This window comes from Cuculus canorus, chromosome 2 (genome assembly GCF_017976375.1).
Source record: "Cuculus canorus isolate bCucCan1 chromosome 2, bCucCan1.pri, whole genome shotgun sequence".
NCBI lineage: Eukaryota > Metazoa > Chordata > Aves > Cuculiformes > Cuculidae > Cuculus > Cuculus canorus.
In genome coordinates, this window is record NC_071402.1 from 121912211 (window position 1) to 122056389 (window position 144179).

At 38.6% G+C, this 144179-nt stretch overlaps 4 protein-coding genes across 10 annotated transcripts; 2 read left to right on the forward strand and 2 right to left on the reverse strand.

Annotated features, from left to right (window-relative positions):
- Nucleotides 1-23449: 23449 nt before the first annotated feature.
- Nucleotides 23450-29026, forward strand: SGO1 (shugoshin 1). 2 transcript variants are annotated; one of them, XM_054059241.1, is made up of 9 exons: nt 23450-23571; nt 24500-24642; nt 24726-24922; nt 25256-25360; nt 25828-25892; nt 26053-26204; nt 26770-27606; nt 28114-28285; nt 28529-29026. In XM_054059241.1, exons 2-9 carry the CDS (start codon nt 24507-24509, stop codon nt 28680-28682), a joined length of 1818 nt encoding a protein of 605 aa, XP_053915216.1. In that variant the 5' UTR covers nt 23450-23571; nt 24500-24506; the 3' UTR covers nt 28683-29026. The 2 variants fall into 2 exon arrangements, with proteins under 2 accessions (XP_053915216.1, XP_053915217.1); XM_054059242.1 differs by having other exon boundaries at nt 26812-27606.
- Nucleotides 29027-30747: 1721 nt separating this feature from the next.
- KAT2B (lysine acetyltransferase 2B) lies at nt 30748-74529 on the reverse strand. 3 transcript variants are annotated; one of them, XM_054058663.1, is made up of 18 exons: nt 74308-74529; nt 66592-66718; nt 60918-61063; nt 60305-60394; nt 58401-58582; nt 56082-56273; nt 53438-53544; nt 51507-51632; nt 49836-49972; nt 48204-48412; nt 45361-45487; nt 41842-41952; nt 40078-40221; nt 37056-37170; nt 36282-36318; nt 35902-35965; nt 35720-35804; nt 30748-32715 (listed from the first exon to the last, which is right to left on the reverse strand). In XM_054058663.1, exons 1-18 carry the CDS (start codon nt 74512-74514, stop codon nt 32522-32524), a joined length of 2400 nt encoding a protein of 799 aa, XP_053914638.1. In that variant the 5' UTR covers nt 74515-74529; the 3' UTR covers nt 30748-32521. The 3 variants fall into 3 exon arrangements, with proteins under 3 accessions (XP_053914638.1, XP_053914639.1, XP_053914640.1); XM_054058664.1 differs by lacking the exon at nt 35720-35804 and having other exon boundaries at nt 32564-32715; XM_054058665.1 differs by lacking the exons at nt 30748-32715; nt 35720-35804; nt 35902-35965 and having other exon boundaries at nt 36282-36352.
- A 2215-nt stretch (nt 74530-76744) lies between these two features.
- On the forward strand, nt 76745-89713 carry PP2D1 (protein phosphatase 2C like domain containing 1). The gene is given in 4 exon segments (XM_009570350.2): nt 76745-77266; nt 77269-77290; nt 83421-84439; nt 87675-89713. Coding segments are annotated over 4 exon segments (2328 nt in total). The 5' UTR covers nt 76745-77223; the 3' UTR covers nt 88919-89713.
- On the reverse strand, nt 89327-107319 carry RAB5A (RAB5A, member RAS oncogene family). Of its 4 annotated transcripts, XR_008448530.1 has the most exons (7): nt 107032-107255; nt 100876-101130; nt 97105-97256; nt 96015-96137; nt 93527-93620; nt 93304-93380; nt 89327-90590 (listed from the first exon to the last, which is right to left on the reverse strand). XR_008448530.1 is itself a non-coding variant. In XM_054058793.1 (6 exons), exons 2-6 carry the CDS (start codon nt 101036-101038, stop codon nt 90475-90477), a joined length of 648 nt encoding a protein of 215 aa, XP_053914768.1. In that variant the 5' UTR covers nt 101039-101130; nt 107197-107319; the 3' UTR covers nt 89327-90474. The 4 variants fall into 4 exon arrangements, 3 of the variants coding, with proteins under 3 accessions (XP_053914768.1, XP_053914767.1, XP_053914769.1); XM_054058793.1 differs by lacking the exon at nt 93304-93380 and having other exon boundaries at nt 107197-107319; XM_054058792.1 differs by lacking the exon at nt 93304-93380 and having other exon boundaries at nt 107032-107247.
- Nucleotides 107320-144179: the final 36860 nt, after the last annotated feature.

Below are 144179 nucleotides of genomic sequence, written 5' to 3' on the forward strand. Positions count from 1 at the left end.
TGAAAAATGCCAAGTTTTCTTCAGAACAGAGAGTGTAATAGTTGAGCACTGTTTTGGACATCTAATCTGAATCATATTAACCACTTTAGCACTTCTATGGTCCAGAAAGAATTAAAATTAACAGCGTTTAATAAAAGCACAGTTTCTTTGGTAATTTCTATCTTGCCAATATAACCTGAACAACAGATAAGTGTCTAACTGGATTCAGGTGACACTTTACTGGTACAGAAGACAATTTCTTGCACTCTATCATTATTTTGTGATGGATACTTAACAACCTGGTTTATTTGAAGTATATTAATGAGGCACTAAAACTTTTTAAGGAATAAAGTAGGTGTTAAAATTTCTTTGATACATTGTATTCGCTTAAGGGCAATTCATTTAAAAATGCAGGTCTTCCTGATGGGCATATAAAAATAATTGTTATATAGAGATTTTTCTCATTATTCACTTTCAGAGTTCATTTACCTTTGATTCATTTATTAGTTCAAGCAGCCTTCGCTGTTCTCAGAAAAGGGAAAATCCACACTATTTCATATACCTTGGCACATTTATGGTGGATTGTGGCAGGTGCAATCACCCTGACAAGGACCCGATATAGACCGGGGTCTACCAAGAACCTGACAAAGATCATGGCCTGCCAGGGATCTGAGAAGTACCATGTTGACCAAATACACAAAGACCAGGGCTTTCTGGCTGTTGAAATCTGATTACTGTTTTTAGGTTTCAAAGAGAAATGGGAGGAAGATGTTCTTTCACTGCAGAGAACACTAAGATCAGCAATGGGCTGACTGAAACCCTCGTTCCCCCCCTCTCACACACACACACTGCCAAGAGGAGAAGGTAGAGAACTGCTGTCAGTCACACGGTCCTGAGAGATATGGGTGCCCAGACAATTAGATAGACCATAAATCAATAAAACATACTCACTGAGATACCAAATGGGGTGCTGCTGGAGAGCTGATCTGAGCCAGTTTCTCCTCAGAGCCCCAGGCTAACATTTGGGACTCTTCCCTTGAGACTGAAACACTGCCCAAGAAAATTTCCCTGGAATTGAATGCCCACACCCTCTTTTCAGTGAGCGATTATTCCTTCTGAATAAACCCTTGAGTGAGCCCTCACCCTTTTGGGTGGGCAATTCTATCTTCTAGGTACCCTTGAGTGAGAGATCTCCTTTTATGAATGAGTGACTGTGCACATTGTGGGTCATCCTTCTAAAGGTCTGTTTGCAAAACCTAGGAATTCTTAAGACAGTTGTGTAGTAATGTTCATGACTGACATTCAAACTTGTCGTTTATTTTTATTTGTCAGAATGCTAAATAATTTTGGTTGGAATGAATCTTCATTTTTGTTTACTGGTTGTCTGTTATGTGCATGCCCCCATGACATTTATTATGAAAGAAGAAGACAGAAGAACAATCCATAACTCAAAAAGAACAATATACTTTACCTATATTCCTCATTTCTCAGTCTCTTCCAATTTTTCTATCCTGTTAACAATGACACAGCTAAGGGCTGAATCTAAAAGGCCTCCGAAGAGAGAGCTTCCACCCCACTCAGGGGCAAGGTAAACTCTCATAACAGGCTCTAGCTATTCCAGTGATTGTCTGAGTTACAACTTGCTGCCTCACCTACACCTAAAGAAATACTACAAAAAATTAGGTAGCTTTTCTGGACTGAATTCTTAAAGGCCAGATGCTTAGACCCACAGATAGCATAATTTTTAGACCTAAGTAGCTCCACTTCAAGGCAGCTGCAGAGTTTTGTTTGCCCCACTCTCTTAAGAACTCTAGTCTAAAACCTACTTGCAACAATAGTTAGAAACCTTCTTTAAGTCTAAGCCTACTTTTCCATGTGGACAGATTTTAGTTATTTGCCCTTATATCAAGGTTAGCATTTACCATTCTTTTTCCTTTTTGGTTTGGGTTGTTTTTTAATTTCTCTGTGGTGCTTCTGGAATCAGAAGCTTTGTCTTCACCTCTCATATGTTTTACTAGACCAAAACTTTGGATTCTCTGAGATACAGAATTCATGATCTTGGCTGACTATAATCAATATACCTGCATCGAGTGGTAACACAGCTGAGGCAATTAGCCCAGCTGAGAAACATCACTCATTAGCCCAGGAATTCAGTTAATACATCCATGTTGCCTGAGACAGGCTCTGATCATTGGCAAGGTAGGCAGTTACTGAGAGCTGGAAAACAGACATGATCCTCTACCTACTTTGCTTGTGCCAAACAACTGGGAAATGAAGCTGAATATTTTTTTTCTGAAGGAAAGGTTGGAATGTGTGGACTGTTGGTCAGGGGAACAAGTTAAATTAGCATGGATGTTGACAAAATCATTTAGGTTGGAAAAGGGCTTTAAGATCATGGAGTCCAACTGTAAACCTAACATTGCCGAGTCCCCCACTAAACTATGTACTGAAATGCCACATCTACATATATTTTAAATGCATCCAGGGGTGGTGACTCAACCACTTCAACCACTTCCTTGGACAGTCTGTTCCAGTGCTTGACAACCCTTTCAGTGAAGTAATAGATCCTAATATCTAGCCTAAACCTCCACTGGTGCAACTTGGCCATTTCCTCTCATCCTATCAATTGTTACTTGCAAGTCTTTCCCTGCTCTAGTCGACATTTCTGTAGTGAAAACAACTTAGCCTTATGCTCAGCTTTCAAGTGACAAAATAAATACAGACTATGATGATGAGAAGCTTTGAGTTAGTACTGACACTGCCTTTGGGATCAGGATCGCCCTGCACACGGCTGTCATTGACCATTTTGTTCTTGCTGTTTCTGGGATCTGCCAACATGTCCCTAGTTTCTTTTTGTATGAAATACTTTCCATAGTGCATGCCAAAAATCTGATTCGTCTAACTGATCCAGCAGGAAAACCATCACATCTCTACAAAACTGTATAAAGGAAATAATAGGAGCAAACATTGAACTCGTAAGCCAAGATACTTCTTAAAATTATGAAGCACTGATGTATTAGGCTGTGCACTATTTCAAAGTAGAGTTGCTTGACTGAATTCTGTCCAGAAATGAAACTCCTAAGGTCTTACTTGCTTTAGTTTTACTGGTTGTAATATTCTGTTTGCAGCTTACTACATATTGGCACAAGAGGCAAAAGAGGACATGAGCAGCGGTCACTTTTTCATCTTTTTACTTTTGTTGGTAGAGATTGTCACAGGGGGGTTTCCCCCCAATTATTACTGTTGCTTGTCAAATAATGATCCCCATAACCATGGCATAAATCTTTTTTGTTAGGCTATGTTTTACCATTAGCATTTGGTCTTCCTATGCAATTACAGTTCATCAAGCATAAAAAGTATTTGTCAGTCTATTAATTTTCCACTGGAATCCTCCATTATTGCTCATTTGAGTGTGCAGCCTAAGCTTCTTCACGATCCAGCTAGTAGTGCCTGCTGTCATTAAAAAGGAATTCCAACTGCTGCTCAGCCCTCCCCTCCACCACTGGGTCCTAACTTTCTCATGCAAAATCTATCAAAAATATCTGCAACCATTCTCAGCCCAGTGCTGAACTGTTTTGGAAAGCATGAGTAAAATCAGTTCAGTCATTTGAGTTAAGCCAGCAGGAAAAATAAACTGCGCTTTCACCATATGTCCTGATTGAAAATTTCAAGCATGGAAATCTTAAAAATGGCTAATTATCCACACATCAGTCCAGGTTGTTTTATAAATTCTCACAGAGTAAGGAAAAATTATTCATGGCTAATGAAAAACAGTTCCATAATTGTAAACTTATGAGCATTTAAAGTCACACATTTGTTTAAATTTTCTCTGAAATAAGGGATGAGTTAGTGCTGCTCAAGTTTAGAGCTAATCAATTACCATTAATGATCCTTCGAGAAGTCTATTTTAGCATACAATTATGTGGATGTATCACATTTTTAAGTACTTTTCCTTAATATAAATACAATAAATAACACTGATACAACATTAATGAATCAAGATCCATGATTCTGAGTTATCCCCATAAATATGTTCTTCCTCCAGTATCAACTCCACCTTATACAACTCATTCAGTACTTGCACTCACTTCCCTGCACCGTGTGAATCTTGATGTACTATTTTTTCTGTCATTTAAACTGTTACCTTGCATACAATATACAGAAAGAATACAGTGGCCCAAACAATAAAATTATGTTATTGTCTCATATCAGGGATAGGGTAACCCCCAGTCTTGATGGGAAGGGAGGAAGAATGGTTGTATAGTCAACATGACCATATTACCTACAACTCAAGAGTACACCAAGCTTGTGAGTCGCTGATTATGGAGAAAAGGGGAGAAAGCTTTGAGCCTTTGGACTCCTCTACAGTAAATTGGCATTTGCTTATACAACTCAGGAGCCAAAAATTCCTTGGGACTCCATTGGATCAAATGAAAAATCCTGCTTTAAGAGCTTTCATAATTGAGAGCAATGGAAGGCGAGATATCATGTTAAGTGGATCATTAAATGTGTGACTGTTCTCTTGGGTTTGTTTTATTTGAAGGTTGGGGAGGTAAAGTCAGAAGTTATGGCAAGTGTAGGGTTAAAACAGTCAAATAAATATAAAAAAGAAAGCAGGGTAAAAACATTTTGATGAAACAAAAGAAAAGAGCTATGTTAGCTATGTTGTAGAGCATACAAGAAGATTAAAATACCTTCAATCCTTTATGGAAATACCACTACCTAAAATGCAAATTAGTGGAGAGTATTGAGCTAAAGATCATTTTTCTCTCTCAATTTTCTAACTGATCTCTCTGCTGGAAGTGTGATCCGTCTAGAATTAAAAGGAGAAAAAATTGCATAAAAATCAAATAATTACCTCAGAGTTTAGCCCCTAGTATTTTCACCTGACCTATTTTTCACATCATTACCAGCAAGCTACAGCTTTACGTTAGAAAGGTAAAGCATCTATATAGTAGTAGTAGTCAATAGTGTTCTCATTAAGAGTAGTTAATGTTCTTACAATGGTTTGAAACACTTTATTTGCCATAGCAGCAAGGTCAAAGACTTGCTGAAGTAAATTAATAGTAGCACTGTGTGTCCTAGTTGAAAACACCTGCAGGTACTCATGAGACCTGATGGTCAATGTCTCTAGCCTGTTCTACTGAAAGGCAATGGTCTTGCCAGAGAAACAATCTTGTTGCTTTTAAAGATGAAGACTTAAACGAAAACATAAAACCACCAGCCTACAATAATACCTTACTACAAGTAGTAACATTTAAATAACTAGTAAGTCACTGTAGAATCAGCATTACAGGATCAGTACCTACAATCATGCATTATCACCAATATTTATTACTTTATACTTCCTTTGTTTATTGGAGTTGCACGTGTTCAGTTGCACTAAATACTCAGTGTTTCACAGCTCCATGTTTACATTGCATGCAACGCTCAGTGACCGTTCCATACAGGTCTTGTTCACAGGTCTATTGAATCTGACCACATCACAGGCTCTCTCCCCTGAACAGTGTTCAAATTCTTCTGCGATAATTTATAAAGTAGTTCACCTTGATCATTATTAAAGTCTGCATTCTACAGAGCTAATACCTTGTTCATAGTCAATCATGAAATGTTTCTCAAAGAGAAAATGCTTGCTGCCTCGAGCTATGTTTCAGACAATTAAGTCAGGTCCCATATTAGGTTTTTATGGTATCATATTTTTGTTCATTTTCTGAAAGTTCTTAACCTTAAGATAAATAATTAACACAGAGATTTATATTTTTAACCATTTTGATGTTTTTGCATAATTTTGAAGTCATCATGTCAAGAGACTACTTCCTATGAAAACAAATACCAAAATCGAATTCCATCTTGCTAATACTGTTAACAGACGCCAATAATGGTGAATCCTCCGATCTCTAGCAGAGCAGACCTTACTGGACTGAAGCCTTTCAAATGTACCCCTACATTTGAAACTAGGGGTAGGACACTTGACATGTATCTTTCCTGCGTGACTTGGTTTAGCAGGGATTCTCTGACTTGCACACAATTTTGCAACAAATTGCAGCAGTTGTCTTTTTTAAATTTAAGTGTTTTTGTTATGTCCCTATTCTTCTCTCAGTAATTGCTTAGTGGCTTGTACACTCAGTCAGGGTGGAAAAGAGCAGGATACGATTTTCCTTTACCTCAAAGGATTAAAATTTACTTTGCCAGGAAACTTAACCACTTGGTTATAAATTAAGGGGAAAAGAGATGTTCTGCACTCTTTTTGGTGTGATTGGGCCACTTTGCAGCCAAGAGAATGATTCCTTGAGAGGCAATGTTTCAGCAAGGCTTTGTTACTAAGGGTAAAGCTTCTCACTGAGTTTGCCTCGTCAATTAGCCAGATTGCCAGTTCCCACACTGAGAATAAAGTCACTTTTACAAAATCCCCTTTACTTCCCCACAGTGACTTTTATAGGCTTGCAATGAGCAGGCTTCCAGACCGGGCAAAAGCTGGCCGTGCTCTGCTTACACTGATGTATCACACAACAGTATATGAATCTCAACACCAGAGTAAGAACATGCTCATTGTGTGGCCATGTGGCACCCATGCCTGATAAACTGGTGTATCTGATATCCTGGAATGTGACAGGACTATTTTATCTGAAATGCAATTAATGAATCTAAATCAGGATTTTAATTTGTAGACCCACAAACATTGGGTGAACACCTAGGTCCTCACAAAAAAAATCTTCTAAATTTCCTCATTGAGGTGTCTTTTCACAAGTGTAAAGATCAAAGTAGAAGACAAACACAGGGCTATGAAGATCTTCAGTTAAATATATGTTTCTATCCGTTATCCTTTCAGTTAATTCAATCCTTTACTCCAACTACAACTCATTGCCAAATTTATGAAGCAGTGCTGCCATCCTACAAATAAATGTGTATGTCCTGAGAACAGTATATACTGTGCACCCAGCCACCTTGTATTTAGTAAATAACTTGTGTTTAACATTAAACTTCATATGTGCTTCTGATGCAGTTGCCTAGTTGCAAATGCAATGTCAGGTATTTTTATCTTGTGCAAGACTATGCTTCCATGAGCAATTATAATCTAATTAAAGTCATTAATGTTTATGCCCTAGGGAAACATTCAGTTATTTGCAGGCATCTGATTTTTTCCTGTCTTCCGATCCTTGCTGTAATTTATGCTTTATTGAGCACTTCTAAACATCCACAAGTTATTTCACTTTTGTGCCAAAACAGTGCCACCATGTAGCCTATAGCACTTTTGTTCAGTGCTTCTTTTTAGACTCAAATTGAACAAAAATTAGCAATAAATCCATTACAGTTTCAGAACTGGAGCTATAGCTTTTGAAGCTAGATTTTACAAAGTTCTCCCTCATACCAAAGGATGTTCAGCTTTTCATACCTTAAATCACGCCTGATCAGAACTCTCTATGCCTTTCAAATGCAAGCAGGTATCTAGGAGTGTCTGAAAGAATACACTGCTGATTTAAAGATCTAGAGCACTACTATCACGCTCTATAAAAAAATTATTTTGGAGCTTGGAAGAGCACACAGAAAAGTATCAGTGAGGTAAAGATTTTAAGACAGTGTTGGAAAATTTCCTGTTATTCACCAATTATACAGCCAATCTTTTCATCACTAAATGAATAATATTTCCTAAAGTGCTAGGGTTTTCTTTTCAAAGTTCTGCTAGGACTTGATTCATAGATACTAAAGCCAGTATAAAGGACCCTACTGATTTAAGTAAGCTCTGGAGAAAATTTCTGTATCTCTCTAAGAGCAAGTACACTCAGGTGATGAGGCAAAAGAAGGAAGGATGTCGTCATTATCAAAGGATGTCTCCAACAACTTCTCAATTTACCAAGCGAGGACTTTTCATACTTGGAACTGAGAATGTTTGGGTGCAAGCTGAAAGAGCTGGTGAAAAAGTACATAATTTCATTTCAAGCAATCTAACTGGAGAAAGTGCAGAAAGTGATCTGTGTCTCTCACTGCTGTCAGCCCAAGGGAGGATCACTGCTGATGGCCTGTGACAAGCAGAACATTTTCCCAGCTGTGTCTGTACTAGTCTATCACGAAAAATGTTCCCCGTCACTGCAGAGAACAAGGTATTTTGATTACAGTGATGAAAGAAGTATTTTCTCACCCAATGTAATTCCAGATTTCAAACATTTTTCACTCCATGTTGGTGTGAATCCCAAAACTTCTTGAAGGTTTCCACAGACAGAAACCATGTTTTCCTCGGCACTCCCAGATGTGGTTCAACAAGTTGTACAGTCTGGTCTAAACAAGGGATGTAAGGCCAAGCCTTTTTCGAACATATCATGAGGACCAGGCTGTCTTGGGGTGGACTTCATTCTCTGCCATTGGAACTGTGACATATGTACAAGTGTGCCACCTATAAATACTTAAACTACTAGGACCTGGTCCCAGAAGAGTTTATGAACTTGATTGCTGTCAAACTACATCTACTTGTCCATCTTTATCTTTCTTCAGCATGAGGTCAAAATATCTGTCCCAAACTAAGCTAAACATACTTCAGTTTGACGACTAGTCATTTAATTGCAAAAGTAATTTCAGTAACATATTCCCAAGCAGTGGCAGTAATGCTTCTTTTGGAACAGGTTCTAAACAGTAATTAGCATGGCCAGCCTGAACTTGTCTGAAATCTGCTCAGAACAGATTTAATTAAGATGACTAGAAAGCTGGAATACAGTCTGACATGGCCTTTATTCTCCATAGACCTTTTATTTTGGGGGGGGGCTAAAGTGCTCTTTGGTAGGGGTCTGATGCCCATATAGTCCCATGATCAGGGCAGCACTTAATTGTGTCATTAATATGAAATTAGTGGGACTTAAGTACATATCGTTACAAACAAGTTGTCCTAAGCATAGATTGAGAAATCATTGTTCCCTGGGAATTATTCTTAATATGTGTAAAATTAAGAAATATAAGCAGACATTCTGTGGGGCTTTAGTATCAATAGGGTAAATACAACTTTATTTGAAATGTTTTTAAAGCTGACTTAAGAATATAGACAGAAATAGCTATCTTTCTACATGCTGTTTTATTCTCCATCCTATGAAAAAACAAAAGCCAAAATATTTTTTTCTCTATTTTTAAACTAAGAACATATCAAGCAAATTTGCACAGCTGAGTTGCTTGTATTACTTAGCAGAATTATTCATCAACATTTAAACATGCAAAACCCATCTATTTTGGGTTCCTTCAGCATACCTTGTTTAACATACATGTTAGGATACTGTAAGTTTAAACATTAGGCTGAGAAGGTTTAATTATCTGCTGCTTCCACCACATATCTCCAACCTATGCTTTACTGTCCAAGTTATTAACTGAAAATTTGGAATACAGCTACAGATGAAATTGGATTTATTTGATTCATGTGTGTATACAAGCCTGAGTTCTCTTGTGAACTATTCAAGTGTTGAGTTTAATTGAGCTACAGCTGGTGCTGACTGTGTTTTTGGAGAGCAGGGATTTACTGACTGATTGACTGTCTCTCTCTTCTAACCTGGATGAAGATGCTTTCAGTAAGAAGTGAAATTTCCCGATGATACAAAACCACAAGGAGAATAGTGAAAAAGAGAAGAGCAATAAACTGAATAGAAATAAGAGCACATAAAATCAAATAGTTGATATAAAAGGAAACTAGGTAGACCAGTTAGAAAATGCATTGAAGCAGAGATTTTGTTTGTAAATCTTCAATTCAGCTTGGGGTGCAGAGAACAAATAAAAGCTACTGTTCCAATGATAATGTAAATCTCCTTTGGAGGGAAAGAATAAATTATATTAGTGAACTTTTCAAACCCTTCAGTTAAGAGCGTCTCTCCCTTGTTGCCAGAGTTAGATACAGCTATTCAAATGCTATCACAGAGGGAAAGCAGAAAATTGTAAATAGAAAGAAACTGAAAAAATGTCTCCCCTGCTTGTGCAGGTCAAAAATCCTCTATGATCTAACGTAAGTACTGCTTATCCTAAGAAAAAGAGGTGAAACCTAATGCAAGCTGCCAAGGTGCCAACAAAAGTATAAAAAAAGCTATAAAACTCTCCAGTTAAAAACAAACACCTAAAAAATCCCCAAAACTTCCACAGCTTTCATTATCTGGAAAAACACTGCAAAGCTTAACTGTTTTCATAAGTTTGGCTGAACATAATTTCTGGACAATCATCCAGAAAGAGGCAAACACAAGGTCTCTTGCTGTTCTGGATATGCAAAACCCATGTTCCATGTTCACTCTGCCCCTAGTCCTTCTTCCTTTGTTCTTTTTCAGCAGTAATTTCATTGCTGCCTTTCCATAGACTATGATCTGTTCTTTATATGAAGGTGTAATATACTCCTCTTTTTCTGTTTGTTTTTTTTTTTTCTTCTTGCAGGGGACTAACACTGTAGTTCTAATTTTACATGAGATATAACTTTTATTACTGTCCATAGCTATAAATGAAGGTGTTCTAGAAATATGGTTTGTTTCATTAAGTATATTGTCATTCACTGGGAAAGAATGGGTTCCATGCAGAAATAACTGAGGAAATGTAATTACTTAGATAAACTCAGTAGTTCTGAATAATATTCCTATTATGATTTTGTATGTAAAATCTAGGAAATTGTAACACCAGAATTTCCTATTCTTTCTCACTTTTTCATAGTAGGATAAGAACAGTTACAAGAAGCCTCTGTGCCAGGTTTGTCAGTATGTAAAGGACTTGAAAATCTCAACTGCCATCTGACTCAGTGGGTGATGGAAGGAGATGCACTTCTAAATATACATGAGAGAGCGGTGTGTGGGATGTGATACCATTATGTCGCTGGGAATTTTGTCTTCTAACTTGGTTTTAAGAGCACAGATCCCTCAACCTGGCTACTCTCAAGCTCCACTACCCCACTGTTGTGACTTCTCTCCTATTCTATAACCCTGGTTGCCAGATATATTTGTCAACAGCTGTCTGATTGGGACAACATGCTTCTGGCACACAGGGTCAAAAAACAGTAAATGGTATCTGACAAGTCTAAAGAATGTATTGGAAGTGTAAGACTTCATTTACATGCCAGTCAGAACAACTCCTCAGGAGTATTTATCCTTAACCATTGTTCTTCAAGGAATTCAACATGGGCAAACACTAAATAATGAGATAAAAACCACAAAAATGTCAGAAAATACACACACTCCCCATAGTTACCTCTGACTACTGAATATCGTGATGCCAAAGAGAGCCCTAAATTCTCTGAGTTCTTTGTTACGCTATGTGCAGCAAATACAACACAGGGTAAGAATGAGTAGGTGCTTCTAGCGTTGTCACTTCTTTAAATAGTGTCCAATGCATATAGATAGAAAAGAAACAAATTGTGAGGAAAAGTTGCTTAAAGTTCTCTATACTCATCAGAGTATAGAGAAGGTGTTTATAGTTTGGTGTCCTCTTATTTATTTTCCTCTAAGAAATAAAATAGGTGCTTTTCTGGATTTTATGAAGAGTATTTAACAGAGCGATACAAAACCAGCCTAAATTTAAATTATTAACGGTAAAATAACAAAATACAGTGTTTAAACTGTCAATAAGCATAGCATTAACAACCTGAATTTCTATAAATTATACCAACACTGACAGCTATTTCTTCACCCTTAAAGATTTGCATGTGCATTACCAAATATACCTACAATGTATTTATATTTTATTTCAGCAAAAAGAGAGAGCTTTTTCTTCAGCCAGCAACCCCTTTTCTTCTCCTGTGCTAGAGTAATTAAAAGAAAAGCTATAAAACTTCTAATTCCTCCAAGGATTTATTGAAATCCTACAATTTTTTTTATCTTCTTCCAACATACTATTTATAAATCCTGCCTTTGAGACCTTTTATGCAAGCTATTTGTAAAGCACTTTCAATTTGCAGAGTAGTCTGGCTCCACCAAGTGACGATTGTGGTGATTGCTAGTCTACACCTGGACCTAAGATAGCCCAAACGGGTCCTAAATATTAAACTAATTTGGTAACATTGGGATTTTGTTGGAGAGCTTTGAACTTCAGACTTCAGCAGTCTATACATCTTAAGTAGATTATTTTGTTGTAGTGTAGATGGTAAGTGAAAATATGGAAGCGTTGTAATAAACTTATTTGCCCCACTTCTCCTAGATGATGCTGAAATCTTCTCTTACTAATGGTATGGTTACTTTTATAACTCTAACAATAATACCTATGAGAATAACTCTAGTAGGGTTAGGAGGGAGGCAGGAGAGCAAATTATTTCCCTCAAATTCATGCCACAGATTCCAGGTGCTGTGCAAGGTAGGTAACTTGAGAAAATCTACCAGAATATGAGGAATGTGTGTGAATGAACCTACTATGTAAGATTATGTACTAGAAGATTATGCTTCAGAAGGCCCAAAACAAAGTGGATGAAAATCACAGGCCTAAGGAAGGATATTTTAATACGTTTTCTGCAATGCTATTTTTGAACGACCGCATATTGTAAAAGGAGAGTTTTCTAAAGCACTCCAGAGTGAAGAGGGTGAAGGCCAGGGAGATGCCACGCAAAGCCAGACAGTGAAACCGAGATTACTTTCCATGCTGCCTGCATCAGCTTTGTGAGCCAGCTCAAAGATCCTGGGCTTAGTTTCTGCAAGCTCACAGGGGCATGAAAAAGTAGATCTGCTGAAACTCAACACTACTATGAGTCAGTTGATATGTTTTAAATACTCATTTTAGTCAGCTGTAAATTTTACCATAAACAGTAGGATTTCCTTTATCATCATTACTATTTGCAGATTTGTTATTTTTGGTGAGGAAGACTAAGGAAAGACTGAGCAAGCTGTATTTTTTTTAGCTCAGAGTTCTAATTCAATTAATTATTAGCAGAGACACCAGTAAAACTGGAACGCATCATAAACCTATGCACACAGATACGCATGTGTGCACACACACATATAGAACATACAATCAGAAATTAAGTTAATGTCATTGGCACTATAGTCCTCCCTCTCATTATGCCTAGCTATAGAGAATTACATGGGCTAGACAATAACACAGATAGTACTTGTTTTACTTGTGTGTTCTCAATTACATGTTCTGTTCCTTTGAGAAGACCGGAGGAGGAGGAAGCCTGCTCAAGACAATGGGAGATAACTCAGCATGCCCAAGCAAGAAAAAGTCAGAGGGACCACAAGAAGGAACATACAGGAGATTCACAACACAGAACAACCTGGCTCCAGAAAGCCTGGAAAGAACTTCCCAAACAGGACTACACAGAGATTGTGGGCGCTCAGCAGCTGAAATTCAGGATCTATGTGCAAAGTAATGGTGGGCAAGAAAAGACTTGCATAAATCTTCTTTCTGTTCTGCCACCTTAAATTGCCTTAAGTTTTCTTTATATGAAAAGTAGAAATGCAACTTTTAATTTAAATTAAGTGTGGCTTCTTTTTAGTTTAGATATTTTTCAGTCTTTTAGGGATCTCATTATAAGATGAGAGTCCGAGGAATTTCAACATCAAAGCTGTATGCCACCCTGCATCTTGTCACAGGAGTGAACAGGCGACTCTGCAGACCAATGGAAGCTGCTAGTGTCCTCAATCTTGGTGTTGTTCTGAGAGAGGGTAGGGCATTCTGAATAAAATGACAGGGAAGAAATTTGGATCTAATCTAATGCCTTTCAAAGAACATATTGAGATGCTGCTTAGAGTCAGATTTTTTATTTGATTCTTTGTCATCTTGTGTTAACCTGCCACTGCACATGAAATTAAATAAATAAGTAAATACATATTTAAATAAATAAATACATACGTACATGCATACATACATACATAAAAAAGGATGACTCTTACTTTCCTTGCTCAAGATCAGGAAAAGGGGGAAATCTTGAATTTCTCCAAGATTTAGGCCAGGATTCTGTCCTTAGCATTCTGGGACTCCATTCTTTTGGAGTTATAGGTACTATATGACTTATGGACTTAAGTATCAATTGGTGGGAACAGCAATCCTCAGAATCTTGAACAGCTCGTATTAGTGTTATTGTCTCTAGCAAACACTAGCAATACCAATTCCACTGGTAAGGAACATAAGAAGGCACACATTTTAGGGTTAAAATCATATTGATTCCAAACTGTAAACTGACTGTTCAGTAAACAGCAGCCTAATCAGAAAGGAAGGGAATAGGTGGGTAGAATACAATACAATTAAAAAAAAAGAAAGTGTACATCCTGGTAAAATCTGTGCTGAAGGCTGTGCTGAAGGAAAGAAATACTCAGTCGAAACATTCGCGCAGTAAGGTGGTAATTCTGCATTCAAATTGTAACTGTGGTGCGAGATTTCAGGACAAAAAAAAAGTCAAAGTGACTTTTCATGAAGCAACAGAGAAGCTACAATAAGCCACTACCAAGGCAGACACATAAGAACGTAATTTTTAGCAAAAGGATTATGGCAAATGCAGAATTGCTCACTACTTCCTCACCAGTGAGCTCTTTCTGGTTGATTACAGAAGACCACAGACTAAGATCTGTGAGTCTTTACCATCCAAAAATGCACAGCCTGATAAATTAAATAAAAATAACACAACTAAAATGGATTGGCAGCTAGGTAAAATGTAGTTGCTTAGCCTACAGGCAATCAGATAAAACACGGGGCACACATCATGCTTCCATTTTATGTGTAGCAATACCCTTTCTCCCATTTCTAGGATTTCTGTGTTTCTACATCTATTTTACTAAAAAGAAGGCCCAAGTTAGCTATCATTTCTTAGCTGGCCTGAGTTAACCAAGAGTGTGTGTGTCTGTCTTTTTATTTCCTTTTCTGACTGGGGCAGCAGCCAGCTTACCTGATGAAGGTGATAAAGTATCTGTAGGAATGAAACTAGAAAAGCCAGAAATAATTACTTCTATCCAAACATTCATAACAGGAATCTAGACAGATTCTCCTGTGACAGTGTGCATCTACTCTTCCTTAAACAAAAATGGTAAGAGAGAAGTGTAGGAAGGTTACTGAATGCTGAGTGGACTCAATGTCTGCAATTTCATTTTCTTTACACCACAGGCACAGAATACTGTCATTTAAGCAACTCTGTTTACATTTGTCCTTATCACTTGGCAAAAAAATCCTTCAATCTAATTTGTCTCATGAAATTTCTATAAAATGCCTTTGCACTAAAGCATTTGAAAGTTTTCTATGAGGTCTTCTCCCAGCCTGTTTATATCAGAAATTGATGGCTTAACTACAATAAAAAAGTTCCTGGGAATGTACTGATGACATAATAGCTTAATTACTTTTTTCAGTGATATGCAAGCATTTCACAATTATTTTATCATAACAAATACTATATTCCATTTCTATTCATTGAAATATTCTTAAGATTGAGGAAAATTTGGTCACAGTATCACATATTTCAAAAGTTCTTTAATTTTAAAATACTTGAATCACACAAAATAAACTAAAATAAGCACAGAACATCCATTGCAACAGTCTTTTTCAACATACTACTTCTTTGCTTCTTTCTTAATATAATCTCTAGGTTTGACATACCTATTGTATCCGCATATAAATATAAAACACAAATATTGGTATCTTTTTATTCTGATTTTTCCAATAAAATTCAGGGACTATATTCTGAAAAGACAGAAAACCAGATGAAATCGTGGGAATAACACCAGACGCCATAATACAGTTGCAAAGTAAGATAACAGAATTGTAAAAGGTAGTCAGATACAGAGAAGAAGCAGCAGCAGAGAAAAATTTAAAGATATCAGAGCACAGAGAATTCTCTGTTTTGCTTTTCTGTCAGTCAAAAATCTTGTCATGCTTGAAGTTCACAGCAGCAGCAGTTCAGCTGCCTTTCCATATCTCTACCACTGCCACGCCACTTAGAGCTTTCATTGGCAGTAGATTTGCTTCAACTGTTCAAATAAACATCAGAATGTTAGTGGCAGGCTAAACTGTAGAAACAGAACAACCCCAACTATCATAAGCCATTCTAATGTCAAATCTTATAATGTCATTTTGGCCATGTAATTATTACTTTTGTTGATCCTCAGGAATGATAGTCTTTCAAGTCCTTCACTTACAAAGAAGCAGCACCCTTAGCATCTACTGAGGTACATTATCAACAGAGGCATTGAATGATGGTTGGGCTTTATTGCTTTACTATAGCTCTGAGCATACTTTTTTTTAAACTCTGTTTTCTGTCTGGTATTACCCATGGCACTTTCCAGTGTTTAAGCAGTAATATGATCCCGCTTATTTCAGTATGGGCAGCATACCTAGAGCAGAACCAAATGGACTACTACTGAGTAATGATGTTTGCTTCTTTTTATATCCTTGGTTATAAATTATACCAAATATTCTCCCTGTTGTTCTCTGTTGTGGACTGAAGTAATTGAAAAGTGCTTGTGCAGGACGTATTGTGAGAGAACAAAGTGTCAATCTATATCTGTATCTTCTACCTATGAACAATGATTAGCTCTTTGAAAGTCATTCACCCATGATCCAAACCTCTGAGAGCTGACTGCAGCAATACAACCCCAGCAGGAAGGAAAATTGCTTTTCCACACTTCATAAAAATCCTCCTTAACTGGATATTCTGACCTAGAAGAAGAGCTGGTTGTCTAGGCATTTTTTTCCCTGCTCAATGCCGCTCTGCTCCAGCCAACGTGCATGTAGGATGCTGCCATAAATTCTGTCTTACTTCCTCCGTTGAGTTTTACTTTAGGAGTCAGTAAGGATTGTACAGCACTTACTGCTATAAGGCCTCAAATAAATCTGTTTATTTAATGTGTACATACAGAGTAGTCATGTTCAGGAAGAAAAGTAAAAGAGAAGAGATTAGTTCTAATCCTAGGATTCCCCATATAAACCAACACCCTTTCCATTGACATCAGAGTACCTGTGGTGAGAAGGTATTTAATAGCTGGAAGGTGGTGGCACTCTGCTCCATCAGGATCCAGGGTTTCTGGACATGTCATTATATGGTTAATATTCACCACTCAGATTATTACAGGTATATTAGTATTCAAAAAAAATTAAGATATGCCATTGTATCCATTTCTTTCCATTATGTCAGATGGTATCATCATCACCATCATTATCAAGATGCACTACACAGGTGAGAGGGCACATTTTTGCCTTTGTCTATGCTGCTTTTCTAGTACTGGGTCTCTGAGCTATTTATTAATCAGGAAAAAATGGGTAATAATAAGTAGAAAGCCACATACTTATACAAACACTATAAGGAAAAAGAGTTTTGTCAGTAAATATCCCACTTGACAGTTAAACAAACTTTAAAGCTTTTCTTTTATGGGGAAAAAAAAAAAAAAGTTTGCATACTTTGTACTACCTGGAAAGCTGGAACCAGTGATAAGTCTCACTTCAGTAATGTAAGACAGATGTGGGTGTATGATTCAGGGGTAGAAAATGGGAGATGGAGGACACTGCCTCTGACTGCATGCTCCATGACTGCTCCGTATTGGACAAAGTTAGGGTTCTAGTCCACTGACAGATGGTATAATGAAATTAAGATCCATACTCAATAGAAATATTGAGAAAATGTTAAACATTGATACACACATTATTGACTCATTATTCCTGCTTTACTCATTATATCCATGCAGTTTAAAGATTTCCGATCAGTATTTACATTGCTGTAATAGTGCTGTGGGATTAAGACACGCTTCTGAGAGTTGGTATTTTCCCCAGAACTGAAAGGAAAGATTTTGTGGCAATTCATATGAATATATATCACCATACTTATAAGAAATCATATCTGTAATGGAAGACAGAACTATACCTGACCCATATAATAATCACTGCATGTATTTCACTCTCTGGAATCTCTCTCATGTATGGATCAAGATACTTATTAGCCTTTCACCTCCTTACTTTTATTAAACTGATTAACAATTGAAAACATATTAGAATATATACGTACATCAAAAAGACACTGATACAATTAAGGTAGGTATGGTGATTCATAGGTTATTAATTTTAGCTTAATGAAACACACGCTGCACCACGCTTCAATCAACTGACGCTTGTGTTCCTCTTATGTGGTTTTAATTGTATATAGGAAAAAGAATTTTTGAGAAAGAAAAATATAAGAATTGTGATTAGAAAGTGAGTTTTGTCATAGTTTAGCCCCACCAGCCAAATTAAGCAGCTAAGACTGTGCAGTTGAGCTTCTAAAATCCGCTCCTCCACCACCACACCCTGCAGGGAAGAAGAGAGAGAAATGAGAGGAAAAAGACTTACAGGTTGGAAACTAAAACTAAAAACACGCAATTAAGTTTTCAGATAAATGAAGTTACATACAACAACTCAATCACAAAACAGAGTCTAATTTATCTCAAACAACAACAGTTATAGATAAGTTAGAATAGAGAATATACTGCTACTGATACATTCCAAAGTAGAAGCAGCCTGAACCTTAGTAGCTTATGGGTCTAATTTGATAAACCTTTCTGAAATGTGAAAGAAACAGCGTATATGGACATACATAAAAAATGACACCTAGATGATGCACACAAACCTCACCAAAGGACAAATATCAGTTGTTTGGTTGTCAAAATCTTTTCAGCTCATTATTTCTACAGTATTTCCAACCAAACCTGGTCAAGTTAGTACAAGACCTTTTTGCTCAAGTAAGTGTGTGCCAGCTTCTCAAAAACTTTTTGCTGCTTTTCTGTTTTCAGGGAAGCAGTGGGTAGATCAACACCTTACAGTCTCCACATTTCTCACATACCAAATACCCTTAGACTCCTGATATGACAATTCCAAGCTGATGACACCCACACATCCTACTCAAAACTGAGTAGAACTGTTTGAAGACAGTTCACAAATGAGCCATCTGATGGTCAAGGAGAAAAACACTGAAAGGCAGCATGAGTGTGCAAGTCACAAGAAATAAGAATAAAGCTGACTCAGCAAGCCATAGGAGCATAAAGGATCTTCCCTGTCTCCAAAGGTAACAGAAAGCACAACAGTCTTGTGTGCCACTAACCGATTTCACTCTCCTGCTAAAGGAAGGAAACACTGGTCATGTGTAACAACCACTTCTAAGAATGTCATCTAACAGAGAACACTTTGCATTCTTAATTCATTTGATATTACACATAATGGTATATTGTATATACTTTCTTATGTCCTCACGGTATACACTCCATCACATTCATCGCAGTTTCCTCTTTTGTATCTTATTTGATAGAGGTGTCGTATTTACTACCCTAATCTAACCGAGCTACTCTGATGATTAAAAACAGATGGTATAAATATCATCACTGTGGTTGTCTGGTGAAGGGCTGGAAATGGGGCAGCTGAAAAGATGGGTAGGATATTTAAGTTGGTTAGTTGGAGGTTATTCAGTTGCCTGCAACAAAAGCTCGCCACTGGTAAACATACCACAGCTGCTCTTCTGACCCCTACTGGTAATCACCAAAAATGAGTGAAAAATTGATTGAGCAAGTCTAATCATCTGTCTTACAGAGCCCTACAATTTTATGCTGTTGTTGAAACCAACAGGAGTTTTAAAAACATTTTCCAGCAAGGGCTGAATTATTAATACATTTCATAAGCCTCCACTAAAAACATTAAAATTCCATTTACTTGAAGACTTTTATATTGGTAGCAATAAAAGTGACTAATAAACATTCCATAGGATATTTCATATCTGATTGCTTGCTTAGTTGGGGAAAACAACAACTTTCTAACTTTGAGCCCTTAGACCATTAACAGAACGCATCAGCATGTACCACCACAGCCAGACTTGAACTGTGAAGAGAACTATCTAGAACGCTCCCAGAATCACAGCTCCAATTCTTGTAATTTGCTCTAATTATATGAAGCAGCTCTTTCCTTTTAAAAGAAGTCAGTAAATCTGAGAGCAAATCTTTTAATATTTCAACTCCAGTCACAGTAGCAGCTATTTTGCCACACGAGTACACCCACTAGAAATAAACTAATAATCTAGAGCACCTCTGGCATCAATCACATCATCAATCTTCATAGCCGAAAACATGAAATTGCTTACAGTAGTCAGCCATGCTAGAAAAAATTCACTACAAGGAATCCAATACCATAAATAAATAAAATAATACAGAGAGTGTAACCTGCAAATAACCCAATAAAAATACAACTGTCTCAAGATGAGAATAATGCAGAAATGAGCGCACCTTGGTAACAGTGAAAATGTGATTATCAGGATACAGAAATTCAACATTAAGAACCAAAACATAACTTGCAGAAAGATGTCGAAGTTTTTCTGACTGAGATAAAACAAAATTGATGTGTAACATTAGAAACAACAGGAAAAAAAAAGGTAAAGAGAATTTTTTAATCTTGATACAGGTATAGTCAGGGGAAAAAACATAATTAAGTGTAGCACTTAGATAGCAATGAGGAAAGCATTCCTTTTCACTCAAAGCATGGTTCATATAATCACAATCAGTGTATTCATGTTAAGCAAATGAATGACTAAAGGCTAGAAGACCCTACCAGCATTGCTGGAAGCTACCAATTGCTTCTTGGCCAAATGCACCTACTAGGTTTAACATGAGAGAAAGTTTGTAGGAAAAGGTATAACTTTTGCTTAGACTAGTTGGTGCTTGGATCAAAAAAAAAAAAACAAAAAACAAAAAAAAACAAGCCAAACCAACAACCCCTCAGGCCTGTAGAAGTTGAGTTCAATGAGGTAATTTCATCTAATGTTTTAGAGAGAGCTGTTTGCAAGGGTCCAGATGAGGCTGCTTGCTGCTGTTGAGTGGAGGAGTGTGCACAATTACTGCCTGTAAAACAGTGAGAGGCCTGTAGGAAGCAGATGCCAGGTTAATTGTACAGCATGAAAAAATGTCATTTCTACTGGGTATAAGTTTTTTAATATCTAGTACTAATTTCTTTTTCTTTTTTTTTCTTTTTTTTCTATTTTTTCTGCAGGCCTGAGGGATTTTCTGTTTGGTTTTCTTTGGGTTGTCTGAGGGCTAGAAGGATGGGTTGGTGGTGTTCGGTAGACTCCGAACACAGGCAGAAAGAAAGAAATAGGTTCTAAAGAAAATATAAAATTATGTTGGTCCGGTTTTGTGTGACACTTCTAACAGAATAAGACGTTTGATATCTTTAATTTGCTCATAACTTTTCATGCTAAATCCTAAAGAAATGGTGATTCTTTTTGACACGTTCTCTTGTTTTGAAAAGGGATTGTCACATTGCATAAGGAACTGTGTTTGCAGGGCAACTGACTTGCTGTCAGGAAATGCAACCCCAACTTTATCACTATCTATTGATAAAGTAAGAATAAGTTGAACTTGTTTAGCCTAGAGAAGAGAAGGCTGCAGGAAGACCGTATGGCAGCCTTCCAGCACTTAAAGGAGGCCCACAGGAAAGCTGGGGAGGGACTCTTTATCAGGGAGCATAGTGATAGGATGAAGGGTAATGGTTTTAAGCTGAAAGATGGGAGATTTAGATCTGATATTAGGATGAAATTTTTTACTCTGACGGCGGTGAGGCACTGGAACAGGTTGCATATAGAAGTCTTGGATGCCCCATCACTGGAGGTGTTCCATGCCAGCTTGGGTGAGACTTTGAGGAACATGGCCTAGTGGAAGGTGTCCCTGCACATGGCAGGAAGGCTGGAATTGGATGATCTTTAATGTCCCTTCCAACTCAAATCATTCTATGACTCTATGATTCAATAAGTTAATTAATATTTATTTACACTACTGTAAAAACTACACAGATGAGGCCAGTTATTCTGATCTGCAGAAACAAAAAATACACAATCTTACAAGGACCAGGAAAAGATAAATGTGCATACCATAGACTACGGATTCTGTCATGACCTGTGAGAATTTTCAAGTTTGAAATCAGCTTGCCATACCACATCCAAGTTTGAGGAATAAAATTAAGTAGGCAGGAGTAGCTGTTAGAAATGAAAAACACGAAGTAGCTTCAAAATGCTAATTTTTCAGATACAAGAATACCATCTATTCTGCTGTTAACATTGTTTAGCTGTTTTTGGGTTTTTTTTTCCTTCTCCAGTCACAAAGCAGTGTTTAATCAAAGGTCAGCACTCCATGTTCAATATGCATAGATATTAGCATACAGTAATCAGTCACATTTTTTACAAAAGTTACATAATCACAGCAAACACTGGTAGCTTAGCAGGGAGGTAACAGCAGCCGCAAGCCTGGCAACCTCAGCGAAGCTCCCTTCATGGACAGGCATGAGCCAAACCTCTGTCCTGCCTTACAGGCTTGGCTACACGTAAACCTTGCAAAGCAGCAGTTGACATCATCTTATTCATAGGACATTTTTTAGAAGGTAGGTTTAACTGCAGCTTTTATACTGTTTTCATTTCAAGCTGCAATAGCAGGAGTTAGGAGCACTCCACAAGCAGCATGGTCCAGGAAGTGTGGGAAAGGCTCACCTTGCTACTGCTGCAACAAGCAAGTGCTGTAAGTAAAATATCTAAGACTAATGATTTTTGTTTGTTTAATAACCATAACCTGGGCTGCATCAAAAGAAGTGTGACCAGCAGGTCAGGGTAGGTGATCCTCTATATTCTGCTCTTGTGAGACCTCACCTGGATTACCGCACTCAGTTCTGGAGTCCTCAGGACAAAATGGACAGGAATCTATTGGGAGCAAGCCCATATGAGGGTCACAAGATGATCAGAGGGCTGGAGCACCTCCCATGCAAGGACGGGCTGAGAGAGTTGGGGTTGTTCAGCCTGGAGAAGGCTTTAGGGAGACCTTAGAGCAGCCTTCCAGTAATTAAAAGGGGCCTGCAAGAAAACTGGGGAGGGGCTCTTTATCAGCGAGTTCAGTGATAGAACAAGGGGTAACTTTAAAGCTGAAAGAGAGGGGAGATTTAGATTAAATATTAGGAAGAATTCTTTTACTGTGAAGGTGGGACAGATTGCACCAGTGGATGCCCCATCCTTGGAGGTGTTCAGGGCTAGGCTGGGGGAGGCTTTGAGCAAAGCGCTCTAGTGGGAGGAGTTCCTGCCCATCACAAGGGGGGTGGAACTGGATGATCTTTAAAGTCCCTTCCAACCCAAACCGTTCTATGATTTTATGACTAAATAGCTGTTGTTCTGCCTCTTGTCTTTCCATTATAACAGCTGGATTCCAGTACCTGAAAGGGGTGTACAAGACCGCAGAGGAAGTACTTTTACAAAGGCTTGTAATGAGGGGGAACAGCTTTAAACTGGAGAGGGGCAGATTTAGATTAGACATTTGGAAGAATTTGTTCAATATGCGGGTGGTGAGGCACTGACACAGGTTGCGCAGAGAGGCTGTAACTGCCCCACCCCCGGAGATGTCCACAGCCAGGCTGGACGGGGATTTGAGCAGCCCGGGCCAGTGGGAGGTACCCCTGCCCATGGAGGGGGTGGAACCGCGTCCCCGCACGGGGCTGCTGGGAGGGGGCGGGGCCTCCGGCGGCGCTCGGAGGGACGGGGCCAGGGGCGCGCGTCGGCCGCGCTCTGACGTCAAGCGTCGCTTCCCGCCAATGGGAGCGCGCGGCGGCTCTTTTCGAACGTCCCGGAGCGGAGCGGGGGTGCCGCGCCCCGGGCCCAGCGAGCGCCCGGCGGTTGGTACCCTGCCAGGCATCGCCTTCCTGGAGGAGGTATGGCGGGGTGGGGGGTGCCGGGAGGGCTCTGCTTCAGCCCCCGAGGACAGCGGAGCCCTCTCCTGAAGCCTCGGGGGACGAACGCGCCGCTACCCATCGCACCGCCCCCGTGAGGGTGTTGAAAGTTGAAAGCCTCGGGCTGTGTTCGTCTTGCGGTTCGGGTAGAACCATAGAATGGTTTGGGTTGGAAGGGACCTAAAAGATCATCCAGTTCCACGGGCAGGGACACCTCCCACTAGATCAGGCTGCCGAATGCCCTATCCAACCTGGCCATGAACGCCTCCAGGGATGGAGCATCCAGAGCCTTCCTGGGCAACCTGTGCCAGTGCCTCACCTCCCTCATTCTGAAGAATTTCTTCCTAATGTCTACCCTAAATCTTCCCCCTTCCAATTTAAAGCCATTACCTCTCATTTTGCCATCACAAGCCTTTGTAAATAGTCCCTCCCCACCTTTCCTGTAGCCCTTCAGGTACTGGAAGGTCACTGTAAGGTCTCCCTGGAGACTTCTCCAGGCTGAACAACCCCAACTCTCAGCTCGTCCTCATAGCAGAGGTGCTCCAGTGCTCAGATCATCTTCGTGGCCCCCCTCTGGACCTGTTCCAGCAGTTCCATATCCATCATATGTTGGGAATTCCAGAACGGGACACAGTACTCCAGGTGGGATCTCACAAGAGCAGAGTAGAGGGGCAGAGTCACCTAATATAATAATCGGCAGTAGTGGCAGTAGTGGCAGTAGCTACGCTGCAAGGATTGTTTTGAAAACAGCCTTCTCTGTCTTTGTTTTTGTGGGTCCCTTCTGTGTGTGTGTATACAACCTAAAAATACCGTAAGCTTTACTCTTCTTTCAGTGTTCCTTTTCATTTGGCATTGGGAACCATGGTGCCACAGCAGCTTAATGAATTGTTCACCCTTTATATTTTTAAAGGTAGAAGATGGCTGAACACTTGAAAAAGCCCTTCAATGAGAGTCTGCAGGATATTAAAGAGCGAATGAAAGAGAAAAGAAGTCAGAAATGGATAAAGTTCAGTAAAATGAGCCAGTTCTCTGCTGTGAAGTGCAAAATAATAAGTAAGATGCTTAAGTATCTTAATAGTTTTAATTTTTTTTTTTTTCCTTTACACCAAGTTGAAATACTTGCTGTTCTGTTGCAGCCAGCACCTCCAAGCAAACAAAAAGCATCCAAGCCAACAACAGAGCTCTAGCTCAGGCTTTGCAAGAATCAAAGCTCAAACTGAAGGATGCTGAGGATACCATCCTTAAGTTAAGGAAAGACTATCAAGATCTGAAGGTTCAGATGTTTGCTTTGCAAAGAAATCTTAGGTTCATGCAAGCACAAGGACTTGTTGAGGTATTGAATGACTTAGTGAAGCTGAACATCACAGTCTACAAAAATTCACTAATATCTTTATGATCTTAAGTGTTTCATAAAATAATGATATATAGATTTTTTTTTCATGTTTTCTCCTAATCTGGACACTAACCAAATATATTTTCCTGTCTAGTCTTTCTTCTTTAAAATCTATCTTGTGATTTTCATTCTTTTTACCACAGTTGAAGATACCTGACGTGAGTATCTTCAGGATTTAGTCATCTCATAATACTAGTGAGAAGTTATTATACTGGCAGTTGATACGAGAATATATAACATTAAGAGTGTAATTTTCCTTCTTTTGTCAATTAGAATCGACTGTCTGCCTTGAATCAGATAATTTCGACAGTTTCTCAGAATTTACTGAACTCTATTGATCTCCTTGGCCCAGCAAAGGACTTGTGTTCCACAGGTGTAGTAAGTATCTTTTCCTCTTGGGAAGCAGGATTTTTATTAATTCCCCCCTTACTCCTTCCACTGTAGATACATACAGTTTTTGAGATTTGAGCCTTAGTTTGGAGGTATGACTAGTCCCACAGTTACCAGTATGACATAGGGTCCCACTGTGGGGGTATGTTTAGTGGAATTGAGGCTCTGTTATGAGGTGGGACAGCCTGATTTTATATGATTTTGTGTCATTCCCTGTACGTTCTCACAGTTCCTTCCCCCTTTTGCTATCTATATGACTGGGCTGGTGATAAAAGCGCTGACCTGCAGGAGCTGATTATGTGAGATCCCACTGCACCTTGTGTTAGCCAGCCAGAAAGAAAGAGTCAAGGGCCTCTTTAGCCTTTCTGTGGGTAACTTGGCTGTTGCTTAAAATTTATATATGGTGCAGGCTTGTTTCTGCTATTTAGTCACAGTAAAATTTATTTTGTTGACAGAGTCAGAGTGGGCTTTCCTCAGTTCTTGAAAATAGTTCCAGTGTTGTAGGACTAAAACCTTCAGTGTAAGTATCTTTTATTAATACCTATTTATATTTGAAAACTCTGTTACAGTAAGCTTAATTTTCTGACTGGAAAAAGGGAAGAAATCCAGTGTAGTGAAGTAGTTCATTGTCGTAATATATATTGCTATCGAGTAACTACTGCCTTTTTTATTTTCTTTAGAGGACCTCTACAGCATACCAATGGAAGTGATCAATTAATTCCAAGTGGGATGGAGCTTGATAGCAATAGAAATGGGCTGTCTCATTCTGTTTCAGAGAGTAGGGAGGAATCTGACAATGCCATTTCACTTCTCAAAATAGTTCCAGATAAAGGTAACTAAATCAAAGTATCGTACATTGCTGTATTCTGAATCAGGAAAAAAAAAATGTATAAGTTTAAAATGTAATTACTGCTTTTGAAGCAACTGTCAACTAATTTTCCACTTATTATCATAAAGGTTAGATACTAATGTTAGCAACCGGTAAACTTTTTGAATGAAGTTGCCTAACAAAATAGGGGAGGAATTTGAAAATTCTTTGCCTTCTATATACTTGCAATATAGTTTCATTGTCTACCAAACAGTTCAACAGAGTAAAGTCCATCTTTAGTCATCGTTTATGAAATCAACAGTTGTTAACAAAGCAAAATACTCAGAAAAATAAATGACCTCTAGATAACTATTCCAAACAGAACGGTTTAGAGGAAAATCCTAATGTAATACACTTAACCGCTTTCTGTCTGAAAGCTGTTTTAATAAGAGCTTATCTTGACTGCCAGTTACTGGTTTATTCAAATCTTTGGAGAAGTTTCTAAGAGCAGTATTGATGTGTGACACTTTGACAGTTTGCGTGAAACAACTATTTAGCTTTAATATGACTTTTTCTCTTCTGTTACAAGGACAAACATCTGATTTTCCAATTCTGACCCTGTCTTGTCCAGATGAAAATGTTTCTTCACGTAGCAAGGATGCATTTGGTAATGTGTTACCAAAAGGTGTGTCCTCCAGGCCTCGCTATTCAGAGATGAGAAATCGCCATGAACTTTGCACTGGTGTCTTGGACTATATAGAAGCATGTGACGTAATAGAAGAGCTTTCTCAAGACGATGATGGAATTACACTTGAGGGAAGTCTAGAGAAGTGTGCTATGCAAAACGTAAATTCAGGTATTTCTTCACTGAATAAAAACAAAGTAGGTTCAGAGCTGGTGTTGAGACAGATAGATTCTGAATCTGCACAGTCCAATTTAGGCAGTAATTCTGATCTTAAAAAACGTGAATGTAAAGGCAGAGAAGACTCTCAAGTAAGGAAAGAGAAACAACAGAAAGGAAAACTGGAATGTCCTAAAAATACTTCCAGACAAAGACCAAAAAAAAGACAGAAGAAAGAGCTGGATTTGTTTGGTGGTTCCAGTGATGCTTATGACTTCAATTTTGAAGAGCGTGTCCATGTTACACCTTTTCGACAAAAAAGGGAGAATGACACAGATATTGGTGTGGATGACAAAGACGACCTATCTGAAACTAATACAAGCGAGTCAAGCTATACTGAAGAAGATTCAGATGACAGTCTCTATAAGCCTTACAAGAGTAAATCAAAAAAAAATTCAGTGGACAAAGAAGATGTGTTGCCAGTCCATCCAAGGCCAAGGTCCAAAAGATGTTTGGCACAGCATGAGCAGAAACTCCACAATGAAAAAGAGACTGACAGCAGTAAATCAAGTGACAAGTCTATTAGTAAGTGTAGAAAGTGTTCTGTAATTGGTTTTGTTTTATTCAGAGATAAAACTGTTTAAGGAACTTAGACTTTTTTATTTTAGCTTTCTTATAAATACAGAGTAATGTTATAAAAATCATTACATTCATTTTTCTGTCTGCCTTTTTATTTTTTCCTCAGCAGAAATTGGAATTAAAGATATGTTTTGTTTAAGAAATTGGTCAACAATGAATTAATACTGTATTTTAGATGTGTTTAATGATGTATTAAAGCTGAGGAAAAAGAGAAGAAGGAGAGTATAAATTGAGAGAGAAGGGGAGTAACAAGTCACACTTTGCCTGGCACTGCTTAGTGTCAATTTTTCCATATTAAAAGGTTGAATATTTGTTGATCCTCTTAAGTACACTTACACACAGTAGGAAGATGAATAGTTATAGCTAAGAGTTATTTTGCATCTAGTATATTCACTGATATTCTGTTTTAAATTAGCTTGCCTGAATTGTGTTGTGTGCCAAATTTTTTCACAGGGCAGCCTTCTGAGCCATCTCGTGGTCATCTCTGTGATGTTACCAATACTGCTTCATTGCTCCCTAGCACTGGGAATGCAACTATTGACCCAGAAGATGAAGGGCTACGCTCTCCAAAACGCAAGCGCAGCTGTACTATTACTGTGAACTATAAAGAACCAAGTATTGCAGGGTAGGTGTCTGTCTTATTTTCTGGTTTGATATAAAGTTTGTGATAGTCCATCAAATGGAAGATTTGAGGGGATTATTTAAATATCAGAAATAAGTTCTTAACAAAACATTCAAAGAAAGGTCTGATGTTAGTAATACAAAATAGTTCATGTGAAATTGGAAGTACTAGATGAAAGTTAGTGTTTTATATGATGTGGGCAGCAAAACTCAGTTTTCTTTATTTTGGGATTTTTTTTTTCCACAGAAAACTCAGAAGAGGAGATCCATTCACAGATACAAATTTTCTGAACTCTCCAATTTTCAAGCAGAAAAAAGATGCTAAACGCCGTTCTCTCAAGAAAGCAGCTCTGCCAAAATACAATGAGAAATTTGTTGGTTCAAGAGATTTCAAGTCATGATGGAAAACCATCCTTACTCCATGAAGAAAGGAAGTCTTTTTATCCAGGAAATTATTGCTGCACGATATCTTACACAAATATGTAATTATTTCTATGTCTTTAATATTAAGGACATTAGAACTAAGGGCAGTTGTTCATAATCCAGTGACTTGTTTTTAATGATGGAGAAACTACTTTTTTAACTAAGATTATTCCATTCAAACTCTTTTCGTAGGAATATATCAGAAATAACTGTTTTAAAACATGTTGAACATAATTTTACGACTTACACCCTATGTGATCTCACAGTGGTTGGCAAAGGTCAACTTCGTGCACTTAGGATCAAATCTATTATAAGCAGTTTTGTACAGTTTTTTTTTTTGTTTTTTTTTGTGTAATGGTTGTAGTTTCATATTGAAGCTTATAATAAATATCTTAGTTTTCAGAAAGAGCTCAGAGTTGGTTAGTGTTGTTTTGCACAGTTTCCGTATTTTCTTCTGGGATAGTAATGTCAGCAGTAGGCATATAGCAATGCAAGCCAGTGTACTCCTTCCCCCCACCTTCTATGGCACAAGCATTGTTTGGAAGCAAGATTGCCAGCTGCAATTTGATTATGCTCTTAAAAGCAGCAGTGCAGGGTGGGTTGGTGCTGCTATGAATACAAGGTCTAAAACTTAACCAGGTAGGATCAAAGCAAATTTATCTGTGAAGAGGGTTCTGCCTTGGTGGAATGTAAACTACTATTATAGAATAATAACTTCGTAATTCTGGCCCTGCTTTGCCAAGTACCTTTACCCAAAGATGATCTGCCACATCTAAGGTAGTACCATTTGATACCACAATAGGCAGTGAGCTAGAAGAACACTGCCATTATAAAATAAGACTTCAAGGTTGAAGAATGCTCAAACTAGCTTTCCTTTGCTTGAGAAGCATTTATGGATACGGGAATTAAGGAAAGCTACATTCAAAATAAATAATGGGAAAATACAAAAATACAGGTTTTATTTGTCTTGCAGGATTGCCTGTCTCACCTATCCTACTTCAATATGTGCAAGAGCTCTCCCTTTCTGCAATAAATATGTGATGTGTTGATTACTGTTTTACCTGTAACTTGTTTCCATGACTGAGTAGTAACAATAAGGCTGCAGCTACTGAGCGTTTGAAAATATTTGCTGACAACACAGCCTTTGGATGTTGAACTGAAACTTAACCTTCTGTTTGTATATTGAAATTCTAGCTCTGGGAGTTACCATCTTCATTCCGAAACTTTAAGTTTCTGTAGTATAAGAGAATTATGTAACTTCAGATGTTCTTTCCTTTCAGCAAGCTCACTTGTAACAGCTGTTTATCAGGGACAGCAGAGCAGCCCAAGGCAGAGATGGTCAGTCTAAGGATTTTTTGGATTGAGTAAACTTGAGGAATTGCTGCAGCTGCATGACAACTGCAGGAAGGTGTGTGAGTCAAGTGATATTCCTAGAAGGGTCCTGGAAAATGGCTAAGCCTCTAGAACACTGTTTGGTACCTTCTGAACAGCACACTGATATGACACAGCACTAGATCAGGAGGGGAGGGGGGAAATCTTCATACTCTAATGGCCTGTCATGTAGTGGATTGGTGCAGGGTTTGTTTATGGTATGCAAAATAAGTTTACCATCTGTGTAACATCATGGTGAGAATAGGTAAGCACAAGCTAAAAGTGAAATGTAACTTGCTCCGATTTATAGTGTCTTGTGAACGGAGGACTCTTAGTAGACAAAAATGAGAAAATGGCATGCTGGGAGGTAAAAATCAAATTTTTCAAACAAAATTGAGATAACGAGAAGGGAGTAATAGCACTGTAGTTCAATTAGTGGGAAGCTGGGAGTGCTACATGGAACGGTCACTGCTTTCCACACTGAAATCTCAACTCATTTGAGCACACCGTCCTTGGTTATGCTCCCAGTGGACTCCGGGGGTGTTGCATATTTTCTGGTGCACCTGCAAGATGCACTGACTCCACTTACAGATTCACTATGTTCAGTTGTGAAATTGCTTCAGTGTGCATAGTTGTAGTGCAAGAACGCGTTAATAAAGAGACAAAAACAAGTAGGGTTTTGTACATATATAATTTAAAACTATTCTGTACCAGTACAATATATTAATTTTACAAATGTAAAGTTCATCAGCTGTTAAAGCATTTGCAAAACCACATATCCTACCATAACTTTATTGCACAGTATCTATGAAAATATTAATTCTTAAATTAGAAAACAAATGTTTCAATATAGAAGAGACAATCTGATTGAAAGACAATAAGAAAATCTACTCTGAAAATAACAAAATTTCACAGGATACCAAGCTTAACAGGTGCATCTGTAGGCCCAATCTACAAAACAGGATTATAGCATCCAGTACTGGCTATTTAAAAAAACAAAATACTCATTGTACCTTTATTATAGATCCAAATGCAGGTCAGACTAATCTCATACAAAACACTACAGCAAGTCTAGTGTTAACATTTTGAATACCTCGTGTACCACATTTACTACTTCCAGGTAGTTCCTGACATCTACTTGCTGAATTGACTTGTGATTTAACATTGCACAGGCATTTTGCAGGAATATATTCTTTGACACAGCACAGGACTGAGTTTTTTTCAGTCTTATAACTATTGAATTTTACCAGTGTTAACATCCGTAAATATAAAACACCAAGAATGAAAGTTAAATCTGTTTTTCAAAAAAGCAGTTGTAACAAACTAATTAGAAAATGTCAAGTGACAACTTTTTGGCCTGTACTGATCTCCACTAGGAAGTTAGTTGTACCTCTTAAATGTAGTGTAAGCAGCAATATATATATAATATATATATATAAGTGCTCAATTTGAAGATATAACATGAGTTGTAAAATGCTAATATGTTCCTGGGTCTAAATAATCACAGTTAATAAGCATTTACAATAAAGCTTGGTAGAAAATCCAGTTTACCACAGAGCCAAGTATGTAAGCCAGAAGCTGTCATATGTTGACTTCCTTCGTGTACAATAGTTATCTCTGCTGAGTAATCTAAAGAATTTATCAGTGAAAAGCAGTAAATAGGGTGGATCAAGAAGTGCATCAAAACCTTAACTCTACTAAGCCAGTTGAAATTGTCTAGTATATGCGAATCAGATTATCTGAAGTTATTTTGGGTACTTATGTCCTGCATAAGCCAAGTCACTATGACATTACACACCTAGCCAGATATTTTTTTTTAAATAGTGGTTATGAGATTACAATTTGCAGGTAAAATATTTATCAAAACCCAAAACGAATAGAAAAACTTGCATCTATCAAAGATTACAGGCAGTCTTTTTTCAGAACTGGCTGCTCTTCTCTCACAGCTTCTCAACCAGCTGAGTTTTTCTTTTAAAAAATAATATCTTATAAAAAATTCTACAAGTGTTTCGGAATCCCCCAACTGCTGTTTTCCCTTACTGTTTTCTTTTTCACTGGAAAAAAAAAAATAAAACTTTTATCAAATAGGAACTGCATTAGGTAAGCTAAACATCTGTTGTCTGGGAATTTTCTTCATATTCCCAAACGTGCAGTTTCCCACACGTTTTGTGGGGTTTTGGAGGCTGTAGCTAATAAACTTGTTACGAACATACGGTAATGGGCACACAAAAAAAAATTTCTGTAATTAAATACATTATAAAGCATTTTAATAAAATAATTTTTGTAACTTCAGTATAATACATGTTTGCAAAACTAAAATAGTTTTTAAAAGTGCTAAGTATTAAACAGATGTTTCTTGAAATCTTAAAAGTCCCACAATTCAGATATATAATGGCTTCCTCTGCCCATAAAGTAGGCACACTGTTTGGTTGTAAAAAACACAGTGTCACTTGTCAATTAATCCAGCTTCTTTAATTTTTGTGTAGAAGAATTTCTCCAGTATATTGGCACATTTGTAGTATTCACTCTCAGGGGGGTTGTACTCTCTGCAATTTGTAAAGACTCGCTGCAAGTCTGCCATGAATAATTTCTTAGACACGTAGTACCTATTCTTGAGTCGCTCGCTCATTGTTTTGAGATCTGTACAGGAGAAAAATAGATTAAGAGCGTTTGATTCAAATACTTTTTGTGTGCAATATCCCTTTAGAGTGATTTACCATTTAACATGAACTGGCAAAGCTAGGGTTTGGAATTCCTAATTGCCTTCACCTAAGGCACGGACCCTTTTTTAGCTGCAACAGCAATTGAGCCCTCTGGAACTAAGCAATATTTCACTGTTAGAATGATTTTGGGTAGAGATTATTTTTTCTTCTTTGAAAGACTAAAGCATCATTCTTTTGTGTTCTCATAGTTCTCTGAGTTTTCGGTGGTATTAGGTATCCCTAATTCTCTACTAACTGCTCTGTGAGGCAATGCTGTTGTCAGCTCTGTTGGAGGAGGACCTAGGAGTGTCTAAACAAAGAATTCAAATATCACAAAACATGTATGTTGACCTAAAAACCTCACCTCTGTGCAAACACAGCAGAGAAGAGACATCTGCCTATACTACAAGTGGTACTTGCAGATTTAGAAAAGATTAAATTTGTTTCACTCTACATATATTTTAATAACATCTTCAAAATTTATAGTTTTGTCCCTTTTTTAAGTCATGTGAGAACACACTCCCCTGGCGTCCAACGCATCATACAAAACCTTTACTTACAGAACATTCTTTAAGAAGTGTTTTCCTTCATACTAAAATCAGTCATCCATAAAAAAATACGTAAATCATCTCAGTGTTCTCCGCACAATTGCTTTCCCAGTAATTCCTACCACACACTGAAAAATTCTATCTATCTATATTTCAAGTGTTCTAGGAGTGAGTACAGGAACAGAAGTAGTGGGAGGTATGCTGGATGCCTTGACTTTTCTCACCTCAGAGGCTCTAACAACTATTTTTTTAGCAATGCTTGAGCCAGGCTTCAGCAGCCCCTTTTGTGAAACCATAACAGAAACAGCTGAAATGGAGAAGACTTGTTTCTAACAAGTACTGTAAAGAAAGCAAAGACCAAAGATCTTCAATGCAAAGGAATCAAAATTTTTGTTTTGGTTTGGTTTTGGGGTTTGTATTGTTTTAAGGAAGATTTAACTCAGGTAAAACAGAGCAAAACACTGCCAAATTGACAAAAGCCTATTCCTTAAGGAAATGGATGCTATCAAATTCCTCTTCCAATGATATATAATTTGCCACTCACTAGTGTTGTGCAATATTTTGCAAAAGCAAAGGCCCATTCAGCTTTCATTAAGTCTGAAATTTAGGTGCCTACATGTAAAGCAGATATCCATTGACTAATTATAGCATCCAACTGAGAAGACTGCTCAGCTCACCCTAAAGCAAACACCGTCTGGCCGTGAACATTTGGCTCCATCTATCACTCAGCCATACAGCTTTTGTATTGCAGATGAAAAAGAAAAAAAAAACAAGCAGTATTTCTTGAAAATAAGCATCTGACAGAGTTTTTAAAACAGAGGGGAAAAAGTCTTTATACACGAGAACTGACCTTCAAAGGCAGTCAGAAAAGCCTACGTACCTCTCAAATATTGTACAATTTAGTCTGTGTGCAAACGTAAAGGCAAATGTTATAAATCATATATGATAGCATTAGAAAAGATAATGCTGTTTCTTTTTAATTGAAATTATATCTGAGCAATTTTGTACGGTATCAAAATGCTGGCACTGGGAGCAGAAAGCAAGTAGAAGTTGATCATGAATTAAAACATGGTTTAGTTGCGCTGAGTTCCTTAGCTGAAAAAACAAAGCAAAACTAAACCAAAGACTAATCCTAAAATGAGAGCAGCTGCCCCCACCTTCAATGTAACGCATAAGGAAAGGAGAGACAACATTCCTACTTTGGGTTTGCCAGCCCAGGCAGTAAGTTCTTGTAACCACTGTTCAGATTAAACAGCCACCTAATATCTAGGTTCTGCTCAGAAAAGCAGATGGATAAAAATCTGCCCTGGGAAGGTGTCCACATTTTTATTCTCCATTACCAGAAAATACATTTGTGTCAGAGATACAGGAAACCAGCTGCTGTTTCATAAAGTACAGCTATATTTGCTATTTAGAAAGAGTAAGTTCAATATAAAAAGTCATTAAGCCGAACTGGCATACACAGACTAGGAGCCTATGCAAAGCAATATGAACAAACACTTTCACTCTCTGAGAAACTGATTAATAGTAGCCTGCAATAAACCCCATTAAAATGTACAGAAACTGCAATCAGAAAGATGGAGGTGAGTATTGCATAAACAATGAAGGAAGATCAGGATTCAGTTTTGCATCTGCTGCAACACAAATCAAAACAAGCATCTGTTTAGAACAGCACTGAATCATCATTGAAATTATATGACCCAGCAGTCAAAAGCAAAGAAAACATTATTAGCAGTTGTGTACTTCCCTTTGCAAGTAATCCTGTTAAATAATAACTGCATGGTTTAAAATAAATAAATAAACAAAACCATGTCAGATAACTTTGGCGGATCTAAAATACAAAGACAAAAGTTATCTTACAATCAGTTGCATGAAGCATTTTTCTAAACTTAAACTGGAGCAAACTGTTAAGACTTCATTAGAAAAAACCTGATGCTTTTGAAAAGGTTTTCTCTATGCGATTTAGAAAGCTTAAATCTATTTTTCCAAAGCAATTAAAATGCTTAGGTGTTTCAGAATGTTTGGCTTGAGATTTGTTTAACATACCAGTAGGATCTGCAATGACCAAATACCACACGCAAGAACATATTTGTACAACTCACATAAACCAACTCAGTCCCAAAAGTTCCTGGCTGTCTGCAGCACCTACGAGCTTGCTAGGGCTCTCTCACATGTACTAAGATTTCACATGTATACACTATAAATGCTTCTCAAAGGTCACAAAGCAGTCATATATTTCAAATGACATCACCATACTCCTGGCATTTCAGAGCTGTAAGCTATTCGACTGCAATATTTATATCTTTTAACATAAAAAAGATTACAATTTATCTGCTGTGTCTCCAACTATAAAGATTTTTAAACTCTATACTTAAAAAATGTTAATGGCATTACCCATGGGAAACCTTATAACTTCATAATATCCAGGAGCTTCTGTTCTCTTCACGGGTTCCATGAAGGGCCAAGCGCTTTGATGGCTCTTTGGTAAAGAAAAAAGTAAGGTATCTAATACGGAAACTCTACATTGGAAATAATTTAAAAATCTTTACAGAAGGTGAACTAGGACTAGCACTCACCTTCACCTGCTGCAGGATGTTTTTTAATGTGCTGTAAAGTTGATCTGGATCCTTGGGCTCTTTACTTCAAAGAAAATATGAATACAAAGAGATTACCTTTAATTCCTTATCTTCATTCCTATGGTATGTATCTTACACAAGTTTCAAGCATCTCTAAAGTTACAAGCATTTTATGGATGAGACCAAATTTTAAAAACAGAACAAAACTCACCCACCCCCACAGAAAAAAAACCCAAGCCCACTTAAGAATTCATCCCTTGCAGATTTTTTATTTATTTATTTTCCAGTGGAGGGAAGGAAATATCAAATTACATTGTTTAAAGACTTTTCTCAAAGGAACCTCCAATTTACTTCATCATTTTACTTTGTGCAGCACTTACCCTCTTTCTTTTCCACTTGGTTTCCAGCCAGTCTCTCCTGTACACCAACAACATGAGAGATTACAGGGGAACTACAGTAGGTCAAAACATTAACTGAGTTATTGCAACTCTAAAAAGATAAGCCATTTCAGCACTGCTGCAGTAAAATGGGTTTGTTCTAATAAAAGCTACTCCTAATAAACAACACAATCATCTAGCCTCCAGTCCCATTCAATTTTCCTATATGCCTCTTCCTCTAGGCTGCTGAAAAGAATATAAAATATTACTACATGAAACACACACTTTTTTCAATAATTCAATATCTATTTTACTACATTTGTAAAGAATAATGATGCAAAAGTTATCCAATTTGATTCCCTAGGGTCAGAGAATAAATTGCAGAAAAGCACAACTGAAAAAAAAAATCCCCCAAAAGATGATGATCAAACATTCTAATTTTATTTTGTCCTGTAAGTCTATGTTTAGCACAGATCGTGTCCTTGTACTGGAGTGCCAAAGGGAAATTGCTGACTACACTGTGATACAAATCAAAGAGAGATCACATGTAAATAAAATTACACACAAGTATATGAAAAAGTATCAGCCTGGAATGCCTTGGGGAAGTCTCATAGACAGCAATTGTAACTACAACAATCTTCATAAAAATCAAATGAACAGACCAAAACAATTACATTTTAATCAAAAAGAAATACGTAACTACATTACTATTTCTAGTCTTGTTCCTTTCTTGGGCTATTCTGCTTGTGTTCTACATTAAAAGAGGTTGATACATACTAATTCCAGGAATGCTTTCTATAGGAATCTGCCGTACTCCATCTTTGAAGCAAGAAAGGCCAGGATAAACTTTTCTTATCTGCGCTTGTTTCCTTTCTATGAGCTTTTTAATAATCTGAAATAAAACAGCAGAGAAAAAAAATTATTTGCTCAAAAGTAACTCAGAGGATTAATGCAAAACTGTGATGAACAGAAACACTCTTTCTTCCTCATCTTATGGTCCTTATAGATCCCTTGAAGCTGGTAACAGGGGTGAGCTGCCTGGGAGAACCCCAATTATGCAGATGAAGACAACAAGCCTCTCAGCTTCCTATTTAGGCACAAATCTGGAAGAAAAGGGAGTCACTGTTTGCTGTATTGATCACAAGCTGCACAGCTTCTGGCAAGGTGGCAGCAGAGGTAAGGAAGGAAATTTCCTGGAAACAGGTTTGACAACTGGATCTAATTCTAACAGCTGGTGCTTCTGAACTGCTTCCGCACAGCCTTTCAGCACACAAATTTCAAGGCACATATTGAATGCACACATTTCAATGCACAATCACGTTCATATTCCAAAATTTTAGAAAGACTTGTTCACTTCAAAGTCCCTACATAACCATAGGAGTTGCTTAGATATCAGATAGAGATGCTGTTACTGAAGATTGTCTCTCTAGTAAAGTCAGAATTATGCCACTCTTTGAAGCAGATATTCTACTCTGGTTGTAAATTCCAGAATAGGCTTTCCCAACTCTAGGGTACACTCTCTTCTGCTTTGCAATCTCATTACCTCAATTCTAAGGGATTTGCTTTAGTGCTCTTGATACATGCTTAAACGCTTACCTAAGCTTTGTGTGTCCTGAATATGTCACTTACGAAACGGCTTAATTCATAAGTAGGGGTAAACAAATGCACAGCCTCAGACCACCAATTTGAAAGACTATTTTCATTGGAAATAATAAAGATGGAAATATTTTTACTTTTAACACACATAGTATTTTCTCTCAAAGAAGAGGAAAATAAAAAATTAGACTTTCAGCAGAGGCTACAAATGTTAAGAGAAATACAGTATAAAACATCACCATGGCAAGACTCCAGCATAAAGTCAAAATACTTAGAAATTAATAGCTAAATCCACCTTATACTCTTCTTACAATTTAGGAACTAGTGGCTCTTCTTGATTAAAACAAGCTGTTCAATCAGTAAGACTGATTACTCACAAGTCAGGAGGTCACAAAACTTTGCGTAAAAGTATTTTTCATACTTTTTCAGAATGACAGTAAATGAGTTGCAATCAGTCAGGGCAAACTCACAAATGGTGGTCTGTGACTGGTATCCAGTGTCAGGTGAAATGGTCTTAGCAGCTGCAGGCAGATACTCTAATTCTTTAAATAAAAGCTTGGATCCCGAGAAAAACTTCACTTCTAAAAGGACAGACCTAGAGAATTCTGATGTCCAGTACTGGTCAATACCAGCAGTGAAAAAAAAAAATCAATAAGTAATCCATACTGTCAACATTCAAAATTCTACTTATAAAATCATAGAATAGTTAGGATTGGAAAGGATCTTAGAGATCATCTAGTTCCAACTCCCCCACCATGGGCAGGGATGGGACATCTCACTAAATCAGGCTGCCCAAGGCCCCATCCAACCTGGCCTTAAAATACCTTATGTCCAGGTATCATCTTCGTTGCTCTCGATTTGAGCAGACAAGCAAACATAAAGCTGCAAACTGTGAGGGCTATTTCTAAATTTCCTTGGAAAAGGGAGCATAAAAATCCTGATCTGTGTGTCAAACAGGCAATCCTAAAATGCACTTCCAAAGGTGTATACGTTTATTCTCAGAGAAGATACAACATAATCAGATAAGTGTATAAAACCAGCATAAGCCTGAGACGTCTGGAAGACCAAGGCACATTATCTCCAAGTGCTTTGGAACAATATGGATATCCTACCAAATAAGGGAGTGAAGAACGCAAAATAAGATATGCTAATAAAGCAATTCCAGAGTTCATGTTTTAAAAACTAACAAGTTTTTGGAAGTGACGTTGATGATTTGGTCCAAGAGCTGTTTTAATGCAGTTAAGCATGCCTGAGATGTAACAGGCTACAAGAGACACGTCCACTATCTGCCCACCCTGACAACACCCCGTCCTCAAGGGGAAGGTGACATGTCCAGTAGTAGACTGGGATCTGAAGAGTAACAAAACCAAGCAGAAATGAGAGGAAAAAAAATATGATCTATGTTGTATGGACATATGAAAACTTTCCCAATGGGTAAAGTTAAGGAGATGTCTAAACTAAATATATAGTGCTCAGATATTGTCTCTCTTTCCAAAAGAACTGGAAGGAAAATGATTGTTCCAAAAGTAAGCGTTAATAAGTCATGAGATTTGACCAACCTCAAAAGAACAAATTATTCTTGTAATTTGTATTTTTTTTAACAATCCAGGAATGTATTTAAACGTAACTGGAAACATCTTAATTATTTTGCTAATAAACTGCCTTTTTCTATGGAATATTATTACTAACTAAATAAAGAACATCCTACATAAACTCCAAAGAGGGAGAGACTGGAATTTAAGAGAGCTCACCCTTAATTTGTATATTAAAACAGTGGCGAAAAAATAATTCTCTTTCTTTCCAGTAAAATATAGGACATTCAGTACAAATACTCCACTCAAAAGTCATGCTAATGTAAACTACTGTCACTGGGGGAGGAGAAAAACATTTACAAAGCTACAGAACAAATCAATCTCACAAGATTTTGCTTAGTTATCATCTATGACAAAATTTATCTATTAAGTACTCCTCAAAGTATCAGTACTTTTCAACACTTCTGTTATCGTAATGTTAGTGAGGTAGAACTTAATGCTTCAACTGCAAAATTATGGTACCAGGAATTGGATTAAAAGATTTACTCTAACTAATAAAAGTATACATTCCAATGTTTTAAGCACTAAAGCAAAGAGAGCTAAGCTGGCACAGAATCGTTTCTAAATATCTAAATAGATTATGATGTTCAATGTTTCTTTTCAGCCTTTACCTCTTTTTGCTTTTTAATGATGACAGAAAATTCCGTGTAGGGAATCCTTGGGTTTAATTCACATCCCATTAATGTGGCACCCTCATAATCCTTGATGTAGCCAACATATTTTGCTTTTGGTACTTTAATATCTTTGGAGAAACCCTGAAGAACAAAAAACCTCAAGTTGTCATGATGCCATTTTCCCTTTACGTTTGTTTTAAATAAAATGCTATGATGATTTAGAATGAAATTCATGATAATGTTAATGTACAGATAACACAATGGAAAGAGGTACAAACCATGGTTCATAATGTTGCCAACACCTTTTGATGGGAGTCCCTTGATACAAGAATGGTTAATTGCTTACATGTACAGGAAAAGAAAGGAGATAGGGGAGATGAAGAGATGGGGGAAAATATTTTTATTGTGGACACATTTCCTGAATCTTTTTTTAAAAAAATGCTATTTTAATATTAAAGGATGCCAGTCCTGTAGTCGTTAGACAAAAAGTTGCTGTTGAAGTCAATGAGATGACAATAATTTTATAGCCAGAAAAAAATCAATTACTTTTTTTACTTTTGCACTCCAACTGAGAAAATAAGGGAACAAATCCTATGAAAACTTCCAAAATTGTAGTAGAGCCTTCATACAGTTCAAAAGTCAATTGCAAAACAAATCCACAAAAGATTTCACCAAGACAGTAAAAAGCAGTGTAGAACTCTCACTTTGGCTGCAATTTATTCTTCTTGTACAGCAGTATCTATGAAACCTCAGCAAAAATCAAGAACCCAACCAGGACTTCTGCCTCTCAATTTACTATTAAAGGCTTCAGACTTACACAGAGCCTTCAGATTGGGGGAGGGCTATTTCAGATATCAAAAGGGTCTGTCTGCACAGATCTCATAGCAGTATCAAAAGTGCAGCTTTTATTCATTTTGAATGTGTGAAGAGCAAATTGTATCAGCTTTATAAAGAATCATAGAACAGCTGAGGTTGGAAGTGACTTAAGGAGGTCATCTAGTCCCATCCTTCCTCAGAGTACGTCTCAATCAGATCTGGTTGCTCAAGGCCATGTCCAATACTGAAGGCTGCTAAGGACAGAGATTCCACAACTTCCCTGGGAAATATTTTCCAGTATTTCACAACCCTTAGGACAGAAATTTTAAAAAACCCCCAAAAAACAAACAACCCACAGTTCCCTTCTAGAAAGAAGTTTCTAGTTGCAATTTCAAATGATCAGACTTGTGTTCATGGCCTCTGGTCCTACTGCTGTACATCTTTGAAAACAGTCTGACTCCATCTTTGTTCTATCATCCGATCAGATAGCCAACACCTGCTTAATTTATCAAATCTATTTGACAGATTTAGAGATCACAATCTTTCCTGAACTTGAACCTCATGCTTCAAATCAGGAGGGGCTGTAAGCACAGGTCAGGTAAGTTCTAATGTGCTGTAGGTATGTCTGGTCCTTCTTCACACTTCTTATAGACTCAGTAGAGGAACCGAATGAATGAAGAAGCAGCCCATATTCAACTGGTTTTTAGGCTTTACAAATTAATAGGCTATACTGTACACCCTATTCAGATCATTCCATCAAAGTAAAATTTATTATAAATCAATATCATTACACAAGATAAACACAGAGCACATTTTGTACACGAAACATATACACATAAAACTGTAGTATGCATTTTATCCAACTACTTTGTCACATCTAGTTGTTTAGTTCATCACTGCTAGATGTTAACTTCTTGCACCAAGTAATTTCTTAAGCCGACTTACTTGTTTTTTGAAGTAGCCAATAGCATATTCATCTGCATACGTGAGAAAGTTGAGGATGTTGTGTTTGATATGGTACTCCTTCAGATGGTTCATTAGGTGAGTCCCATAACCCTGTGTGAAATATATGAGGAAAAAGCCATTACAAAGCCTACAGGTACTGCGCATACTAGAAACTGTGGCCCAAGGGTTATTACAAACTGTTTTTCAAAACGCATGCCTTCCTCTAGATCCCATTTTAAAGATTTTCTCATGACTAACTTGTGCTGAGCCGCTCTCAAGTTTACACTGTTTTCAGCGCTGAAAGTGCATCCCCAACAGGGAACACAAAATATCCCAGCTTCTAGTGTCTTGTTCACTTTCCATCTAAAAGAGACCAAAAACTAGACTCTCTATAGGGTGAACTGCCGCTGAAGAGGTACATTGTCCTAGAAGATGAAATTCAAGGTCCACACACTACTTTTTAAGTTAGATATCAACTATTAATAGTCACATATTTCAACAATAACAAACCTACCTATATTGTAATAGGTCATCCTTTATTAGCCAAATCACTTAAAAAATGCAAAGCAGTAGGAGTATTGAAATGACTCCTTTTAGAGAAACCTGTTCTGAGATGAGATCAAATCTCTGTTTTATTGTTCTGTGTACCTGTAGCAGAAACAGCCTCTGCCTCAAAGGATTTATAATCTAAACTTATCACAGGGTTTAAAAGGAAATAGTGAAATAGTTATTACCATAATAAGCAGCAGAAAATTATTGAGTCCACAATCAAATAAACAGCTATGGCTTCTGACTGCACAAAGGAATAATTTCCATTTTTATTCAATCCCAAAGTAAACAAAAGGTTCTATTTATTCGCATTCCCAAGTAAGCTATAGTCTCCCCCTTCTACTGTGAGATGAAGAAATGTGAAATAGACAGGAAAGTCCATAATAATATGTTGTTCCTGTATATGTTCCAATTTTAACACCATGGAGAATAACAGGACACTTACAGAAATACACACAGAATGGTTTTGGGTAGTCTGTTCTTGAAAACTGGGTAAATTTTTACCTATGTACATAAGCCAGAAAAAATAAACTAGAATATCATAGTACCATAGCATCATAGTACAGTTTGGGTTGGAAGGGACCTTAAAGATCACCTAGTTCCAACCTCTCTGCCATCGGCAGGGACATCCCACTAGATCAGGCTGCCCAAGGCCCCATCCAACCTGGCCTTGAACATCTCCAGGGATAGGACATCCACAACCTCCCTGGGCAACCTATGCCAGTGCCTCACCACTCTCATAGTGAAGAATATAGAGTTCTGATTTAATTCACAATGTGTAATAGCCTCAATCATGGAAATAACCACATGACAGCAAGTTAGGTTACTGTCAAAGCTCAATAAAAGAAATTTCATAGTGACATTCTCTTTAAAAACCTACCACTCTAGGTACAAAATTTCAGTGCATTAGTCCTTCCCTTGCAGCTAATGTTTGGATCATGTGTTATTCAGACCACATATTCAAACTTAAGACCTCATACGTGTAAAAAGTAGTAGTTCTGAGGAAGCTCTTAAATCCTTATGTTCACTTGCTAGATTAACACATGCACATATCATGCATGGCATCAAAGAAGTAGTTTGACAACTTACAATGTTAAGTGGTGCAGCATTTCTTAGAAATCAGAAGTGCTCAAGATAATGAAAAGACTTGAAATTGCAAATTTGAGTTCTCAAATTCTTTGAAGAGGACAAAAACTCTAAACCAAAATTTTTAATGGAAAACGTTTTCTTTAAATGTAAGCTCATGTCCACGAACTAGCCAAGCTCCTCACTTCCTTTCTCATCAACAGGGTGAAAGAAACAGTACGAGCAACTGACATTTTATTTACACCTGAAACATTGCAATTCATTCCAGTAATTCTAAAGTAATTCTACATTCTAAATCTCTGACAAAAAGTGTCCACTTCGCATCTGAAAGAGAATCCAACAATTATGATGACAATTAAAACACTTTTTGCTAACTTATTATTTTTATAACCTTCAAAGGATTTATTCATGCTCAGAAACACTTGACAAAGTCTAACAATCCTAAAAGGAAACTAAGCCACCTACTCTAAAATTTAAAATAATTTTGTAACATGAGATCAAACTATCTCCAAAACAATCTGACTTTTAAGTACCACATATAAGGGAAAGCAGTACCCACATTTCTTACTCCACCTTCAAACAGAATTAAAATAGGACCTGAATTCTCCTGAGAGCAGGAAGTTTACCCATGTGTGAACAAATATTGTTTTTTCAGTTACCTGCTGGTAGGGATCCACTTATACAGATCAGAATGTGGGAAGGCAAAATTTCAGTAACAGTCAACTGATACAGCGAGGCACCCAGAGCGTAACAGAATAAATTGCACATCACGTGTGCAAAAGCAGCCTAGAAGGCTCTTTAAAAGGGTCAAATTAATTTGCCCTATTATATTCCATAAGGTTATTCCTAGAGAATCACAACACACCTCTGGCAGCTTAACTTGTGTAGCGCAGTTTGTTGCTTTAGTAGAAGGGAAACACCTTTTATTAATTAGTCAAGCTCAGAACAGACATAACTTAAGCACATTCCATTATTGTTTGCATTTCCTAAAACACTTTGGATACTTTTATGACAGGTCACTGCTAAGTGCAAGGGAATGATCCTCTCTAACACCACAGTTGGATAAAATGCAATATAACCCAAGCACTAACCGTTGTCACAGGCTTTCAATCCTACTGTGTTACCCTTTCACACCCAGAGGTCTTCCCTTCACAAAAGGGAACACGATTTCTGCATGTTCAAGTGCTAGATACTCTGAATTAACGCCCGTCTTTGCTGTAACAGTTTCAACTGAAAAGCAAAGCTATAGCACCATCTAAAGGCAAAACCCTGAATCAGATGGTCACAGATCTACCTGCAATCCGCTGGAAAGAAGGAGCAATCTCCTTGTGTTCATAGTGCTCTGTACTCTTTCAACACAGGTACTAATTTTCCACACTCAGAGAATATTTGATAAAATTAAGTTAAGAAAGAGTGTATAGAATAGATCATGTGCTTATTTTGAGATACAAAACTAAACTTAAGGTTTTTTATATATCGCATGAAATCAAAATGAGCTAAATCATTTGTGACTGAACACAAACTACTGTCGCACACAAGTAATACTTATTTCAGTGCGTTACGCTACACAGAGAGGCAATTACTGCAGGCAGAGGAGTACCTAGTCCAAGAATGAAAGGCTACTGGCCATTATTTTTGTGCAGAGAAAATTTTATTTATTTCATTAATTACAAGTAATCCTATTATTATGCTGATGAGTCTAAATTTGCACATTTGTTGAAGTTTTGTGTATTATATTCAGAATCACTGCACCTTTCAATTTCAGTATATTTTATGTTTGGCAACTCAGTCATATATTCAATATGACTAGCAAAACTAGAAGCATATGCAGGAGTGAATGGCACTCAATATACACTTAATAAACTAGTAGAGAATTATTTTTACCTTGACTTGCTCATTGGAAGTCACAGCACAGAAAACAATCTCCGTAAATCCTTGAGAGGGGAACATCCGGAAACAGATACCACCAATAACACGACCATCTTTTATTAATGCAAGGGTCTTGTGTTTCCTAAGACAAAACCAACAGTCACTTTAATTCATGTGCATAGTACATAAAGTGTCATTACCTTCCTTTTTTCAGAAACTTGATTCACTTCTTTCCATGGTGCTAATGCAATTGTATATGCCTCTCTTAAGTTATCTGCTTGTATCTACAGAAGATCTGCTATTTTAACATTATGCTTTGGATTTTCCATAAAATTTGTCATGCATGCAGCAAGGTCCTGGGGTCTTGCCAGTATCCCTAGTACTAGGGCAATGTCCAATAAATAATAGCTGTATTTCGCTTTCAGTGACTCTATTGCTGATAGTTATGCCATTGCACAGTTCTCAGGATGATTTGACTCTGACTAAATCAGGAATTAATGGAATTACAGGACAGTAAGTCCTTTCTAAGGGATTCCTGTTTCCTTGCATGCACTATTTATAGCTAAGCAATCAGTTTCAAATGCAGCTGATAAAGCAAGAAAAGATACATTGTATTTAGTGGAATCAAAACCAGAATAAATACCTATTTTTGTTGTATTCACATTGACTGTCAGGAAAGACATAACCAGGTGCAACCTGAACTCTTCTGTCAAGGATTAAGAATTTTAGTGTCATCCTGAAGGTCTGAAAAGATTCACACTGCACTTGTTGTCTAGATTATTCAGTACATGGTATCATATAAATTGTATAAACACTAGAACATATATACAGAAGATATCCTGGGGAGAGGAGGTTGGTGCCAAAAGGGAGCCCCTTCCAAAAACGGGTATTCTGAAGAGTAGATATATATTATGTGCCACCGTTAAAGGAGATTTTATACATTTTATATATTCTTTTTTTCTTCTACTTATTTTGATGCCTTTTCTTTGTGGAATGACAGCAGCAATGTAGTAGCTTCAACTTTTAATTTTGTTTACTAATGTTTGAGTTGTTTAAGCAACAAGATTCATTAAGGACAGCCATTTCAGAAATAAGAATATTAAAGGCAGTAATAGGTAAGGTAACACAGAGAAATTTGGGAAGAGAATCGATGGGCTCTAGTACTTCCTATTTGATGTAGGCTTGTGTGTATCCACTGTACAGGAGAGGTTCCCAGTGTGCGTTGCTGGATCATCTGGATCTGCCATAATCATGGCAGATGCCGGGGCTTTGTGAGCTATCCAGGTAACGTGCGCCAATTCCTTTGGCTAAACTGTTTGCCACCGGCACATAAAGGAGGGCATTTTCTTATTGTAGCAACATCCATACCTCTTTCTGAAGCATAGACCACTCTCCAGACTGATGCCTATACTGAAGAGCACCTAAACTACCAAGAGGACTCTCAACCTACTACAAGTGTCTTTCCCAATAAGGGACAACCCAGAGAAATATGGGAGAAGGCCATGGCTCAACATCACTACTTCAAAATTTTGCTTTGATGTTCAGTTCTGGGGGAACCCGTTTTCTTTCTCTGCTTGAGATCACAGTGCTGCTAAGGCTCCTAAACTCAGACAAGATCTGGGTGCTACCTCTCTCCCCTAAGCAAGTTGCACTTACCCCAGCCAGGAGAGATAAAATAGCCTGGACTGCTGCTGGCTGTCATTGAGACAAGCATTGTTTCCCTCTGAATAACACAGGAGAAAGCCCTAGGATCAGTTTCCTGTGCCTGGAGACTGAACTGCCCAACAGATACCGGCACTGACCTGTTTGTGCTTCAGACCCAGCAGCAGCAGTGTTTGCTGGCACTGAAAGAGTATTGCCAAGGGAACACTAGTGAGCCTAAAAGCAGAGGAAACCATTCCAGACATGTTTTCATAAATGCTGCAGCTACAATACCAGGCACAAAGACAGAGGCTGATATTACCGATGGTAGAGAAAGGCTTTTCCACAAGCCAGGATAGGCAGCTGGCTGCCTTCAGCTCAGTCAAAGCTTCTCAAGGTCTCTGCTGACACACAGCAATAACCCACAGCCATCCTTCACTGTGAAGTGCTGCAGTCAGTGTGGAAAACCCATAAGCTATCCTCGGGTGTGGATTGCTCAGAGGCAGAAACATTGGGAGGACATTCTAGTCGAAAGGAAGCAGGTTCTACAGCGAAGGCAACAGTGGAAGAGTGGACATATCTGAGGAGAACCCCCTGTCATGCTTGAGTAGCTGAAGCACAATTCAGTCAGGACACTAGAGTGGGTGGAGGATCATGTGTAACCTGTGGATGCTGCTACAGCTAATATGTTTCTTTTCAAGTGCCTGTAGTGCAGACTTGAACCCAACGCAAGACAGAAAAGTTGCACTGATAAGAGAAAAGCAATGTGCTTGGGTGAGGAGTGATTCAAAGCTTTCTCCCATGCTGACTTAAATGCTGCTGTTCTTCATAAATCCCACCAGTTCTTCTCATTGAAAAACTTAAGTCTTTGCTGTCATACAGTTCACAATCTCCACAGACAGAGGACGGAGCAACCTGCAAGTTAGTATGGGCCTGGAAACCACTAATAAGCACTATAATCACTTTCTGACTTTTTCAGTTCTAACATTCAAAAATATGACAGGTCATAACCTTCCCTACAAGCCCGCTTCCTACAACGACAAGCCACTTGTCACTAATACAGCCATCAAGATGGTATTTGGGTACAATCCTATTAGACTGACCAGGAGCTACAGGGGCTTTAAAAGATGGGGTAAGGGTAGCATGAGCAGAGCTGCCCTCCACACCACCTCAGCTGGCCCCTTCCTACGGCACTGCCTGCAATGAGCAGTACTCACGGATCAAAGACCAAGCGCGTGATGTATTCCTTTGGCATTCGAGGCAGCTGATGGGAGAACACATTCTGCAAACCAACCAGCCACATCATGATCTTCTTGTTTGGCTTTTGGTTCAGGGAATTGCCAACCACATGGAATTCAATCACCCCTCTGCGCTCCTCCAGCCTCGCCGCTTCATCCCGGGCAGAGTGTGCTGAGAGGAAGTTGGTCTGCGTCACATAAAAGAGGAACAAAATCACATTTTGGAGATTTCATATCCTCTGACAAAACAGCCTTAAGGAACAAACAACTGAACTCCATTCTTTTTTCCAAGCTATCACTTTACAAAATTAGAGTTGCCAACGATTATCATTTTTTTAGCAGAAGTGACACCATCAAATAAGCTGCATATAAGTCTACACTACAGTGTGCAAAGGCTTATTCAAACTTCTTTCAGTAAAGATTAGGTAACAACAGTGATGGTTATGACTCAAGTAATTCTAAAATCTCTTGGGCAACAGCATGCAGCCAGTCAAAGTCTATGCCACTAAGTCTTCACATTTTCTGTAGTCTAGCTGGCTTAGACAAAAGCAGTGGATTCACTTACACATATTACAAATCACATATTTTAATGGCTGTGCAGCCAAAATTACATTTTTTCATTAGTAGAGCCTTCCGCTATATGGCACTATCGTAAGAGATGAAAAAGAACATTTTAATTTCTACTGATTTTCCTGTTACAAACCTAACAATTGCACCCATATATTTGAATGGAGAGGAAATTAATACAGATAATTTATTTGACTTTCTTTTTCCGAGATAACTTTACAGTGCCAAAATATCTCTGCATGCACATACTGTTTACTTTTTAGAGCAAAGTTTGGCTGCTGGGTTTTTAGTCATTGCCAGCCCCAACAGCCAGCCTGGCAGAGCATTTGTAATATGCAGAGCCATCAGTCACAATATATAGTTTCAGGAAGAAATGTAGGCGGTTCCAAATCTTCAGCGGTCTCTAGCTAAACCTTGGCAAACAAGAGCTGCTGGCAAAACATAGCCTTGTGAAGGGAACAGAAGGAAGAAAAGCCAGCCAAAATAAAAAAAAAAGTGTGCAATTCTGTACATGGCACAATTCTGCAATTCTGTTTGTTTTTCTCTTCCAGCAGAAAAAAAGAGCAACTGTGGAAGACTGAGCAAATAACTGTTTTGATCGGCCCTTCTGCACTAGAAAGAGGGTTTAACTTTGAATCTATCATTCTACTGCAAGATTTAAAGCTCATTTACACTGTTTTACGAGATACATCTATGATTAAAACTAAAAAGCATACTCTGGAACTTTTCTGTAACAGTAAGTATCTTGCAAAATAACTTGGGATCTACTTCTATTTTTTTACTATCGCTAGTTTCTAAATCTCTTTGCAAACAGCACACAATGCATAAAAAACTGTGGAACTAGTCTTCACGTTAATAATGCATTTCATCAATATTTTTGGCTCAACTAATCATATTTTTTTAAAGTCTCTTTTTTTCTTACTGACAGTATGGTAGGCTTTGTGGATTTTTAGCTTACCATACTCTATCCAAGTGGAAGATTTATTTAGAACAGACACTCTTTCAAACAGAGCATTTGCAACAACAGGTCTATATATTTCTCACCTCTGGCCCAAGCATGGCTGCAGGATCTGTAATTGTTGACATTACTTCATTGATTAACTCGATAGGAATATCTCCTACAACTCTTGGTCTTTTTGAATCCTCCAGAGAATAGGGTTCGTTATTTTTTCTCTTTTCTCCTGTAAAACAAAACTAGGACAAATTAGAAACAACCAAACTCTCACAGTCTAGTACTTCTGTTATACTCTTTAGTTTGTACTCCAAGTTTTGTTTTTTTAATGTTTTTTTAATCCCTAAAGAAAGAGAGAAATGAATGAAACCTGAACAAAACATCAGATACAATTTTGTCTTTGCAGTGAGATTTTAGGATGAAGCAGGATGAATATACGTTTCCTTCTCCTATACCTCTAAGTTCACAGTGGAAGTATTGGCTTTTATTTTTTCTTTAACATCCCCTGCAGTGAACTTTCTTACTTTTTAAATAGTTATTCATATGTGAACAGAGCTTCCTTCTTATTTTCCAGGGGAATAATTTATTGCTTTAAAACAAATCTTTTTTTAAGCAATTTGTGAAAAGGTTTCTCAAAACCCAGGTACACAAAACCTTTTCCAAATACTCACCATTACCTTCACAGATATGTACAATTCATGAATTCTACAAAAGGCACGCTGAATTTCCATGCATCACATTATTCACACATTTATTCATTCCATTCTTAATCAGCTCATTATTGTCTCTTCTAATTGTCTGAAATGGGATGCTTTACAACTGATAGTTTCCTGAACTCCTATTTAAAACTAGTTTTGCATCTGTGTGTTTCAACTCAGTAGTGCAGAGGGCAATTCAAATGGCAGCTCAGCTGCACAACTTATTAGTTTGTCAATTCCATATTTCTCTTTGCAATCACAAAAAAACCCAAAACTTTTTCTAGTTGCTATTTACTACTCATTTTACTGATCTGTAACAAAGAAATCTTTCACTCATTCCCACTTTTAAGATCGTTTTGCAATTTGCCACTTAAAGAAAGCTGCAGCTTATGGGCCTCCTTAAGATTCTCTGTAGCAAACACCAAGGCTAAGAATCCACTTAGCTTTTCCTGCTTCCTTGAGGATGTACTTTACATGAGCTCACGATCATCTCTCTGACCTATAAACTCAAGATCCTGATAGGCTCATTAATCCTGAGGTGTTTGAAAAAGGGTTTATTAGGAGAATTTATGCATTCAACAACTTTCTTCCCCACAACTTTATTTTTCTTTTTAACCTGACCTCATTTAGGTTTTAAATTTAACCTGGTTGGTGCAATTGCTATTTTCTTTATTGCTCAAAAGTATGCAGTTTCAGCATCCTAGAAGATTTTAAAAAAAAAACAAAATACAATGGCTGCTTCTACTGTACCTTTTTAATTTAAACAAACCTCTTTTCATGAGTCATAATATTTGTACTACAAGTAAAATGTTTCCCAGTAACCTCTGACACCCGCAGACCTTTCCCCATTTTAGCTGAATTTAAACAAAACTTTTTTTTTCCCCTAAATACATTTGCCTTTCTGCTAGTTAAACATTACTATAGCTGAGAAAAAGTATGTGTGTGTGTGTATCTTTTAGCAAAAACCCCTCAAGGTCACTTGCAGAGTGAAGGCAATGGTCACCATATATTGTAACTACTGATAATGTTGTCAGAACCCAAAAAGCAAGTCTCTCTCTTCATTACCTAAGTTTGGGTCAAGGGCAGAAGAAACTTTGCAAGCAGGACTCATGTTCCCACTGTTGGGTTGCTCCAGAGATGAAGGACTTGTATTGTATGAAACAGATCTTGCAACAGGAGGAGGGTTGATAACTGCAACGGCATAAAAGACAAACACAAGAATTGAGGACATGGAACCCATTACACTGCTGGCTGAAGGACTTTCACAACAACAGACCCAACTTCACACCACCACCTGCCAAGTAACAGCTAACATTGTGCAACAGAGCAGTGCCACTAATTTGCAAGCAGAGACATTAAAGCTTTATCTCAACATATTTTTCTAAACTTTTGCCAAACAAGCCAAACAAGGGAGCATATTACTGTTGGATGACAGACATCGCAAGTGCCAGGCTTTATTATTCTGCAGTGTTGAGTGCAAGCTAAGAAAACAAACTTCCTTCACATAACTGCCAAGCCTGCTGGTGTTTAGCTTCAGGAAAAGGCTACTTTTGTAGGGGTCTACTGAAAAGCAAAATCTCTCATCATTCAGCTTCAGCTGCCCACCTTAACAATATTCAAAGACTTGCTGGACAAATCAAACTCAAGAGAGGGAGAAGTTTTTGCAGCAGTTAAAAGGATGAAACTTATTTTAAATGACCACAGACTAACATATCTCTGATATTTTTATTATTTTTTTTTAAAACACTCATCTCAAATCATCCAGTTTTCATTTGTGCCAGGGCTTTTGGCAGGCAGAGGCATGAGGTGACAGGTCATAGTCTGGACACCTGCAGTCTTTTTCTTTGCATGCCTTTAGGCTGGTGTCATCACCAGCAACAGCTCTTTTGTGCCATATTCATGCAAAGAATCCAGTGCTTAAGAGGTGCACATTGAAATGAAGTACTGCAGAAATGCACATGATAGAATGAAGTCAGAGCAATATGATTTTAGAGTTGCAATGAACTTGTGCCTAAGGCATAACTCACCACTTCATGGTATAGACCAGGAATTTCTCACAAAAAAAAGCCTGCATCTGTCACAGTGGAATTTCCCTGCTAGTCTAGAAAATTCACTATCAGATAAAGTGCTGACATGATGGTCTTGTCAACAGATAAGCAAGATCTTTTTCAAAATGCTGAACTGTTACAAAATATTAACTAAATTAAAATTAAATTAATTAAATTAAAATTAAATATCTCTAGTCTTCACATCCTAAAATACTGAAAATTGACATCAACTCAAGCTGCATAAATGGATTTTAAATACTTTTGAGCAGAATGGTAGAGGAGAAGGAGAAGGAGAAGGAGAAGGAGAAGGAGAAGGAGAAGGAGAAAGGGAAACTATCATCAATGTCTCCCTACATTTTTAAGGACGACCTATACCTCAGTACTCTCTGTACTTTCAGTTTCTCAGTACTCTAACTGAAGAAAATTGAATAAACCTAAAGAATAGCCTATGAGGCACATTAATAAGAATCAAAGCAAGGAAAAACTATGCAAAACCAAGAAAATCAAAGGCATGTGTGCAAAAGCAATACAGCATCTGATGTACAAGTTCCCTACATACCTACTGATACAGTCAGAGGACTGGCATGGGTTGCCATGAAAGGGAACTACTGTCCAGAAGTGACCTGCTGCAGCCATTTACCCACTTGTCACTCTCCCTTGCCCACATTTCGTGCACTTGTGCCACTTCAACACTCAGCCTATTTGCCTCAGCACTAAGCTTGATCCATTGGCAGCATTAATTAGCTGGATTTTATTGTCAAAACGGGATCTTCATATGAGGAAACACCAGAAAATCAGGCACTTGTGCTTACTTGAGACAGACTGATTTCAGTATAGCCTGCTATTTATAAAGCTGTATATCTAAGTCGCGTTCCTTAGAATTCATCACTTGCACAGGTTTATCTTTATATTCAGGTTCTCTCCAGCCCACCACTAAATGCAAATTACCTGTCTGGATTCCCAGCTGGCCAGTTTGGGAACTAGACACCATAAAATCTTGATCCCAAATGGGAGAATTCTGGCTGTACACTTCTTCTTCCAGCATTGAGAGAAACCTAGGCACAAAACCAGGTGAAATATTGACTTAATAGGATCATTCAGAACAGGTTCATTTTCAGAATAAGCATTTGCAACATTTTTAATTTAAAAATATTTAATGATTCAGGAAGAAAATGCTGTTGGCCAATTCCTTTCTTTAAAGAAAACAAACACACACACAAAATCACAACCCAGAGTGGGCGTTAAGTATCCTAGTTCAGTAGAGTGCTTTCACCTATGAAAATTTATCTTTGATTATAAGCAATATTTATTCAATTTTCAAACGCAGAAACAGTTACAAGCTACTTCTACAGAACAAAACTGTGCATTAATAAGAAAGCTACAAGTTGACAGATGCCAAGGTACTCACATTGTACAATGATGAAAAAATATGTCTATTTTGATAAACTGGTGTTTTGCAGATAGATTTGATTTCTTGCCTCGCACAGATTTATCAAATCCCAGTTTTAGTTATTAACAATGCTCTTAGGAAGATATTTTCATTCCTTTAAATGTGCTACTGTAATATTTAATTGCATGCTCGTGCTTGCGTAATACTATTTTTAATCTTACTTTATTACACTTACAGAAACAGCATGATTTTAAACCACTCTCAGTAGTATTATATGTGAGACAAATCCCACAGATCAGACTATCCAGCACACCTGCCTTCACAGGGCTAATACATCGATTCCCTTTCAAAATTAAAATAGATGTTTATCCTATGTTGCACAAAATGGGTTTTCAGACCAGAAGTTGACAGGGCACATTTTTACTCTCTAGTCATCTATATGTATAGAAACTGCCCAGCTGAAACCAAGAGGGCTGTTGAGTATGACTTTCTTGAACAGGAAAAGAATATTCAGGACCAAGTTCTACTCTTGTATTTTATACAAAGGACATTAACACCTAGGCACTGTGATGTGCAGTGCTAGCTGCTATCTATATAAGGGATAACGGCTAAAAGATTTGTAACAGCTATTTGACCATCTGTGATGGTGCAGAAGCACACATTAAACTTTAACAAAAACATTTACAGGCAGCACAGAGGATCTGTGCTCAGACCTCTTAGTGACTATTTTCTAGGTACACACAGAAATAACCTGTGGGTGCTCCCTTTGGCCAGGAAGGAGTGGCCAGGACAGCCAGGAGCCCTGCACTGAAGCCAGGCACTGGCTCCATGCTCTGAGTCACAGCTCCTTCACAGGATTCACTCTGTGTAACGCCAGCAGAGACAAATGCTTCAGACAAGTACAGCCCATAAAAGATTCAAAACACTATTCATATTTCCCACAGATCATCAAATAATGCTTGTCTTTCTCTTTTCCCCCAGCAGAATATTAAAAAGGAACTGCAGTGAATGATAATGCTTTGCAAATTACTTTTCTAGGCTGTAAAATGCAGTGGAAACATAGGGGTGTATGCACACCTCCTTCCTTTGCAAATCTGCTCCTTTTATCAATGTGGTGTTAAGTCCTTTTTTTATACCTGTTTCAGGGCAATATCATAATCCTATTCCCAGATACACACAAACATTTCTGTATCCACACCAGTCTACTCCAGAGATGGTTTAGATTCTTCAAAGTGGTAAAAGACACTGTTAATATTAGTAGCAGCAAAAAATCCTGGCTCTACGCAGCTTTGGAAAGCCCACGTTGTTTATCATCCTCCTGAGGACTAACCAAACTCAATCCTCAGACAGTAGCTTGCATAGCATCAATGCCACCAGCTCTCCTGTAGGATCAGTTTCTTTGTTGTTAGGGGGGACAAACTTGAAATAAGGGCTAGAGAGCCAAGCCACCTTCACAAAATAAGGATATTTTTGAAGTGATACACTATTTTAAGAGGAAGCATACAATGATACTGTCAGCACCGCCCCCCTTAACCATCCATTAAACGTTTGAAATTAAGTACTGTCAAAGTTGAGCATGTTTTGATATAATTTATTCTTCTACATAGCACAATATGCAATTAACGTCATTTAATTGTGAAAGATCATCATCCATGTTCCAGTACTGGCACAGAGGGTCAATATGAAATTATGAGTTTAGGATTCACTGATGCAACTTTATACCGACTACTCTCTTCTTTGTCAAATGAACACATCTCTTCTGGGGGTTGGGTGACTATGACAATACCAAATTAAACTGAAATTCTTAGGTGTATATAAAATCCAGTACAACATTCCCTTTTTTACTGCTCCATCACAAAAGCAGAAGCGAACATACGTTTTTGCAGATCTAGACTTATGTTGCTTCCAAGAACTACAGAAAAAGAAAGAAAGTGACCAACAATACCTGCTAATAGCCAATACACACAATTCCCCAGCAAGACAAATAATCCTTTTTATAACGTAAAGCCCTAGGACAAAACAAAACAAGTCCTTGTGTACATAAAATACACTAATTCAAGGTATGGCAGAAAAAGCTGCAATATGTACTTGTAACTGAGTAAAAGAAGAAATTATTTTCAGCTGCAGGTAATTTTTCCATTTTCATGCCGAAGTTGCATACTACTGCTTAACCTTGAATGTAGGCACATTGCAGCCCCTTACTTTGGAAAATGGGTGAGGATTAGTGTTCGTTTCTCTTGAGGAAGCTTGTCTTTTTCTTGCCTGGCCTGCTCCAGCAGTTGCCGTCTCATTACAGTAAAAACAGAGCGAAGCAATGTCCTACCGAAAACGTGGGTGGTTTCATACCGAGGTAGACTGTCACAGAACTGAGGGACATTGCAGTAACAAAGCCACCTGTAAAGGGGAAAAAGGCAGATAATTATCATCATCTAACATATGAATTAATGCAATAAAACCACTACCCACTTCATTTATAGTGCAGCTGAGTGCCATATGACCATATAAATCATTTCCACATCATGTCAGGACAGAGTTAAGCAGCATTTAGATTGCCCAGTTTTTTAAAGAAATGACAGTGAAGTACTTTTAAGTCTCCATATATTCTTCTTCTCTGCAGTCTAGTTTCCACAAAGCATTCCTGTTCCAGACAATAATCACAGATCACATAAAATACATGTGGATGTCGGGGATTCTCTCCACAGCTCATTCATTCAGACTCCCACATCTCCTGCCTGCAACTCTGAAGACCCCTAGACTGGCCCATTTTCCCTTTTAAACTTCTACATTTCTCTGCATAGACACATAAAGGGTGACACTTTTAACTAGCTCCATCCCAATTCGACTGAACCCCCACCCCAGTTTCCCACCAGCTGGCTTCTTCCCATCACACCCTGACTTGATGCTCTTCATTTATGAGTAATTCCTTCCACAATGAGTTTTTCATTAAGAAGTGCATATGAAATATAACATGTCATGTTAGTCTTCTTGGAAAAGGGATTGTGGGACTGAAGAGTTAAATCAGGAGCCCACTGACTATGTAGGTCACAATATCTGTTAATGTTATAAACAGGATTTTGGTATCTGCAAGTACTTGAACAGTTAATGGTATCTGTAGCTTTAGCAATATCAGACCACAAACATTATGAAAGCTCTAACAATGAAAGGAAAATGTTAAGAATTGGATGCAGACAGAGTGTGCTGGATCCTGTGTGGGTTTCATCATCCAGACCCAAATTACAGCCTGTCTGAAAATGCCCTCCCAAACTCTGTGTGTCTTAAAATTTGCAAAGACAAGAGTTGCAAAAGAGTTGTGAGATACAGTTGTTTGCAGATGTCTAATCCCTGTTCTTGGCTGATAAAGCATACCTCTAAAAACACAAGGATGCATGTGAAACTCTGATATGGTTTCACATAGATCATCAGGTTTTCAAATTAAGTCAGTGACTGCAAGAACTCACGAGGCGCACCTATGGCGCAGAGCAGCTTCCTCAGCATCCCAAGCAGTACCTCAACCACTGCAAAGCGGAGAAGCTCACAATGACAAGATAGATCAGATGGAAAGAGGCAGCACTTTGGGTCAGAAGGAATCTCAGGGACTCCAGGCAGAAAAGTTTAAGAAACCACAAGTGACAAGATGATTAACAACATAAGTCACCAACCAGAGCCAATGCCAGCTATTGATTCCTAATAAATGTCAACTCCAACCAACCCCGGACACCTGACATCAAGACCCACCAAACATGGTCTTAGGAACTTCATTGGTTATCGGTAACTGTCCTTTACGCCAGGTAGTTATTTGAGGTGACAAGTCATCTGAAGAACATCCCGGTCAGACACAGACGCAGCACAGTCTGCCATATCACCAGCCACAGCCTCAACTCACAACAGTGTTTAGTTCCTTCATGGAGCTGAGGTTTGTTAAAGGTAAGGCCACCAGGAAAGAGGGCAGAAGGTGGTGCTCATCCTCAGCCAGAAAAAGCGGCCCTGGCTGTTCCTGGGAACAGATGTGCTGACAGAGACTTTGGCTAACTGCTGCTTGCACTCACAAACAGCACATTAACTATTGTTTCGATAAAAGCAAAACTAAGACAGACACAGCTTTTTACCCTAGCTCTTCTTCCCCAAGTCATTAAATTATTCTTCTGAATTCTGACAACTTATTAAAAGGTCATAAGAAGAACTATCATTTTAAGGAATCTGACAGTATCTATTCACCATTTAGCACATACAAAATTTTTCAAATCTTTCATGATTTGGTTTCAAACTGTGATACTCTGCAATGCCTAATTTTATTTTTTTTTTTAAATAAACTTGCCTGAATTCTTAGTACATGAAATAAGAACCTTCCGTGAGGTCCATCGCTTTATCAGATAAGAGTGACTTTGCAAACACAGTTGAAAAAGAGTTGTTAGATACAGACGTTCACAGACCGTTGCTCCATGTTCTTGGCTGATAAAGCACACCTCTCAAAACACATGGATGCGTGTAAGCAAGACTTGTTACAAGCAAAAGCAGCGTTACCTGGTATAATTCACTTTATACCCTGCAATATCATCGTTGGGCGATCTTAGTCTTCGCTGAGAAGGTGTCTCCAAATGCCAGTAGTTAATGCGGTTCAGAAACATTTTAGCCAGTTCCACTATCGTTTGCCTTTCCTTTGAGGGCAAGTGGCTAAATTTGTACTGCACAAAATTATTCACACCCTTAAAACAGAAGAAAATTCCATTTAATTATTCAGCCATAATTTTTATAGGAGTGTCCTCAAACATTCCTCATTTTATGTTTATTAACTTGGATTACATGGAAAAGAAAACAAACACCAGAGAACAGGAACTCTTTGCTCAGTTACTCATGTAGCTGCCACAAGCTGGTTCCCCTGCACACAGCAGTACGTATATCCAGATGTTCTTATTTTATCTACCTCCAGCAGCTGACTTAAAGGGAAAAAAGGAAAATTCTTTATTTTTCTATGCTTTTCAAAGTAAAAAACTTTGTCACGGAAAGAGATACATCATGAGGGCTTTCTTTCTATATGCTCACGTACGCACAGTTTTGCTGATAACCACGTTGCATGATTTATTTCCTCTGTGATCAGGTATCACCAATAAACCTCTTCAGTTACTTTTCTGTAGTAGACTAGGGCTTGTGGACTTCTAAGTTAAGTTTGTGTCTATATATCACATTATTTCTTCAAGAAGTGCCAGTATTTCACAAGTATGTCACTTCATTGCACTTTGTACACTTTAAAAAAACCCACTAAAGACAGTTAAAATATGACTAAAAGTGCTGCAATGTGCAGAAATTATAAACTAATTATAATAGTGCTGCTTCGCAAATAGTTTTGTGATTGAGTTGCAGAACTGCTAAAACCAGCTGAAAATATTTGTCTATTTCAATGGAAAATTATTTCAAAATGAAGTGCAAAATAATTACCTTTTTATCTCTACGTTTTACTTCCTTAAGCGAATTGAAAAGTACAAAGAATGTGAAAAAAAGCTTAATGTACAAAACTTTTTAATAGCATATTTTAAGGATTAGGAGTCTATGGGGATAACATACATTTGCTCTTGGTCTATACTCAAACTAAAGAAGACATCTCAGAAACTCAGCAATAACGTGTTTTGATTTTCCTAAGTTATAAGAAGTGAGAGTTGCAAGGTAATAATTACAACACATCATAGCCTTGACATTTAAAATATCCTGTCTAACAATATAACATCCATTCATACACTGATGGGAAAACATTGAGCTCCTGTTTCAGTGAGTTATGTGAGCCACTGCATAGTCTCAGCGGAGGTAATGGGACTACTTGTATGTCAAAAGTGGATTCTCAGGAACTTGCTTAACCAAAATCTGATTTTGTCCTATGTTCTTTATCCATGGAGAGTTACAAAAGACTCCAACCTTCTTTGGTTTCAGCTTTGTTTTTTGTTATGTACCCTTTGAAAGAGAAGGCTATGATCTCATTGAATTGGACTGTAAGATTCTCATTCAATCACAGAAGACAAGTGTCGTTTTAATACTGGATTTCAAAACTTCAACAGCATTTTTCATCACTTGAAACAAAGAAAGATTAGAACTGCCACACATAAAAGCAGTATTTTAAGTTCATTCTCTAAAACCACAAAAAAAGTCAGCTTCATTAAAGCATAAGATGAGTGATGAGAGAAGTCAAATAATGTAACAATTGTACCAACACTAAGAGAGAAGAAGCAGAAGTCTCCTACAGTTTCTTACTTCACCCTAAGTAATATGCAGAAACACTAGCAAACTGCCTATAATGCCATATTTTTAAACCAATGCCTATATTTACACAAGAAAAGGAAAAAACAAATTCTAAACCAAACAAACAAACCCACTCCAAAATCCCACCAAATTAAAAAAAAGAAAAAACACATCAACCACACCCACATTTGATTGTTTACCTGTTCAATGCTAGGTTTCTCAAATGGGGGGCTTTCCAAAGATCCTTCTACTACGGGTTTTCCCATCTGTAAAATGCACTTCCTCAAAAGCTGATAAAAATATACAATAATTTAAAAATTAGCATATCTGCATACATAGAGTGAATGGAAGTCACAGGAACATAGCACATTGCAAGCAGTGCTGAAAAACCTCCTGCTTATATACGTCTGCTTGCTTAGTCAACTAAATTTATAGCTACTTAACTTTACTGTGAATTGCTTCATGTCTTCTTTGAAATGCATAAAGGCTTCTCTAAGCACATGACAGCTAAGTGAGTATCTGTGTCAACTGACTTTTCCCCACATTTAAGTGAAGAGCGTAAGCCTTGAAGATGGTCGTATGCACAGTTTACATATTGGACTCAGAGTCAGCTCCTGAACCATCTGGATGTCTTTTGGAATAAGGTATGGTACATCACAAGTACCATAACAACTAGCCCATGCTAAAGCATCACACTAGAAAAAAGAAAACCTCTAATTAGATGAAGTCAATACATTCATGAGGCACAGTGAAGTTGGCTTATGTGAAAAAGAGAGTGAAAAACTGAGATGCTAATACGTAAGTTTAGTTTACCTTGAACAGGTAGAAATAAACTTGCTTTGTGTCTGCATCTTCTTCTTTGTGGACACAAGTGAACAGATATTCCACATCCAATACAATCCCCAGGAGCCTATTCATTTCTTCTTCAGACACATTCTCCAGGTGAGAAACATGAGCAGCTAAACGAAATAAAAATACAAACCTGTAAAAAGCCTGCTGAGAGAACCAACAGCACAACTATTCCCCAGGATATCTCAAACTAAGCCATAATGGTAAAGGCACTGGTCCTATAACAACCTATTTGAACAGAATGTCTTACCAGAGGTGACTGAAATACTCATATATGTCATATAAGAGCAATTTGTAAAGGTAGTCCAGTGGCGGTAATTCCCAAGCAGAGGAATGATGGCTGGGTGGAATCATATCATCTGTTAACACTTAGAACAGACCACAGAAGTCCTGTCTGTATTAATATATTGCAGTATATAAACAAACACATATATGTGTGACCAAGAGTATATTCTGATCAAGAGCTATGCTTTTCAGACAAAGTTTCTTAACCAAAGAAAATAAATCCATAATTCCCACAAATCGGGTACTCCAGGAGTTGGTGCAAATAGTTCCTTATCCTGTGAAGATTAAAAGAAAATCTGCTCCATAGTTTTTTTTGTTTTAAACTGGACATTATTGGCTAAGTCTCTTACTTGCATAGCAGGTAAAGTCAAACTACGCTTTGTACACCCTACATTAACGAAGCTTTTGGAGACTGTACATCCTCATTTGTTCAGACGCTTACAAAAAAAGCATCTTTCAATATATCATAATTTACAAGTGGAAAACTCTATTTTATCATCTCCAAAGGCTAATACAGTTCCATATTTGTAATTTTCAAACGCTTGAGGCTTGTACATGTGAAGAGTGACATTCATTCCAAGCTGGTTCGAACAAGTGGCCCCAGGAAGACAGAAAGCAATTTAAATTAAAAAGTCAATTCTCAAAAAGAAGATATTTGCATTACAAAAGGCAACAATCTTTGCTGACTCCAGGCCAATGTACATGGTACGCATATCCCTTCCTCCAAAAGGACAAGAAAATACACTTCACAAAAAAAAGGAAAAATATTTAAAATGTTGGGCATGATAGGTTTCATATATTTAAATAACTTTTTATCAATATTTACTTCTTAGATAATTATTATTTTATCTTAGATATTTAATGTGATTAGAACTGGTAAGAAATTTTCAGCATAAGAGGAGAGGAACTGGGGAGAAATAACATTTGACTTGAAAATAATCATATATATATTGGCCACCCAGAAAAGATGGTTTACTTTGGAAAGTTTGGTATGACACCTGCCAAAACATTTAAATTCAATAAATTTGTGCAGCTTCAAATAAAAAGGACACCATGGCTTAGGACGCTAAAAAGACGTCAACAAAATATTCCACTTAAATAAACATTTGTAATACAGTCTCTGAAGTTCCGAGCATATGCTCAGGTCATTATGGGCTTTCTTCAATGACAAATATTCAGCATTCTAGATAGAATAAAACTATTTCATTCCTGTCCTTGAGCCAGATACCACAGAAATATAGAAAGGTTTGGCTTGGAAAGGAATTTTAAAGGTCATGTAGTACCATCCCTCCTGCAGTGAACAGGGACATCTTCAACTGGATCAGGCTGCTCAGAGCCCCAGGCAACCTGACCGTGAATGTTTCCAAGGATGACGCTTCTACTACCTCTCTCTGGGCAACCTGTTCCAGTGTTCCACTACCCTCAATGTAAAAAAAACTCTTCTTCATATCTAGTCTGAATCTACTCACTTTTAGTTTAAAAGCATTACTCCTCGTTCTACCACAACAGGCCCTGCTAAAAAGTTTGTTCCCATCATTCTTACAGGCCCCCTCTAAGTATTGAAAGGCCACGAGAAGGCCTTCCCAGAGCCTTCTCTTCTCCAGGCTGAACAGCTCCCACTCTCTCAGCCTTTTGTCATAAGAGCGGTATTCCAACCTTCTGATCATTTTTGCAGCCTTCTTCTGGACCTACTCCAACAGATCCATGTATTTTCTGTGCTGAGGGCTCCAGAGCTGGATGCACTACTTTAGGTGAGGTCATGCAGCCCAGGACATGGTTGGTCTTCTGGTCGGTCTGCAGGTGTACATTGCTAGCTTATGTCCAGCTTTCCATCCACCAGTGCCCTCAAGTCTTTCTACACAGGGCTGCTCTCAATCCCCTAATACCCAAGCCTGCATTGATATCAAGTGTTGCCCTGACCCAAATAGAGGACCTTGCACTTGGCTTTGCTGAACCTCATGAGGTTTCTCAACCTTTCTCAACCACTTCTCAAGCTTGTCCAGGTCCCTGTGGATAGCACCCCATCCCTCAGGTTTGACAACAACACAGGTTGGTGTTCTGTGCACCCTCAACAAGTCTGCACTCCGTCCTGCTGTCTATGTCATTGATGAAGGTAATAAACAGTACTGGTCCCAATATGGACTGCTGAGGGACATCACTTGTCACTGATCTCCATCTCAACACTGAGCCATTGATCACTACCCTTTGGATGCAACCATCCAACCAATTCTTCATCCACCAAACAGTCCATCCATCAAATCCATCTCTCTCCAATTTTCAGAGAAGGATGGTGTGTCAAAGGCTTTAACAGAAGTCCAGATGCATGACATGCATAGTCCTGCCCTTATGTACTGATGTAGTCATTCCACCATAGGCCACATTAACCAGGCAGGATTTGCCCTTGCAGAAGCAGTGCTGGCTGTCTCAAATCACCTCCATGTCCTTCATGTGCCTTAGTATAGCTTTTAGAAGGATCTGTTCTATGATCTTGCAGGCACAGAGGTGAGGCTGACAGGTTGGTAGTTCCCAGAGCTCTCCTTTCTACCCTTTTAAAACTGGGTGTGTGCAACATTTCCCTTTTTCCAGTCACCAGGGACTTCAGTGACTGCCATGACTTTCCAAGTATCACAGAGAGTGGCTTGGCAACTATATCAACCGATTCTCTCAGAACTCTGGGATGCATCTCATCAGGTCCTACAGACTTATGTGCGTTCATGTTCCTCAGGTAGTCATGAACCTGATCTTTTCTCATAGTGGGAGCAACTTGGTTCTCCTAGCCCCTGCCTGTGGTCCACTTACTTGAGAGCTGTGGAAAGAGAGATTGCCAGAGAAGACTAAGGCAAAAAAGTTGCTGATTGCCTCAGTACCTCATCCATTACTACCAGTCGTGTTCATCAGGGTGGGTATGCTTTCTTCGACCTTCCTTTTCTAGTTGAGAAATCTGTAAAAGGCCTTCTTATAATTCTTTGCATCCCTTGCCAAGTTGAGCTCCAGACACACCTTGACTTTCCTGACTCCATCCCTACACAACTGGGCAGCGTCCCTACACTTTTCCCAGAATATCCGTCCCTGCTTCCACTGTCTGTACATTTCCTTCTTGCCGGCAAGTCTCGACTCAGCCATGCCAATCTCATGCCTTCCTTCACTGATTTATTACACCTGGGGATCAAGAGCTCTTGTGCTGTATGAAAAGCATCCTTCAAGATCTGCTGGCTCTGTTCTGCTCCCTTGTCCCTGAGGACAGTTTCCTACAGAGTTTTAATGACTAACTTCTTGAATAGCTGGAAGTCTGCTTTCCTAAAATTCAGGGGACTGACTTTACTTTTTGCCTGACTCATATCCATAAATGCATATGAAGGTTTAATATTGCCAGCTGTCTGTTCTGACCTTGTAAAAGACAAAAATAAGCTTGATAAATGAATACATACCACTAAACAGATTTTTGTACCAAAAACTGCACTGGCTTGAAGATCGAACCATACCCCCCACAAGAGAGTTGTCTCAAGAAAGACTAAAGTCTAGGTTTACCTTTGGAAGGAAATAATAAATAAATAAATAAAAAGACAGCAAAACTGAACATCCTACGTTTTATATCAGCTATGGTTTTAAATCAGTACTGTGATTTCTAAAATCAATACTTCAATGGCTCTCCAAAGAAGAGAAAATGCTGCACAGATGATAATCTGAAGCTTGCACACATTGTGCTCAGTCAGGTTTCAAAGGCATTCAGCTGGAGCACACTAATTTAGAGGAGATGAATAGGAAATTTATCTTGGAACACATTGCTGAAAGAAATATTTTTGCTAGTAGTATGAGGAAGGGGACAACAACTCATTTCAGTTATTTCAAATGAAACATCATTCTCATTAGCTGCAGCTGGCAGAATAATAAACTTGACCTTTCTAGAAACAGCCATAAACAAAAATAGTTTGTTCCATAAGGTACATTTCACTGGTGCTGGTTTTACAATACAGGTTTTCCCTGGTTCCTTACCTAATGAGCAATGTAACACTCTTTAATAGCCCAAAAACAGTCTCAGCCTTTAGAAGAGCTGACTTTTTCCACAAAATATATAGCTATCCACAGATTCTGCTGAACAGGGAAGTGACACACGATATCTTGAAAGATTTAAAAACAAATAAAAAAAAATAAAACCTCTTTCTTCAAAGGCCAGGAATTAAAGGGATGGGTAACACAAGCTACCCTAACTGCATAAACAAAAGCAGAACAGAGAAGGTGCACGATGAAAGGTTGAAACTAACTTGGCTAAGCGACTGAGCTTTTTGTGATACTATGCATGTGTTAATCTTCTCCTGCAAGCAAAACAAGAGATCTGGAATATCAGGAAATCATATAGCTGCTGAAAAGCCCAGATCAAATGTAATAAGAGCATAAAAGGAAAAGAGAGCAGAAATAGAAATAAATCCCAATTTAACAAAAAAAAAAGTGTCCCACATGAAGATATTATTTTCAAAAAAAAAAGAAAAAAAGGACCCATTGTGAAAGTTTTAGATTTTCTTTTTCTTATTTCACTGTCCTAAGGTTTGGATATCACCAAAAATTAAATAGCAATTGCTTCTTTTTTATTAGTTCTGAACTCTACTTTAGCTCAACTTCTATTCAGTATTTACTAACGTGTACAGAAAAAGTCCTCAGCTTTTATTTTGGATGTGCCCAAATTCTTAAAAAAAAACCCACAGTGTTTCACCACTCTTCTTCAGTCTATGTGGGTAACAAATCATTATTTATTATTAGTCTGGGGGAAAAAAACAAACATACAAACAAACCACAACAGTTTTTAACAGTGGGTTTTGAGCAATTGCTTCCTAGATATGCAAGTTGTCTGTGCAACGATTTAGACAATTCTAAAGATATACAACCCCCAGTACTATTATCTGTGACATGGAAAAGGTGCAGTTCTTTTTGCAAGGAAAAGCACCTGGCTTAGCACTGTTTAAGAATACTTTATAGCTTATTCTGTAGTAAGAAAATACAATACAGCCTACAGAAGTGACTCATTCATGTTGTAACTATGGCAGCTGACAGATAAAACAATGTGAAGTCAATGCATGTGATACATAAAGTATAAAAAACTGTAATGGGTAGCTTAAAAGTGGGTTTGCGTCTTAACAATTTAAGATGCCTGGGTTGTTAGAAGTTGTACTTTAGTTCAATCTCTTCAAAACTCATTTTAGGATATTCCAAACATATTTTAATCTAAGTTAAGTGACATTTATATTCAATCGTAACTCGCATTTCTAAGTCTTGGCATAGCATCTTGACTTCAGTCTCACAGGAGCGGAGACTTCTAAGTAGAATCACATGGATTGCAGGGGAAAGGCAAACGCTTTACCCAAAGCATGGCTGCAGCTGCGGCAGGGTTCGGTGAGGCTGACAACCGTCTGCTGCAGGTCTGCTCGGGGAGGCGTGGGAGGTGGGTTGGGGTTCTTCCAGCCATTGCATTTACAGGATTCCTCAGCCTGAAATCAAAGGAAAGGGATATCGATCAACAGTGTAAAACCAGGAACTTGTTGGAACTGCATTATTTCAAAAGCAATAAAAAAATAACATTATTAATTACAAGGGACTTTTTGCTTTATTGTGATGTTTTGGGGGGCTTTTCAGGGTGTTTTGTTGTTGCTGTGTTTGGCTTTCATTGTGTTGGGTATTTTTTACCACATATTTAGACTTAATTTTCTAGAAATAATCATAAGTAGAAAAGCATCCCAAATAAAGAGATTAACATAGTTCTGGTAAGCAAATTGTGCTCAGAATAACACACAAACTCTGTTCCTTTACAGAAAGCCCTCACTCTAGCTCCTAAATGAAAGGATTCAACCATTTACTAGTACATCAACACATACAGATTTTGCCACAAAGATAGTTTTAATAATTTAAACACAAATAGGTTATCTAACAGGCAACACGTTTATCCCCGCCTTATCAGTTATACCAGCAACAAGAAATTGTGCAACTAAAACAAGCCCATGACAAAACAAGCAAAGTTAACTAGACACTGACATAAGCAAACAATAACTGCATTATTGGAGAAAGCTGTCTAAAGAAAAGCAATGGATGCGAAAAGACAGTGACCCTACCAATGAAACATGCTGCTTACTCTGTGAAGTTTATTTGCACTCAGTAACTGTGAAACCCCGCAGACAGATGCAGCTAAAAGGGGTGACCACGGAGGGAGAAGTTGTGACTTGGGTAATCATGTTTCAAATCATTCAAAAGTTCAAAGTACGAACTCTAGTTATCCAAAGAGCAGCTTTATAGGAGGGAATTTTCTTCTGCATATTGAAAAGATCTTAGTTATTTTGATGGTGAAGTTCTTCTAACAGCATTCATATCCCTAAGTGAGGATCTATTCAGAAGAAAAAGTGTGCTTTTCTACTGTTCACAGATATCTGTGCATAGGACTGTAACAAGATACTCATGAATTTGCAGTGCCAAGACCTTTGTGAGGAAAGTATGCCAACTGCTGCATAATATTTACAACTGAAACAACCTCAGTAGGAAAAATTGTGATGTTAACATATTCTGCATTAATGCATTATTTTTCAAGCTGATTCTGAATATATTTAATGCAATCTATTTCAGGAACCTATTTAATTTGCCCTTATGTTTCCAAATCCCATTTTACCTAAGGAAGAAGCAGCCAGGAGAGGCAAAGAGGAACACAGTTTTACAGCTCCTAAGACTGACAGCTTTGTAGATTGACGGTAAATTGTTTTTCCAAACTAATTTCAATATTCAGTAACCTAAGTACCAAGAAAATTGTCTCCTGCAGTTTTCTGAGCATCACATGATGTTTGTACCATCTCTAACACTTAAGCGTTTATCTGGGCTGGGCTTCTAGCCCGAGGTCCCATTGTGTCCGACTGCCCCGAGCAGTCTGGCAAGTCTGAAGGAGTGCGAGTGGCATTTTCAACAGGCAGAGCCATCAGGATGACTCAGAAATCCACCTGCAAGTGTCCAGCAAAACCAATTTAACATACTTCCCTAAGAAAGGGGACAAGCTCTGTCATCTGAACCCTCTGGTTCTCCAAATGTACTGTGTGGGAGCAGCCTGCCTGCCACCACATGTACTTAGAACGTGGCATCAGGGAGGTTTCAGTTTGATATGTGGAGAAGATAAAACAATTTTTTAAAGCCTCATAAAACATAAAAATTTAGAGATTTTTTTTCTCTGAGTGGAAGTATTTCACAGAAGCTTACCACACAATGTTTACTATCAAGCCTTAAGAACTATAAACAGTGAGTAACTACACAAACTTTAGTGTCACACAATAATTAACAGCAAAGATATAAAGAAACAGATGTACAAGTGGAGATAACAGCTTAGTTAAACTGCCAAAAATAAATATCAACCCACCCACAGAAGAATAAAAACAGCATGTTCAATGGCAGATTTTTTCTGCCCTCTGTGGTATTTCCTTGCCAGATCTTTTTGAAGCAGATGTTAATTTGTATTGCTTGAATTATACCAGACACCTTTCTCTAACAACTATTAGAGTGGGAGTTTTTCAGTAACCTCTCTATAAAATGCCACAATGAGCATAGATGTTCTGTTAACCAAGGGGAAACATAATCCAAAAAGGTCCTCTTTAAAACTGAGCTTTCATTGTAGATGTTGACACTGCAAGTATTTTGCAGTGAATACGCAATGTGCATTCCTCAGTAGCTTAAATTGCTGAGTTGTTGTAAGTCTTCCACAGTGTTTTGTTCACTCAGTCCTTTCTCTGACAATCTTCAGCTTTTTCTTTTCTTTCTTTCTTTTTTTTTTTTATTTTCTAATGAAAAGCAGATGAGTGACATTAAAGTATGACTTCACCTTCATGAAAATGTAATTTAAGATCAAAACTGTTTTATGGGGAGGAAGAAAAAGAAGCATTTGAATTTGTACATACAGTCCTTGAAGTTTTTCTGCAGAACTTTAATAAAGACACTGGAGAAAGCTGGGGACTTCTGCCGTACTGAAGCTTGCATAATGATTGTGATCTTTGCAGGCCTAGGGAATCATGCACGCTTCATCTTCATTGGTGAGTTTTAATAAAACACAAAAATTACACACTTTTGCCTGCACCCTGTTCTCCCAGCCTTCCCCCCCTCCAAAAAAAAAACCCACAAAAAACAAACAAACCAACCCAGTGCAGAAATTATGTACATTTTTCAATGTACAATATAATGTCCATCTTTTTTTTTTTAACTCCTTCCATGTTACATGGAGTGTTATGTGGAAAATTAAACTGAGGAACAGCTCAGGCCAATGAAAACAGCAACTCTGGACAAAATAGAAATATTGTTTCCTTTAAAATACTGATATAGGTAAAAAAATACAGAAATAATACAGTGAAATAATACAGAACATTTTAACATAGTTTGTTAACATTCATATTTAAAAAGGAAGCACCTGAAAGTTACAACATTTCACACCTTGGCCCCTTTTAAGTGAGTTTCAGGTGTCTAAATAATAGTATTGAAGAAATGAAGAGTGTTACAGTAACTTACAGACTAAAACATTCCTCCCATTCTGGATAGTGAAATAGGCATAGCAATGTGTCAAACTTCAAGCTAAGTCAATTACAAAGTAAAAGAACACAACAGTCTTGAAACTGCTTTTAAATCAGATGTTGTGCCAGGCTTTCTTTCCAACTCAAAATCATACAGGTTGCCCTGTCTGGTAACCAAGATGCAAAGCAGACTCAACAGATTATATATACACAGCATTACACATCTTTCTATTTTCAGCAAGAATAATTACTCTAGAAAGAATATTCTTTCTCTCAACACAAATGCTGTGCAAAATACCCTAAAAATTTTCTTCTGCAAGCCATAATCTCAAATAAATGATTTTAAGAAAGAACATCACACGAATCATAACAAACAGATTCATGAATTTAAAGTACATATTTTTCTTACTCAAATGTCCAGTACCCAGCAACCAGACACTTAGACACTGCTTGGAGATGTACAGGAAATTGGCTGACTCATTTGTCTTTAAAAAAACAAAATAACCAGTTCAATGTTCAGCTGTAAGGTCATGTTCTTTATTTACTGATCAAACCAAGTATTTTATTCCCTGTATTTTCCAGTTTCACTTACAGAATAGATACAGGCAGCAACACAAAGCTTTTATTGATAATAAGGACCAAATTCCCACCTTGTAAAGTTAATGGCAGATTTCCAATTTAATTTGAAGGAAGATATTTTAATTGGGCGTGTAAGACATCATAAAATAGATTCCCTCCACTATGAAAACAATCATAACAAAGCTTTATATGCCTTGTACATCTTACTATTTCAACAGAAATCAACTTTAATACATTTCCAGTTGAGCTTCAAGGAGCTGTACTCACACTATACAGAGTCCAGCAGTAATACAGCCGAGTCTGCCTCATCTTAACTTAGAAAAGTCAGGGGGAAAATATTTCATTCTGGAAATGGTGGTACATACACATACACCCTATGAACTCTTTTTTATGTGTTGGAGCAGGAAGACTCCACACAGATCCCTCCAGGATCAGCAACAGGAAGAAGTGCCTCTACCCAGGACCAGCAGCTGGTCTGGAGCCTGCAACCCAGATTTTACTTCAACGTCTGCCCCTCGCTCACCTGCCACAGGACCCTTGGCCAAGCCATCTCATCATAACCCTTCTCACTCACTGTCCATTTTGTTTATCTGAAGCACAAGGTATTTTGTCAAGGAGGTATTATATTCTGCTACTTGTGCAAATGCCTTAGACTACTGGGCTCTAAATACACTTACAAGCATCCAGACATTAATCTAAGGTATATATAAGGAGATATTACAGAAAACTTAGTGTACTAAAATAGTACATATTTCAACTTGTTTATAAGCAAAACTCCCAGTGAGGCTGGAAAGAGCATTGTATTTTCACATACTATAAACAAAGACAGAAAAAAAAGCCAAGCAGACTTCCTCCTCCATCTTCATTAAATATACTTATGTGTGTAAGTCACACAGAACTACTTTTATATAAAAGTGTTTCAAGCTTGCAGACCTAATGCTCAGTTTCACACTGGACAAAACCAAAACGATGTATGCAGCCATTTGTATGTGCACAGATATAGCAAGTGCCAAATACAAAATCCTGCACAACATAGAGCACTACTGTGTACTTCCAAAAGGCATGAAATCTGTGCCAACTCCTTACATATATCTTATTGTTCAGAACATACTTTCTTCCTCAACACAGAAACTTGGGCATTTAAGAAGGTTCTGTTTTGGTTATTTTTTTTATTTATTTTTTTTTTTTATGCAGAAGAGCCTGTTCTCTCCCTTCCACCCCAATCTTTTTTCACCGGGGAAGAAGTCAAGCAGAACATCTCCACAGCTACAACTCTCCTGTCCCAATTCCTTATTGGGAAAAAGCAACAAACCCCATATTTCTGTAGCCTGGACAGCAGCTCCCTTTAAATGCTCAGAATACATACACACAAAACATGTCTTTGCCTGCAGCCTTTGACCGTGTTTCCCATGAAGAAAAGGGATTGCCGAAGAAGGACCAGAAAAGGTCTCTCTTGGGGACTAGGCACTCTACCCAAAAGCAGCACCTTCCATCCTTTTCATCTCAGCATTTCTGCTGTCAGCAGTGAGACATGGCTACCAACCTCTCCAACTTCTTGTGCTACTCCTCTTCATCCCTAGCAAACACATACTCCTTGCCTCTGCCACTTCCCAGCATCTCTGAGGTTAAGCTCCTAATAAATCCTGTGTGCTGAATTTTGTGATGAATTTTACATGGGAGAAGGTGATTGATGCTAAGGATGCCATTAGGTATTTTCTGCACTCCAACTTGTACAGCTTTATGTAAATTTACACAAAATTCACGTGTGTCCGCTACTTGAATGAACACAGATTTCCCCTTCGGAAATGATGTGAATATTTGCTCTCTCTCACTCTTTCACACTCACACACACAAATCCAAAATAAATGGAAGAAGTTGCAAAAGTTGCAAAAGTTGCAAAAGTTCAAAGCTACACTGTACAGTTTCTGGCAAACCACTAATATTATAAGCCAAGTAGTGTTGTTTCGGAGCACCTGCCAGGTGTTCAGGAAGAAAAATAACACATTCCTCCACCCTGCTTCATCCTTCCCCCTTTATCCCACAGGAGAAGGTGCTTGATTAGTTTACAAGGACCTTCCCGTCTGTCTACTTGCTTCTGGTTTGTGACCTGAAAGAAAGCTGCCTTCCACTCAAGTACTGCAGTGAAATAGCAAAGGTATGGTTTGCATTTTAATCTGAACATAGAGCAGCATTTATTGCTGTGGCTGTGCCTAGATCCTGGCAGGAGGAAGAGGCCCTTGGACATGGGTCCCACTCCCTCCATCACTGGAGTGCCAATGAGGCATGCACCCAGGACTTCTCACAAAGACACCACAGCAGAGCACGGGCAGTATGAGCTGTCACTGCACTGCAACCCACCAACAAAGCCCTGTGAGAGGGAAAGAAGGGCTGGTGACAGGCTGTGGTGCGCCCTTCTCCCCTCCTAAATGGCACTTGTCTCCCTTCCAACAAAGCACATGCAGCAGTACAATATGGGGGAAAAAGCAAAGGGTTTGGGAGAAGACAAGGTTGTCTGCACTACTCCGTGGCACAGCTATCTCTGTGGGGCAAAACACCCCAGGAGAAGGCTTTTGCTGTCACAAAGATCATCCTCAGGTATACCAGGGAAGAAAAAAGCAATTGATACACATGCACTCCAACCTGCCTGTGAAAATCCTACTCGCCCTACAACCAGCTTCATTTAACAGCAAGTCTTGGTAACATTTTGAAATGTGAGAGAGAACGGAGGTCTTAGCACTGGGGAACACTTCAAACTGTGCCACCCAGCCTGCAGTGAGGGCTGCAAGTTTCAAGTACCTGAGCTGCTCTTTTAACTTACTGACACTGGTGCAATCTCACAATGTCCCACGTATGCACCAAAGCTAAAGCAGATTTGTAAACAGCTAAAAATCGAAATGTGTCTGGCTTCCTTAATTTGACCTCACATGACAGCACTGTGCCATGCCTTCACCCTACTGCTAAAGCTCCTCACAACACCAGACCAGACTACAAAGCCACACCATGATACTCCCTCAAGTGCATTAGTTTGGCATTTCACTTCACGTTTGCCCCTTTGAGGCTTCCAAAGTAAAGGAACAGAGAAAATAAGATTCACATTTCTCACAAACAGCTATTTTCAAGGCTGAACGCATGACTAGCGGATTTGACGTGACCACTGCCAATCTGAACATGTCAGACCTGCCGTGCATCCAGGAATTGCCCTGACAGCAGCAGCACAGCTCCACGCTCCAGGGGCCTCCCTTGAGTGCCGCATGTGCCACAGACTACAACGCCAGCTGTCACAGACCCCCAAGGGTGGGAGCGACAGCCCTGACCGGGCTCGCTCCCACAAACCAGCAAGTCCTGCTTCTCCCACTGAGAAGAAAATCGCAGGTGGAAGGAAAGCGCTTGTGGAGGGATACCCCGGGCAGCTCTCCCGGGCAGGAGATAGCGAAGAGGTCCCCGCAGGGGCAGCGGAGAGGCGGGCACGGGGACGCCACCGGCGGGGACACAACTTCCCCGAGCCGGGAGGCCGCGCCCCTTCGCCGCTCTGCCAAAGCACCCGGCGCCGGTGCCAGCCGGGGGCAGCGGCTTTTCCCATGTCAACAGCTCCGCGCTGCGAGGCCGCCAGACCCGGGCGGGCAGGTGTCTCCGGGCCCCGCCGAGATGTCCCCGCTCCCGGTGCCGGGCGGGCAGGTGTCCTCGCGCCCCGGCAGCGCCGCGCTCGCACCCGGCACCGGGAGCCGCCCCGCCCGCCGCCGCCTCCCGCGGGAGGACGGACGGACAGACAAACGGACGGCGGGGGCGGCCGCCACCGGGCGGTGCCGCCCCCGCGTCTCGGGTTCAGTTTTGCGACCCCCGACCGGGGGAGCGGGATTCGCCGGAGCCGCCGGTTCCGCGGGCAGCGCCGCGCTGCAGCCGGGCCGCCTCCCGCCCTCCCTCCCCGCCGCCAATCCCCACCCTCCGTGGGCGGGTGGGCGCCCGCGGCCGGGTACCTTGCAAGCGGAGTAGACGCCCAGCTTTTCCAGCTTCTTGGCCCGCGGCGCCGCGCGGAGCTGCGCCTTCTTCCCGGCGGTGCGCGCCGAGCCGGGTCCCCCGGGGCTCTCGGCGGCCACGCGGGCCGCGCCCCCGGCGGCCGGGGAGCCCTGCTGCACCCCCCCCGCCCCGCCGCCCGCCGCCCCGGCGCCGCCAGCCTCCGCCATGCCCGCGGCGCGGCGGCCGGCGCGGTGCGCCCGGCCCTGGACCCTCCCCTTCGCCGCGGCGCCGCCGCCGGCTGCTCCCCGGGAGGGGAGGGGAGGCGGGGGGGCGCGCTGGAGGAGGGACGCGCCGCTCCGCGGGCGGCTCCTGCCCCGCCGGGAAGGGGCGGGGGGGGGTGGGGGGGGGCGGCTGCCGCCTGCTGCCGCCGCGACCGCGGGGGGCGCGGCCGTGTCCCTGCGCGGGGGCGGGCGGTGGCACCCGCTGAGCCGGCACGGAGCCATCCCGGCCCTCCCTCCGCCGGGCTGCGGGAGAGTCGCGTTAGAGAGCGGCGGCGTCGCCGGCTGCTCCGCTCCTGCGCCCCGGGGAGCCGGTCCGCTCAGTACCGCCGCTTCGTTTGGCTTCACCGTTGCATTTCCACGCTACCCGCCTTTAAATGATTTTTTATTTTCACTCGAGATGCTCTCTAGCTCAACACCAGCCGATTTAAAATGCAGGAGAAATCAAAAATTCTTTGCTTACGTCATGGTTTTGGGGCTTGCTTTTGTTTTGTCCAGGAACAAGCATTGACAGGCGGTCAATTTATGTCTTAAAGCAATTAACCTTTCACTGCAGGCTAAAATTAAGTAAACGATCCCACCACAGAAAACCACAGTGTGCACGGAAGAAAGTGCCTCGGTGCTAAAAGTTACACAAACTAGTCCTATATGTTAGTTATAAAATCACAAAAACTATATAGGATATTCAATTATAATAGGTTAGTAACTTATAACAAATAACGTCTTCCTTCAGTCGTAAAGTGATTACCTTTAAATTGCAAGCTAAAATTAAGTAAATGATCCTACCACAGAAAACTGTGCTGTGTGCACAGAAGCGAACCCCTCGGTTTTGAGGCGGTTACACTCCCTTGCACGTATTTAAAAACGTGGTTGTGCCGTGAGAAACCACAAATGGCAATTCTATAGCACAATATCGCACAGTTTAAAAGGTTGGGATTGAGGCTGGGAGGTTGCGTGGGATCTCCAGCTCTTTGATGTATTAAGACTGAAGAAGCAGCACTGTTAGTTTGGAAGGAAATCATAGAATCACTGAATCATAGAATGGTTTGGCTTGGAAGGGACCTTAAATAATCCCAGTGCGTACAAAGCTTTTGGAGATGCAGGGCCTCGCCACCTTGTATGGGTCAAACAAAGACGACTCCAGACTCCGTGCAAAGTTAGGAGCAGTATTTGGAGGGGTGGGAGAGGAGGAGTAAGAAAAGACTCTCCTTGTCATCTCCTCCTTCCCTCACTCCCGTTTTCTCAGCTGGGTATATATATTTTCAATCGTAACGTTATACAGCGAGTCGGCAGTCATTAAATAAGAAAGAAGAACGGAATAAAACACTGTAATGTAATGAAAAATTGGGTTTGTTTTGGGGAAGTTGGGGAGGGGGTCGGTTTGGGGGTTTTTTTGTTTGTTTGTTTGTTTTTTGCTGAGGTTTTATAATCGAGGGAAGGAGGAGGGGGGGGGTCAGAACCTGCACCGCGGGGCAGCCCGTGGCAGAGGCTGGGGCTGGCTTAGGGCTTCCCAGCAGCTGTGACAGCGACCCGTAAGATGGCTGCTGCCACCCCCGGTGCTTTAAGGGCTCTTGAAGTGGAGGAGCCGCTGCCCTCGGCGGCGTCTGCCCCGAGCTTCGCAGCAAGGAAAGGGAGGAGGAGGAGGGGGTAAATCCGATTTCTCTCAAATTAAAAGGAAAATGATGATTTTATTTTTTTTTAAGTGTCTGAATCATGTCTTAAAATAACAAATAGCCGCTGTATGGTAACACCACCCAAGCATCTCTTTGCTTGCATTTTTTGGATGCCGGTTAGGTTTCTCCTTTCCTTCCGCACTTGAAAATGAAACTGGTGCTGCTTAGTTTCACTTTCAGCTTTCCCACTGCTCTTTCTGCGGCAGCAAATGTTAGGAGCGAGAAGTGCATTTACACTCCTAGTTTTTCTGGGAGACGCTGTGGCCTTTACATCCCCCAATATGTTTTTTTTTTTATTTTTATTTTTGTTATTTTCTTTCTTTTCTTTTTATATTGTTTCTTATTTTGTTGCTCCTTTTCTCTTCTGTTCTTCTTTCCTTTTCCTTTAAAACCACCACCTTCTCCTTTCAACGCTAAGCTAATGATATTTAGCCCAGCATCAAGTTTGCACATCCGCAAATAAACAACTTACAAGTTTCAATTCTGAAAATACATTTACTACTTTCACCCAGGTAACTCCACTGATGTTTAAGGCAACTGCATTTATGTCTGAAACTGCACAGGTGAGCGTTCACAGGATCGTAGTTTAGGTGAACGACCTTATTCTTCCACCTTATTCTTTGAAGATCCTTAAAAGCCTGATATTTACTTCTATTACAGTAAAATCAAAGAGGAAATTGTTAAGAAGCAGGTACAGAATTAAATGCCAGAATATTTGTTTACATTTCATAGTGTGTTTATGAGAGCTAAATGGGAAAAACACTGCTATATTTCATACAGTAAGGCACCGGTTAGTATAAAGGTAAAAATTACTGCAGTTCCTTCTTGAATCCATCTAAGAGCACAGCTGTCTTAACCACACTGTCTTTTTTTTTATTATTTTTTACCTTGCTGCTCATTAGATAACTAGAACAGTAAGTCTACCAGCCCGTGACTACGGATACAGTTACTATAGTAACATTTATAAACACTAATTTCACTAAACATGCAGAACTACAGCCTGCTACTGCAGAGAAACAGCTTACAAAAAGTTACTCTTTCACTGCAAATAGGTAAGTCTTTCTTTTTAACTTGATGACACATTTAAATAATTGCTCTCATTCTAACTTTGTGCAAAGACTTTTTTTAAAAAATAAGAGAAAAAGCTTGACTTAGTCTTAAACTGTTCCAGTGAAGAGTAAAATATTACATAAACAATTTTGGCAAGATGAGGAATAAAAAGATAATTTGCTTGCTGGGACTGTAACTTGTGGCAGCTTCAGCTGATATAATTTGGCCATGACAAGTTACACTATTACAAAAAGACCGAAAAAATTGTGTTTTGACATGTGTGTGCATGTATGTCATTCTCAGTTTCATATATCAACGATATTTTTTTTCTGCTGACTGAATTTACACACAATTACATATTCATTTCCTAATGGTAATGCACGCATAACTGAGCACAACAGAATCACTCTGGTTCTTATTTTTCATCATTAAACATCCACTATGGGGATATTAAATTAGATACAAACTCAAAGCATTGTCTGAAAAACCCTCACTACATTTTTCAGTTTCTTTCCTTCGGGGCACATCAGTGGGTTTGCACAAGGCAAAACAGACTCTGAAGCCAGTGTTTAGCAAGCACTGGTGGGAGCCAAGCGAGCCTGGCTGCCTGCCTCCTGCCTGCGCTGCTCATCCCAAAAACTCAGGTGAGAAGTCCCATGACTTCAGGAAGACTACTTATCTGCATGAAATTAGGCAATCCAGGAGCTGGATGCAACAGGAGCAAGGGCTCTTGTGATTCTCAGATCTCTCAGGCTGCTGATAGCCCGAGGAGGAGCCTGCTCAGCCCATGCTCCCAGGGGACACGTATCTCACCTTTGCTGCTTTTGCCTGAATTCACGTGAACCCCCGGCAGGCTTAAATACAAGAGGGTGCACGTTATTCCAGCAAAGGAGGCATTTGCATTCTTGATGCCAAGTCACAAAAGAGGAAATTAAAATGCAGTTTAGGGTGCGCCTGATGCCTGCTTATTACCTAGTTGTTATTTGAGGCCTATCTTGGTCATGTAAATTAAAGAATGACTCAACTAATAGCAGCCTATTGCTGAATGCTGCCTCTCCTCCCAGCCCACTGCCCAGCTCTGGGAGCCCACCTCTACCCCTCATCCCTCTCTCCCAGTCTGGTCAGAGCAAGTGTGCCCAACTCAGGCCTCTCTCACTCTCCTTTTGTTCAAGATGGGACTGCATTCCTAAGCTCCCACCTGTTTATATTCTTACCATTCAATGCAAATGTGAAAAGCCAGCTCTTGCCCCTCCGGGGAATTTCTCCAATCCTATTGTGTCCTTTCATTAGCACATTCCTCGTGGGTGAAGTGACCTCCCCCTTGGCCACCAGCATTCAGGACTGCTATCAATATTTTATGAATCACTGGAAGCATTAACAGTACAAAACTTTTGTTCATTATGCTGTCTCTAGCATTTGGTAGCTTCCCATGGGGTTTAAATGTGACTTTATTAATGCAGATGGCAGACCTTCCCACTAGGCCTTTGTCTGTTATCAGGAACATCACACCCCGATTACCCAGTTTCTAAAGGAAAAAATAAAAAAAAAAAAAAACAATGGAGAAAATGTCATTGCAACACTCCTGGCTGTTTTTATAACATGAACTTCTTGTTAGTGATGGAGCAGTTTTATATTCACTTCTTACCCAGAGGATGCTTGACTGCAGTCAGTTTTGCTTTACAAAAAAACTGAGTGAGAAAACTGAAGGCTTGGCTCACGCAGCACAGGACATTTACTGCCTTTGCCAGTACAATGTGAAGTGTGTGTGCCAAGTTCGGAAGCTGCTAGTTAAGGTTATTTAGCCATCTGGAGACACCACATAGGCTTACACCGTGTTATTTCATGGTATTGAGAGCTCTAGATTGTTTCATGCAAACATGGAATGTACTGTCTATTTTTCCTTCACCTTTTTTCTACCTCCCCACATCTCTTCTGTTTATTCCATTCTCTAACATATTTTCCTCTTCTTCCTGCTATTTAATATGTGGCAGAGATGCCTGCAATTCTCTGGGACCCTGCTTGATGTACTTTAACGGTTTTTCTTAACCACCCCATCCCTGGCTAGGACAGGTCTGTCGGTGTTGGCAGCCTTACAGACACACCTGGATGACTGGCAGAGGCTCAGCTGGGTAGGAGGGAAGGGGTCTCCTTTCTGCCAGCTGCACCCAAGTAGCCACTGAGCAGCACCCTTGACACCAATTTAGATAATAAAACTCCACATTAAAAACATCCCTTTTATTTCTGTAAGATGCACCTAAGTACATCCAACTATGCAAGCCCACTGCTGCACCTGCCCCATATCTGTGTGGGAGAGCACCACGAAATCGAAGAACTAGGGACAGAACTGCAAGCTCCACGGCTATCTGCTTGTCTAAGCTGCAGAAATTAAACAGGTTAAAAACGTCCATTTAGACCAACTATAAATATGGTCTATAAGGCTGGAAAAGGCAGAGGAACCCCAGGAGTACAGCAGTAACTCTAGATGTGGATTTCCAGGGTAGGGGAGGCAGCATGTCACTGGGAGGAAGGTGCAGGAGGCATGGTTACATTGTCTTCACCTATCTTTCTGCCACAGATTTCTCCTTGTGGATCTCCAAAACCTTATGTCTGCTGTGCCTCTTCTCCCACGCCAAGCCCAACAGGCTTGTCATCCCCACTCAACGCTTCACAGCCTCTCTGACCCACACAGCCACTCAGTGGGTTATGAACTGCCACTTCTGCTCCACCAAGACAGGCCCAGCTACAGGGACCAAGCGCAAAATATCGAGTATAGGAAGAGCTATTTTTGCCATTATTTTGCTACTCTCATTTCCCACTTCCAGATGCTTCCTCCCACCTGAGGAGCTGCACCTCTGCCCAAGCAGTGTCACAAATTATAACACTCACCTAAGAAGATCTAATCATGGGTACCATTTCCATTTTATATGACACAAAACTGGTGGGCCTGGAATCCCAAGATTCCAGTTTTGGGCAACAATTAAGAAGATAAGTAAGGAGACTAATTATTTTATTTCATAATTATTTTAATTATTATTCACTTCCTTCTTTCCTGTGTATTATCAAGCCTAGAGGTGGGAGTGTTCCCAAGTCCCAAAGGCAGGCTCTGCCCCCAGCATGCTCCCGTAACTCACCGGGTTTTATCTTTATCTCTTTCCACACCTTTCATAACAAGACTTCCTTGAAGCTGTATCATCACTTCTGGGGATACAGTAAGTAGGCTACTACGCACACCTGAGTTGACTCACTTGGGAGAAGATGTCTTGTTCTTTCTGCATCATTCCCTCTGCAGCTGGTTTTGGAGAATGGGAGGGCCAGCTCTGCTAAATCTGGTGAGAGGAGTAGGGCATGGCTTCTGGGTTAGCAAATGTGTTAGCCTTTTTGGGTGAAGAGTTTTTCAGAGGTCTCACATGAGTTTAAGAAAGGCTGTATAAGGGTTTTCACATAAGATATTGTCACTTTGCTGCTTTGTGACCATGTAAAACCGGGACCGGTACAACAGCCCATGCACAGGTGACAGTGCTTACCCTGCCCTGGCTTGGCTTGTGCCACAGGGCATGCACTGCACAGCACTGTCAGGCTGCACTACCGCAAATGCTAAAGCCCCACTGGCCACTCATGGTGGGTCCTTGGCAGGAGTCAGTCACAGCAATGCCAAGAGTCCCATTGCTGTTTCTGGGTGCCGAGAGGGGAGCACTGGCTGAGGCATGAGCAGAGGAAAGGCTTGAGCAGAAAGAAGTAAAGCAAGGAAGAAGGAAAAGAGAGGCAAGAAAGCCAGTGCTCATTCAGCAAGAATTTGCAGCAGTGAGGCCTGCTTATACATATTAGCTGATAATAGTGTGATGAGAAGCTCAGGGAGACTGTGACCTCGATTTTACATAACAGAGCCATTCTCTGCCTCCTCCTGTCACCCGGAGGCAGACAGCCATCTTCCCTTCAGCATCAATAATAGTCACCATTTTCTAAGACCACAAGTATGTAGCAAATGATAATAATAAAACCCCAGCTCTCATGGAGGAAGGAGTTCAGGACTAGGGATTGTGTAAGCTAAGTGCTGACTGTGACAAAGGTAAGTGAGGAAGAAGCATGCTCTGGGTGGAGACAGGAACGATGTGTCAGAGGGAGATGACTGCATATGGGACTCTCCTGTTTGGATACAATCAGATCCTAAGTCCTCAAATATCAATTAGTGACATCATCAGTAATTAAAAAATGAGACTGTAGCGCCAAACTGCAGAAACAGAAAATAATGTCACTTTACTATATGAGCATCAAGCAACTCTAAGCGCCACAAAGAGGGCTGGCAGAAATACAAGGTTTACCAGGTATCCTCTACGATCCAAGTCCTTTGCCTGCAATCTTGTGCTCTGCCTCAGTCCTGCCCCTTTCACAAGACAAGGCAGCATACAGCAGAGGTGAAGCAACCTCCTTTTCCCAGTGGCAGGAGTAAGCGCTGACCAAGAGGCTCTTTGTTGCGACACAAACAGTAAACAGGATTTTTGCCCCGCCCCTGAAAACACATACAATCTCAAACTGTGGTTCGCTCCCCATCCTTCTACATGTTCTATTTTTTTTTTATCTGCTTCTATTTTCAGCTCAGAACGTTAAACAGTGCCCGATTTTGGCTCCCTAAATAGGCACAGAGAAACTGCAGTGAGCTAGAAAGCTGAATTTTATCTTCTGCTTTCTGAAGCTGAGAGTGCTTTAGCTTTGTGTGTTTCGTTGTCAGTATCTCACTTTACCTGACAGCAAAAAAACTTGTGAATCTGTATCTGTTCCTGATGAGGGAAATACAAGAAAATTAAGAAATGCGGACTCAATTTTTTTTACCTCACAGAAGAGCAAAGGAAATGTTTCATGCTTCATTTTTACAAGGTTTTCAGCTATTAACATAAGTAATGTATGTATACTATAAAAAATGAACATCAGAGCTGCCCTTTTAATAATTATAAGCAAAATGATTGCAGTTGAAGAGCTGTAGCATATCTTCTTGTTCTACATGAATTATATACATTATCATGGTTATTTACACACTGTAATAAAGTGGGATTGTTTTGGTGCTCTGAAATTGTGATTTATTGGCAGTTACACCCACTTACAGAGATATAAACATCTATATGCTTGTTACAAATTATGTTTACTGAAGTCAAACTAACATTCTATTGAAAGTTTTAAATTTTCTGTCTCTAATCCAAGGGGCTTTTATAGATGCTAAATGTAAAATGGGTTCATATTTAAAAGGCTGACAAAAAGCAGCTTATGAGATTTTCTGTATGTATTAGTTCTAAATTTTTTACACCTGAATGCATCATCACAATGACAGCAGTGAAGAGGCTTGTGCAATCTCCTAGTCTCAAACTCAAACCATGCAAAAAAAAGGAAAAGGGATCTGTAAAAGCATTATCTTTTACTCCTATTTAAACCACATACCTCCTTAAGTTCCCCTGCTAAAAGAGGCTAATGCTTAGCTCTTGTGGAGAAATAGACTTGCCCATAAACTGGTCCTACAGCAGATTGAGGGCTGTATCATAGAATAATTTAGGTTGAAAAAGATCTTTAAGATCATCGAGTCCAACCCTTAACCTAGCACTTCCAACTCCACCACCAAACCATGTCCCTAAGCGCCACATCTACACACCTTTTAAATACCTCTACGGATGGTGACTCCAGTGCTTCCCTGGGCAGCCTGTTCCAAAGCTTGACAACCCTTTCTGTGAAGAAACTTTCCCTGGAACAACTTGAGGCCATTATCCTCCACTACCATGCCTGGAAAGTGATGAATAGATACAGAAAAGCTGATAAGGAACTGCTTTGTATTTACAGTTTTAACAGTGTGAAGGTGTAGGGTTATGCATTGTATTAGGAGGAAACAACTGAAACCTCACTAGGTACAATAATCTAAATCAAAACTTTTCACTTCTTGAATTTGCTGTATTACTGATTTTTAACAGTTATTAGATACAATTTTTATAAAGTCTCACATGGGTTTCTCCTTGACCATGTGTGCCTTAGTACACAATAATGCAATTCAGAGTTTATAAGAGTGAGAACAAGGCTTAGGTAAATGTAGTGCTACCTCATATTAAAATATTGAAATATGAATATGAAAACTTAACACTTTCAACTCCTTTATAGAATGACACAGGAGGAAAAATCTCAGAACAAACAAAATCCACCTGATTTTGAACTTTCCGGAGATGAGGAAGATCACCTGGAGAAGGTCACAACAGCACCCAAGAACGATGATTCCAAGCACATTTTTTGCTCTGCATGCCAACAAACAATATATCCGTACCAACTTCTTTATCATAAGAAGACACACAAAGCCCTAAATTTGCTGGGCTTTGACAGCCCTCAAACAAAGACTGACAACAAAACACTTTTGGCTCAGAGACAGAAACTAATTTCAAAATTGACCAAGATTCCTAAGTATTCCGAGGCACACAGGCAGAAGATTGATTATTCATTTGAATTCCTTACGGATAATCACACTCCTACATCATATTGTGATCTTGCTAATATTAACAATCCCAGTACTTTTAAGAAAACAAGTAATGCTTTAATAAAAGCATTATCAATTTGCCAAGATAAAAATTCCACATGGCAGAGAGACATGGAAGACAGATTTATAGTGCTTGACAACTATGGAAACAGGTCAGATACGTGTTTTCTAGGCTTAGTTGATGGCTCTCATGGTGTGACAGCTGCAGAAACAGTTGCAGCAGAGCTTCCACTTTTATTTCTTGACCAGCTTGCTCAAGTGGATTCCTCCTACAAAAAGAGTAAGGATGAACAGCAAATTCTAGATTCTTTTGCCACAGTACTCAAGGCCGATTACAGGGAAAAAGAGAGGATTTTCTCTGATAAACCAGGCAATGACAAGACCGACAAGACCAACGCTTATGAATGGATTCACAAAGCATATGCCAAGTCCTTTTGGAGAATGGATAGACTTTTACAACTGGGAAGGAATGAGGTTTCCAAAGTTCGGTGGACTGGCTGTTCAGTGGTTACCTGTGTGGTAGAAAGAATCCCCAGTGAAGAGATACATGGCACTCAAGAAGAAGAAAATAAACATTATGAAAACAACAGGCATAGTCCACCAGCCAAGACAGCCAAAGGAGTTGCTGGGTTACTGCACATTGCTAATATAGGTATGTTCATTCCCTACTAGGGTGGTTTCTTTTTTTCTCCACCTAATAACAAGAAAAAATAAGCTAATCTAGAGATTTGTTGGCAGAAGATATCAGAAGATAAAAAGCAGCGATTGTTATAACTGGACAATATGAAGGGAACATGATAAATTCTGTTGCAACTGATAACTGGTATCAGACAAGTAAGTATTAAGCTTATTAGATAAGTAGCTTCAATACGGTATTCGAGTTACAGCAGTAAAGTCAATTCAGTAACATGAAAGACACTGTTAGTAACGATTCCAAAATACATGTGACTTCTCTAAGAGTAGTAAGGACTTTTTTTTTTTAATCAAGAGGTTTAAGTTGTCATCATTTTAGGGCAGGTGATCACAAATCCTCTGATTTTAGATCTGATAAAAAGATATTATTTTTATTCATTCATTTCATTGAGAGCGAGTGTCACCACATTTTGGTACCAGCAAAATTGAAAACACAATCTGTCAGGATTACCTGAATTATGAATTGGTTGTCATTTATTGTTATGGAAGATGTATTCAGACCTGTTTCCTTATGAAGTAGAACCCTGCTTTGATTTTCTGTACTGTAGAAAATCAGTTATTGATTACAATCAGAAACAGTAATGCATTCCTAGTACTCCTCTACCCAGCCCTGATGCAGGAAACACTAGACGAAACTCTTGCAGCTCTTCACAAATCGTTGCATCTTCCCACTGGGTGCTTTTTGTTACCAATTAATTTCTCTTGTGTACATAAGACAGCTCTAAGATTACAAGATGCTTGCTCTCCCATAAAAAAGTACTCATGCAGAATTATATAAAAAGAAAAAAGAAAAGCTGTTGGGTGAATAGTTTCAAATGGACTAAATTCTCTAATGCCTTCCAGTCTTTGTCTTTCCTCCTCAGATGAGCATATTCACAGAATCTGTAAATTTATAAGACTTAGTAAAATTTCAGATGAAGAAATATGAAGGAAATAATCAAGAGGGTCAAAGATCAGTAGGAAAAAACATTTCAGAGGCTTCATTTTTTTCAGGAGGCAAAAAAATCTGTTATACTCCACATTTGGAAAAATTGATGCCAAATAACAACATGCAATCCTCTGCCAGTCTAAAGAACACTATAAACCAACTTGAACATGCACTGACACTGAACTATGGTCTGTCCCCACCCCCTTCCTGTTCTCCATTCCCCTGATGCTTGTTGCTGTAGCCATACCTTCTCTATGTCAAACAAGCATTTTTACAGCTACCTTGACTTTACAGGTATCAAAACTGGTAGCTTAGCACTAATTCAAATATTCTTTCAGGAGGTGCAGTCAAACTTTTAATGGAATACAGTATTAACTCACATAAAAGCTGCAATACTGTCAGAGCTAACAGATACACCTGTTTATACCTTCTTGTAATAAAAATTAGTTTCTTCCCTGATAAGCTTGAAAGGTAAGATGAAGGTTAGCAAAGTTGGTGGAGAATTCATCCAACCTAAGTTTTCTGGTTCTAGTTATCTGCCTCTATCCTCCCCTCCCAGATAAGATTTTATGCTGGCTCCAATTAAAGATACTGTAAACTCAAGCTCTGCTACTGAGTTAAGGCTTGAAGTTGACCAGAGATACTTTAAGCCTTTTATGACTAAAGTCCACATTTTGAACCACTGCTAAATTCATTTATTTAATCTAATACACTTAATTTTCCACCAAAAGTATCACATCAAAGGAAACGACATACACAACATCAAGCTTTGTTTTCCCCTCAGTTATGTGTTTTTACAGAAGTACAGACATGCTGCTTCAGCTCCAGGTAAACAACTGAAGGGGATGGTCAGATATGCAGACCAGGAGATGGTGGCCTGAGCCAGCTTTGTCTTCTTGATTTGTCCTACATTGATAGGTCAGCTAGTTTTTGTGGATTCTTTTACCCTTTCTCTGGTTTGCAGAGAATACACTTGTATCCAAAAGTGACAAGATTTTACTCTTTCATGCAAGTTGTTCCACATGGGTTATACTATGGCCTTTGTTAGTTAGGCTTCCAGCTGGTGGTCTTACCCCAAGGGTTCAAACAAGATTTTAAGACAATCTTCTAGCTCTCCAGAGAAGTCAGAGGAAGGAGGGAGAACAAGGAAACACTCACACAGCATAACTTAAGGAGTCTAGATTCTAGAATCAATAGAAAAGGTGCGTCCTTCAGAGAAATCTGCCTTCACAGAGTACACACAGCTGCCCCCTACAACTAGACAATGCTAATACTGCCAAGAAATACAACTACTGTATGTGTGTACTTCAAAACACTTTGCAGAGATCTAGTCTAGCCAGATATTAAAAATACAGCATAAATGCACACGCTGCAGCCAGCTTAGTGCTTAGAAAGCTACCACTCCACTCACGTTCCTTCTGTAAGACACCACTTTCTTCCTAATGCCAATACATGGGAGCAGACCAACAGCCTCCTCCAAGACAAAAAATGGTCTTCTCCCAGCATAGCCATAGCGGATCTCAAACAATACATCACTTTCTTTGAGCTGCACTCCATAACACTGCATAAAAGCCTGACAAGACTAGTCACCTGCAGTGTTCCAATTTCAAATGAACATCTCAGAAGTATTGAGGGAAAGGTAAAGTACCTATTCCTAGTAAAGGAAAAAAGTTAGTCCTCAGCTTCTCATGAAGACTGTGAGAACTCTTGCTCCCCTGGGTCCCTTAACAGAGGAAGAGATTTAAGGTATTATGTTAGTAAAATGTAAATTCTCCATGACATCCAAATTATTTTTAGGTATTAGAAACACTATACTGCTAAAAATAGTCTGAACCTGAAACTTCTTGATAAGATCATTCTGCCACAGTATTTCGAAAGCACACAACCTCCTAGGAAAAAAAAAAAAAAAAGTATTTTGAAAAAATAAAAAAAGCACTCTTGCTTTAAAAACAGTCAAGGTGCAACATTTTTATCAGACTGCACTTTAGGCTGCATGAAATGTCACTTAAGACTCCTCATAAGAGTTTAGTTGCAGTCAGAAGAATAAGGTTCTGGAATAGTCTTCTGCTGAATAATGGAAGGGACAAAAACTTACAGAAAGCTCTGCTGTGAAACAGAACCTGTATCATTGATGGATATATTGTTGCCTGCGGCAGTACATAGTTGAACTATGACCTCAATCTTTTTCCCAGTCCTTAGCAGAAGGCTAATTGTGAATTAACAGCAGCATGCTACAATTCAAAATCTTATGTCCTTTCAATTTTAGGTAACGCACACGCAGTCTTATGTAAAAATGGAAAGAGTTACTGCCTCTCAAAAGAACACAGCACTTCTAATGTAAGCGAGAGAAATCGTATACTTCAGAATGGTGGACACATCAGCACAAATGAACCAGATGGATTAGTAGAGGGGTTCCTGAAAACTACAAGAGGTCTTGGACATCATGGAGATCCGGTACTGAAAAGATCTGTTATACCTGTACCTCATACAATATCTGTCCCTATTGATGACACGTGCCAGTTTCTTATTTTAGCTTCTAATGGGCTTTGGGAGGTTTTGGACTACAATCAAGTACATACATTAACTCTAACAACATTCACTGATTATGTGAGAATGCATGAAAGTGTTCAACCAAATGGAACTTCTTCATCTAAGTGTCAGTATTCAATGCCCCTCACTGAAGACAACTTAAATGACTCAAAGGCCATTAATAATCTGCAAGATGGAATACTATATTCCAATAAAGACATTTTTCTCAATGACTCAAAAGGCAATCTGAAACAAAATGAGCCAAAATATTCTGGGAAGAACTATTTACAAAGTGAAAATGGATCTCATATGGATGGCTACAAAAATCAAGCTGATCCAGAACTGTTTCTTTTCAGTAACAATAAAGTAAATACGCAGAATGGAGAGGTAAAACAGTCCAGTTCTAGCATACAAGGTGGCTCTGAAGATCTGAAACAATTTGAGGACAGAAAAGTTTATCTATGTAACAGCTTCCAGCCACAGTCACAGACCACAGAGCAAGAAACAGACACTGACTCTTTCCCTGCAACAGCTCCAAGTCCCGCCCATAAGCAGCGGCAAGAGAATGAAGTGGCAGTAGGGTCTGACGACAGGAAACAGCTCCCAGAAGATACAAAAGCATGCCTATCTAATAATGACTCACGTCCACATCTGGCAGAAAAAATGGACTCCAAGGTATTTTGTGACAAACCTGCAAGTCACGTTGGTGAAGAACTGCTAAAGACTGTATCCCCAGTGGTCTCTAAACCACCATCACTGTTTGAAGAAGATGCAGAAACTTACCCATCCAATTATGGACCACAAACTGCAGGAAGAGGCAGTTTGTGCCTCACCTCTGAGGCACTCTATTACAATGCAGCAAGCTACGTTAGTGAACAACTGGTAAAGACTGCACTAGCTGCAGGTTCAAGAGATAATATTACTGTTTTGATTGTACTTCTAAATGGGTGTGATATGATACCCAATTACATCAACACTTAAAAATTTATCACAGAATAACTGGAGTGCTATGGGGCAAAAAGTACAAGCTTACATTTAGCTGTGTCATGAATTTACTTCTAATCATCTTAAATGCTGAACCACATAGTAAATCAGACATCTTGTCTGGAACTGTGCAAATGCAATAAAACCTTCTGAAACTCAAGAAGAAACAATAATAAAAGAACTTTTTTTTTTTTAAACCACTTTATTCAAACCTGAGCACCTCGATATAAAACTAAACACTGGTGAACTGTCATTTTCCTTGCTATACCCAGATTACTGCAAATTTCAAATCTGCACAAGTTAAGTTTCTGCTATCAGTTCAACATTTAAATAGACTAATTAATCTCTTCTGACACACTTGGTAGATTTCATATAATGAAAATAACTAAAAGAATTAGTGCAATATACCGGACAGATCAAAATAAAATGTACTTTGGAAAACAAAGTTGCAAAGTTCATTACTGAGAGACAGCAGTACTTATGTTACAGATACAGGAGCATCATTTATTACTGTTCTGGCCATAAAGGAAGAACTTGAAACCCCCTTTGATTAGGGGGAAAAAGTTAGATTTAAGTAACTGTACATTCTGTATACCTTTAAGCAACTCTTAAATATTACAGAAAGTATTAAACAAATGTAGACTACAATGCAGAGTACCTATTTACAGTACATTAATATCCAAATTTAAAATTAAGTTGGATGTACATAATTGTTAGTGCACTAATTTTTTTCCTTAGGGGAAAAACAAACTGTAATGGCCAGCAATGATCAAAAAACCAAGAAAGAAGTCACAGACATCGAGTTTGTTGTGGTTTTACTTGAAGAGCTCTTACAGTTTGTAGAGGAAAAAAATCCTAAGTCATAAAGCTGAATTCACTGGTCTGTACCCTCTGAACAGATTAGAAATGAAGTTAAACTTGATTTATCACAAACTCCTTTAGATAAACTAACTGGGTTGATATAATTTACGTGCAGTGTACCAACTAAAACTCCATTTTCCCATAAGCATAGGGTTCTTAAAATTGTTAATGCAAGTATTATTTGTAATTAAATTATTAAACTATGGAATGTATAACTAAACAGTAGATACCTGCAGAAACAACTGGTTGCATCAATACTGTGAATAAGTTTAAGTAATTTTTAGGCCCTGTTCCTAAAAAGGTTTTAAAGCACAATTGAGAATTACGAAAAGTCCCAATTCTATTTATTATAACAGTTAATCAGTATCGAGGCTACAGCAACTGGCCAATCAGGTCCACAGAAAGTAGTTCTTCTACACCCCTAACGGTAAGCGATTTTTAAAACCTTTCAAGTGAAGGAAGTTTATTCCGCTTCCACCTCTCCTCTACTTCTGAAACATTACAGCCAGTGGTGGATACATGCATATTAAAATTTTAGGTCAAAAAACCCTCCGTATCATGAACTTGACTATTATCATAAGTCTCTTCACTGTTGGGAAGCTGTACTGGGCCTGGTTAAGCACTCCAATTCCATGGTTATTAACAGTTAGGAAGCAGAAGAATATTCAGAACAGTTTAAAGCAATTGAAGTTTTAGTTACTACAACATTGACTCTTGGGTGGCTGTGTGGGTTCAGTAAGGTCTACTCCTCTTCCTCTGGCAGAGCTGGCTCCTGCATTCTGTGGTTCATTCTTAGGCAATTTTTTTGCTATAAAATCAACAAGAAATAAAGAGTTAAAACTGAGATTGTACTAAGATTAAATCATCCAAGTACACAAACAGTCGACACCTTATAAGCATATCACTATAATCACTATAAGACCTGATTTGATTCAACGTGTTGCTAATAAAAGAAGACACAACCTTTCAATTATTAACTACCTTATAGTGAAATGCATTAGTAACTTGAGCAGTAAAACATATCCACACAGGTATAGTATGCCAGTAAATGACGGCTCTTGTGGGAATCCACCTAAACAGAACACACTTTAAGATCAGGATGTTAGTGCTAAAAAATACAAATCCAGAAAGATTGAAAAGGCACAAAATAAGACAGAAATGAGTCAAACTACAGCCCAGCTACCTAGCCAGAATAAGTACTTGCATACAATATATAAAATGGCCCTCACAACTAGATCAAACCATGCCCCAAGCTGTCCGTTCTCACTACTTCTTAGGAGTCAATTGAATGTGATGATTTCTTTGTCGTCCCTGTTGTTCCAGGGTACGTCCTTGGTCCCGACATGAAAAATAAGGGTGACAAATGTTACCCCTCTGAGCAGTAGCTCCTCCTATTAATTTTCTGATGGAGAGAAAGCTAAGTTCTATATAGAAGGACTCCTGTGGGGCTGTCTTGCCCATGTTGTCAAGACCCAACCACTATCTCTGTTCTACAGTTCGGTTGTATGTTTTGACTCCAGAGTAATTACTTTGGCCAGCTTCTGAAAAAACAACTTTTGCTAAAAGGAATGAAATGCAAGTACAACAGCCAGAACAACAACAACAGAGTACACATCAAGATGTGTTTCGGTGCTATGTAGTCTCAGGGGGCTAGGCAATCTCATCCACACCCCCTTCCCCACTAAAGGGTGGGGGGCACGATCTCGAGTTCCCTTCCAATTTGGGCTGCTCTGTCACAGAACTCAAGGGTTCGTGTGGTTCTAAGCTGCTGAGACACCACAAAGGGACAAAGTATCAGTAGAAAAATGCCTTCAGAACACTTTCGGTTAAGACTCTATATACATTCTAGAACTGTAATTTAACATGAATCTTTTCGCCTGGAAGTTCTGAACAAGCTCTAATGCAGTCAGTTTACAAGTAGCTGTAGCTTGTATCTCTTAATTCTGTCTATGCTCTCAGTTTTCATTTTCTCCCATTCTGGAAGATCATATTTTCACATGGTCCCAAGAAATGCACCTGTGCTGTGCAAAAGGCCATTCCAAGTTCCATGGAATACTTATATCCTCACCAAGACTTCCTTTCACGGTCCATTGCTGCAGAGATCTCATTCTGATGCACTGACAAAACTGAATTTCACTCATTAATTTTGAAAGAATACTCACATGGACAAGCAACCCAGCAGACAAAATACCCAAGTACTAGTTGGGCACTGTTTTATAAAATTTACTTTGTATACTTCATTAAAACATAGAGTGATAAGAATTATTGTTGATATAAAAAATTATCAACAAAACAACCGGATTTGGGAGATTAATTTTTCCTTTTTTTTTTAAAAACAAAAAACAAAAACAAACCAAAAACCAAACCAAAATGCAAATTGCACCTTTAAGCAAATTAATTTTAAAATTTCACCAGGACAGTGAAACTGAGCATTTCAGTATCATTAATGCAAGCCTATCCTGAGCATTTATAAGAATAACACACCTTCAACTCATACAGTTGTGTTCCTCTCTTTCTCCCCAAGTACTTACAGCTAATATGAAGTGAGTATTTGTTATAAAATTTTGCTATAGTGATAATTTAATTTGCAGCTGCTGGAAGTTTGAACCACACCACAAATTATCTTCTGCTTTATTGGCTTGGAAAGCAGGAGATAAGAGCTCTTCAGAAACATTTAATTTTGATAGCAATTCTGTTTTTCCACAAAAAGAAGTGGGACGGAGATATCACTGTAGTGAAAAATATGCAATAGGCTTAATAAGCCACTACAGGGATTAAGGGTACTACTAAATAGGTCTCCATCCTAAAAATGCATGCTTTTTCTCCACTTACATTTTATTAACCATGAAATAAAATTTCGTGTCTATCAATGGAATTCACAAAATTTCTTAGTAATTTATACTCACTGTTACATGTTAGCATCTTTATAGATATCCCTAAGATTATGTTACGTCTAAAAATATATTAGTAAATTTACTTTCAAATGAACTGTCCTTTACTTATACTTGGACATTGAATTTAAGTGCACATATGTCGCCTTTGACCAAACTTTTGTATTTTTGATTGCTGCATTCATAATTCAAACAAAATTTTAACACCAGAAAGTATTTAGCAAATATTTTGTTAAGACTGAAACGAAACTTGACTTTTTTTCCTAACCAAGTCCATTATCGCCCTCCCATTTTGAAATGTTTCCAGCTTCAATTACCACTGCCTCATAAAAGGTACATTATTCTAGGTTTTTAATCTACCCAAGGCAGTGTGGAATCTGCTGCAAACAACACACCATCAAAAGGCACACATTTATATACTTTCACTTACATTCTTACACTAATTTGATTAAGAAGTGCCAAGTACACCTCACTATTAAGAAAAGCTATATAAAGCTTTGTGGTTACCTATGGGAAAAGTGGATAAAGCCAGCATAAAAGCTTAATTTTGCTTAAACTTGAAGCCATTCAAGTTTTCATTATGGAATCAAAACAGGTGCACACAACTTGCTGACAGAATTCAAAACTAACCTAGTTTAGCTATTCCAATGTTCTGGTGCTTGACAGAAGACCTGTGCAACTGTGCTTTAAGTAAATTTATCTGACTTCTGAAAAACAAAAAGGATACAGAAGGACCTGAGGAAACTTCAGAAATAATTTAGGTGAAAACCAAAAATCTTCGCTTCATGAGATTTTGATGGTATGAATTTCATTAAAAAACTCCCTTAACTTCTCAGTTTGTTCATAAACTCACCAATTGCCATGAATATTTCATTTACGTTCATAGATGTTTTGGCAGACGTCTCCATGAACAATAAGCTGTTATCATCTGCATAAGCCTGTGCTTCCTGGAAGTTAAAATAAGAATGTATTACTTCATTTATAAAATTAATCATCATACCATCATTACACATTGTACTTTTATTGCTACTAAGGAATAATTTCTATACTACCTTGTTTAAATACTCATGTGACAATGTGTTATTCATCGGCTATGAAGAAACTATGATTCCAATTCCAAACAGTTAAACATTTAGAAATGCAATCTTAAAAATTCTTACTCATCTTAAAAATATCCAGATGGAAAATTCTCAGGCAAAACTAAACCATAAATAAAAATATCTATTAAAAATACAAGCTTGATCTAGCTGTGACAACAAGGGAAAAAAAAAAGCTCCAGAAAGTGTCATCAAGTGTCAGAAAGTTTATTATTACCCTGTTAAGAAGGCAGTTTGTGAAATAGTTTGAAACTTCCAACCACTGGACAGACTGATCAGAACAGTTTCATTAGCCTGACAGAAATTCACAATTATGAAACAAATAAGCAATACTGAATATCTTGCCATGTTATCTTCCTTTTCAGTCTAAAAAAAGTGTTTAGAAAAAGCTTTCTATTCCTGCCACTTCCTGTTGGCTAATTCAGCTGAGAATACCCAGCATCTTACGATTATGTAACTGTCTTTGCGTTCAACAGGAAACCTGCAAAGTGCCAAACTACAGAATACCTATGACGAAAAAAATCTACAGCATTATACAGTCAAGCGACATCTCCTAAGAACTATGTAATTATATCTGAAATAAGACATTAACAAATATCTAGAAGTCTAAAGAGTGCTTTGCGGTGAGAAACAATGGTCAAACCTGTAAGGAGCCCATAAATCCACATTAACAAAAAATCCCAGAAAAATATTAAGATTTAATTACAGAAGTAGAACTATCTTTACTGGGTTTTGTACAGTTACAATTTGATTAATTTTTTTTTTTACTGCATACACATATGAATTTTTTGTTAAATACCACAATTTCCCACAAAACACAGAAGTCTCCTGTCACACAGCTTTACGCTATGATTGACATGGAAGTATAAAATTAAAAAGCAGTTGCTGAATTCTGGCAGAAAAATACCTAAAACACTGCTAATTTTCATAGTTCAACTCCTATAGTTAAAAAAGAATTCATTACTACACACAGTGGTATATCACACAGAGACATCAAATGCAGATTAAAATGCTAAGAGAATTAATGACTAATAAATATGGTCATAATTCAAATTTAATTAATCATGAATGGACTAGAACCATCTGCAGTAAGTTTTATTTGGTTTGGGAGCTATTTCTGATGACTTGGTTAAACTTTTTAGAACATAAAATACAGCAGTAAGAGCACAGATATATCCACTAAACAAAAAAAAAAATGCCACGGAAAGCACAATTCAAACTTGAACACTACCTCAACAGTATAGCCTATGCAAGTTAAGCACATCAATCAGCTTTGTATCATAACCACATTTCTCCTGCTGAGAAGTCACAGAGAATGGTTTACACTGAGAATTACTGCTATCTCATCCATTCAAACTCTAGTTATTGGTAATTTTGAGTAGAAGACAGGAAAAGGTCACATCAAAGAACAGAAATTCAATTAGCCTTAACAAATATGCAAACAAAGTAGTTATCCCTCCAAGTCCAACTTAATTATCCAAAAAAGTTTATTGCTACATACCACTTACATAGAAACACGTTTCAGTAGCATGCATAATTTATTTAGTCTCAGCTGATGTTTATGTTTATATTTAAGAGTATGACTTGCAGGTCCGACACAAAAAAACCCTGAGACTAACCCTATAGCTTGGGAACCAAGAGCAAGAGGGGAAGAGACAAAGAAATGGCTATAGAACATGTTCTAACCTGTCACAGTAAGACAAGGCTCAACTTGATCATTCCACTCAGCACGAGCGGACACGTTTTCAAATATAGACATTTTCTTACCCTCAGTTGGAAAACGTCGATGTGCAAGAGTGAACAGGCAAGTCAACATCAAGTTTCCTGTGAAACTGAAGAAATCCACAATGGAAACTTTTCAATTATTGACTGAGGCTTACAGTGAAGAGATCCCAAAAGATCAAGGCCATGCTCAAAGAAGCCTACTTTTTGTTGATAGAATATGTGAACGCAAAACCAATGTAGATCTTAGACAGCCTTTCAAAAATCATCTGTGGAATTGCTTTGAAAGCTTATAGCACCAAATGCAGCTGTGTGTCAACTCAGACTAGAACTATTTTGAAAGTGATTGTACCTGATTTTTTTTAATTTGTTAAATAAAGAGAGTTACGGGCACATTGTCTTTTTTTTGTGTTGGACCTTGTATAACAACTAGCTAGGCTTTGCATATAAGTTCCTCCTAGGTTTATTTACTTTGTATTCCAAAAGAATGCCACTTCTAATAAACAGAAGTAATGTACATACCTGGAAATCCACAGCTCTTTTGTTCGCTAGATCAGCTTTGTTTCCTGCTAAAGCTATTACAATGTTAGGACTTGCTTGTCGTTGAAGTTCTTTGACCCAATTTTTTGCTCTGGCAAAGGACTCCTGTTAATGATTGCAAAATGATGCAACTGAATTTTATCATCCTTTTGTACTCAGCTATTATCCCAATCTCTGCTATCTATACTTCAAGCAAAAGCCAATGCAAGGTTGCTACCTTTGTCCAAATTGACACTTTGTCAATTGAGATTTTGAAACTAAACAGAGCTTTTAAAATGAAACATTACTACCTTAGTTCTCAAATATGCTTAGCTGGGTTAATGCCGAAAACATAAGTAAAGATAGGAAGATGTTTATGTAGACAGAGCAAGGAAAGAAGTGGTTGAGAGAGTGGGAATTTTGATTTCTTCTGTAGAAGATTCAAGTTTAAGAACAGCTATACAAAAAGTGTCTCAAAACTGTTCATTTGGGTACAAAGTACCATTATATTCACTAAGGTGGAGGGTTTATGTGTTTTTTTCAGGCTTTTGGATTTTAAACCTCATTTTACCAAAAGAAAAAAAAAAAGTGAAGCTTATCTGATTTAAGTTCAAATAAAAAGAAATTAAATACCTTTAAGTTTTGGTTTCAAGAGCATGCCAATCCTTACCCGTAACTTGCAATAATACACTATCAGAAATAAACTGGCACCATCAATGTGGTGAGATTAACAGCTAAATTCTGGTAAACTGATTTAAAGGTGAGTTTGAAACAGTTCTACAACGTAATTTCCTTTCTCTCTCTTTTAAAATCCCATAGAAACGATCTTTTGGCAAGAGGTTTACACACATATTTTAATATTACATAGTCCCAATTACAAAAAGAGCAGCCTTATCCAGTGAAAGATGTCCTAGACCATGGCAGAGGAGGCTGTACTAGAAGACCTTTGAAGATCCTTTCCAATCTCAACCATTCTATGATTCTATGAAATGATTAATTGATTCACACCAGACAGTGAGAAAAAAATAAAGAAACATAATGCAAAACCGCGAGCTTCCAAATCACCCTTGCACCTCCTTAGTATAGTACTTACCTCGTTTGTAATGTCGTATACCACTATAGCTGCTTGTGCTCCTCTGTAATACATAGGTGCTAAACTGTGGTACCGTTCTTGCCCAGCTGTATCCCAAATTTCAAATTTTACTGTTGTATCGTCGAGACATACAGTCTGGGTTAAAAAAGCAGCTACAAAAAAGACAGAGGTGCTGAAACCAGAGGTCTGCTTATATCTCTACATTAATATAAAATTATGTAGACAGAGATGCAAATATGATTTCCTTAAAACAATACAAGCCTATTATTAAAATATGGCAGGTTTGAAGCAACCATTATCTGATAGACTCTGATCAACACAGAATAGTTATTTAAATAACCAGTCTTTCCTCAAGTTAAAGACAGAAGAAAGTAATAACAGGAAAGAATTCCCATTACATTTTTTATAACAGTGAATCTGACTAAGCACAGGTCTTCTCAAGTCTTCTAGACACATTTCATCCTGCTTCAACACTGTCGAGTACCAGTAACAGCATCCCACCAGGATAAAATCAAACAGTTCAGATATTTACAGTTCTACACATTTACATTACTCGAATACTATCTTAAAACCTTGATTTTCAGCTCCTGACAACTCCACATTAGTTAAAGGGTATGAAAAAGAATCACTTTGCAAACATTCTCGTTCTCAAAGCAGTCATATTTTTGACTTTCCAACTGATCAAGAAATAATTTCAGCATAATTTTGACAGCCTGCAGCTCCAGGGAAACTTGCATGTGTTGCCACTACAGCTGAATATATGACCATAAATAATGCTCTTCTAACTACAGAAGACTTTTCCAAGTCTTCAAACAGTTGCTCCTAGTAAATATTTTCCATTCAGTTTAACGTATATGGAGCAGAGTACCCACTTAATATAGAAACTTATATTACAAAACTAAGCTAGAACGTCAGGATTTCTTGGGGAAAAAACACAAGGAAAAGCAAGATTTCCTTCAACTGGATTCTCTGAGCCCTCTAAGTTTTAACTCAGGCATTTGTTCTACCCTTGCTTTTCAAATTTAAAAAAACCCACATGGGTATTACAGTGGTCTGATGAGTTGTCTTGATTACCTGCTTTATAGCCACATTGTTTGCCCAGTTACAGAATACTTATACACCAGAAAATACAACAGTTCCAAGGATGTGGAAGAAAGTCTGAGCAATCCAACATAAGTGCTTGGACTTGTTTTTCCCATCACAACAGACATTTAGTAAAATACTATGAACTTGTTTGTCATTCCTTCCACAAAAAAAAAACCCCAAACAAAACAATCCCTCCCTCCAAAATTTAAGACCTTCTGCTTGAGGAAGTACTAAGGGATATCTCCTGCTTGGCTGAACTGGGGACTCTCACAATTAAGCATACCGAGAGATTGTGGTTGATTTAAATGTCTGAAGAGGCATTGATCCATAACCCTTCCATATCTGGGATGTTGCCCCATCCCACATACTCCAAGACACTACAGCCTATGAATCATTCCAGAACTGCTGCAACTTTCAACTCAACTTATTACAGTAAACCAAAAGCAAGTCAATCTTGCTTTTTAAATGACACTCTGAGCACCAGACAGAAGCTGACTAGCTATGTGGTCAGGTGTTACTGCTTCAAGGGTATTAGCATCCATCAGAGATGAGCAGGCAGGTTGGAGAAGGTAAAGGCCTTGATGTTTCAACATCAAATCACTGTAAATCTCTCTAAATACTGAAGATCCAAGCACTAGTAAAATGTGCTCCTCTCGGTAGCTTCCTAAGCAGCCCAGAACCAAAATGAAAATAAAAAGTACATTCTGCATCAGACTAAAGGTTTCTTCCTCAGAATCAGCTCAACTATATTTTTCCAAGGCAAGACAAGATGTTAAACAAGTGGAATATGAAGTTCCTGCAGAATTTCTCCTCAACAAAAGAATGTACCTACACTCCATAAACAAAGTGGAGTTACTCAAGAACAGAATTAAATTAAGGGTTTTATTCTGTGACATCCTCGTTTTTGTTGAAAGGAATATTTAAACCACCATGAAATGCCAGTTAATTTCTGCATACAAGGTAACATTCTTCCATCTTTCAAGGCCATAGCAAATTGAAAATTAATCGGATGTTCTAATTATCTGAAGGCGTATCATCCTTAGCAGCCATACTTTTGATTTAAGCAAATAAGAGGCATTGCTACACTAGTTTGAAGTAGCAAAGTCTAGTTCTCAAAACCACCACCATCATCCCACACGTCTGCCTTTAAATGCACTCTTTCAGAGGGTTTTATTCAGATTCACAATGCACATAAGGTCTTTGTTAAAAGACCCTTCTGTACATGAAGAAAATTATGCCTTAGGCAACTACAAGCTACAGAGTTAAGACAGCTTTCTCTATAGAAAACTTTTCCCGCAACCCAACATTGCTATATTTACTATCTCCCAGCTATATTATATGGCATTTCCTTGTTTTTATTATATATACAGGAAGTGCAAGTTAATACAGAGATTATGCTAAAGTATATATAAAGTATATAAGAACTTGAACTTAAGATCTTGTTTAACCTCTGTGCAGATTTTAAAGTGCAACAGGCTTTGGGTTATCCCTAGTTCTATCCAGATGCTAAAATAAGGAAAAAAAACAAAAAAGGAGGTTAAATGAATTGGAGATCACTGAAACTGAATAATAAATTTCACATAATTTTAAGACTGGTTATTTTTAAATAAAACCCATGCTGATATATTATCATATAGCTGTATGAGAATATAGAAACTTTACATACTAACTTATCCTAAAGCCATTATAAAACACACAAAACCAAAAATCAAGCATTAGAAAGACTGTTGGAGGAGAAAAGAGTGGTTCTCCATTTATACTGACAGATATACAAAATAAATGCATTTAACAGCTATAAATAGGGTAAAAAATGATGCAATGAAATTCAGCTGGTATTTATTTTTGTATGCTTTGTAGGTTTTTTTACATTTCAACTGTTCAAGTGTGAAGACACATACAGCCTGAAATGGCTTCACAAAAATATTACAATGAAACAGACTGATTCATGCAAACAGCAACAGGACTACTAGAGAATATTTATCAAATCATAAAATCCGTGTTTTGTTTAAGTCTGCATGTCTTTAGTCAGTTTTAGGGTAAGTTGAATTTATCCAAGGAGGAAAACAGCTCAAAGCACAAACAATTTAAACCAATAACATAACAGAAGAAATCCTCTGGGGGGGGTAGAGGGCAGATAAAATCTGTTCACAATTGAACACTTTTGTTATTCTAGTAGCCAGCACCCATTCTGTCTGAAGTCACAAAATGTAAAAATAGGATATGAAATTCTGTGATCAGTAGCAAAGGTGTATCCAGAAATGCAGCAAATTCTTCCAAAACAAAAGCAAAAACAGCATGCATAAATGACAACACAACCTTTTTGGAAGATGCTGTACTTTGCTTTCACAGAAACTAAGTTCTGATTCTTATTAAGCAACTATTTCATGCATTAAGCATACAGCACAATTAAAACAGCCACACATCCACCCACAAACAAAATGTAACATCAAACCCAATTTTCAAAATTATGCAGTTCAAGCACACATTTGCTTTCTCCACTGACGTGAACGTGCATGTTTGCTATAGCCTTTTGCCAACTACAACTTTTAGCTGAAAGAGGTATCATTTTCAACTAGAGCCAGGGAGCTGTCAACGACCCATTCTAGTGCCATTACAGTCAAGGTTGTCACAGGCAAGGACAACATAAACTCATTGCGAAGCAAATTAACAGGATAATTTTCTCACCTCCAATTGTACTTTCTTGAAACTCATGAAACTGTCCTTTTACAAAACGAAGCACCAAACTTGATTTGCCAACTGCAGACTCCCCTAAAAGCACTAGTTTGAACTGGCAAATTTTATTTGCAGCATTTGGCCCATTGGGTCTTGTTGCTCCTCTATTAGCCATGCTCAAATTAGATAGAAAGAAGTCCTTTGTTTCAAGCTCTTGAAAGCACGTTCCAGGATTCAGTTCTCAGGGGTGCTTCTGCCAGTAACAACCTGTTCGTTAAAAAGACAGTGGGTGGTATTAGATTTATGAACCAAGTAAGAAAAATTTAATTTTCTAATGCAACATGAATTACATATAAGTTGTCTTAATATTTACCAAAGTCAATAGTCCAGGGTACATCTACCATCACTGTCAACTACAGACAAAAATCTATGACAAATGAACCACTCATCTTGTTCAGTATTCAGTCTCCCCATTAAAGCTTCAAATTAAGACATTAAAATCCATTTATGTTTCTTCTTGCAAGATTTCAGACTCTTATTTCTTAGCATATCAACACTGAAGTATAACACAACAGATTCAGACTTTCACATAATTAGAAAATATCAAATGACAAGAAATAATTATTTTTCCATAATTTTGTGATTGTAAAGAAATATTCCAAAGTCAGCATCACTAAAGGATGCTAAAAAAATCGAGTAATTTGGGAAAACTCAAATCGCCAAATCAAGTTATTTGCAAGTATACTTCATCAACTCACTTCTATCAAGTATATTAAGTGCAATTTTCTTAATTACAGAAGATCTTGACATACAAATGATTAATACATTCTCTAGTTAACAACTACTTTTAGAAGTAAAAATAATGCCTTCCATATGTAGGAAAATAGAAAATTTGTCTTGACGAGCAAGAATGGCAGATCACTTTGTGCAAGTTACCAGAGAACTACCTTATTACAACAAAATATTTCCAATACTAACACACCTCCTAGCTGATCAACACTTACAACAGAGATCTTTGTTAAGAACAAGTATCAGCAGTGTATTCCTTATTCTACCTTCTCTTCTTTCAAAAGCCTGAAAATACCTCTCCCCAACATTTATTTATATGGACAGGGAAGCCTTTAGACTCTGCTGGTATCCCTTTCAAGCCCAAGGTTTATGAACAGTAGAGGTTAAATCTTTTTGCAGGTTGGCATTGCTGTATGAAAGTCTGACATAATAATTTTCTATATTCGCTTCCTTCCCAGTTCCCAAAACTCCACGCAAGACCACAGGAAATATACTTCAGTGATGGTTACTCAGCTCTCACTAAAACATCTGCTTCTGTACTTTGGCTACTCCCCCGCCTATAACTTTGCCCTACTCCAGGTTGATTGTTTATTTGTATTGTGCATTCCTGTTGGGGATACAGCTTTTCTAGCATCTAGGATGCAAGTTAGTTTAGAGCACATTCTCCTAATTAGAAAATAGCTTTAATACACATGCTGCAAAAAGGGTGAGCAATCATACTACTTTCAAATGGCTTCTTGCTCTTTCTTCCATGTGGTAAAGCAACTACATTTTCAACAAAGCAAGTCTTTACCTATCTCTCCATTTTAAACCATACCAGGCATTTGGGCATTCCAGTTTGCTACACACCTAGCTACGACACTAGGCCTTCATTCTCCTTCTTAACTCTCCCTTCTGTAAACCCAACACAATTTCAAAGGAATCTTCTTTTCTGGAAAACGGTGCTGACACTTTAGCAGAAACCCATTCTCAACTAAGATAATCCCTCACAAACCAATTTCCATGCAATAAATGAGAAAATAATGCTAAGGTTTCTTCTTCAACAACAGTTGAAAAACTTGTATTTTATTTCTCGTAGTAAACAGAACTTGAATACAGATCTTAGATTTTAAACAGTTAAAGACACTCCTATTTCCTCACTTTGCTCCTTTTCCCATACCTCTCAAAATAATTTAGCTTCTTCTGGTTAGGATATTCCAATCTTGTATTCATCCCTGTCTGTCCTGCGTCCTGTTTGACTATTATGATACCCTTAAAACAAAAGGGTTTCTTTAGTTGCACAACATGATCTAATAAATATCAAATTCTAGATATATGTTCTTACAAACACGTGAAAGCATACTAGAGTGAATGTTTCTATGAAGCCCCTATGCTTCTATTAAAGAAATGTTTCTACTAAAAAAAGCCCCTGCATATCCCACTGTTATTATTAAGTACTATGAGAATTACATATTAAAATTCTTACCCATTAATTTAATTTATTTGGCTATTTTAGAATAGAGGAATGGATCCAGTTATTCTACAAATGCCAGACCTTTCATCCTAACAGCATAAAACAATTCCTGCCTAGTTGGCGTGGTGGTTCTCAACCACCTCAAGGCTGCTCAACATGTGCTGCTGAAATAGGCTTCAGAAGTTGTGGAACAACTTGGGTAAAAATGGGTAAGTAACAACAGTTAATCTCTCCTTAACTATAATACAAGAAAGAAAGCACTAAAGCATAGTCAAAACGTAGGTAGCTCAGAATACTGTTAGCCATTTGTTTATCTTTTCCTTGGGAAAAGTAATGAAAACAATTAAGTTATTTCTGTTCTAAAATGAAGTACATCCATTTGCTGTAGCATTCTAGTGTGTTTGTATAACCATGAAATAATCTATAAGCCTTTTTATCTTAATTCATCCCATGTTTTTCTAGACTCGGTAGCGTTAATAGAGACATAAGGACTACATCCAATGACCATGTGAGTTAGTACTCTTTGGAGCAAGTGACTTCTAGATGACAGCAGCAAGGAAATCAACCCACTATACTGGTTACTCACTATGGCTACTTTTTGGTTACTGTTTCCCATATTGACTGCAGAAGGGGCCACGATAAAAAAAATCAGGCAAGACTGACTGAACTCACATAATATCTGTTTGTTTCAAGCAGCCATTTACAGCTTTTAGTTACTCAGATTTTTATCACTTACAAAACAGTAATTACTAGCCCTTGCAAAACTCCTTCAGGATGCAAAGCTGAAACAGGTTGTCAAAAAAATACCTAGTTCAATTTTTATAGATGCCCAAGCTACAGAAACTGTAGCTACCAGAAAACGTCAAAGTTTACACCCTTGTAACACCCCTCCCCCCTCAGCACAAATCATGCTAGACACTCAGATACCACTTACAAAAATAACCAGCTGTCAAGCTGACACGGATCACACTACCTGTGAGGAACGCCATCAAGTCCCAGAAACATACTGCAACCACTATTTATTGAATAGTCATAACAATATATCTAATAACTTAATAATAAAACCTACTACAGTTGTATCACTCACATTTTAACAGTTGAGGACAAAAAACATAAGCACGATTGAAAACCTGACAGAGGACATCCAGATGATTTTTATATATTAAAAAAGTCACTAATGTCTTCTATAAGTGTATATAAAAATCATCACCTTTTGAAGTTTCAGACGCTATTGAAATTTTTCAGTAATCTTATAACACCACAGTGCACAAACACAAAAAACAAAGGAAAGACTTTCCTAACCTGGAGAGGAGCAGTACTAGTTTGACATAGCCACTACAGAATGTTTTGGCCTGTTCTTTTCATGTGTGTGTGCAGAACACAGTGCCTCAAAAGGATTAAAAGCAGACTTCAATGTTACAGACCTCACACATGCTCCAAGCCTCAGGTCCCATTCACTTTCCAGTTCCTTAAGTCATCTGTGTCAAACACTAGCCTTGAGAACCACAGAAAAAGCAAAACACAGAAGACAGGAATACTACATTCACTAACCACTACCCTCCCGCAAAATTCAGGTTTTTGACAGATGAGTCCCAAGACAATTCTGAACACCTGACTGCAATGGCTTAGCAGCAATATCTATTTCTTATCCTTAGCTTTAGCGAAAAGCTCCAGGAAAAGATCCACTAATGTGCACTACATCCCCCTCCCACCCTTTTTGTATGCTAAGTAAAATTTGCAAACTATTCATTTGTTTGGAACACGCGAAGAAAGAAAACCTTGAAAAGACAATTTCATTCATCTACACAAAAGCAAGCACAGGACTTTGACTTGAGTCAAGCTTGTAACCTGATATGTATGGATGTCATGTAAGGTAATCATTTATAGAAAAATCTGCTAAGGAAAATATTATGGAAGTTTCTTAGATGGATGGCTTGATATGGGTAGAAATTAGGGAGATGTTCTTACTTTTATGGAGTTTTATGTGAGAACTCCATCCTACATTAAAAAGCAAGGCCCATTTTGCAGTCTTGGGCACTAATAGGTTCTTCCAGCAAGTAGGAACTTTCACTCCTCTGGTGAATATCCCCCAAAGGGACAGCAGCTCCATGCTGAAATGCCAGAACAACAAAGTTTGGAGCATATTATTTGAGAAGTACTCCAGTTAATTCTACCAAGTAATTTACCAGGTGTTGGATATTCTCAGCACTTTTTACAAGAGAAATTTAAATGCTACTAGATAGTCTTCGTTAGTGAGTTTTATATATGAAAGAGAAGTAATTATTTTACTAGATCACTACAAAAATTTTATTATGCTTGAGCCTGTGTACAAAATACCAACAGTCCTAGCCAATACCTACAAATTTAGAATTCAATGGCAAATTCAGTCATGTAAGCATTCTGATCAATGCCTATTTTAAACTACAAGAAAGCTAATATAGAAGTATCAAAATAACACTCGTGACAAAAGCCAGCCTACTAAAGGGATTAAGACAGCTAACACTTGTTCCTACAATGAATAGAATTAAGTGCATTACCAAATACGAAGACCACAACAAAAATTCATGGTAAATTTAAAACTGGAACATTCCATGATTTTTATACTTGAGAGCAAATGCCAGTATTTCTTACCATGAACATACTTACTACCGCAATAATTTCTAATAAACTTTTTTCACACTTCATGAACAGAGACAGATCATACAATACTGAGATTGTCATCATTATCTACTTTAAATTTGTTTATACTGGATTACCTTGAATGTTCTGAAAAGCACTATCTGAAGAGGCACTGATATATTAGGCACTCCTACTAACCAGGTTTTTGTTATTCCCTTCTAGGTTTGACAGAACTAGTGCAGCACCTTACTGCAGTGCTCAAGACAGTGATACATACAATTATCAAAAAGCATGTCATATGCAAGCTAGTCTATATTGAAACGCAATGAGACAGTAACAGGTGAATCAATGCAGTCACTGCAAAAAAATCATGGCCTTCCAATTAAAGATAATCCCACAAGATCATGTGACTGATGTATAGTACCAATTGCTTTCAGATAAACTGGTTTATCATACAGGGAATGTAAGTAACAATGACTGTACTACCATTGTTCCTAGCCACCTCAATTCAGCCAGCATTATCTTTTTCTTGACATTTCTTATTAGAGAATAACAATACACAGGTTCAATTCAGCTTGCCTACAACTCCACAAAGTCACTACCAAACTGGAAAAAACAAAAGAAGTCATTCTTTTCACTTGGTCTGAACATTACACGGAAGGAGCTGAATAATTTCAGCTACTTACTTAGCTGTTCAGCCTCTCTTTTCCATCCCCAAGCTCTGAAAGAGGCATAAGGCAGGGGAAAAAAAACCCCCATCATTGAAAATACTGAGAGAATAGCCTATCATGGTCCTATTGTTTGGAACATTTTGATAGCTCTAAACAATTCAGCTCTCCTCTAAAACACGAAAGACCACAGGTTTGTCCCTTCACCGCCCTGTACCTTTACGTCTCGCTCTAATTAAGTCTTACATAGCGCACACCCAGTAAACTAGGCCTGCCGCGGTGCCCCAGATGGCGACGCGGTGTCTGTATATTTAATTTCCCACCTTATCCACCGTCCTTCCTCCGGCCGCAAGCGAAAGGGAAAGCGAGAGACCCATCTCCCAACCTCCCCTTCCGTATCTCACGTCCAACTCTAAGGGAACAACCTCGCCCTGGCGGCTGGCGCCGGCGATAACTCACCGCAGGGGACCCGCAGGCAGCGGCGGAGGCTCCCGCCTCCCCTCCCCCGCGGTCCCTTCCAGCCACGGGAATAAGGGGAAGTGGGAGAAACGGGGGCGCCATTTTGAGAAGGGAAGGGACCCGCCTCTCCTCCCCACCTCAGGGCCCGAACGACAGGCGCTCCCTCCTCCTCCTCCTCACCTGGCCAGGCCGCGGGGGGAGGGGGAGCCGGGCGGCGCCGCAGCGACGTCTGTCTGTCCGTCCGTCCGTTCGTCCTGGCGGGTAGAGGAGAAGGAGGAGAGGGAGGAGGGGAGGCGGCTCCTCGGCGAGGTAGGGGCGAGGGGCGGGGGCGCAGCCGTGCCTTACCCAGCGCGGCCGACGACTTCCGCCGCCTCTGCCACGACCAAAACACACAGAGAGAGAGAGCGAGCGAGACACACAGACAGACAGACAGACAGACGTACTTCCGCCGCCGCCCGCCACGTCACGGCCAGCACGCGGCATGCGCTTCCGGTTCGCTCGCCCGTCACGTGTCTCCTTTCTTTCCCACCTTTTTCCCCTTCCTCCTTTTGTTTCCTCCTCTCCCCCCCCCCACCTCCGGGGGGTTCCATTAGCGACGGGGAGGGAGGGAGGGAGGGGCACGGCTGGGGTTCTTTCCACACCCCTTCTTCCGCCTGGATGGACTCGTAGAGTATCATCATTGGAGATCATCGAGCCCGAGCGTACCTGTGCACACTAAACCATAAACGTCCCTGCCATGGGCACCGCTGGAACTAGATGATCTTTAAGGTCCCTTCCAACCCAAACTGTTCTATCATTCTATCTCAGTAAGCACCTCATGTGCCCGCCTTTTAAACACCTCCAGGGATGGTGACTCGACCGCCTCCCATGGCAGCCTCTGCCAGTGCCTGATAGCCCTTTGAAGAAATCTTTCCTAATGTCCGATCTGAACTTCCCCTGGTGCAACTTGAGGCCATTCCCTCTTGTCGTATCACCCATCGCCACGTGACAGCCTGCCTGCAGGGCTGTGGGAGAGGCGCAAGGTGTCCTAGATGGCACCATCTGAGGGAGGAGTGTCCCTGTGTGTTCCCCTGCTCAGCTTTGCTGCCCGTGGTTTGTAGTGGGGTAAATCCCAAAGAGCACATTTTCACTGCAAAGGTGGCCTGTTTGCAGGGTGGGGACTTCATCCTTTTGATTCACAGGGTGTCCCATCCCTCCTGCTTCTTTCTCCTCAGTGCCAATGAGAAAAGTCTCTGGGAGCAACCGAGTATCTTCAATGCCTGTCCTCTAGAAACAGGGCTGACACTGTCAAGCGCTGGAACAGGCTGCCCAGGGAAGTGGTTGAGTCACCATTCTTGGAGGTGTTTTAAAAGATATGTAGATATGGTACTTAGGGACATGGTACTTAGGGACATAAGGAGGAATTTCTTCACTATGAGAGTGGTGAGGCACTGGCACAGGTTGCCCAGGGAAGCTGTGGATGCCCCATCCATGGAGGTATTCAAGGCCAGGGTGGGTGGGGCCTTGGGCAGCCTGATCTAGTGGGACATGTCCCTGCCCATGGCAGGGGGGTTAGAGCTAGATGATCTTTAAGGTCCCTTTCAACCCAAACTATTCTATGATTCTATTATATGATTCTGTGGTTTAGTAGCGGACTTGGTAGTGTTGAGTTAGCAGTTGTACTCGATGATCTTAAAGGTCTTTCCCAAACTAAACAATTCTGTGATTCTGTAACTACAGTTGCAGTGCAGCCTGAAGAGACAACCGAGGCTCCAGGGCTGGGAGCTGGATATCAGACAGAAGAGTCCTCGTGTAATGCTTTAAAAGAACCAGTTTCCAAAGCTGTTAGTAAAGTGGGTTCAAAGAAGGACTCACAGAGGAAAATCTGAATTACAGTCAGGAATTTACCTAACTTTTAAAAAAAATTAGTAACTACTGGTAAAGCCTTAGGGGTAGACTCATTACTAGGAAAGTGCTAAAACTTAAGACAACAGGTTGCTAACACAGAACAAATCTTGATTGCTTAGTAGGTGGATACAAACAATCTGACTTTAAACATGCACATATGAGATAATTCACCTTGCTATAGAAGTTGTTGGACATCTATCATTGGTTTCCTCTGTTACTGGTGTACTGTGTGAGGCCTTTGTAGTCCTGTGCCTTTTTTATGTCTATGACTGAAGAAGAATGCTGAAGGACTTGAGGATAATTCAGGGATGACCTTTAAGGGTGGTTAAAAGACTGGAAAATTTGCCTTTGGAACATGTGAAGACCTGCTCACTTTGTAAGACCCCATGAAGAGGAGCCCATGCAGGAACAGGTTTGCTGTCAGGATCTGTGAACCTGTGAGGGACCCACACTGGAGCAATCTGTTCCTCAGGGACTGCACCCTGTGGAAAGGACCCATGCTGGAACAGTTTATGAGGAACTGCAGCCCATGGGGAGGGCTCATGTTGCATAAGTTCATGGAGAGCTGTCTCCCATGGGAGAGATGCCACGCTGGAGCAAGGGAAAAGAGTGAGGAGTCCTCCCATTGAGGATGACAGAGTGGCAGGGGCAATACGTGATGAAGTGACTGCAAACCCCATTTTCTGTCCCCCCTGCACTGCTGAGGGAGAGAGGTGGTGAACTTGACAGTAAAGTTAAGCCTGGGAAGAAGGGAGGGGTACGTGGAAATTTTAGGTTTTATTTTCTCTGTATCTTACTCTGATTTTGATCAGTAATAAATTAAACTAGTTTCCTGAAGCTGATTCTGTTTTGCCTGTGACAGTTACTGATGAGTAATCTTTCCCTACCCTTATCTCAACCCACAAACCTTTCATTACATTTTCTCTCCCCTGTCCGGCTGAGGAGGATAGTGTTAGAGTGGCTTTGGCGGGTACCTGGCATCCAGTGTGGGTCAACCCACCACAATATTCCATGACTGGAAACACTGAATCAAGATTTGATGTTGCTGTCTTGTCAAAATATGTTTTAATTCAACCACATGTATTTAACTAAAACAAAATTAAGTTGGAGAAAGCCTACAGCCAGTGTTGTAATAGAAGTGAGACTCCATTAAACCATACATTCATAAAATATATGATTTAGTGTTAGTTGTCCTGTCAGCCGTCTTCCCAACACAAGTTTATCTTGTCCTGCTGTTGCTGCTACTTTAGAAATGTGCTGAGAACAGAAAGAAAGGTATAATCAATCACGTCATTCTTGAGTGCTGCTTTGGAAATATCTCATTACTTGTGAAATATTATAGTCGATGGCCTTGTAGAATGAGAGAGAAATCAACAAATCTCATTTCTGTTTGTCTTTGTGTTTTCCTTTGTCTTTTTTTTTCTCTTCCCTAGGGAGTACACATCAATACTTTAAAAATTACTGAAGTAAATGAAATAAACCTTGATTGCTCTTTTTCTTTTTATCTTAAACTCTTCTTTCCTGTGTAATTTTCCATGATTTGCAGATTGGTCTCAGAGTAAGCACCTATATATTGGCCATACAAAAAGCATTTTTGTTACTTACAAAATTGGAAAAGACTTTGAGTTACTTACAAAAATGAAAAAGACTTTGAGTCCACCGTGCAGTTAAAAATGTTTTCCTCCTTTCTCTAGCACCTGGATGCATCTCTTTTGGAAAGCAGCCAGCAAGATATTTCCTTCTTCCACAAAGAGACTAGCAATTGAGAGCATTTCTAAGAGCAAGTTTTTGGTCTGAGGGGGTTTAGGGTCTGCTTCCGAGAGGCATGTGAAACATAGCTAAGAGAAGCATGGGTATTGTTAGTAGGTTTCAAACTGATACATAGAGACCTGCATCTCTGCTGAAAAAAAAAAAAAAAGTGCAGAGAGGCAAACCAGAGAAGGCTGAGGACTTCTGCTCTTCTTGTTTCTGCAACTGGTAGTACTTTTATATTGGCAAGTCCTATTTTTCTGCCTTTGACACAACCTTTTCTATTGGGGCGGAGTGAATTATTTCAGTTAGCAAGTGTGGCCACCTGCTGGGGAGAAAAACAATGTAAAAATAAAATAGATCAGAAATAACAGATTATTAAAAAATGGTAATACTTTGAGCACAGGTAGGCAGCCAGCCTTACACAAGACTAAAATTCAGGTCCCAATTTCCTGTGCTCTATTAGTACTATGTAATTTTGGTGATACCATACTTTGCTTTTCCTCTGTGTAATAGTTCCCTCTCCTGCCAGCTTTGTCCTTACCCAGTTACTCCTCTCAATCAGAACAAATCCATCTCTCACTTTTAACACCTGCAGTTTTGTTCAGACCACAATTTAGCCTTTACTAGATAGAAATTGCACCAGTCAGGTGAATGTATCACAAGGCAAGAGGTAACTGAAAATTTTATTTTGTTTATTAAACTACCAACAATTACTGCTTTATTTAGCAGGAGGACTCTAAACTCTATGTAAAAACAAATACAACTGAATTTGTTCATATAAATGAACTGAGCATGTAAAGGGTTTACAAGAGCTTTAGTTCCCAAGTGTTTGTGGGTGTTTTGTATTTGTGGTGTTGTACAGCTGTGTCTACAGCAGAAAACCACACAGCTTTTGAAAAAGGGCACCAATAACTGCCACAGCTAGATAACAGCTAAACATAACATATGGAGAAGATTAAGCTATGTTCACACATGCAGGAAGCTAGCTTTTCATAGTACTGTCATGTACCATTTGTGTCTCTGACAGTTGGAACAAGTAGTCAGGTGTCCCTGCTGCCTGATGGCCTGGTCATCAGAAGGTGATCACTGCCCAAGCTTCTCATCTTCCATTTGCAGAAAAGGGTCCTGAGAATTTAGTTTTAATTTAGCTTCCCTCGTTTTAAATCCTTATCAAACAAATGCTACAGCTGAGAATAAAATGGCAACAGCTGGTAATGTTTGTTAATTAATTATGGTTAAGGTCTGTACGCGTATCTAAAATTTGTTTTGCTGTCAGAGAACTATAGATTGCAGAGCAGGATGTGATTGAATTTAGATGTTTTGTTGTGAAGAAAGGGAGAGTCTACTAAATGTCACCTGAAAGTCTTTGGAACAGCTGAGGGGCTTTTAAATAGCAGTGTAACTTGTTGTTACCCACGCTGCTTTTCTGAAATAATGTCCACCTGTTTCTTAAAAGCAAATGCAGTGATTTAGATATACAATATGCTGACTCATTTAAGACGAACAGTGAGAGTGTTCTTGTGTCCTGATATATGGGTAGTGCTGAGAGGCTTCTCTCACCCACCTCTGTGCAGCTGCATAGATGGAAGTTGCGGTCTTCTCTAGAGGAACAGTCTCAATATAAAATATTTTTATTAATACATTTATACATTTGGCAACATTTGTGGAAGGCATTTAGAACAATTAATAAAGATTTGAAGTTTGATCAGACTTTTGGCTATGTAAGACCTTCTTTCAACCCAAAGATGACTCCCCTGTCTGAAAACTGGCGGATTTTCAAAGGTTTAAATAGTTTGTCTAAGAAATGTACATCTGCAGTTGAACCTCAATTATATCCTTAGAGCATGATGGTTACAAAATAGCCTGAGTGTAATTTGTTTCCTGGCTTTCTCCAGGAAGTGCGACAGAGGGATGATGGTGGGTGCTGGGTATGAAGGAGATGGTAGGAGCATGGTGTGTGCTGGATGCGAGGAAGATGGGAAAGGTGTGGGTGGGGAAGGCAGTGGGTACTGGTGGTGGTGGCAGGGAAGGTGATAGAAGAATGGTGGGTGCAGAGTGTGAGGGAGATGGAGGATCAGCTGTGAGGAGGGTGGGTGATGAGTGCTGGGTGTAAGGGAGATGGCAGGAGAATGTTGGGTTTTGGGTGTGAAGGAGATGGTGAGAGGGGTGTAAGGGCAGCTGTGCCTATTACCAAGTGAGCAGAAAGCTGTGGTTCACCTTTGTAGGCATGAAGTTCACTGACAGGTTTACTGAGCTTTTGGCTTTGAGTGCCTTCATGAATCAAATTAAAGGTTTCTGAAGCTGATAAATGTAGCATCTACTTTTCATTAAGTATACCTGAAGAAGCTGTTAACTGTCTTAAAAAAGGAACCCTATAGTTGAAACTTAGTAAATTTATTGTTACTCCCGTTGCTCATTAGAGAAAATTTAGGCTGGGCTGCGTTAACCATGTGCTTAGAGTATCAGCATCTGCAGAGCGTATGCTTGTGTTACAGCCCTAAAATCTCCTCATATTTTATTCTTATCTCTGTGGAATCACACTGGGGCTGCAGTACATTTTTGCCTCATTAGTATTTTGTGAATATCTACTGTAAAAGTGTTTTTGCTTTGCCTTATATATTGGAGTCCATTACTCCAACTACTGTGTGAATGTTTTGAAATACAGCTTCAGCTCCTGGTGTTGAAAGAATATTTTGTAGTAGAGCAGATGATCCTGACCTTGCTGCTGACTTGAGGCATGGCATAGAGTTGTGGTCTTCACTCAGTGTAAGAATGTCACTCGTTTACTTTTGTTTGAGAATGGACAGCTTAAGAATGTCCTTAATAAGAGCAATTGATTTCATCATAGTCAGAGATAAAAGTACATAGCTGAGTGATTTACAGTGCAGCATTTCACCACTGTTGTGTTGTATATATGTTGTATACGTATATACAGTATGTATTTTATTTAACTGGAGATTTAGCATAGCATTGACTATTAATGGTCTTCTTTCAAAACAGTTTTATTTTGCAACTTGGTAGATAAAATTATGTTATATTATCATATAAGATCTCATTAGAACACTTACGATTGAACTTTCATTGGTCTCAGCCCATCGGTCCAGCCTGTTCAGATCCCTTTGCAAAGCCTCCCTACCCTCCATCAGATCCATGCTTCCACCCAGCTTAGTGTCATCCACAAACTTGCTAAGGGTGCACTCAATGCCTTCATCCAGGTCATTGACAAAGACATTGAAAAGGGCTGGACCCAGTACCAAGCACTGGGGAACCCCACTTGTAACTGGCCTCCAGCTGGAGTTGACTCCATTTAGCACCACTGTCTGGGCTCGGCCATCCAACCAGTTTTCAACCCAGGAGAGCGTGCGCCTGTCCAGCCAGAGGCAGACAGTTTCTGAAGCAGAATGCTGTGAGAAACTGTGTCAAAGGCTTTACTGAAGTCCAAGAAAACTACATCCACAGCCTTTCCCTCATCCAGTAGTTGAGTCACTTTGTCATAGAAGGCGATCAGGTTAGTTTGGCAAGACCTGCCTTTCGTGAACCCGTGTTGACTGAGCCTGATTAGCCGGTTGTCTTGTATGTGCTTCATGATAGCACTCAAGATCACCTGTTCCATGACGTTCCCCAGCACTGAGGTCAGACTGACAGGCCTGCAGTTCCCTGGATCCTCCCTGCAACCCTTCTTGTGGATGGGCACAACATCAGCCAGCCCCCAGTCCAGTGGAACTTCCCCAGTCAGCCAGGACTGCTGGAAGATGATGGAAAGGGTTATCATGAACAAAGGAGCAGCTGAGAACATTTGGTAACTAGTAGGGCTTTTGACTCTCTTCCAGATCTTTGTAGGTTTCCCAGGAGAACTGTTTAGGTAGCTGACAGTTTACATTCCTTTTAGGGAGGTAACTGGGTAACTAGGAACTACTCATAGTAGTTTTTAGATTCCAGTGCTTCCACCCTGTGTAGACTTTGTTTGTTTGCTTTGTACTTTAGAACAAAACATTGATTCTCTTCTCGATTTTTATGGAGAATTCTGATTCATGTTACTAAACATAGAGATATGTTGATTTATATTGACATCTAAGTGACAAAGTTAAAATGGCTTTTTCAGCTGGAAGTACTGGTTGAGTACTAGAATATTAGTACAGGGGTTTGTCTTGCAATGCTTCATGATATAGTTGAAGCTAGGATTTATAAAATATGAAAAAAGAGATGAAGAAGAAAGTTATGCAACTTCATATTGAATCTATGTGAGACAAAGTCTCAGATTTATTCTTATTTCATACAAAATGTTTTATCTTCCTTGGCACTGCCTTTACATACATACAGGCTTTTCCATGCTATCTGTGGATTGATTTCCAGAGGTTTTGCAATATGTGGTGTTCCAACTATTTGTTCAGCTATTCCTACTTCTCAAATTTGCCACATCAGTGATGAACTAATTATGGTCATGAGGCCAATGCTTATAAATTATTGTGCCCCTCTGTCTTCAGTCAAAAGGGAGTGTATGAAAGACATTTTAAAAACAAGACTATAGGCAGAGGTATAGTGCATTTCTTCAGAATACCCTTCCAAGATAAACATACCTCTGGCTGTGTGGGAGTAGAAAGTCCAAATAAACAAATAAATTATCAAATAAACAGGTTGTGAAATTCATTGTTGCAACATTACGGTCTTTTGTTACATCCATTCATCTAAGAAATATGTACTCTTCACATTCAAAATCATTTATAGAGGTGGTGGATATTAATTTTACTGAGATAACATTTCAATAAGTAATCATGTCAAGTTATTGTTATGCACGTGCTCAAATGCTCTGTTGAACAAGTATGGGTAATTAATCTAGGGCTTAAGAGTCTATGTCTCATCTTTTCTGCTATGTGAGAAGAGCAGAACAGTTATGAAATTTTCATCATTGAATGTACTCATATTTCTAAGGAAATTTCTAAAATTTCTAAACCAAGCAACATGGTTTAATGGTAAAATTAGACCTGCTTTGATTATGTGCTTGGATGGTTGATCTCCAGAGATCTCTAAACTAAATTATTCTATGAGCAGGTGTCTTAAAAAGTCCCACAAGAAGATTTTTACAGATGTGTAAAACAGATTTCAATCACAGAGTTACGTTCAGTGGAAAATTTTACACAAGATCTCTCCTCAAACAAACTGGCAGGTTTTACTAAAGGCAAATTCAGCAACCTGTTGAATATACCATTTATGTGATCTGCCGAGTCAGAGTCGTAGGCTCAAATCTGCAAAGGATTTGTACAGTGCCTTCACTGAAGGATATAGAGGATATAGGGAGTCACATACCAATGCTGTGCCATCTCATATTTCTGAAGAAAAAGGCAGGATGGGAGACTTTAGGGACTATGATTAAGGACTATGATTTTTCTATCTGATATTTCTGGGGGCTTCTAGGACTGTTCTCACACAGCCCTGAGTGAGAACATAAATACTAAAGCCCTGAGCCCCCACATAAATACTAAACCAACTTTGCTCCTTCAGTACTGTTTACTTTCTTGCTTCTATATTTGAACGCATTTTCCTGTGAAAAATGCTAAGAGATAACTTCATTACCTGAAACACAATTTATGACACAATTGTAAAAAAAATGTAAAATTCCAATCTAAAATGAAAAAAGAAGCCTTGACAACCTCTCCCTTTCTACTAGTCATTATATTAAATATTCAGTCACATTTGAAAGTGGATATGGAACTTGAGTACATATTTTACAGACAAGAATGTTGCTAATTAGTGGCTGTGGTTGTAAAAGGTGTGGTGTCATGTTCTGTACATGTCCATAAAATGGCTTGTCAGAATGTTGTGTACATGAGCATTTACCATTTTATAATCTAGCTCTGAAGCAGGAAATCTGTGCCTACGGAATATATCTAGCAGTAAATAGAGTTCATGCTTCATTGAGAAGCCCATTACACCTGTCAAGCACTAGATAGAACTCTTCTCTGAAGTTATAAAGTGGCCTGAGATGTCATACTCCATTGTACACTACACAGTTTATACAGAGCTCAGTGCAGAACCACCTCTGAGTTTGTTAAATCGCCTTATACTCATGAAATAGACTGTTTCAGTGTTTTAGTGATGGTCTTTGATTTATTTTGCTATAGAGCATTAATATTTTCAAACATGTAATAGCTAATTAAATTGTTTTATGTGAAAACCCAGAGTAATTTAATACTACCAGATTTTATGTAGGCCCGTAGAAATGAATGCAAATTCTGACTATAAAGCAGTTTCATGAAGTGATTCTTCATGTTACAAAAGAACAAAATAGTTCTAGGGCTTGCTGTTTTCTTCACTGGCATTCATCCCTAGTCTATTGAAGGGAATAGAAGTTATGTAACTGAGTAATAGGGTGTAATTTATATTCAACATGTTCATGTTGATCTAAGGTAAGGGTCAGGTTAACCCCATCTGCAAACTTGATAGTCTGTGGTTTAGTCTGTGATTATTTTATAGTTGTTAATAAGCCAGGACAGAGTTGTGTTTTAATATGGTGAAACTGAGTTATGAGAGCATGTAGTTCTTTATGGTCCCTGCAGTGGTATCCTGTAATGGAACGTTGCTTTTAATTTACCTTTAAATTTCACTAGCTTGTTGAAGACATTAGATCAAATCTGGTTTGCTTTCCTCACTATTGATTTAACTTAAACAACACTTATGCTTAAAACCCCAAAATTTGGTCAATGTTTTCCTCCTGTAATTTCAGCTGGCATTAACTGTCACAGATTTATTGGCTAAGATGAAGCTGCAAATTTGCTGTACTGTGGATCAGGCTTATAACAAAGACAGTTTTAGAGAAAGATGACAAACAAGGTTGATTTGACTGTGTTAAAGGCTGCTTTATACTTTATCAAAGCATACATAAAATCTCCAGAGCATAAATATAATATGTGTGCACACATAATACAACTGAAGAAGCCAAATGTTTACTAATACTAACAAAAGCACAAATCATGTCAATATTGCTCTGAAGCCTTCCCGAATGAGTCAGCAAGTCAGTGTAATGTAGCTGAAAGCATCCAAGTGAGAAAATAGAAAAAAAAAAAATTTCTGCTGAGTTACTTTGATGTAAAACTATAGCAAGACCCAAAGTCGACATGAACTGTTTCATCTTAGTCACTTCTTCCATAACAACTGAAGATTTGGCATATAGTATTCTTCCTGTGAAATGCAGACAGTAATATAATATGATCATATGATTTATGCCAATAGCTGCAAACAGTGAAAATACAATGGATTAAAAAAACCCAGGACTTCCTTTAGGGCTTTTAAAAAATGTTTACTTTTCCCTAAGTCTTCTGTGTTTGATTTTTCCTATGTTGAAATTGCATCAACATTACTTTATTAAAGAAAAAATGATTTTGTACACCACAGCTTTCATCCCAATAAGAATCAGATTTACTTAAGTGGGAACTTCTTTGATTAAGGACACAGGATGTATGTCGGTTTTATTTAAGAGTATGAAGAAATTTGTGGCAAATGGAGACTGCTAATATATGTAAAGCCAGGCTTTATATAGTTTAAAGAAAATGCACACCAGAATTGCATGAATTGTAGTTAAATGAAGTATGGTTTTGTAGATTGGACAAGTTTGTGTGAACATTTCGGGTGAAAGTTTTGAAGAGATATTGAAGGAAGCCTGTATGAAACACCAGAAAGAAGAGACTTGGAAAGCATCAGGAATGCACTGGATGAATACATGTATCATACACAAAAAAACCCAGTTGCTATTTCTAGTCTATGGGCATTGCATTTATTTAGATTGACATCAGTCATAATTCTGATGTTGAATGTAAAAATCATTTTAAATAAGGTATGTTTACAGAACTGGAATTCACAATTTAGCGTCTTTCTGAATTGTGGGCTCACCACATATAGGTGAATCTTCCTCCTATCATTGCAGCTAGTAGGAACTGATATTCATAAGAATGAAAGATGATACAGCATATTTGTGAGTGGTATTCAAATATGTTTTTTTTTTCTTTTTACAGCGTTTCTAAGTCTCAATAATAATTACTTAGAGCTTGGACATATTTTGCATTTTTTCTTTTATGAATGGAAGGATGCTTTTGAAAGTACTTAAGATAAGTGTTTCAGATGTGCAAGACCTCTTAAAGATTATCATCATAGACTGATGTCTTGCCTTGTTTCTAATGTTCCATAATTTCTTGTCAACAAAATCGTAGCTAACAGAGATCTGAGTGTGGTAAGTTATATTGTGTGTTTAAAAAATTGTGTGAGAAAGTGCTTTATAATCTGATACTAAGGAAGCCACATAGTCATGAGTGTGGGATGTAAAGTGGTGTGATGAAATAGACTCTGTAAGAACCAATCAATTAAGTACTGCAAAAATAAATGCCTAGTTTTCTGGCAGAGCATATGCTTTATGCAAGCTCATGGCTATTAAGTAGTAGTGTTTGACTTACTTTCACAAGCAAGAAAAGAGGATGGATATTTAGAGGTGTATGTGCTCTTTGCATAGAAATACAGGCTAGGTAGTTACAAAAGTTTGGGAGGGCTTTCAGAGAGCTAACTGTTCACCTGTGACTAATTGTAGTTCCTTGGGAAGAGGAATCTTCATAAGTGAAAGCCACTTGAGCATCATTATGAAAATCTCAAGGAATACAAATGAAGTCTAATAAGAATAAACAACGGAAAATAAGTATTACTAAAATCTGCAACTGTAAATTGGAATGTTCACTCTTCACCTACAGCACTGAGCTTGGTATAAACCGAATGGCAACTGTTCATTATTGACAGTGGGAAAGATTACTTTTAGACTTTTTCAAATTATTGAAAATATTACCCAATGTAATCTTAACATACAGAATTTCAGAAAGGATATCACTTTGTCACCTATCAGTACTTCAGTACCTTAGTGAGAATTGGAGGATTAGATAATCTTGCCAGCCAAAAGTTTTACCGAGTTCAACAATGTGAATAAAGGTTCTCTATATCTTAAATACTAGGAATGTGTGTGTAATGACAGCTTAAATTCATCATAACTCTTTTCTCACTTTGCACTCAGGTGACTGCTCAAATTCCTCTTTTGCTAGTGTTCTAGGAGGTTGTAATTTACTGGCCTGTTATGACAGATCCACCTGCCAAACCCTCTTGTAGGTTGTTATTGTAGCATTAATAGTAGCTTTCTTACATCAAGTGTAAAGAACTTGTTCTCTGGTATCTCCAGGGAGCAGGTGGTGGAAAAGCTGCTTCATGAAGGCAGCTTCTTTCCTGCTGTGAAAGAATGTCTTTCTGTGCTGTTGTTACGTTGCCTTCCCATTCTCTGGAACTCTGTGCATGCACTGCAAAGCACGCAGGAAGCAGATTGTGGCTGGCCAAAGTGAAATCATGACAGGAAGATGAATGTACTGCTAATTTCAATGAAACATGTTATGTCAGGATTTCACTATGTCCAGTGAAATTCTCTAAAGCTCCCTTTCTGCTCACATAGAATGGGAGAGAAGAATCCTTCATCTTTGTTGTGGTATGCTTCCAAAAGGATTGGACAGAATTACCTTAAAAACAAATTTCTTGTTTTTCTTCTTCAATAGAAAATTTTAGATGAAAGATGTAACCTCAGTTCAGGGAAAAATGAAAACAAAAAAATGTGGTCTGTGTGCATATATATAAATAAATACATAAAAGAGATGTGTTTGTACAGGAGTTGAAAATCCTGTGTACCCTATTTTTTGAACCTACTGTGAAGTAACACACTTCCATTCCTCTGCGTTCATTAGAATCTTTTCCTTTGTCAGAGAAATGGAATTAACATTGCTCTTGACAGTCTGCTAAATAAGTGCAGAATAAAGAAATCACATTTTAGTTTTTGGCCAGTATGTTTCTAACCACAGGGTAAAGGTTTCCTTTTGGGCTTCGGTCTGCACTGAACTGGAAGAGTTGTTCAACTCAACTTACCTCTTCTGAAGCTTTGAAGTATTAATCACTGAACAAAGCTGTAAATGATTGTAGGTTCATTATATTTTAATACATTTAAGGCTTCTGAAAGATTTAAATGCTGTGACATGGACAATTACTTCTGTTGAGTTTCCCAGTCCTTTTGTTTCCTTTTGTTAAATGCTTTATGCACACAGAATCTTGGTGCAGATTTTTGTACTTCATTTCTTTTTGATTTCCCAACATGTGTGAATTCAATGAGTCATTTATGGGCTTTAGAGCATCAAGTTATGTTCTGTAATTTTTATGGTGACCGAAAATAGAAAGTTTTGTTCCTTCGATATTGCAGTGTGATTGTCTTTATCTAGGTGTCCTGGTTTTGGCTGTCAGGCAGAAGGGCTAAACTGGGACACTAGGTATGGTGCTGATTTATCTAGGACAACACATTACCTTTCACTAACCTGTGAGCCACATCCAAGTTTTCCAAAAAGGGTTGGCAAAACAACCTTTGCCATGACTCAAAAGCTGTGTGTCCTAAGAGCAAATCTGCAAGTTTAGATCTTGAGTGAATTTGTACTGTTAACAGCTATGTTACAAAATCACAGAGGCTGTAAATATATTGATTGACACTTTGTGGACAAAGTTACTAACCAGCAAATCCCAAAAATATTTTGGTAAAAATGAACGAGTTCTATACATTTTATGCAAAATTTTCTGCGTAGAATTTTCATAGAAAAAAAGACTGGATAAAAGCCACAGCACATTCAGACGTTTGTGCACTATTTCTCCATTAATCTCTGTTTCACTACACCAATTATTCCATTGAATAACATATTCAGTAATTCTGCATTTTTATTGGTTCTGCATAAGGAATTGAACTCCTCTTAAGTTCATCTTAGAGCAGATGTATTGATTTCTAGGGACAAAGCAATGAAGTCTTCCTTTCTGCAGAGGTAGGGGTCAGTGTTTTCATCTCCCAAAAAGCTATGCAAGTGATATTGACTTTCAATAGCTGAAAATTTTTACTGTGAAAGACAAGGCTGAAGACTTAAATGTGGAGAGCTATTTGTTATTCATTCTGTATTTCTAGCTCTTAATCTTTAGAATGTGAATATTAGCACAGATAAGCGTGCAGCTAATATGACTTATTTGGCAGTGACTTGCACTCTGTAAAGCAGAAGATTATTCCTTTTATTGTTGTCTAATGGAAAAATTCATATTTGTCAATGACATCTGTTTGAGATGCTGGAAGATCAAGCCCACTGTCTTCCATAGAACTGTATGTACAAATAAATGTAGATCTTTTCTTGCTATTATTATTACATAATTTTAATATATGCCTTAAAAATATTTTTTTTCACCCATGTAAATTAAAATTAATAAGAATTGCTGTTTTTCAGTGATTTACCTGAATTAAGTAAGTTTCCTGGTCCTCATTTTTAGAAGTGAATGGCCAGTGTTGTTCATTTGGTTGTTTTGATTTTTTTTAAAAGAAGTGTATGTCATTATTTGGGTGCTAATAGAATGCTGTTAACCCTTTATACTAAGAATAATAGTTCAAACAGATGTCTACGCAAAAAAGGAGGTACTGGGGCAACATGCCCAAAAATATGATTTAAGTTTTCATCTTGCCAGCAGATATGAATAGGTAAGATGTTTTTAGAATGGCTTATACAGCCTAATTAGTTGGCATTAGGAGGTATTTCTTTAGAAACTGGTTATTTGCATTTGACAGTCTAACACTGGGCACCATCTGCCCATGTGGTTTCACTTTGCTGAATGGCCAGAATATTTTCTAGCAGATGGGTATGAATTTAGGCATTCCAAAGAGCCACTAAATGCTACATGATTGAGTAGTTTAAGATAGGATCTATATTTCTTTATTACTCTTTAAAACTATATTAATTTTGAAAATACCAACATAGATTATGCAAACATGTAGGAAAGGTTTTGGCATCTTTGATCAGGATTAATCTGCAAATGAAAAGGTAGGTAAAACAGTCTTCACTATGTTCCAATTTGCTAAGATAGGTGCTTGTTGATTTCTGACAAATGTGTATGGCCTCTCTGAGCAGACTGGAGTAGACAGAGAATATGTACATCAAGGTTCCACATTCTTGACTTTCAAATGTTATAAACATGGAAAATTTGTATTCCTCATGACACAAGTATGTACAGCTGTGTTCTGATATTATACTCTAGGAGATTACATGGTAAATTCTCTAATATCTAAATAGTAAATCCTTGGTGTACTCTACATGTTTTAAAAGCTCAGTCCTCACTCCAGTGCCTAGCTGTAAAACAGGTAAGAGCAAAGGGGGTTTGAAACGTTACCAGTTAGTTATGGGGTAATTTTGTTTTCCCAGCAGTTTTCAATAGTTTATAGAGACATGAAATCCCAAACTAGTGCTTTCCTAAAAACGTGTTTCTTCAATGAGCAGTAAGACATTACAAAATTTAGAGCTATTTTTTGCCAGTGAAAAATAAATATAAGAACATGAAAAATATCTGTATATGGCAGACGAGGCTCTGTCTAACCCAGTGCCCCACCTGACATGATTACGGAGAAGTAGTAGGTCGGGGCAAACATTATGATGCATCTCCCTGGCAATATCCCAGTGCTACAAACACTTGAACTTCCTGGAGCTTTCTGAAAAGCATATATTTTCTTTATATTCAATGATCTTCAACACATTTTGCTTCTTCTACTTACCCAGTCTGCCACTGAAACTTTGTGATACACTATCCTCTGCAGCATCTTTTGGTAAGGAGTTCCATAGTTTCAGCAATACATTGACAGAAAAACTAGCTCCTTTGCTTGATTTAAACCTTCTTTCTGATGGCTTAATACCATGTTTAGAATGGGAAGCAGTATGAAGAATTTCTGAGCAAAAACCAAGCTAATGATTAATTGTCTCATTTGAAGTGGTCTTAAATTATAGTTAAAATAGTAACGTGATTCATAGAGTTGTTTGTGTTTTGTTTTATTTTTAAAGTGTGCTTTTGTCCTTATTTTGTAGGCAGGGAAACAAAGACATATTGGCATTTTTTAGGACAAGTTCTGAATATCTTTGTAACTGTGCAGCCGTCTACTGAATTACTGTATTTGAAGAAACAACAAACACATGCATTTCTAGACACTGTCAGAGATACAGATGTAATAGTTATAGACTATTGTCACATCCTGCCTAAGTCCTGGTCCGAGTACTGCTTGCCTGATTGTTAGCTGTATAGACATTATGCCAAAGTGTTCTTTTGGCATGTTACTGCTCTCTGAAGTTTTTCTGGTTCTGCAGCACCTTTTCTGAGATACAGTGAACATGGATTTAAAAGTGGCAAACGGGACCTTTCTCTGTGTTGTCAGTTTATTTCCTCTAATAACGGTGCTAACTATGATTACTATATGTCAAACATGGTTTTGAATGAATGATTTCAAAGGTGTTTTGTGCAATTATAGGGCACCTAGCACAGACTGCATCAGTAAGGCACTGCTCAGTGCAGTGACCTTGTGATATGTGGTTGTATGCTTAACACAAACGGTCCCCCATGACCTGCTTTGCTGCTCAAAATGCATTGACTCAAGTGGATTTGATTCCAGTTTGCATGTTGTTGTTAAAACAAAATTTAGTTACTTCTGTACGCTTGGACAGTCTGTGTTTTCTTTTATAAAATGCTTTAGGTGTGTTTGATGGAAGGTGAAGCCTGAGATTAAACTGATTTTGTTTTAATAAATACTCTATTTCAATGCCACCGTGGTACATATAGCAGAATTAATTGGTAAGCTACTAGTGAGAGACACTCATCCTGAGATGTAGTTCTTCCTCTGCATAAGTTCAGCAAGTGGATCTAGATACCTCTTACATCTATAATAGGCCTAGATTAGTGCACAAACTCCTGCTAACGCTGTGAACATAAAGATCAGATTCACTCTGTTATCTTTTTTAAATGCCAAGTCCCTTGATCTAGGGCCAAAGCTAACACTATCTGCCAGCGTTCTTTTTGTTGTTCAGTTGCAGTGGGAGTGTAGAATAATGCTGTCTCTGTACTTAGTGGTCTTCTTATTCCAGTAGATTTATATGGGTTAACAAAACAGCGCTTGTATAATGATTCGCTCAAAGTGCAGTACTGCTGAAAGCAAAATGTGAAGAGAATCCAGACTTCTGATCTCTCAATAAGCCTCTCTTTTGAAGTCCTTATTTGCATCCTGTTTAGAATGGAGAGCAGGATGAAGAATTTCTGAGGAAAAACCAACCTAATGATTAATTGTCTTATTTGAAGTGGCCTTAAATTACAGTTAAAATAGTAACATGATGCATAGGGTTGTTTGTGGTTTTTGGTTTTTTTTTTTTTTTAGTATGCTTTTGTATTTTTTCTATAGGCAGGGAAACAAAGACTCATATTGGCATTTTTTAAGACAAATTCTGAATGTCTTTGTAACTGTGCAGCCATCTACTGAAGACAGGTAACTGTCTCTGCGTACATGCAGGCATATAATTGTCTGTCACAGGCCTGGTTTTCCTTTCTAATTTAATCATACAGGTGATTCAGTAAACCAGTTAAACCTTGTTAAAGAATCAGTTAACTCTTGTTAAACCATCATCTATGTTCATTATATCTTTGCTTAAGACAGTACACTGTTCACCTTTAAAGTTGCATTGACATGAAACCTAACAGCAGTAACAGAGGGACAAGATTGAGACCAAAAGCTTAGACATCACAAGTATTTCTCACTTGAATAATAGCTATTTTTTTCTTAAAAGTAAGGGGTGGGGGGTGGGGGGAGAAGAGCGTGGGTTGTGTTGTGTTTTTTTTTTTTTTTTTATTTTTAATTGCTGCAGCCTGAATATGTCACCACTGGAGGTCCTAGTGCTTTGTTGCTGACTCAGTTTTTGCTTCAAGCCATTTCCCACCATTTATTGTGTTATTTAGCTTTTCAGGTCAGACAATTTACTTAGGTATAATATTGAAGATAGTAGAACAATTCCAAGTACAAATACAGGTGGGGAGGAGAATGGATTGAGACCAACCCTGAGGAGAAGGACACAGGGGTATTGATTAATGAGACGCTCAACACAAGCCAGCAATGTGTACTCACAGCCCAGAAAGCCAAATGTATCCTGGGCTTCATCAAAAGAACTGTGACCAGCAGGTTGAGGGACGTTCTTCCTCTCTACTCTGCTCTTGTGAGATCCCACCTGGAGTATTGTATTAAATTCTGGCCCCCCAGCATAAGAAGGACATGGATGGATTGAGTCCAGAGGAGAGCCATGAAGATGATCCGAGGGCTGGAATACCTCTCCTATGAAGACAGGCTGGGAGATTTGGGGTTATTCACCCTGGAGAAGAGAAGGCTCAGGAAAGACCTTATAGTGGCTTTCCAATACCTAAAGGGGGACCATAAGAAAGTTGAAGAGGAACTTTGTACAAGGTTATGTAGTGAAAGGACAAGGCATGTTGGTTTTAAACTGAAAGAGAGTAGCTTTCTATTAGATATTGGGAAGAAATTTCTTATTGTGAGGATGGCGAGGCACTTGAACAGGTTGCCCAAAGAAGTTATGGATACCCTGTCCTTGGCGGTGTCCTAAGCCAGGTAGGATGAGACTTTGAGCAACATGGTCTAGTGGAAGGTGTCCCTGCCCATGGCAGGGGGATTGAAACTAGATGATCTTTGAGGTCTCTTCCAATCAAAACCATTCTATGACTCCGTGAACACACAGCCTAATAGTGTTTGCAGGTGGTTAGGATGTACTAACAATGCTCCACTGACATGATTATTGGTCTTATTTTTTGTAACATTGGTCTTATTTTTTGTTTGTTTGTTTGCAGAACAAACATTTGTTTGTAGAAATACACATGGTTCAGATAAATGCTGATTGTTTACCTTTCTACTGCTTCTTCACTGGAGAATTAGGCATGCAGAGTGCTATCCTGAGAAGAGCTTTGCATGACTTGAAAGCTTTGGGCCATGGAACTTGGAAGATATTAAATGCTAGGTCAAATTCTTCCTGTAGTTAACTAGTTAACAAAATTGATGAGGAAAAAAGACCCTGTTTGGAATGAAAGGAAAATAAACTGTTTTGTATGCTGTTACACAGTTTCTGTGGATTATTTCTTCTGAAGTGCAAAAAATGTAGATAGGGAAACACAGACTCTCCTCTTTTTCTTTATTCAACCAATGAAAGTAAAGAAAACACAAAAAGAAGAAGACAGGGAAAAGTGAGGAAATTAGAAATGAGTAATGCATGAAAAGAGACATTTTTTCTTTTCAAATAGAAGAAAAACTTGCATCAAAATGATGTTGTTTGTTTGTTTGTTTTTCTTTGATAAGAAGAACAAAAGTCTGAAAGGACTTTTCAGTCGGCTCCGTCTATTTCTGCCAAAGAAATAGACGTGGAAGAAAGCTGTAATCCTTCAAAGGGAAATGCCTGGAAGTACATTGCCCCTTTCCTGAAATACAGCAGAGAGTTTTGAGAATGAGAAAAGATGTGTTGTACCTTTCTATAGAGTAGTAGTCATTCTTCAATGTTAGAAGATGACTTGAAATGTTGAAATGTTGTGTACTGAATTGTGCAATAATGGTGTGCCTGGCTCACCAGCGCATGCAATATGCAGCACCTTTTATGTGAAGATTTTTATACAGGATGTTTAAATCACATTTGTTTCACATTTAAATATAGTTTTTAGGACTGTAAGTCCAATTATAATGAAATGAAAGAGAAAAGAAACATCAAAATTTAGAAGTATCTAGAGGTTATAGACAAGTTATTGCATATATAATAAGGAAATAGTTTTAACAGATAATTTCAGTTACTCAGAAGCTCTTAAACTGAAAAGCAAGTCCTGTTTGTTTCGCATAGCCCTTTTCAAATAGGAAGTGCTCATTTCTCACACAGAGGGTGCATGAGATATTCAAACGGTGCTGGGTTTTTTTTTTTCACATTTTTGTTTTTTTTAACATTCCCAGTTAGGCAACTGATTATTTTGTGGAGAAAGATGGAGGAAATGAAAGAAGAAGCAAAAAGAGAAGGGACGCAGAAATTTCTACAGAATGTGTTTTTCTTTCTCCCTCTTTAAATCATGTAGGATTTTTCCAAATGGGGGGATTCTTCCACCTAATTAATTAGGAAAAGGCAAGTAAAGGCAATAAAATAATGACTGTCTCGTTATTCCATTCTTACTCTTTTTCCTGATATGTTCAAGAAACACTGACAAGATCCACAGTGCTTTTTATAATCATAAACGTGAATAATTTATTCCGATGATTCTTTATTTTGAATTACTGTAGAAATATGCTCATAAATCATTGTTCTTCACTATGTTGTTAGTTGTGCAGTAGAAATACAGTATTTTATTATTCTCCTTAATTTCACTGGAAAATGTAGAAATATCAATAATTATCATTTTATTTAGTGACTGCTAGTGGGTGATGTGGAAACCATACTTGCCTTAACTACCTGGATATCTGTGAGCTATAAACTAAGGCTACTATAGACACAAACATGCTAACCCTCACAGACAAAAAATATTCCCAGGTTCATCTGGATATCAGGAAAAAAATGTTCACAGAAAGGGTCATCAGGTACTGGAAGAGGCTGCCCAGGGAGGTAGTTGAGTCACCATCCCTGGAGATATTTAAAAGAAGGGTAGATGAGGTGTTCAGGAACATGGTTAGTGGCATACAGGAATGGTTGGACTCGATGATCCAAGAGGTCTTTTCCAACCTAGTGATTCTATGATTCTATGATGCTATCAACATAAGCATTTGCACGTTGGTTTAATACTTATTGAGCTTGTCTGAAAATCCATTACCTGCTTAAATTTCTTGAAATCAAGTCCTACAAATTCTAAACAAAAAAAGGGGAGGACTCATTATATTGCTGCAACTCCATTTTCCTGGCAGAAGTAAGAGCTGCAACATCTCTCTTCACGTTTCTGAGAAGAAAACTGTTGTTTGAGTTTCTAGGTGTCATTCGCATCCTTAATTCTAGGATTCAAAGTCAGGAATGATATTCTGGTATTGTGAGTCATCCAGAAGTTTTTCATTAAGCATTCAAGAGTGTATTTCACTTTAACTTCCAGTCCTTCCAGTACGTGAAAGGGGCCTACCAGAAAGCTGGGGAGAGACTGTTCACAAAGGCTTGTAGTGATAGGGCGAGGAGGAGTGGGTATAAACTGGCGGGGGCAGATTTACACTAGACATAAGGAAGAATTTCTTCACCATGAGAGTGGTGAGGCACTGGCACAGGTTGCCCACGGAAGTGGTGGATGCCCCATTCCTGGAGGTGTTCAAGGCCAGGTTGGATGGGGCCTTGGGCAGCCTGAGCTAGTGGGATGTCCCTGCCCATGGCAGGGGGGTTGGAACTAGGTGATCTTTAAGGTCCCTTCCAACCCATTCTGTTCTATGATTCTATGATTCTATGATTAACTATAAATACAATGACTGAGATATATATTTATCAGATGTAATAGTTGTTGATTCTAAGCACAAAATCTGTATTCCTGTCACTTAAGTGTAGACAGTTTATTGAAGCACCAACTTGCTTAAAGGTCCCTTTGTATTAAACAGAAGAAAATATACCCAAAATGTATGGCAATTCAGTTTCTCAAACATTTTTCTCCCTTTTTAGAGACTAAGGGAAGGGTTAGAACCTCTTTGTTACATCAGTTAAGTACATGAGATTGGTGGGATGTTTCCAGATTCAACAATTTATCTTCTTCAGTCTCTTGCCTTCATTTGTGCCATTATATATATGTACATTTAATTATCATGTGAAAAAGAGAAGCTTTCCTTGCAATTAATTTACTTGCAAGTTTGATTTACTACATTTTTGCTTTAACCAAAGGCCTCGTTTTGTAGCACGGTGCTAGCTTGACACTTGCTCTTAATGATTCTTATGATTCTCGGCTAGAAAGCTGCCTGGAGGAGAAGGACCTGGGGGTGTTGGTTGACAGCTGACTGAACATGAGCCAGCAGTGTGCCCAGGTGGCCAAGAAGGCCAATGGCATCTTGGCTTGTATCAGAAACGACGTGACCAGCAGGTCCAGGGAGGTTATTCTGCCCCTGTACTCGGCACTGGTGAGACCGCACCTCAAATCCTGTGTTCGGTTCTGGGCCCCTCACTAAAAGAAAGACATTGAGGTGCTGGAGTGTGTCCAGAGAAGAGCAACGAAGCTGGTGAAGGGGCTGGGGAACCAGTCTTATGAGTCGCCGCTGAGGGAACTGGGGTTGTTTAGCCTTGAGAAGAGGAGTCCAAGGGGAGATTTTATTGCTCTCTACAACTACCTGAAAGGTGGTTGTAGAGAGGACAGTGCTGGCCTCTTCTCCCAAGTGATAGGGGACAGGACAAGGGGGAATGTCCTTAAGCTGCGCCAGGGGAGGTTCAGACTGGGTATCAGAAAAAAAATTTCACGGAAACGGTCATTGGGCACTGGCAGAGGCTGCCCAGGGAGGTGGTTGAGTCCCCATCCCTGGAGGTGTTTAAGGGACGGGTAGACGAGATGCTCAGGGGCATGGTTTAGTGGCAGATAGGAATGGTTGGACTCGGTGATCTAAGAGGTCCTTTCCAACCTGGTGATTCTATGATTCTATGATTTAAAGCTATTTATTTTTATGAGGTGGTAGCAAAAATACTGGAAAGAAATCCTCGCCTGTGAGATAGAATTTAAAAGTTTAAACAACAATTATCCACTGCTGTAGCTTTTTAAACTGAGTATGGCTGTGTATAAAAAAAGTAAGATGCTCCCTTTGTAGCAGTTTTCCTGCCATATCCCATTCCAACGCCAGAGGGCGCTCTGGTATCTCCGCACAGGGGCAGCGCCGGCGTCGGGGGCGGTGGGGGGGGTGGGGGGTGTGTGTGTGCGCCCGGCGGCGCTACCCCCAAAATAAGTACTGTCGGGGGGGATGTTTTACTTCTGTATTGAATGTTAAGGGGAGAACATTATTTTGGAGATATCTAACATAGTGAGCTCATTCTAATCCGCATAACCTTTTTCTCTGAGAGAAATGAAATTCAATAATTTCAGAGTATTGTGATGTCTAAATAATTACCTTATCATACATTCTCCCTATTAATCTCGGCTATTAATCAAGCTTTTTTTTTTCTTTTTTTTTTTTTTAGAATGTGTAAGACTTGATTTCAAGAAATTTAAGCAGGTAACAGATTTTCAGACAAGCTCAATAAGTATTAAACCAACGTGCAAATGCTTATGTTGATAGCATCATAGAATCATAGAATCACTAGGTTGGAAAAGACCTCTTGGATCATCGAGTCCAACCATTCCTATATGCCACTAACCATGGCCCTGAGCACCTCATCTACCCTTCTTTTAAATATCTCCAGGGATGGTGACTCAACCACCTCCCTGGGCAGCCTCTTCCAGTACCTGATGACCCTTTCTGTGAACATTTTTTTCCTGATATCCAGATGAACCTGGGAATACTTTTGTCTGTGAGGGTTAACATATTTGTGTCTACAGTAGCCTTAATTTATAGCTCACAGATATCCAGGAAACATTGTGGATGAAGTGCTTGGGGACATGGTTTAGGGAGTGTTAGGAATGGTTGGACTCGATGATCCGGTGGGTCCTTTCCAACCTGGTGATTCTGCGATTCTGTGATTATAACTGATACAAGCAATAATGGAAAATCACATAAAGAAACCTTATCCCTTTTCTTTTGTGATCTGATGTATGTAGAAGCTTGGATGTATGTGTGCATATATGCATATGTGATGCATATGACATATGCAGAAGTTGTTGTTTGACATATGTAGAAGCCATGGCTAATGGCAATTAAAATGGGGTAAAGGGAAAATCCTTAAAGGGGCTCTGAAAGTCACAGAATGTTTAACGGTGGTATTGCAATAACCATTTATAATAGCCTAAAAATTATGGGAAAAGAATAATTAGTAAGTGTATGTATTAGAGAAGTATTCGTGCCCTGAGTGTTAACACACAGGCTTTCATCAATGAAAGGCCGAAAAGTTTTTGGGATTTTTTTTGTTTGATTTTTTTAGATCTTCAGTAATATGAAGTACTCTTGGACTAAAAGGACAAAAAAAATTACTTAAAAAGATTAAGTGGCTATTCATATTTTACTACTGATATCCCTGGTAACAAAAATGGTTTGAATTAATTACATTTGGCTGTGTAATGCTGAAGTACAGGGTTTTCAGTAGTGAATTAGATACTCTGTTGCTTGAACACATACTGGTAATGTGTTTTCCCTTTGATTCATACATTCTCTCAAAGGTAAACTTACTTCATGATAAAATATGCTCCAGTTCACTCAGTAACAGATTTACTCTAAATATCTGCCCCCAGGAGCCGTTACAGAACAGGGGCTCTGAGTTGGGAATTTCACATTTCCAGCTCTTGAGTTTGAGCTATATTAAAACCTATCAGTCTTTCTCCGTAGAAGGCAAAATGAAACCAAAACAAATTGAGCTGAAAATCAATGAAATTGTTTCTGTATTAAGCAAAACCTGAGAGTATACTCTTTTTTCCTGATAAATCCTCATCTGACAAATTTCTTTTTCAAATACAAACTGTAAACCAAAAGACATCTTTCTGTAAGGTCATAGACTTTTTTAAGTACTGGATATTTAACCTGCTTTCATTTTTTTTCTGGGACCACTTGAATTACATTTAAGAGGTCTAATATTTCAACGGATAGGCTATCAGCATTTTCTAAAGTAAAGGCCATTAAAGTTCCTTGCAGAATAACTAGAAATGGAGGCAGTCACAGGCAGGAGACATGACAGCAAAGTAATACATCTTCATATTACTTTACCCATAATCTTCCATGATTCATCCTTTAACTTTGTTATAGAGTTCCTGAATCTAACTTCTGCTTTAAAAGAAGTGAATAGGAAGCAAGTTCAAAATTTGTTATGACACTCTTGCCTAATGACAAAGAAATCGAACCAACATCTCAATTTTCCACTTCTGTATTACAAGTTCTGATCAATATAGGGGAAGACTAGTTCATAGTCCTCATGTTGTCAGGATCACTGATGGTTTATTTTTTTCTTAACATTTTCTTAAAGGTTGGTGGCAATTGTAAAATTTCAGCTGAAAGAGTAACTACAACTCTGATAGTATTTTGACTCAGTTTGAATCCACCCTTAGGGCTGAAAGGGAATCATGCTTTGCTTGCAAAAGCGCATCCTCTCCAGCACCATCCAACAGCAAGACAGTGAAAAGAAAGTGATGATAGTGACACAGGAGTTGCTGACAGGCTGACACTGCTTATTAATCTGTGAAGAAATCGTTCATGGCCAGACCATTGTGCATGTCACTTGGACCATGTTCCGTACTTTGTTCAGTGTGTGGGCTTGTATGTGGAAAAGAAATTACTTCATTAAGTGTTATTCACCTGCCCTCTGTTCTCTCATGGTAGTTGAAAATTATTTCAGATCTTTCTGAACTATAACTGATTAGGTTAAATGGAAATTATTTTCTTGGAACTAGCACAGTTATATCCTTCAAAAATCAGTGCTGTTGGATTCACTCACTGCCAGGACTTTCATGTGACTATAATCTTAGAACTTCAAATTGATGCTGAATTTTAGTTCTTCCCTTTCTCTGCAAACTCTCATTCCTGAGATCTATTCCAAAGCTCCTACTATGGTCTCATGCTGAAGACTTCTCTTTACAAGTCTTGCCTCTCAAGTGACTCTTGTAATTTCTCTTTGCTTTCTCTCCTGAAACCACAGTTTTATCATTTTGCTAAAGGTTTTCTTCTTCTTTCCTTGAGCGCATCTTGCAACAGATTATTTTATATTGTCCTCTGAAATTATTCTAAAGCCTTTCTCCCCCAACTGCATTAACATAACCTTTATCTTCCATTGTATCATCTTCTCATGTCTTTGCTGCATTTAAAATAATGCAAATAAAATCACTGTACAATGATTGTATATATTATTGTCAATTAGGCTAACCTAGTCTGGTACTTTGCCCTTTTTACCTCTCTCTGATCCTTGCTTCCTTTTACTCCTTCCTTTATTTGTGTTAGCCTGTTGTCTAATGTTAAAACTACTCCCACTACTATTTTTAATGTCTTTCCCCATCATATTCTCGGTACTAAACCTGTCTTACTCTGTTCAAAATGGACTCCTTCCCTATGCTTAGATCCTTCTTTATAATTAGATCCTTCCTTCCTTAAAATGCAAATACACCTGCTGTTTTTCAGCAGTGAAATGTTTTAAAGATACTTAAAGTACTTTAACGTATAGATCTCCATTCCACGATCTGCATCTGACCCTATATGTGTGTATTAAGAGACTTTCAGTCATTTAGTGAGCTACGTGGGGCAGCAAATCCTAGCTCCCAATAGTCAGAAATGTCCAAATTCAGAGGATAATAGGAGTGAGAGATGCTGCCAACCACTTGTGCAAGAAGCACTGTTTTCCATCTCTTGTTATCTACCTCTATGGTTAATGTTGAATTTGGAAAAGTAAAGTTAAATCAGACTTGTAATCCTGAAAAGTTTGCCAAACTCTGGCACTGTTTGCCTTAGACAAATTTTAAAGTACAGGATATTCATGGGAGGTATTTCTTCAAAAATTAGTAGCAATATGTGTGTGTCCTTCTGGAAAGGAAAAAGTGTAGATATTATCTCATTGTCAACATCTCCTCTCCTCTCCTCTCCTCTCCTCTCCTCTCCTCTCCTCTCCTCTCCTCTCCTCTCCTCTCCTCTCCTCTCCTCTCCTCTCCTCTCCTCTCCTCGAGACAGTGGGTTTCTGTGTGTGTGTGCAGGAGTATGCAGGTTGGCAAAGAAGATATAAACTCTTTGTAATGAGTTCTCATTAATTCTGTTACCTGCTGCTTCCAGCTACTTCGGCCCTTGAAACTGAAGCAGGAGAGTGCAGAAATTATTGTTTCACTGCCTAAGCTTCCTGATTGTGATAATGCTGAACCAAGCTCTGCAAGTTTGTTAAGGATCATTTTTAGTAGTTGATTCTATGGGCTATGACAGTTCTGCCATGGAGCATCGACCTCTAACATCATTTCTGTAGGTATAAAGGAAAAAATCCTCCACATAAGTACAAAAGTGAATAATTAATGCAAGGCGAAATAGACTCTGTGTATAGGCTGAAATAAAGATTTGTATAACTAGTGCAACTGGTATTGGGCTGAAATATGAGAAAATCTTAAGTGTGTATGTTATTACCTGTGAGTCAAGTGGAACTTAATTGCAGATGGTGCTGAAGCCAGCATTTCTCCCTGCTTTTGAGGCTTTTGGACTAAACACAATGATGAAGGTGAATAAAATATATTGGATTTGAGTGCTTAAGCTGGATACTGAAATATTGAGGTAATTAATTAATTGATCTCATGCTTTTGTAGTGACTACTGGAATGACCGATGCTTCTCTGTGTTGACGGTGGTTAAACTATGGGACCTGTGGGGCCTTCGTTGATAGTGCTTTGTGAAGAACGTACCTGCTTTATTTAATACTCTAATATATATTTTGTATGTGATTTGACAAACAATAAAAATTGAATAATCTACGCCCAAGAAAAAGGTGAAAATTTTTATTTTTCAAAATGATTTGTTGCTAATTCCCCAAAGAAGAAAATAAATCCCACAAACCTAGTGAAAGCAGATAGATTTTTTTGCTTGTTTCATCTCCATTAAAATACTTTAAAGCAACATCTGCTGTTGAGATCTCTGCATGGCATTTCCTTCATTTTGTAACTACCCAGACACAGCAAGTACTGTCAATAGATGTAGTGGACTTAGTATTAATCCACAAGTGTGAATGCTGTTCCTGAAAAAGCCTTTAGAAGCTATTTCTATTTTAATTTCTTTAACAGACATTTTGATTTACATGCAACTGCAATGATGTTTCTTAACTCGTAGCTTTCCAATAAGCTTTTTCTAAGTTTCTTTTAGAAATCTGTAGTTAAACACACTTCTCCCTTTTTAGCATAACCTTCTTACTTTCACTGTTCTTCAAAGCTACATGCCTTAATTGAAACACAACATGTGTTTGTGCTTGAATTACTCATTCACTACTTGCTAGATAAAGTGAAGTTGTCAGGAAATATATTCTCTGTTATCTATGAGGACAATGCGCCTATGTTGTCTTTCTGGCAAATATCCAGATGGTTGAAGTCCCTGTGAAAACCGGTGCCTGTGATCTTTAGGCTACTTCCAGCTATCTGCATAAGGCTTCATTGACTTCCAATTCCTGATCAGGTGGCCTGTAGTAAATACCCATAAGTGTCCCTCACATTAGCCTACCCCTTGATTCTTATCCATAAGCTCTTGACTTATTCTTCATCCACCTCTAGGCAAAGCTTGTTGCATTCCAGTTGCTCCTTCACATTAAGAGCAACGCCATCATCTTGCCTTGATGTCCTTTCTTTTCTATGTGTGTAATCATCCATGACGGTATTCCAGTCTCGGGAGCTATCCCACCATGTCTCTGTAATTGCAACAAGACCATAGCCCTGTAAATGCACACAGATCTCTAGTTCTTTCTGTTTACTCCCCATTCTGTGTGCGTTGGTGTATAGGCATTTCAGAAAGCTAGTTTTGCATGCAGGTTTCCCTGGAGGGGTGCAAGAAGATCCACCATAGTGGTACATACCCTTGAGATGGTCTGCCATCTGTTTCTTACCATGGGAGGCAACTAAGGAACCTTTGATGCTACTGTTCTTGGCCTGGCTTATTCCCCAATTGGATGTGATTGCGTAAGCATCACTATTTTGGACCCCATCCCCTGAATCCTTCCGTTTAAAGCCTGCCTTACCAAGCTGGCCAGCCTGCTGCCAAAGATTCCCTTGCTGCTTCTAGACAGGTGGATACCATCCTTCCCTAATGGGTTATGAGTGAAAATTTCCTTTATTTTTTATTTTCTTTAAATAATAGCTTTTCTAATTCTGATGATTTTAAAGAAATACTTGAAAGGGTTACTAGAATGTGTTATATAGATAGGAAAGACCTGTATAGCTTGGTGGAAGACAGAGACAAATAACAAACTAGAAGTTTTTGGCCCTTCCCTTTCTGATATGGAAAACCAATGCTGATGGTCGTCTATTAGATATCTGCCATAGGTAAGTGATAACTGCTGGGTTACAAGTTCTCTGCATTTTAAATGCTGTCCAGGTCAAGAATTTGGTTCTTCTTGCAGTGATGCTGGTTCTAACCAGTCTGTAAACTATCTTAAACTAAATAATTTAAGAAGTTGTCAAAAAATATGAGAGCATAGCTAAGCTTTAAATGCTGAAAACAGAAGTGTGAAAAGCATGGTACAAATGCTTGTATGGCTTGACTGATGCAAAATCAGATAATACTGCTGTCCTCAGTGATATTCTAGATGTGAAATGCCGCTATACAGAACAATGAGTGTTTATGATTTTCAGTAGTGTCCTTAGAGATTGAGGATATATAACAATTTATTATTTAGTGCCTGTGTTTAGAAGACTTGAGTGCTGGTTCTTCAGCTTAAGAAAATGGACTATAATTCTTCAACCAAATGGCTACATTGCCTTTTTATAAACTTTTGAAGACATTCATATCAGGAAAACAGAGAATCTGTTATGAATAATTTTATATATAACAGAAGGTGCTCGGACTTCTGGGGTTTTTTTTTAGCTAGTAATGATGGAGAAACAGTAAACACAGGAATAAAAGACAATTGCAGAGCATTTTGTAGATGAGGTTGCAGAAATTCAGCTGGTAATGTTACTTTATTTTAATTTTGCCCTCGTAACACTAGATATTTCTCACCAGGAATAAATGTTTTGGCTAATGCCACTAACTGCTTTATATTTTAAATCCACCTGTACTGAATATTTTTCGCTCTTTCTGCCTAAAGGAAAAAAATAGCATTACTGTTGGCTGGTCTAGATAAGAAAAGTACAGAAGAATTATTTTCGTTCTTTTGTGCCTTATCCCCCAAAAGCAAAGAGGGTGCATGGAGAGGAAAGACTGAAACAGGTTCCCAAATAATCTGTCTGAGGTGTTGTACCTGTTCTTAAAATAAGCTTCTTAAAATGAACAACAGTACCTATGTATTTTGTGTTCTAATTGTTTTGCCTCCTTTTTTTTTTCTCTCAGAATAAAAAGATTAGAAATCCTTTCTTGTAATTTTATTTTGTTGAATTCTGTTCTCAGTTTTTTGGCTGTTGCTAGTTTTTATTTGATGCTTCAGAGGAAAATGATGTCATACTGCTATGATCAAACTAGTGATTTGACAGTTCTTCCTTAGTGTTCCATGAGGCAGAAGAGAACAGGATGAAATGTCTTATTCCCTATTATTGCACTCAGGTGCACAGGAAAGACAGGCAGCTGTTGCTTCATGCAAAGAAATCTGCTCTCAGTACATGGCTGCTGCATCTTGCGCATCAAGGAATAATCCCTATAACCTCTCTACAAGCTCTACAGATGTTAGTTACACACAATGGCTCCTAAACCTCTGGACCATATCTTTGTACCCCATTCAATCCCCAGGGGCTGACACCTACGTTTCAAAAACATTTTCTGCATGAATTACACTGTGAAGAGAACACTGTGACTACTTTATTTTCCCCTAGCACTTACACATGCTTTCACCTCTTCTGAAATTTGCTCTGATAAAACTAACCAAAGTTTATTAAATAAAAAGCTGGCAAAAGGCATTACTCCTCTAAAACAGAGCAGATTCTACAGATGGGAAGCACTTCTTGAACAGGATTGTGAGGTGTGCTTATTTTTGATTTGATGTCTTTTTGATATTTTAATGGTCACTATTAAAATACTAATTGAACTTCTAATGTTCCTGGACGTATTCATTCTGTCCTCATAGCCTGGCATCAAATGTGCTCATACCCGTCTCCTAAATCTTCCTAGACCTCCACTCTCCCAGAGACTTGTGCAAGGTCACATGGAGTAGTGTTCGATAGTCTGGGGAGATCATGCTGGAATCTTCTGATGTACAGCTCAAAGTCCAAGTTTCTCAGCCATCCTCTTTTATTGCAGAAAGGAGAAACACCGACAAAGTAAGTATTGAAACAGTCTTAAAAATAAATGTCAGCCTTCTTACATTCATAGTCAGGAAATAAAATCTGCCTAGTGTTTCAAAGCTGTTTCAGTAATTAAAATGCTTTTGAAAGAAACACTGAGAAATGTTCATGTTCTATACTGCATCATGTTGCTATCTGACAATTACATACCTCAAAAAAATTATCAGCTCTGTGTGTGGTTCTCACAGTATCCAGGTGGTTGATCAACAATACTTCACAGAAGTGAAATTGTTTCTTTTCTCCATTTTCCTCCCTTCATCTAAAGATAGATGCAGTAAAATAACCAGTCTGGTGCAAATTATCAATCAAATTTTTGTTTTGAAGCTGCCAACAAAGAAAAGAGCAGGTGTGATACAATAATCTACTGCTATTGAGGTAATAAGGAAAAACTGAATAACCTTAGTTTGTCTCCCATGACAGGTCTGGAAATCTAAGTAAATATTACATAGATCAACACTTAAGCCACTAAATTATCATTATAATTCATTCACTATGGTATATGATTAAAAACACCTTATTAACAGCCAAGACCTGTTTAGATCTTTGTTCATGGAGGAGGAAGAGGAGAAGAAAAAAACTAATTTGCTGCAATGTTGAAAAGATTTAGAGTAGTCTTTTGCATTTTTTTCTAATGTCTGCTTTTCCTTAGACACGTACAATATTTCTCAAACCAAATTTAACTGCTGTAAATGAACATTAGAAAGATTGTCTGCTCCAAAGGTGGTTTTGTTTACTTTTATGGCCCTCAAACTGCTTTAGCAACTTTACAGAGAGCTATTGGAAGAGAGAGCTTCCTTGATGACCTTGCAGTGTATTGAAGGAAGCTGGTGGTGTCCAGGCTCTGGTGGCTATGCTTTCTTTTCAGTGATGTGGACTGGTGCCCAGGTTCTCATTGAGGATTTTGGGTGTGTTGTAAGGATGGAGGTCAGTAGATATATCATACACAACTTATTTTTGAGAAGTCTTATGGTTTCCTCAGCAGCATCAGGAGATAAGTAGGCTTAGAATCATTTAGATTGGAAAAGACCTCTAATATCACTGAGTACAACTGTAAAACTAAGACTTCCAAGTCCACTGCTCATCCAGAAGAATACACATGGTAGAAATCCCAAAATACTAGAGTGAGACTATGATGATCTGTCTCTAGTTTGTATTCATTTTTTCCTTTCTTTCATGTGGTGTTATCTATCACTGAAAAATATCTTCTACAAGCATAACATAATGTAATCTTTGCCAGGGCTTTCGGCAGTCTGCCACAAATTTTGTACAAAAAAATGCAGTTGAAATTAAAGTGTATGCAAGCAGTAACATTTGCTTAGTGTTGCTATTTTCCAAGTTAGAAGAATGATATTTGTTTTTTTAATACACTATTCACCTGTGCAGGGCAAGGTTGAATACAGATTTCCTTGTGAAAAATGAGATTTCTGGTAGAACTACACAATCTTATACTTGTATTAAATGATTCGAGTAAGAATAGGAAATAAAACTACCATCCTTCTAAGTACCTCTTCTCTTTGAATATATTGCTAGTAAGCCTTTCAGTAAGGTATTCAAGAATTCAATTTGCCTTTGTTTGCTTTACTATGCTGCCAGTAATTATTTTTTTTTTCATCTTACAGGCTTTGGTTACTTGAAGAGCCTCTTTCTAAATTAAATGGATATATTTTTGTATGTACTTGCTTTTTTTAGTAGGGAGGCAAATATAAAAAGAGCTCGGTATACTCCTCTCCACTCTAACTTGGATTTGTAGAAATAGCTTGTTAAATGTGACAAAGTTATCTAGTTTCTTATCACAGTTCTGCAGGTTAATTCCTTAAGACAATGTAGGACCAGAATTTTTCATAATATTGTGAAGTATAGATCATTGAAGTTTGTGTTCTGGCTTTAAGTTTCAAAATAGAAAAAAGTGTTTCACTGATAACATTTCTTGTAAAAGAAACCTAAAAGAACAAAACATCCATCTCTGAATGGACGACCTATATGACAATGTCCAGAGAGTGAAAGAAGGTAAAAAACTGTCTGACCATATTTAGCAGCTAGTAGTTTCAACTCACCAGTTCTCTACTTAGACAAATGTCTGATAAAGTAAGAGCTATAGTAGTTAGGTGTGTTCCTCCAGCAAAGCCCATGCCCTCCACAGTGAAAGAGGAGGAACTTGTGTACTTGTGATTCAGCTGTTGCACTTCAGTGTAAATTGATGTTAACTATGGATCTTTGGCTAAGACAATATGCTATAAACTGGGACAGCTGGAGCCTGAGTGATTATTTTGGTTTTTTCATTCTTGTTATGAGGAGAGTAACTATGAATAGCAAAGTACGGGATGAGCAGCTGCAGACAGTAACACAATAAACTACCACAACCATGTTTACCAGTTTGTTGCATCGGTAATATTCATATTTCTACTATTCAGTGGGAAGGATAGATGCATGTTAATGTGTATCAAACAGATCTTCACAGGGCTCTGGAAGGTTTTCAACCACTGTTATTAATATTTTTGCTGAATCTTCACAGAGAAATTCAACTAAGAACAGCTACAAAAATTAATATTGGTTGTGATTTTCTCTTAAATGAGAATCTTATAAGTCTGGAGAGGTTCCAGGAAATGGAAAGAAAAACTAAGGTCTTTTCAGCACTTAAACAGAATAGACAAAATAACCTAGGTAACTGGGCTGGTTGCCTGGACACTGACACCAGGCAAGATGATTGAGACAGATACAGGATGCAATCAGACAGTAATGTTAGCAAAGGTAATGCCAATCAGCATGGTGCTATGGAAAGCAGGTTGCTCGTTGTATTTTCTTTTGAATTACCTTGGAAGTACTAAATAAGGCATCCTCCGCTTAGGTTTATGTATGACACAGAGCTTAGATGCAGTGTAAATTTCTTTAAAGCAACCTGCAATCAGATAACAAATGTGAAGCAAATTAGAATGATGTCAATGCATATAAAAGTAACTGTAAATGTGAAAGTATCTAGTTATGCAGATATTTTCTAATGGAGTTCCCTGAATTTGAACTTGGTCCAATTTTGCTTTTGAATGGGTATTGTGTTGTGGAAGCATAAAATCATTGCTGACTTAAAAAGGGGAAAGAGAAAACTACAAAAACTGGTACTGTGTGAAATTGAGAGTGTGCAGTACTTGAAAACAGTGAGATTTTAGGATGCAGTGTATTAGCGATTATCATTGCTTAAGAAAGTATTTTTGGAGACTAAATACATGTGCTATATTGACATAGAGGTCTCTAGGTAAATAGGTCTGTAAATACATTCCTAAAAATGGCAAATGTCTGATCAAATTTTCCTTGGACATTGGGAGGTGTGTTTATGCCCCAGAGGCTGCCGAGCAGCTGCTTGGAGAGTCCTTGGTTACCTGTGTTTTTGTCTCTGTATGGTCTGGTTTGCATAGCCCCTTCCTGATGTTAGTGTGTGCTGATGAGCACTGAGCTGAACCTCATGGCTTTAGTTTGTCAGTCTTTGCAGATTCAACAGGACCATCACTCTCCCGGGCTTATCAGTCCTTGGAAGACTGTCATACACGACCTTGCTGCAGAATCAGTGGGAAAGAAAGCACACATTATTTGCTTTCCAAAAGCTTCAGCTTCACCATATATTTCATCTGCCTCTGAAAATTCAACACCATCTTTCTAAAGAATTTTGTTGTGTTCAGAAAGACTTGAAAACAAGCAAACACCACCTCCATCTTCCCCTCCTCCACAAAAGCTTCAGGACCCTTAACTGATGGTTTTGAGAAAATGCAGTATTTCCTTATGCCTTTTGTCAAACAACAACAAAAATTAATATATGCTGCTTGCAAATCTGAGATCTAATTTATTTAGCCATAATTATGCTAAGAGGTACAAAGGCTTCCAGGAGTATTGAAGCTGTTGTAGACATAACATTTTTCCGTTTCAGAGAATAAACAAACAAGAGTTTTGTGGAGAAAGAAAAGTTGTGTGCTTACTGAAACGGTTTAGTCATTGAGGGAATACATCTGTCAGTCCTTCCACACTATGTGTTGAGTTGTTTTTTTTAAATTTTCTTCCAGATTCTCAGTCTCATCTAAAATTGGGTTTTGAGTGGTTATCACTTGTAGACTGCCAAATAATGACAATCCACGAAAGTCATGCAAGAAAGGTAGGTAGTGTCCTAAATGGGACTCCCTGAAAAAATCTTTTCCAAATCTATGGCAGCCGATGAATTTAGGATCAGTTTTGTCAGTTCTTTGTGGATTAGGTAGATGTCACCAAAGGTGGTAAGTGTCATTTACTTTTCAGAAGCTGTTAAACCGTTTTTTAAGTGGTTTCAGCTACTTTGTTGTAAACATATTGTCAAATAGAAGGGACTGAAATCCTAGCCAGAAACACACACATGAAGCTTTTGTTATGATGACGAGTGACGCAGAGAAACTGCAGAAAATGAAGTGTACAATCAAACGAGAGCTGTATAAATGGTACTCAAAAATGTTGAGAATGCCTTTGGAGTAAGTGTTGTCTAGAAAGGGCCTTGAAACTAAGGAAATATAAAATGTAGCATGCCTCTTTTTCCCTGGAATTTGTTGCCGTGTTACTTTTTTTTTTAATTAATTGTGTGAGGCAAATGATTTTACATTAACATCTTCCTCTGGAGAGAAGTGTGAGGGAGGTAGGAATTATTTTCTGAGAACAATACAAACAGTTTTGTGCAGCTCTTAAATAGATGAGATACAGCTCCACAAAGTGTAGGAGAAAGTGTGAACAAGAATGTTTTACCTTGTACTTCAGAAATGCAAGAGTTACTTTTGGATAATAAATATGGTGCATATCCAGATTTATTCAGTATATAACATCCATAAACGTCTTTTATTGAGCATTGATGTTTTAAGCTTTCACAGAGATCAGTCAAGTTTGGTTATATATTTCTGAGATACTGTGCCAGGTTATACAACTGGGTCACAAGAACCAGCTTAAAATATAGACAGCTTGCAGAAAATGTGGACGTAACAAGGCATGCTTTAACCTACCTTGAAAATACTTGCTTTATTATAATTTCAAGTGGAGGTATCAAACTGCAAAGATTAAAGAGCTGGTTTTACAGAACACAAATGCAAGCTTCTTCTGTAATCTTTTCCCAGTACAGCTGATGTGGAAAATGCTATTATTGCTTGCAGTTGATTTAATACATCTCTGCTTAACTATTTATGATTACTGTTATGATTTGTAACTCCAGAAGTATTGTTATAACTATATTATGTGGAAATAAATTGCTGATACTGGTGGTCAGAGCAACACAAAACCACTTGAAGACCTGCAAAAGACTCTATTGCTGAAGAAGACCTGGCTGAAGAAGAGGACCCCAAGGTCTTTTGCTGTCATGCAGAGGGCTGTACTTCATTAGGTGGGTCTGTCACCTATAAAGCTAGTGTGGGCATCAGATGGTAGCAAGAGCAGCTGTGGTATCGATAGCTATATCTCCTCCTGCACTCCTTCTGGCCTGTGCCTGCAGTAAGACAGAATACAGCACGTAGTGGTGCCAGGCACTAGTGCCAGCTACTGCTCTGACAAAATGACAGGTGACAGTTTGTGGTGGGTGACAGTCGCAACCAATGGACCAAACAGGAGCTGCTCCTTGTGAGCGGCTGTTCTGTGAGGCAGGAGAGAGAATTGGCAGTCACGACGTGGCAGGTGACAGGGCTACCCTAGTATGCAGCTTCCTAGAAAATGGACCTCTGTCACTTTTCCAAAAAAACACAACAAACCAACCCCCAAACAATCCCTCCTGACTGA

What these genes read in the sequence shown, in the direction of transcription:
- KAT2B (XM_054058663.1), bottom strand. Translation starts at nt 74,514, where the DNA reads ATGGCGGAGGCTGGCGGCGCCGGGGCGGCGGGCGGCGGGGCGGGGGGG. An exon ending in TTTATTTCTACCTGTTCAAG is followed by an intron (nt 60,395 to 60,917) that starts GTAAACTAAACT and finishes TATTTTTATCAG; the next exon opens with CTTTTGAGGAAGTGCATTTT. An exon ending in ACATCCTGCAGCAGGTGAAG is followed by an intron (nt 35,805 to 35,901) that starts GTGAGTGCTAGT and finishes TCTTTACCAAAG; the next exon opens with AGCCATCAAAGCGCTTGGCC.
- SGO1 (XM_054059241.1), top strand. Translation starts at nt 24,507, where the DNA reads ATGGCTGAACACTTGAAAAAGCCCTTCAATGAGAGTCTGCAGGATATT. An exon ending in AAGCACAAGGACTTGTTGAG is followed by an intron (nt 24,923 to 25,255) that starts GTATTGAATGAC and finishes TTTGTCAATTAG; the next exon opens with AATCGACTGTCTGCCTTGAA. An exon ending in ACTTGTGTTCCACAGGTGTA is followed by an intron (nt 25,361 to 25,827) that starts GTAAGTATCTTT and finishes TTTTGTTGACAG; the next exon opens with AGTCAGAGTGGGCTTTCCTC.
- RAB5A (XM_054058793.1), bottom strand. Translation starts at nt 101,038, where the DNA reads ATGGCTAATAGAGGAGCAACAAGACCCAATGGGCCAAATGCTGCAAAT. An exon ending in TATACGACATTACAAACGAG is followed by an intron (nt 96,138 to 97,104) that starts GTAAGTACTATA and finishes AATCATTAACAG; the next exon opens with GAGTCCTTTGCCAGAGCAAA. An exon ending in TGAAATATTCATGGCAATTG is followed by an intron (nt 90,591 to 93,526) that starts GTGAGTTTATGA and finishes TTGATTTTATAG; the next exon opens with CAAAAAAATTGCCTAAGAAT.